Source organism: Cygnus atratus, chromosome 2, assembly GCF_013377495.2.
Source record: "Cygnus atratus isolate AKBS03 ecotype Queensland, Australia chromosome 2, CAtr_DNAZoo_HiC_assembly, whole genome shotgun sequence".
Taxonomy (NCBI): domain Eukaryota; kingdom Metazoa; phylum Chordata; class Aves; order Anseriformes; family Anatidae; genus Cygnus; species Cygnus atratus.
In genome coordinates, this window is record NC_066363.1 from 88,447,269 (window position 1) to 88,591,447 (window position 144,179).

At 36.9% G+C, this 144,179-nt stretch overlaps 1 long non-coding RNA gene across 1 annotated transcript; it reads left to right on the forward strand.

Moving 5' to 3' along the window:
- Window positions 1–63,029: 63,029 nt before the first annotated feature.
- LOC118251033 (uncharacterized) lies at window positions 63,030–102,767 on the forward strand. The gene is made up of 3 exons (XR_004779633.2): window positions 63,030–63,106; window positions 99,170–99,243; window positions 102,401–102,767. It is a non-coding gene; the product is annotated as an uncharacterized LOC118251033 (long non-coding RNA).
- The last annotated feature ends 41,412 nt before the right edge of the window (window positions 102,768–144,179 follow it).

The following is a 144,179-nucleotide window of genomic DNA, read 5'->3' on the forward strand; positions in this document are numbered from 1 at the left end:
AAAAGTCATTATTCTAAAACCTGTGCGTTCAGAACCACAGTAATTCCTTCAAGAAGCCCATTGAAAGAGTGAGCTGACAGTGCTGAAAACTGTTATGCAGCTGTACAGACTGAACGATGGTAATATTTTTGATTTACTCATAACTAGCAACTTTTGTTTATAAAGATTTTGGAAATCATGGCGAAGTAATATTAATGTACTCCAGTCAACCAATTAAATTACATGAAAGGTAGAGAAAGAGGAAGCTGAGGAAACCAATTTTTCTTCTGCAGCTGATGAATACTTTAAATCTCACTGAAGTGGAGCATCATAAAATCATTAATGATCTTAAGCAATTAATGACCAATTAATTGTGAACAGTAACCTTCAAACGTTGAGCTACTGGGAAAATTCCTTGACAGCAGTCATAACTAATTTTCACTCTTCCTCAGCACTTAGAGTTGAAGAGGACAGTACATATTTGGAAAGCAGCAACTAGAGGGTTTGAGGGTGCATTCATTAACAGGGTAGCTTCAACTATTGCTGTAATTTTTCCTAGTGAAATTATTCTGTTAAATGCCGGCAAAAAGTTATATAAATAGTCAGTGAGTATAGTAATAGCTTAAGAAAGCTGTATTTATGGAGATATAGGAAGTATAACCTCTTGGCTTTTTATAACTTCTAATCTGAAGAAATGCTGACTTTGTAACAGCAAAGACTCTATTACCTGTGTCAAAAAAAATCTAGATACTAGAAGCTATAGATCTAGAAGCTATATGGAAATACAATGGATCAATTCCCAAATGATAGTAATAAAAATGTAAATAAATAGATGTTAAGTGTACTCAAATAAAACTATGTACTAAAAATACAACTAAATTTTTAGAATAGAGGAAACAGGGTGCTTTTATATATATATATATATATATGTATATTTTAAGTGCCATCACTATACTGAAGACAGGGAAAAGTCAGATGAGATATGAACATAGTAAAGAAATTCTTACAAGGGAAATATCTTTGTGAATGAAATCTATGGGATGTTATTTATAACGTAGATATTTTCATTTGTTTGTTTAACAAAGAGGCATTTAGCAAGAATTATCTACGATGAGAACACCTGCAAGAGATTAATCTCAGGAAAAGTAAAAAAGCTCTCCAGTGAAATACATATATATATTTAATATATATATATATATATATATATATTATAAATATATAATGTATATTATAAAATATATAATATATATATATTTTTTGAAGTGGAAGTACTATAAAAAAAGAACGTACTCTTGCCTCTCCTTCCTTATCCTTTCTTAACTATTAAAAGACGGATTTTTAATATTGAACTAGTAAATTGTAGGAGGTAGTCACCTGTAGGAATTAGTAGGAACAATATACCAATTATAACAGGTACAACAATTTCAGTATAATTTTACCTGCTCTGATCATTGACTATATTTTTAGTGGCATTTACAAGATCCACATACCACTTGCTGGGCTGATTAAACTTTGTTTCTATAATGTAGTTTTTCTTTTTTTATATATAAGCAGGTTCACACACAGGAACCACTCCAAAGCCTCTCTGATTTTATTGTTAAACATTTGACAGATTTTATCAATGTTCTATTTCCAGGTATAAATCCTGCTTTAAGGATAATTGTTTACATTCTACTTTTGTGTAGTAGAAGCTGAACGTTTTTTATAAAGTTTCTCTACTTCATTTTCGTTTGTCCATTAATTTTGTAGAATCTAAATTCACTTGGGTGTTATGATTTATATTACCCATGGGTCTCATTAAAGGGGACTTATCAGAATCAAATGTTTGCCTATTTCAGAGTCCTGCTAAGGACTTTCACTGAGAGAGTTTCACAAAGTTGAAAATATCTAAAAGTGCAACAGATATAACGGATTTGGAATTGCTGTTGATAAATAGAATTACTTCAATAGCACTAATATATGATAATACTGCTAGCAAAATGCTATCCTGGGTATTCCTCACCAAAAGGTAAAGGTGCAGAGTTTACCAAGAAGGCCTCCCTGTCTTGGTGGAGGAGAAAGGAGCACAGCCCATTATTGACTGCCTCATTCTAACACTTTTTCCTAATACTACCTCCTAACACTAACTCTTCTTTTACATCCTAACCTTATCTGTTCCCCCCCCGAGGTGACATTTAGCATGATGTGGGTAGAGTCAAGTACTATAGTCATATATGTTTAATGTGTACTCCATAAAACTCATTATCATATCCAAGGATGTTAACTGTAATATTCATTTTACAAATAATCAAGCAAAAGGTTTCATTAAGGGCACCTGCCTTCAAGATTCTGTTCTGCTGCCAAAACAGGGACATCCCACAACTGCAAGACTCCCTCCCTCAGCAGCCTCTCAAACCAAGCCTGTAGACCTCCATCCACAAAGTTTGTATAAGAGGTAAGCTGGAGCAAGCTGCTCAATGTCCAAGGCTGGTGCTTATCCATGACAATAACAAGTCTGACTATTCTCCAAACCACATGCTATGGATTTTTTTTCTTCTTTTTATAGTGATTGAAATTAAAATTGTTAAAAAAGATATATGCAAAATATAACAGAGGAACCTGGCTGTTCACCAAAGCTAGGAAGTGGACAAGCTCATCATAATGCAACCTATGTTCTTTATCCAGAGTACTCAAAAAGAGGAGTTTGAATGGGAGGAGGCCTCACAATAATATTGCACTTGGGACTTCATAAAAAAGTCTTCACCTTTTTTTTTTTTTTGTCTTGCTAGCACTACGAATAATTTCGTACACATTAGTGTTTGCTATATATTTTAGACAGTTTGGGAATATATAAAGGTCCTCAGTTGTTGGTACTGTTTTCTAGTGAAGAGACAAGAATAACCTTTACAAACTTGCCAATGGGAATGAGTAAGGTTTGGGACAGAATGTTGCCTCCACAGCATCCATCCTAATGTTAGACTGGCACAACTGTACAGGAAAACACTAGGCAATAAACAGCTATTCTCGCAAATCTCTTTCTGCCTTGTAGGATGTTTTTGCAGGCAGTACAAAATGATGTTCTATTTTTCCTTTCCTTTCTTTTCCATTCGTTGTTGCATTAATTTAGCTCCATATGGTATCTTTTCTATGCATGTGGAAAAATTCCTCTGGAATAATCCTCAAGGACCATTAACTGGATACCCTTAGGTTAGGTTTCTTACTAAATCTGTTGTCATTGTCACTATTACTTTTTAGTGTTCCATTGCTCTTTATGGCTGTAGTGGATTTTTTTTCATATCCACTTTCAGCCAGAAGGAGAATTAGATTTTCATTTTTTTTTGAAGATTAAGAGAAATCTTTTCAAAAAATAAGGCAGCTGCAGGGCACAATCTTTCACATACGTCTCAGTGATAAATATTTGGGCAAATTTACAATATATGCATATCTTTAAAGAAACATTTCTCCTCATTAGATCCTGTTTATAATGACGAGGGATGTAGAAGTTTCCCAAATTCAGAAGTGTTTCGATTTTTCATCCTATCATTTTGGAGTTCCAAAATTTGGATATAAATTTAGATTAAAATTATGTACAAAAAAAAAAAAGAAGTAAAAATGCAGATCTTCAGAGCGTTTTATTTGTTAAATCATTTAAGATTTACTATAATTTTGAAACTTACCTTTCTGGTACATTGTGGCATTCCTTCAAATCACGGTAGTGATGGAAAAAAAAATGCAGTCTGCTTAGAGAAGAAAACAACTAGATTTGACTGGAAAAAAAAAATGTCTTATTTACTGTCTTGGTCAGAAATAAAGGTACACGTACAAAATATCAAAATGAATGATCTAAAAAGCTATTTGCTCTGAAACAAACATGAAACTAAATACTAAATAAACGTTTTACTAAAGATAGTACTTTTGTCCTAAGCCTTTTGTTCGCAAGTGCGGTTTCTGTCATTCAGAGAAGTGACAAAAGCTAACTCGTTATGCTTGTATGCAAACTATTACTAATTCGGGTGCACCTCTACAACTCTTTTAATATTGTGTATGCCATGTACCTACGATTAGGCATGATAATCAAGATACAATTCTGCAGAGTCATCTAGTTGAAATGCTTGATAAAATAGTTATAAAAGTACTAATTTAGCAGTTTTGAAGCTGTATCTCTAAACTTAAGGTGGAAGCGTATTTCAGTTCAGTGGAAGTTTTCTTCCCCATACATTTAGGCCATTGCCTGCTGTTTGGACCATCTCTCTGCTTTAAACTAGCCTAAATCAATATAAAACACATATCGTAGCTTTATCTGACATTAGTTTTTATTAAATCAGATTATTCCTTTAGGATCATGGAATGGTTTGAGATGGAAGAGACCTTAAAGATCATCTAGTTCCAACCCCTCTGCCATGGGCAGGGACACCTCCTACTAGACCAGTTTTCTCAAAGCCCCATCCAACCTGGCCTTAAATACTTAAAGGGTGGGGGCATCCACAGCTTCTGTGGGTGCACATTGCTAGCTCATGTTGAGGTTCTCATTGATCAGCACCCCCCCAAGACCATCTCCTCAGGGCTGGTCTCAATTCATTCTCCACCCAGCCTGTGTTTGTGCTCGTGATTGCCCTGGCCCAGGTGCAGGACCTTGCATTTTGTTGAAATTAAAAACCAATGTGAAAGATCTTTAAGATGAATCTTTCAAAGCATAAAAGATATCAAGGGCTGATTATCAGTCTGATGGGCAGTTTTGCAGGAACAGTCTCTTTATGACACAGCTTTGATAGTTTTTCACAAACCTGTACCAAAGTGCATGTAGCTACTTTCACATGGTTTCATTAACTTTTATCTCTTACTGATTATCAAAATTTATTATTGAGTGCTTCTGAGAGTTCATTCTAAAAATCATATATTTTACGGTCAAGAAAATTGATATCACCTTAGGGAAAATGAAAAACTTAGCTTCGAATTGGCTTGAAAGGTGGAAATTCTACTACTTCTTGATTTTTTGAGGGAAGGCTTAAGACCTTAAACTGCTTGTGCTATCTCAGAGAAATTAGGTTAACATCAGCATTATTACATACATATCACATTCACACTTTAATATGAGGTAGTCTTCTGGGTTGTGGGAGTTATAAACCTTGGCTATGACCACCAGTGGAGCAAAGCTGTTTTGAAATTAACTGACGGTCTGTGATGGTTAAGTGACTTCTTTAAATGTCTGTATTTTAATTAGAATGATTTCGCTGAACAAACATTAGCAGTCCCATGATTCCACTGGTAGGACAACTTAATTGGTGATAAATTTGGATCTGTATTTAAGAATCCTTAGTTTCATGTCGATTAGAAAACTGCACCCACACAAACTGGCATAGATAATATTTTGTCTTTGCAACAAGAATGAGATAGACCATGGAATCTAGTTAATTGATTTGTTATCTTTTGATAATTATAACATTTTACACTGTGCTTATGTTCTTTTAAAATAAAAGCTCTTATCAATTAACCATCACCTTTTCTTTCCATATCTTTTATAACCTACTTTTTTATTATTATTATTTTTATTTAATGTCATATAATGACCTACAGACTGTACTTTAAGCTAAGGAACCCTAATCTAAAGAACGAGAAACTAACAGGAGGGATTGGTCAAAGACATTATTTAGGATCAATTAATTATGTTATTAGTTATTGTGTGCTTTACCTTTCACCTGGTCTTTCTAGATTTTTCACCTTGATCTATCAGGGATGACTATTTTGAATCAATAAAGTAGAGACATTAAAAAAAAAAAGAACATAAATAAAGATATGATGCATTGTCTTTTGTATTGGCCTGGTTTTCATACAGCACAGTGACTGCCCTTTCTTTGTGTCTGTTGAATAGAAGCATTTGGAAACTAGGGTGACATTGTTGTGACATTGTTGTGAGGATATCATACTGTCAGAGAATTTTTAACCTGTGTAGGAAAAATGAATACAATGAATCCAGATGAAGAAAAAAAAATTTCCATGTATTTTGAAGTCATATCTGTCAGTATTCTAAGCTGTATATGAAAGATAAATGGAAAAATTAGTTGAATGAATAAATGAGTTGAATGGTTTGTCACTGGATTATTTATAGTAAGTTTCTGATAGTTTAGGCAAAAAACTTTACAACCCAGAAAGGATATAAGGTTTGGTGTAGGTATGAGGATATCTGAAAATGGACCTAATTTCTACACTTTATACAATTTTTTTTAATCATTTATTTTCTGTGTTAGAGTCATATTGTGAGAATTTACAGTTATATGCAACTTCTACCGGAATACTGAACTTATGCTTTAAAAACCATTGGTGACTTCCTGGGCTGTTAATACAGTCCTGTTCACTTTCTGTTACGTTTGATTGAAATAACTGTCTAGAACTTATGGAAAATGAGAATTGACACAAAGCTTTACCTGACTGCAAGGAAAAATAATTTAAAATGAATATGGTGGTCAGTGAAAAATTATTAATTTTATGCTCCAGTTACTTTTATTATTCAAATATAGTACCAATATCACTGCAGCCATATATGAACAGAAAAAAATGCATATACATTTTTCCTCCCAAGACATTTTACTTTTTTTAAAAAAGAAAAAATTCAATCTTTATTTTACATATAAATTAACATTCAGTTCTCTTGTTATCCATAGTTTAGGTTCTTTCACTCATGCAATACTATGTGTGGTACTTTTCACTGCAAGGCTTAGATAGACACTTCAGGGACTTACATTTATTATCACTCATTGTTCACACATGCACTGCATGCTTAATCATGAGAGGTGTAGTAGAAAGTAGCTAAAACAAAATGTGTTACTGAAAAGGAAGGGAGGACCTTCAGAGCCAAGTTGTGGGTGGGGGATCTGGGGATGGATAGTCTGTGAGCGTTCTCAGTTTTTGCTGGATTTGTGCTGTGACATGTATCCTGTGGCAACAGGTGCCCTTCCATGGGTCAATAATAAGAGGGTTTCCCCCGGTGCCATCAGTGCCCCATCATGCAGCCAGCTAAGGGGGAAGACGTGCTCAGGTAAAAGGAACATGGGAAGAGGAGATATGTGCTTAGGGTGTTTACACTCATGCAGTACGGCAGGACTGAGTCTAGCCTGGAGATTGAGAGACGATCATTAGGCCAGAAAAGAAATGGGAGGGATGCCAATTTAAAATGAACAAATTTAAGCAGAAGGTTTTGTAATGTCCCTCAGTATTAATGATCACCCATACCATGAAGGTGTTTTGATGCATTACCAAAAGAAGTCAAAAGCCTAACTATTAATAATGTCATGAAAAAGCATAATTGGGCAAAAATATACCACCTGATAACATGTATCCTATCTGCAAGCCTCTTTATCTTTTAGAAGCCTACCACCTGTGGACAGAGAGTACACGTAATCCATGAACTAACTGTATTTAATGAAATATTTCCACTGTAAATACCACACAAATACCACACAACGTAAGATAAAACATTATAGGTTATTAATTAGTCAGCCTCTCCTTTGGCAGATAATTATTGTGATTTTTAATGAGCAAAAAATGTTCAAAGACATCTCAGAATACAATAATGTTACATGATAACCTTCAAAGAAATAAAAAACAACAGCAAACTGTAGAAGGTTATACCCTTTAGGTGTAGTCTATATATTTCGTTTCCAAGACAAGTTTAGTGAGTACAAAAAAGCTATTTAACCTAATGTCCTGGTTTCAGGTAGGACAGAGTTAATTTTCCTCCTAGTAGCTGGCAGGGTGCTATGTTTTGGATTAGAATGAGAAGAGCGCTGATAACATGCTGATGTTTGAATTGTTGTAGAGCAGTGCTTACACCAAGCCAAGGACTTTTCAGCTTCTCGCTCTGTCCTGCTAGCGAGCAGGCTGGGGGTGCAGCAGGAGCTGGGAGGGGACAGACCCAGGACAGCTGACCCAAACTGGCCAAAGGGGTATTCCATACCATCTGACGTCATGCTGAACAATATATAGGGGTGGCTAGCCGGGGTGGGGGGGCCGGCTGCTCGGGGATAGGCTGGGCATCGGTCAGCAGGTGGTGAGCAATTGCATTGTGCATCACTTGTTTCGTACACATTATTACTATTAATACTATTATTATTATTATTGTTATTATTTTTCCTGTCTTAATAAACTGTCTTTATCTCAACTCACAGACTTCACTTTCCCGTTTCTCTCCCCCATCCCGGAGAGGGAGGGGGGAGGGTGAGCGAACGGCTGTGTGGTGTTTGGCTGCCAGCCGGGCTAAACCACAACACCTAACCCTTCTGATAATCAGAATTTTTGTCACTGTAGCTATAAAGTTGACCTTTAAAAAATATACACCATTAACTAGGTTTCTCAGTTTATTTTGGTGGCAGAAACCACTGCCCAACCATTTTTACTCCTGCCAGGACTCCATCCTCTTGTGTTTGTTTTGTTTCAGAACTTTCTGAACTTCTCTGGACTCACTCTAATACGTCCATGTCTTTACGCTGGGGACCCCAGAGCTGAAGGCAGTGCTCCAGGTGGGTTCTCACGGGAGCAGAGTAGAGTGGGAGAATTGCCTTCCTCGAACTGCTGGCCACGCATCTTTTGATGCAGCCCAGGGTACAGTTGGCTTACTAGGCTGCAAGCACACATTTCTAGCTCATGTTGAGCTTCTCATTGATCAGCACCCCCAAGTCCTTCTCCTCAGGGCTGGTCTCGATTCATTCTCCACCCAGCCTGTGTTTGTGCTTGGGATTGCCCTGTCCCAGGTACAGGACATTGCACTTGGTCTTGTTGAACCTCATGAGGTTTGCACAGGCCCACCTCTCAAGCCTGTCCAGGTCCATCTGGATGGCATCCTTTCCCTCCAGCATGTTGACCACACCACACAGGTTGGTGTCATCAGCAAACTTACTAAGGGTGCACTCGATCCTATCGTCCATGTCAGCGACAAAGATGTTAAATAGCATTGGTCCCAACACTGATCCCTGAAGAACACCACTCGTTACTGATCTCCACTTGGACATTGAGCCATTGACCACAACTCTATGAATGAAACCTTACCCGCTGAGTGGTCCATCCATCAAATCCACATCTCTCCAATTTAGAGACAAGGATATCTTGAGGGACTGTCAAATGCTTTGCACAAGTCCAGGTAGATGATGTCAGTTGCTCTTCCTCTATCCACCAATGTTGTAACCCCATCACGGAAGTGTGGCAGTTTTACTCAGCTAGGCAGGTGAGCTCCACCACAACTGCTCTCTCACTCTTTCTCCTCAAAGGGAAAGGGGTAGAAAATACGATGAAAAGGGCTCAAGGGTTGAGATAAGGACAGGGAGATCATTCAAGAGTTATCACAGGCAAAACAGACTCAGCATAGGGAGATTATTAAAGATATTACTAACAAACTAGAGGAGTGAGAAACAAAACAAAACAAAAAACCAAAACACTAAAAACACCTTCCCTTCATCCACCCTCATCTACCTCCTCCCCTGAGCGTGCAGGGGAACAGGGGAATGGGGGTTGTGGTCAGTCCATAACACTTTGCTTCTACTTCTCCTTCACGGTCACTCTTTCGCCCTGCTCCATCATGGGGTCCCTCCCATGGGATGTTGTCTTTCTGGAACTGATCCTGCATGGACTTCCCACATGAAGCAGCTCTTCCAGAACTGCTCCCACATGGGTCCCTACCACAGGGCCCATCCATCAGGAGCAAACTGCACAGGCGGCAGCTCCCCCCAGACCCCCTGCTCCTGCGTGGGCTCTTCTCCATGGGCTGCAGCTCCGGCCCGGGGCCTGCTCCTGCGGGGGCTCTCCATGGGCCGCAGCCTCCTCCAGGCCACATCCACCTGCTCTACCAGGGGCTCCTCCACAGGCTGCAGAGTGGAGATCTGCTCCATGTGGGACCCATGGGCTGCAGGGGGACAGCCTGCTCCACCAGGGGCTTCTCCGCAGGCCACAGGGAAACTTCTGCTGCATGCCTGGAGTACCTCCTGTCCTCCTGCTGCACTGACCCTGGGGGCTGCAGGGCTGGTTCTGACTCCTTGCTCTCCCAGCTGCTGTTGTACAGCAGTTTTATTTTATTTTATTTTATTTTATTTTATTTTATTTTATTTTATTTTAAATTTTATTTTTTATTTTATTTTCCTTTCTAAAATATGCCCTCACAGAGGAGCAAACAACATTGCTTATTGCCTCAGCTCTGGCCAGTGGTGGGTCCCTTTGGAGCTGACTGAAACTGGCCCTTATCTAACATGGGGCAGCTGCTGGATTCTTCTCACAGAGGTGACCCCTGCAGCCTGCTGCTACCAAACCTTTGCCACATAAACCCAATACAGGAAGGCCAACAGATTTGATGATCTGCCCTTAGAGAAGCCATGCTGGCTGTAATCCAGTTACCTCTTTATTTTCCATGTGCCTTAGCATAGTCTCCAGGAGGATCTGCTCCGTGATCTTGCCAGGCAAGTGTTGCCTGTAGTCCCCTTGATTTTCCTTTATTCCTTTTTTAAAAATGAGGGTTATGTTTCCCCTCTTCCAGTCAGTGGGAACTTCACCAGACTGCCACAACTTCTCATATATGATGGACAGTGGCTTAGCAACTGCCTTCACTAGCTCTCTCAGGACCTGTGGATGTATCTCATCAGGCCCCATGGACTTGCGCACCTTTAGTTCCTTAGTTGGTCTCAAATATGATCTTCTCCTGCAGTGGGAAGTTTATAATTTTCCCAGTACATGCCTTTGCCTTCTGCAGCTTGGGTTGTGTGGCTAGAGCTCTTGCTGGTGAAGATAGACAATACAAAGTAATTGAGTAACTCAGCCTTCTCCATATCTCAGGTGACCTGGTCTCCCATTTCCTTTTGGAGAGGGCCGATGATTTCTGTAGTCTTCCTTTTATCACCCATGTACCTATAGAAACCTTTCTTGTTGCCCTTGATGTCCCTGGCCAAATTTAATTCTAATAGGACTTTAGCTTTCTTAACCTGATCCCTGGCTTCTTAGACAATGTCTCTGTATTCCTCCCAGGCTAACTGTCCTTGCTTCCACCCTCTGTAGGCCTCCTTTTTCTCTTTGAGTTTGACCAGGAGCTCCTTGTTCATCCATGCAGGCCTCCTGGCATTTTTGCTTGACTTCCTCTTTGTTGGGATGCATTGCTTCTGAATTTGGAGGAGGTGATCCTTACATATTAACCAGCTTTCCTGGGGCCCTCTTCCCTTTGGGGCTTTGTTCCATATTACTCTACCAAACACATCCCTGAAGGCAATAAACAGATAAATAAATAAATAAATAAAAATAAAGAAGGCAAAGTCTACTCTCCCAGCATCCAGGGTAGTAAGCTGCTGTGCTCCCTCCTCGCTGCCCTCAGGATCCTAAACAGCAGCATTTCATGATCACTGCAGCCAAGGCTGCCCTTGAACTTCAGATTCCCCACCAGCCCCTCCATGTTAGTGAAAATGAGGTCCAGCACAGCACCTCTCCTTGTTGACTCCACTGTCACTTGGAGAAGGAAGTTATCATCAATGCATTCCAGGAACCACCTGGATTGCCTATGCCCTGCTGTGCTGTCCCTTCCATAGATAGATATCGGGGTGGTTAAAGTCCCCCATGAGGACCATGGCTTGTGAATATGACACTGCTTCTATCTGTCCATGGAGGACCTTATCTGCTTGGTCTTCTTGATCAGGTGGCTTGTAGCAGACCCTTACTATAATGTCCCTGCTCTCCCTGTAACCCAGATCCATTGCCAGCTCCTCATCCATCCCCAGGCAGAACTCCATGCACTCCAGCTGCTCGTTGACATAGAGGGTAACACCTCCTTCTTGCCTCTCCTGGCTGTCCTTCTGAAAGAGCCTGCATCCTTCCATTCCAACACCCCAGTCATGGGAGACATCCTACCACATCTCCATAACGCCATTGAGGTCATAGACCTGCAGGCATGTGTACATCTCTAGTTCCTCTTGTTTGTTCCCCATGCTATATGTGCATTAGCATGGAGATGATTAAGTTGGGTACCTCTCTAGCCTTAAGTTTGGAAATGTTTATTCAAAGTTGCTATGAATTGATTTCTCTTTGCTGTATGAGATGATGATGAGGATTTGGCCTTTAATTAGTAATGAAGTGCTTCTACAGAAAAAAAAAGAAAAAAGAAAAAAAAAGCTTTGCAGGAGTACAAAGGTTTTAGTCACCTACAGTGCATAACAATATTGCTTTTCACCTTCCTGATTATTTGCTTTAATGACAGCCAGCACATGCGTTGCTGTGACAACCCGCCACTGATTTTAAAAATGTAGCAACACAATGCAGTATGCTTAGCAACTATCTTAAGCAGGCAGTTGCAGATACAAATCAGAAAAAAAAAATAAATCTACACAACTGCATCTTGAACCACATCCACCAAACTTAAGTTGTCTTGAACTGACGAGAGGAGTAACTCCCAAATACAAAAAAAAAGCCCATCTTATCTATCTGTCCTGGAAAGTTTAACCCCAATGGACAAAGCAAGACTTCAGATATTTTTACTGCAGTGATTGACTATAGACCCAGAGTAATCCTTCAGCTAACAAGATCCAAGTTCTGTTGCAATGTTTTACTTTGTAAACTGGTTACTCAGAGATTAGACACCAAATATGGAATAAAATCTGAGAAAGTGAAGTCCAGAAATATTCCTCATTGCCTGAAAAGATTCTGTAAAGATTGAAAAAGTGTACTAATTTGTTCTTTATTTCATGTGGATCATTTCCTCCTGATAAAACCAGGTTTGTGAAGGACATGCATTTACTTGTTTTCGGTTTTTGCTATGGACCATGTGTTGTTTTTTGCTTTACATTATTGCATATGATAGGTTTCGTACCCTCTTTCAGGGAACAGTCACATTATGCTAGATAATGGAGAAATAATAATAATAGTAATAATAATAATAGCATTAATAATAATAATAGCATTGATAATAATAATAAAAACGAGGTCAAATTTTCAAATTAAGGTTCTGATTTCACTTTTTTTCTTACAAATCTTACACTTTCACAGAAGGCAACAAGCTACAAAATGTGAGTATGTCAGGTGCAACAAGAGGTATAAATGACAAAAGAAAGACAAACAAAAGCACCTGAACCAGTGGAATAAACAAAAGTAAGGAAATGATGCTATCAGAAAGCAAAGAGTTTAATAGGAAAATAGAGTTCAGTTAATCCCAGATCTAATTTTCCAGTGCTTTTCTTTTTTTTTTTTTTCCTTTTTTTTTTTTTTTTTCCTCCAAAGAATGGACAGGAAAATTGTTACTTGCTGAAGAAATCTCCTCTATAAAATGAATGGTCAAACCATTTCAAGGCTTTTGACTTTTTTTTTTTTTTTTTTAAAGTTTAGAAGATCATGCTGTGAAATTGTTCTGCTATAATCAAAAATGGATTTCATTCTGTAACCTGTACAAAGTTGAATCACACCCCTGGAGATCTGCCAATTTAACTGAAAATTATTTAAATGATCAGTGATCCATGTTATGTGATCTTTACCTCCTCACTCTTCTTTTGTTCATGGCTTGCATATATATATATATATGCATATATATATATGATTGGATGATTGCTGACTGAATAAGGAATGGTGACTAATTGCTTAGAAATATTTTGAACATCTTTGGAAGCACTCCATTATTGTATGTTTTATCAATGTTGCAATGCTTCACTTTAATGACGAGTGAACTGAATGGGCAAGATGTTCAATGCAGTGTCAAGTGTACTTGATGCACAGTTCCTATTAATAATAAAAAGAAATCGGTGTTGCTAATATCCTGTGCTCTGATAATGTTAATGTTCTGCCATTTTTGCAAATTGTTCTGCCATTTTGCAAATTTTGCCATTGTTGCCATACTTTGCAAACATTAGCTGTTAATCCACACAAGAGCTGTTTTACCTTTGTGTGCTACTAAAAATCCAAACCTACAAATGCAGATGTTGGTGTCTAAACAAATCTGGCCTGATTTTGAAAGGTTTTCAGCATAAAGCTGTGTTTGTCACTATAAGTGAATTGTTGTTATCTCTAAACTCAGGTTATTTTATTGGAAACCCTAACTATGGATTTAGAAGCATAAGTACATGCACTTGGAGAGGAAGGGGAAAAAAGAACAGCCCAAATTCACAATATTTTGAATTCCCTTCATTCCTGGGTTCAGCTTGGTCCTTGGAGCTCCATATATTCCAATTTAATGCTTAAAAATTACTCATTTGCCATGATGGAAGACTGGGGATGAAAAAAGTAGTTGCTCCTTTTTTTTTTTTTTTTTTCCTTGCTGTTGGTATCTACATAGAGTGGGCAAGTATCCAAAAACCGAAAAATCCACCTGTCCATTTTTAAGAAATGGCTAGAGATTGTCATTGCTTTGGGAGATAATTGTTTTGATCTTAAATGGAAAAAAATGGGAAAGCTCCATGTGTGTAATGGAAAAATTGCCTCTGAAACCCAAAGAACAGCATCTAATCGCTACAGCTGCTAATCATGTAACACCCACTACCACATTGTGAGCTCTCTTGAAACAATGCAACTTAGTTTTTACAAAGGTATTCAGATTTATAGCACAACCATTCTTAAAGGAAAAGAAACTGCAGATGGAGGCTATTCCCAGAAGCAACCAGTGATTTTTGATCAATATGAGCCATTGGAGAGGTTCCCATCGTAGAACAGTGAACACCTGCTTTCTGAAAATCACATATCCAGCTGAGTATCAAACAGGAAGCTGCAAAGGAATGTGAGAAGAGTCATACAGGATCACGTCAAATATCTAGAATTACCAATTCTTAAAAACCTTACCCTAACTGGTGTTTTGTTGGTATTCATAGTAGTACCAATAAAATATAAAAAGTGTTTCTTCTTCCATGGAGTAATGTTATAAAATGCATATTAAATTTTCAATCAGAATCAGTCTACTGGACTGTGCAGGTAATGGGTACAGTCACATTTTCAGTCAAAACTGAACTCACCTTTTTTGCTTGTTTGAAGTACTCTTTAATTTAGTTCTCCACTTTGTTGCTGGAAATCTCCAGTCTCTTGTTGAAGAGTCTCTTTCTCTCTGTTGGATGGGATATGGCAACTTGGCTTCTAGCTGACTGATTTCATACGCACTTTTACCTTTCTCCACAGTGAAAGAAGGGGTGAGTCTGCAAAGTTTTAAGAAACCTGTTTTGCAGGGCATTGGTGTAGAGGAGGAAGATTTGTGGTTTCTATATTGTGTTTTGGATATCTTATTTGTTATATTTGGATACCTTCTGTCAAATCAGAACTGTAAATGAAACAAAAACAATATCCAGCTTGAGGAGGTGATTATAGTGCCTTCAATTAGTTTGCTGTATATAATAAACAGAAAATATTCCAGGCAGTGTCTGCTGACAAATATATGCAAGTGAATAGAATTTATCTGGAAATCTTTCAGAGGCGTGTGTTGAATGCCACCAGGGAGAGGACAGGCTTGTTTGGCTGAGAGTATAAATTCACTCTAGTATTGTGTGATACTGAAAATCTAAGGCCAAATATCCTATATGTAAAACTTTTTAGAGCTATCTCTGGTTTCACAAGCTTGGCCCACCTCCCCAGCTGGGCATCAAGGGTGAGAAACTTAAGTCCCATTGATATTTAAGGTTGATAGCAAAACAGGGAAAGAAATTTCAAGGACAGACCACAAAGCTTCTCTGTCTTGATGAAAGATCCCACTAGACACCCCCATCAGCATGGATGCAGCATGTGGCAAGGTGGGTCCATTTGGACCCAGGAAAAGATGTGCAAAAGGAAATCAATTACAGATGATGTGGGACAATGGCATTGGGTCTGACAAGTTGCTGGCAAGGATAATTACCCAAAATATTAGTTTCTCAATATCTGGCTATACACAATGGGTATAAACTAGTAAAACAGACAGAGCTGATGTGCAGAAAAGTCAGGGATGCAAAGGAAATTAAAGGATCAACAGAAATGGGTCCAAAGTTTTGCCATGTCAGGCATACCATGTCAGACATTAACAGGGGAGGTAGACTTCAAAAAGGGAATTTGCCTTTCTTGTTTGTGTCCTTCTTCCTATGTCCCTTTGCACCCAGCAGAATAGCTGGAGTTTTTTAGTGGTCCAGCAGACTCCTCTGTCTGTCTGAATCCATACTGGCTCTTTGTGCGACATTCTCATATTGACACCATCTTTAGCAGCAGTATGGGTGTCAGAAAGCTTGAGAGTGGAAGCTCCTAGTATGAGCAAGGTGGGGCTAATTGTCAACGTCAGATGATGGGAACAATCGTGATTGGCAGAGAGGGAATAGTAATCAGATAACTGATTAAGGAGAGAAATAATTATGGAGAACTGATTAAAGGAAAGGAATCCAGCACTCATCAAGGGTAGCCTAAGAGATAAGTTACTACAAGATATCTAAACTGCCAAAAGAATGTGGGTGTAATTGTTTCCTCTAGCTTCGAGAAATATTGGTAGGGCAAAATGCAGCGCAGAGTAGGTGTTTGCGAAAACTGAGGAAGAGAAAAAAGCAAAGCAGCAGAGGAATGCAGTGAGCTCTCTGAGGCAGAGCAGTAATTGAAAAATGAGCAACAGGTAAGGCTGGAAATGGAGATAAACAGCAACTGTCCAACAAAAGGGAGTAAAGTGGAGGATGGAAGAAAAGCACAGAAAGAATGAGAGGGTCCAGCTGAGAGTGCTGGCAATTCTTCACTGAAGGAATAAGAGTTTGGAGAAAGCAGGTTTGTGTCTCAGGCAAGACTGGGTTGTTAAAGTGTGACTGCTAACTAAAAAGGTCTGTAGAGGCTACTTATTGTATGATCAGTGCTTTCAAAATGAAAAGTTAGTCTGAGGAAATAATGTCTAATGAATGTTGTGAGAAATTAAAAAAATATACACTTATAATTTCTTGCTTTTAGCTTTAACTTAATTTCCTAGATAAATGACCATGGATTCTGTTGTGCGGAGTGCTTTCTCAGTATAGGTTAGACTGAAAAATGTGTTTACCTTTCTAATAATAATGTATTTTTAGAGTATTTTGAAGTTATGGGGGGAAAACACTCTATTATCATAAAAGTGCTATGAAAATTGATGCCACTAATGCTACTCATTACTTTGCCTCTTTTTTTCCTCTTCTGCATAGCATGACTGTAAGTAATGTTATTCCTCCTTTAGACCTTATACAGTATCAATCAACTCATGAAAATCAGAGTAGATTTGTATCCCTTGTGCACCATGATACTAAACCACTGGAGATTGCTATTATATTTGCAATGCAAAAATTGCAGCAAATACAAACGGGATTCCATATAAGGTTTTCTTAAAGACCAAATGTATTTATCATGATCAATACATTGATATGGAAAACTAAATAATTTTATAAAAATTTATAATTTGTTAAAATATTTTGTCAAATTTTACACTTTTTTTTTTTTAAATAGGAGTACATTCATTTTAGTATGCTTGGTTGGTTGTAATATTGACTGCTTATAATAACATATTATTATAACCATCTCAGTTTATTTTGATGTTCAATATTTTAGGTAATATTAAACAAACTAATCATATGAAGTACTTCAAAATGAACAATACAGAAAACAGCAATTACGCAACAACACTTTGTTCATAGTTGATAATGTAATTCAAAGACCACATTCATCCTTCCCTTCCACCAATGTAAATCAGGTGTGGCTTATTTTAAGTCCAGATACACATGAAAGACAATTTTAAAAGAGTGAAATGCTAGGGTGTACTGGATGACCATTTGTCATAACATCCATGTAGGTCTTCCTTTACTGTCAATTAAGTTAGTGCTGCATAGTGATGCACTGTTATTTTGCTAAGATCTACTGTAATTATGATGTCTTATAATGAAAAATATTGTGCAAAGTTTGGAAACCTTGCTTTAGTTAAATGAATATGAATTATGCTTCTGATATTTGTGAATTCAGGAAATCACTGTCTTTGTTTTCTCTCTCATTTTTTGTATTATGGACTATGTAAGACATCTACAGCAAAGATCCTATTCAGAGGAAAAGAAAGGTCTGTCATAAAGGTGCACAACTATATTGGCAGAGACACCCCTCTCCTGCTCAGCCCTGTGATCTTGAGTATGTTCTACCACCTATCTGAGCTACTTCATTCCTTTCCATTCTTTGTGCAAAACCTTTTCACTCCATAGGACACAGATTACTATCACAGTGATTTGGACTTGACGCTGAATAATAAGGATCCTGCATCTATTGGACTTTCAAGTCCTGTTGAAATATATACAATAATACTAAATAAAATGGAGCGGGAAACATGTTTCTATGCAAGTTGAAAACTAGTTTCATTAGCAAAATTTTAATTGTTTCTAAGCACAATGTTGCCAGACAATGGGTCCCATGGCAGCTGGCAGAATTACTCAAGTGCCTTGGGACTCAGTACAGAGGAGAACTGTGTCCTTAATTAGCATTTATGTATAATAATCAATGTGCATGTATATATAAGTACTATAAAAACGTTTAAGTTATATGCTATGTTGTCTCTGTATTTTGGGGTCACAAAGATATCTAGCCTCCTTATCTGCTGTTGTAAAAGTGTGACCCACCATGGTAACAGCCTGCAGATTGGTGAGTGACAAGGTAAACCTGACATATAAGTAGCTCCTATTGAGTAAAGCACAATATATTTGCATGGAAAAGATGAAAGGAAAAATGACAGTGCAAAAACAAATAATGAAAATAATTAAGAAAGGTAAGAATTAGGGACTGTTAGAAACTTTTTTTTTTTTTAAACATGCAGTGAAGAAGCCATTTGAGGATGGAATAATTAAGCAGTGCATTCATGAAGAAAAAAAAATATAATAGCAGAAGGAAAAGAGCAAACAAGATGAAACAGAAGTAATGCTTAGGGATTTGTACAGACATTAATGCTAACAAAGACTGTAATAGAAATTCTGATGTAGTGAGTAACAAAATAAACAACAGTATGTAACATATAGACAGATTTTCTAGAGCATTTTGCATCCTTGAGATCTGACTTAAGGGAGTTAAAACTGCTTATTATATTCCTCACATTGTATGCAAAGCAAGTTCTGAGGGGTTCAACTTTTTTTTGCTTCCATACAACATCAAGCACAGTAGATAATTCCTCTTCAACTTCTGTCTTTGCCTTCTGTGCCATTACAGCTGCATCTTTGCAGCCAACCTGGATCCCTAAATAGAATTTAGTACACACAACTAGAAATGTTGATCAATTATATGTTGCTAAAGTTTCTTTTGGAAACCCAGTGTATTGTTTTTTGTATCCAAATACATTTGATATGGAGAATAATTATCTGAGTTTTCTATCTGTTGGAATAAGAAAGAGAAGTGTCACAGCAAAACATGATTTATAAGAGAGATGATCAATGTGGCAGAGCTTCAAAGTGAGAAATGGCCTGTGTAAAAACTTGAGCCAAAAGGATGAACAACCATACACGAGTCTTAAAATACCAACAAAAATATCCAGCATCAGCTGAAGACTTTTGGTTTTATTTCTGGAATTCAAGAATGGACTAATTGTGTATCATAGGCAAAAAAAAAAAAAAAAAAAAGCCCTATACAAGATAAAAGGAAGACATTGCTAATTTTAGCACTAATCTAATAAATCAGTTCAACATTGTATATATTTATGTATACTTTGCCTACAGAAAATGTATTTGACAGATATCTATCAAAGCAGTATAACCTGTGATTTAAGCAAAAATATGTAAAATAAGCATGTTGAATAAACAACTGCTTTTACTATTCTGTCATACCAAAAGTAACTGAAATACAAGTAAACTTTGACTCATATGGCTTTTTGTATCAGCTATAGTGACTGTTATGAAGAATTGGCAGTATAATTTTATTACATAGAATAAAAATAAGAAAAGCTGTCTGCTTAGAATTTCTTTGTCATCATTGCATACAGAGAGTAAGTATGGCTTAACAGTGTGTTCTGTATAACTGTTGGCCAACGTCAAGGAAAATCCCCCAATGTATGTATTTGATTTCCCTGACAAATTGAAGAAAACATGTTTATTAGTTATAATAACTCTGTGTTTCTTTAAGGCTGTCATGTCAATCTGCATGTACAGTTGGCTGTAGATACTGCAGCTTTGACTCAGCCTGTCACTTCTTACCTTGCCAAGCATGAAAATTGCAAGTAACAAGACTTGCAAAAAGAAATATTGCCTGACAGAAACCTGACTTCTAGACTGCAGAATCCTGGTATAAAGCCACCTTGACAAAATTGTATCACCTTAGGACCCTTCAAATTAGTGGAGTGATGCATCTTTATTATCAGACATTGTTCAGTTCATCATAAATGTCTCACTGCCACTGCACCTTATGTCTGAAAGGGTCTCTATAAAAGCATACTATATTCCAATCTAATTCACACAATGACTTTTTTGGTAATTAAGATCCAACTACTGTTAAATTTATAGGGATTTTCCATTACTGATATGAATCAGGTGATTTAGAATGATTGGATTAAAATAGTTGGTGTCGTTGGTGTCACTGCTAAGACAAGTGCAAGGGATCTTTAAAAAGGAAGAAATAAAGTTGATTTAGATATTCAATTTATTGCTGAGTGACCACTCCAAATTGATCTGGAAGAAGAAAAGAAAAAAAAAAAAGACAAATGAGATCTTTATAACTTCTCAGCCATCAGCTGTATGTCTTTCGAAGCCAGCATTAAAAGTCTGTTCAATGGCCATAAATATAAACCAGGAGAATACAGTTCACAATAAAATACCTACTGTTGCTGCACACACAGAGTGGAATTTGACAATGACAATTGTTTTTGCGATGCTCTAGCTTTTTGGAGAGAGGCTATTCACTCTTTTCCGTATGCATATTCTGTACCAAAGAATATTCATGGGTGTTTATATAGAGGAATTGACCCGAAAGTATTCATAGCAGTGACCTGAAGGCCAAAATCTTTCTCCCTTCCCACCAGCCTTGCTGCAGAAATTCCTGACAGACCAAGAAAAATCTTTGCCTGGCATGCTAGTAGAAGGGAAGAGAAAATTACCTCTACCTCTTATGATCTTTAGGGCATGTCGTACGACTTTCCTGCATCTGTATTGCATATCCACCTTTAGGGCATGTCATATGCCCTAAAGGTGGATATGCAATACAGATGCAGGAAAGAATGAAAAAGAACTTCAAGTAGGTAATGCAGTTGCAGTTGAGACTGGATCTTTTAACTACATCTGCGTCCTTCAAACTGTTATCCTTGCAGTTGACTTTTACTTTTGTATTTTCTTTGCAGAATTATCAGATCTTCTAACAAATAAATCCTCTAATAAACCAAAAAAAAAAAAACGGAAGCTTCAAGTTTAGGTCCAATGATTGTGCTGTTTTGATGTTGGAGAGCTACTTTATTTATTTATTTTTTAATCTATAGGAATTAGATGGCCTTTCCTTGATTTTTTTTACTCAGCTTTTTTATATCTATCTCATTCTCAAAAATGAATGAGTCATTTTTGTTGGTAGATATGCTTTCATACAAAGGAACTACTAACCTGGGCTTATGTGCAGGCCACTGTATGTCTTTGCTCCTTAACAGCTGTTTCTATGATACTTATAACTGTGAAAGGTGAATTGAACTGAGTCCCTCCCCACTTTCCTGTAGGAACAGAAGGCTGCTGTAAGGTCTCCTTGGAGCCTTGTTGGCTGTCACCAATCACCTCCTTATTTTCCATGTGCTTTAGTATAACTTCCAGGAACATCTGCTCCATGATCTTGCCAGGCACAAAGGTGAGACTGACTGGCCTGTAGTCCCCTGTGTTTTTCTTTATTCCCTTTTAAAAATGGGGGTTATGTTTCTCCTCTTCCAGTCAGTGGGAACTTCACCAAACTGTCATAACTTCTCAAATGTTCTTACGCATGCAGTTCCTATGCTCCGAGCTTAATGGCACATGGGCCATACCTCCAGTAATGTTTATGAAGAACTTTTTTTTTTTTTTTTTTAATGTGCGTGTGTGTGACCACTATGATAATGCTTAAGTGAATTACTAAAGTGAGCCACAGATTTTTCTTCTATGCTTTGCTGTGACTTTTCACCTGCAGTCACCAGGTAAGTCATAAAGCTCTTATTTGTGTATCTTCTGTGGATGTTTTCTGAGACTCAGTGATGTGTTCAATTATGTTAACTTACACCAGATAAAGTGATAGAAGTCTTGTCATCCTTTCACTTTTCTCATTTTGAAGAATCTTCCCTCCAAGGAAGAGAAGTGGTCAAAATTACTCTGTCAGGTGAAGTTACCATACTGCCTTTCTTTTCCTTCTCCATAGGCAGAACAGGCTCTAGTGAGTCTCTACACAATCTGACATACTTCTCAACTTCTCTTTTCCTTCAAAGCAGATTCTAGTCTTTTGGAAACAGGCTGAAAAAGAAAAATGATACAGCTTCAGCTACTCATGTTAGGGTACTGACAGACCAACCAACCTTCACCAAACCTACATTGAAGTTCATATTACAACCTTGGTATCCACTCCTCCCCTCTGACAGCCAACAGAAGAAAAGGTGACTGACCCCTCATCCCTTTTAATGTAAACGGTGATATCTTGGAGTAAAACCACCAACATAATAGTTTAAAATAAATGGCCAGCTAAAGACCCATCAGACCTCCCTGTCTGTCAGTGCTACTGTTGGGAACTGCAACCTTCAGCAGAGTAGAGAGCTAGCATTGTGAACCCCTCATCAGGTCTTTTTTTTTCTTGGCCTTCGATTGGTTTAAGTAGCTGCTGGCCGGATGATTACATCCTTACCTCAGCTGCCCAAAGTCCAAGGTCCCAGAATACATCACTCTGATCTCCAGGCCTGTGTATGCTCACCATGATACACCTCTGTCAACATAATATTTCTCAAATGGGTGTCACAAAAAGGAGGAATTTGGCTGGTGTCCCATTTGAGTAGTACTCAATCCTTTTTGTATTTAACTAGGATGAATAATAGGTAATGAGGTAACACAGTCACCACTAGAGAGAGCTCTGATACTAGAATTATTATCAAGCCCTACTTTTATCTAAGTTCCTATTGCAGAGTTCAGGGTCAGTTTCTTGAATGAATGGAGCGGCAAAGAGGGAAGAGCAATACAAAGAGAAGAAACTGCAGTGTGTTAGGGAGGATGTTATTAGAACATGATTGGTCTACATATAGGAGAGAGTATTTTTCTAGTTCAGATTCTTTCCAGTTTAATTCAGCAGTTTTTTGACACTCTGCTTGCAATACTTATTGCTGTTCAGCTTCTCTGCTTCATGGTTTATGGCTTGATATTGCTTGCAGAAGAAAATAGGATGAAAATAGAATACTGGAATTTGGGAAATAAAGTGATTTATGAATCATGCCATTTATACTTGATAGTTAAGGAAAAGTTTACAGAATTTTGAGAAGTAACTTGCTGTATCTACACATTATGACTATTTAAATGGGAAATATTTATGAGCAGAGAAAATTCCTACATTGCTCTTTCGTGAACACCAGAAAATAAACATATCTGAGATATCAACACCTTCCAATAATGTCTGTGCCTTATTATCATAGTTCGATGCAACTTTACAGAATTGGAGATATGAATCATTTAAAGACAGAGACTGGCAAAGCTTGAATAAGTAAGAACATGTAGATTCTTCTCTCTCTATATATATATTTATTATTATAAATATGGCAGAAAAGGTATCACAAAGGCAGTTTGGTGGATACTCTTCTAATAGTTGGTCTCTCTTACTGCTCCACAATGTGGGGGGTAGAGAAAACATAAACTTGTGCGAACTGTTTAAATGGCCTGTACCAAAGCTTAGAAAATAGAAGATAGTGTCCAAAGCCTGTATTTCAAAACCATACTGTCTCCATTCATTCCATGTGCTTCTGAAGAAAATAATTCCCCAGCTTGGGGTAAATCTTCCTGCAGCTAGGAAATGTAACTATAACTTCAGAATGTCTTGACTTTTGATCCTCCTTATTAAGTTGGGACTGCTTTTAGCAAAAGACCCTCGACCTTCTTCATAAACTTCCTTCTGTGAGAGACTGAGAACAGAGACTATCCTTCCACCTCCAGCATAAGGGAACAGTCACTTTAGTTTCCTTCCAATATAGCTAGACGTTCCTCCTTCCTCATCTGTAGCAGTCATCTACAAGTACAGGTTTACCATCACCTCTTTCAATCCCAGTCAAATGTAACGTCTGTTAAATAAGCAGTAAGTAATCATTGTACAAGAGCTTTTAGAAGACTACAGACTTGGGTCATTTCAGAATATTTTTCTGCTTTCTCCTTTTGGGGGGGTGGGTAGGGATTGAATATGTCTTCCTTTACCTCGTCAGAACTATCATCTCTATTGACTCTCTTTCTCTCTCTTTTGGTGGAGAACTTGATAATGTTGTTTGCTTATGCAGAGACATCTTGTAAGTTCAGATGCCCATAGGTCTAAAGATGAAAACCTTAATTCATTTATCAGAACTTATCTTTTGGAGCAATTCCACCAAAAACATCAGCCACCTTTCTCAACAAAGACATCAGCTGCATTTCTATTGCCAAACATGGTGGTGAATATTACCAGTGTCTATTTCGATTCCTACTAGAAAATGTAAGATCATTTTGTATTTTAGACATCACTGATAAATGAATGGCTGGCAGAGTTCAGGACAATGTAAAAGTCCCACAAGGTACTACAGTCCTATATAATTTTCAAAAATTCATAGACTACAGAATTTTAACCTAAATGACAATTTATGCTTTGAGACTGGAAAATGCAGCTCAAGAACGGGAATTACCTGAAATAATAAAGAAAAAGAAGTTGCAAAAATACCAGATGCAAGAAGACATATCTGAGTTAAATATAAAGAAATAAAATTGTCATTTAGACATAAAACCAAAAAAAGTTGAGGGGCAAATGTGTTACAAAAGGCAGGAACATATAATGCAATTGCTTTTGATTCAAGAAAATAAACAAAATGTAAAATTATTTTATTAGGGAAAGATGGTGCATACAAATCAAAGGATTAAGAAACTTTTATTATTATTATTATTATTATTATTATTAATTAATTAATTATTATTAATTATTATTATATTTTCTGTAGTAAATGATTAGGACCCCAGAAAATACACCTTGAAAATACGTATTAAGAACATTTAGGTAAGCCGGAGGAAGTTCAATTGGGCAGGATCTAATTAAACTTGTCAGTTTAAAGAACAAGCCAAAGTAACCTCTGAAAGATTAGTAATTGTCTTTAATATTTGATGAAAGACTGGGCTGGTCTTCACAGTGCTGGAGAAAATAAAATTAGTGATTCCCTTTAAATTATATTTAAAAAAAATAGACAAAAGAAAACAAATGCTAATCAGTCTAACTTTAAAATGCATCATGGGAGAAGAAATTATTAATCAATACATCTATGAGCATCTAGAAAATAACAAGATGATGAGAAGCAGACAAAGTGGCTTTTACATGACCAAATTGGACCAAACCAATCTCTTTGTCTCAGCTAACAAAAGGGAAAAAATGGATGCCACATATCTTGACTATAATATGGCTTTTGATGTTCAAGATCTTCCTGTAAGAAGTTTGGATAGATGAAACCATCATGAGGTAAGTGCACAAATGGTTAGTAGTAGGATGACGCCCAGTTTTGCAAACAACACAGAAAGATCACTGGGAAGAAAATGCAAAGACAGTGTGAAAAGTATTAGCATTATATTTGCAATAGTCATTCAGACTCAAGCATCCCCTTATTTTACCCACAGGTATATAGAAAGCTTGAAATAATTAAGATTTTTTTTTTTTTTACTCCCAAGTTAAGAAGACTGAATACATGTGTGTATGGATAAAGGGGAGGGATGCCATACAGCAGTTTTTCAGTTAGTCAAAGGCTGGTACAGAGAGGGCAGAGAGCTGACCAGCATGGAGGAAGGGTAGAAGGCTGCAGGGACTGTTGCTTTCCTGCTCAAGCTGCTCTGTGTTTGCAGCTAATTTGGATGTATTGACAGTGACTGCTTAGTCTGTGTTCTCCTGCCTAAAGATTTCAGTGACGTCTGCCCTTAGACGTAAACGTACAGCACAGAGGGAGAAAAATGTGTAGTGCCTTGGAAATTACAAATGAAAGCAGCATGTTTTAAAAATTAACAGGGTGTATCTATTTAAAAAGCACCAGCTTCACAGCTGTAACCATTACCTTTTTATAGCATATTTTATAAACAAGGTCTTAAAATACTCATGGGTTTCTCTTTGGTAAAAATGCAAAACAAAACTGAGATTTGAATGAGCTCACTTGAAGTCAATAATATGCTGGTTTACCCCAGATGAACGTCTGTACCAGAATTGCATATATAGAAATCTAACACTATTCAGAAAAATAAAACATAACGCAACTGAGCTATTCTGAGCATGAAATTCATGTCTCTAAATAGATTTTAGTATTGTCTGGTGAACTGCAGTGGTTTGAAATATCTCCATTGTAATGTATTTTACCTGCTACACAATCCTCACTTGACTTTCTTTCATGAAAAAAATGCCCAGAACTAATCTATAGAAATAAAGAATTAAGTGTTCATTTTTTTTTTCCACACTGCTAGTGTTTTAGTCAGAACAAGGACATTGCCTTGATTTATACCAGCAGAGAAAATTGTCACAGAAATTAAAGATACATTTAGATAAAAACTAAAAATTAAAGTGTAATAGCAAAAATTTTTCTTCAAGAGAGGTTTGAAAAAAGAGACAGTGAAGCACAGGAGTACAGGTTATGAGTTTATCAAATTTCTTACAACATCAACAAAGTTATGTCTGAATATAATACTTATACAGCAAGACTTTACCTCCATACATTAAAAAGCAGTATTCACTTTCCTGAAGGGATCAAATGCACATTGGATACTTTAACACATAAGAAAAAAGATACTTTACACATAAGAAAATTTGGAGGTGGCTTGTGAAAGAGGAAAAAAAAGCCAGGTGCTGAATCTTGCAATAAGCAATGAAACTATACCCATCTTTGCCTTTGGAAGAGGCTCACAGTCTTGATTTGGGTTCCTGTGAGAGGCTTGCAGATATTCTTATCAGCCAAAAACTGAGAAGTGTGAAATTCATGGACACCTCAGTGGAAGGTGCACATGAAATTTAAAGGCTAACAACTCATTTCTGGTTTTGTTATCTAAGTGGGATGGAAATCCAGATTTCAAATTAAATTTAATCAGGGAGGATGGGATAGGGCTATAGACAGTACTACTGGCCCTCAGGGGAAGAAGAACAATGACAATATGCAGATCTGTAAGACTAAGGCTTTTCTGCATAAAAGAAAATTCTTGGAGGGAGCTAGTGGTCAAGGTCAGCACTATTATACAGAAAAACGGGAGGGTAAGTTACTTTCTTAATTGGGTAGATGAAGAAGAAACTTTTGATGATTTGAACATTTGTAGGACAGATTGTAAAGACGGAAGACTTAATTGCATGTGAAAGCTATGCTTAGATACTAACATGTAAATATATAAACATTGGCTTAAATTTGGCATTTTGTGTATATTTGAGCAAGTCTTATTGACAGTCTTAGTCTTTACTTTCAGTTTAAAACAAATTGCTTTCTTTTCAGCATTAAAAATGTGCTATCAAAAGAGCTTCATTTATATAACTGCATGCATACTTAGTTGTCCTTTGCCCATACAAGAGACATACAATCCAACAAACAAACAAAAAACCTCCCACAACCCCCCCAACAATTAGCGTGACAGCAGGCATTACAAATTCCCGCTCTACTCTGCACTGGTGCGGCCTCACCTCGAGTACTGTGTGCAGTTCTGGGCACCACAGTACAAAAAGGACATTAAACTGTTGGAGAGTGTCCACGGGAGGGCAACGAAGATGGTGAAGGGCCTAGAGGGGAAGACATATGAGGAGCGGCTGAGGTCACTGGGCCTGTGCAGCCTGGAGAAGAGGAGGCTGAGGGGGGACCTCATCGCAGTCTACAACTTCCTCGCGAGGGGGAGTGGAGAGGCAGGTGACCTATTGTCCGTTATCACCAGTGATAGGACCCGCAGGAATGGTGTTAAGCTGAGGCAGGGGAAGTTTAGGCTGGACATCAGGAAGAGGTTCTTCACCGAGAGGGTGGTTGCACACTGGAACAGGCTCCCCAGCGAAGTAGTCACTGCACCAAGCCTGTCTGAATTTAAGAAGCGATTGGACTGTGCACTTAGTCACATGGTCTAAACTTCTGGGCAGACCTGTGCGGTGCCAGGAGTTGGACTTGATGATCCTTATGGGTCCCTTCCAACTCGGGATATTCTATGCTTCTATGATAAATTGATTGTGTATTTCCTTGATTTTGGGTGTCCTTTAAATATATATTCACCAGCGTGATAATGTCAGCTTTTCATATTTAAGCAGCAACAAATTCTTACTAAAACTGAAAATTTACAAAAGAATCTTTAAAACTCTGAAACAGATGACAAAGAGGAGAAAATGTATTTAATGTACATGATTTTTAACCCAATCCCAAGACAGAAGAAGGCAAGGCTTTTTAATGTTTGAGTCTTGTAAATCTATCAAGTGCTCAGTATTTATGACTGGCCCATAGCAAGGTAGACATGAAAGACTAGAGGCTGAAAACTGAAGGATATGAAGTATTATAAATCAGTGGATTTGGAACTAAGTAGAAATCACTCAACATGAGGGAAGAGATAAAAAATAGTATCAATTAGTAGGAAAGAGTCTCTGACAAGAAGGTACCAGCCAATATCTGTCTGATTCTGAAGGCAGATGATGGTACTGTCAAAACCCATCTATCATGAAAGCAAGGAATGCAAACAGACATTTACTAACATTGTAAGTCTGCAAGGCAGCACAGCCACTGATGGCAGAAGTTTTGGAGATCTGGGCCAACAGACAATGTATCAGCTATTGAACTGATAAAAACTGTGGACAAAGTCAGGAGAAAATCCAGATATTGTGTGTTTCCAGTAACGTAAGTCAGGTTGAGAAATTCTCCAGCATTGAAAAATATGTGAAAGCTGCACTATTGCAATCACTTCTTGTTCTATCAAGCACATTTAAAGAAACTGTCAAAAAATAGAATATTTAATCTTCATATGATTTATTTAAAATATAAAATTAAGCTCTTTTTTCTGTTTTTTTTTTTTGTTTTGTTTTGTTTTATTTTGTTTTGTTTTTTTTCTTTCCCAGTCCTTCTGAATTTTTTTTTTTTTTCAAAATCCACAGATACAAAACAAAATACATACTGTGGTGACATTTTCCTTTCCCAACTATTTCAAGGGAGAAAAGTCTGTTTTCTAATGAATTCAAAGTGGTTCTTCCACCACTTACCAGATTTCAGCTTTTTTGAGCATCTTATTGACAAATATTACTTAAATTTAGGAAAGGAGAATGGTAATTGAATACTGACTAAGAAGTCTATTATTTTTTAGGTCTGTCTTATTATCCACCTACTTTTTCAGTCCCTGATACTATACAGCCTGAGCATCTTCAGTGTATTCATCCTCACAACAGAATGGAAGGGTAATTTATTACATTAAATTCATACAGCATGCTGAACTTTATTAATGCCCTACTCACCAGACTAACCTATCTACTTCAGTCACTTCTGACTCCTTGGTTTCTAACCAGGGTAGCACGCACCTGTGGGGAAAAAAGAAAAAGAAAAATAAGAGAGAGAGATTAAAAAAAAAAAAAGGAAAAATAAAGAATGGATTTATCATGTCTCACATTCAGCAGGAATACCAGGAAGTTGTAAATGTAGATAAAGCCTTTTAGCTTAAGCACAGTCTGTTAATTAGAAGTATTCTATCTCTCAAATATAGCTCTCTCAATTTAATGTGGTAACATTTTGGCCTGGTGGCAGATATCCAGATCCATAGTTACAGCACAAAATGAATCATTAGTTTTTGAGCCCAACAATACCCTTTATTTTACCTAAAGCATGACAGAGGTAGACTGGAAGTAAAATGATGAGGAATTAATTGAATCACAGGAGGTAGACATACTAAAAACAAGAAAGCTGACTCAATAATGAGTCAGGCTGAATGAGGGAAACCTCAATACCAAATAGTTTGGTATTGCCCAAGGAAGCTGTGCAAAAAAAAAGAGGCAGAAAAAAAAAAATCTATCTTGAAAAGATACCTTGAACGACACATTTTTTCCCTAAACTCTGTATGGGGCATTGCTTGTTGTAGTCCTAGCTGGCATCATTTGTTTTCTGTTTACTTAGAATCTTGTACTATTACTCATTAAAGCCAATTGAATTAAACTGCACATAAACTCCCAGAAGAAAATCACTTTCTATCTGTAAAAAATGCTGCCAAATATAACAGAATTCACAAAGAAACACATTGCAAATATTCAATTCTTGCCTGATTTTCTGTTGTATGTGTAAAAATTTTGTGCATTTGTAGAAAACAACGTTTCTAAAAAAGTGGGGGATAACACAAAAGCAATAATTAAGTGAAAGTTTGTCCAAATGAATATTAACAGGCCTTTTTTTTTTTCTTTGATCTCATTTTGATTCATTTTTAAACAATAGTAAGATTATGAATATGACAGTCCTGTTGATAGCTGAAAATATGTTTTTCTTCTTAACTGTACTTTAAATTTTCCTATGAGTTACCTCAGGAGTTTGATAATATGATGTGCAATCTGTCACTGTTCAGCATTTGGACCAGATCAGTAGTATCTGAAAGCAAGTCAGACCTTTGAAGTTCTAAATCACTGGACTGAGTACTCTCCTTGATAAAAGATAACAGCATCGCCGCTACCAATATGCTTATTGTTCTGAAACTGTGTCAAAGAGGGAATGAGTTTGGGGTACACTACAGAAGTTCCTAACTACTATCTTCCATCTGGAAGGATCTGGAAGGATATCTGAAGGTCATGCTAAAACCTTGTGAGATAATTCTGTGATTAGCACACATACCAAGTCTGCTGTAAGGATCTGATTCTCAGATTGCCAATGTACTATTTCTCCTGAAAGCCGAACTCCATCCTATTAAAACATGTTTCTAATGGATATAAGTTGCTAATCTTCAAAATAAATACAAAGTCCAGAGAAAACAGTCCAGTGTATTTGTTTCTGAGGGAATGTAATTGAAATGAATCCAAATAAATTATTCCTTGGTACATGTGAAACATATGGAGAAGCTTTGGAAACACAGGATAATAAAGCATTAAAAGCTTTAGGCACCAGGATATGTGATATTTTCAACACACACACTGTTATGAACTATCCAAACAATGTTCTTTTTACAAATTTGGTACTGATACAGACTGGATAAGAGGAGATGAGAGACAAGGTATGTTTTATTCCACAATGGAAGCTGTTGTCAGATGCAAACTTGCCAGGGAATTAATCAAGAGCACTGATAGCACAATAAACACATAAATGAGATTACAAAATACAACAAGAAAAAATCCAGTGAAGCTGGACATATTCTTAGCTATCAGTTTAGCTTTATCCTGAGCTGAATTCAGAAACAGTAAGATTCCCATTTCCAAATTACAACATTTGATCATATTTTAAAACCATGCTTCTACCACCTGTTCCACTCTGACAAGCACCTGTATGATTTCCATTTTACCAAGGGAGCTATCGGTATTGCAAAGCACATCACAGTGTGAGCAGTGGTGGCATTAATGAATATCAATAGCAAGTGGACTGATAATCCAGGACTAGCATGCCTACTGCATATGGTAATCAGGATTCATTTCTTTGCTCTGCCACCACCTTCTACAGCACTAACATTGTTACATAAGTTAAATCTATTTGGAGAATGTAGATGGATGTGTGTTCAGTCTAACAAAGTTTAAACTGAGCACTCTGGAATCTCTTGAGCAACATTAGTTAAGTGCTGCTAAACTAATACTCATTGCCTCTCAGGAAGAGAGATTGACTCATGTACCATGCCACATTAGAGCAGCCATTTGGCGCCTGTTCCAGGACTGGCTTATATCCTACCATATGATAGCACAGCGAGCTCACGTCATTAGATTCCCAGTAATCTCATACTATTCCAATTTGTTGAGTTAGCATATTTAGAGAAGTAATTTCTCTTCCCTTGAGGCATGGTAACTCACCATAACTCACCATCTGCATGTTTCTACTCTTCAGCAAAGTCAAGTAGTAGGAATTAAGTGAAATTTCCCCTAATTTGTACTGTATTTTCTATCATTGTGATAGCTAATAAACCACTCTGAGCAGCTGGATTGCACAGGAAATTTCTGGGAGTCACACAAAAGCCTTCTTTGGTATTTGCAAAGACCAAAGCATGTCTGGACCAGTATGGTCTGTCAGGCTGTCACTAATGGGAGTTAACCTCTGAGCATGCTAGAATTGGGCAGTGAGAGGGGAAAAACTTAAATCTTGCTTCTTGCTTCACTGCAGACCAATGTGCACTGCCTCATCCAGTCCATGCTCCCTTGGTTCTGTAAGGAATTTACACTTCTTCAGCCTTTTCTTCTCATTTTGACTGAGATTAGAGCTCTTCCCCTAAACCTTGCAATAACAGATCCTTGAGACCAAAATCATATGGAATTTCCCTCCCTTACTAAAACTTTTTTTTTTTATTTTTTTTAAGCATACACAAAATACGCCAAATATATTGGCAATCATTTATTATTATAAGGTGGTTTGATTTCTTTGTTTGTTTGTTTTTTGCTTCAGATATTAGTCACTGGAAAATATAAGAAATTTTCTTTCCAATATTTTCCACTGAGGAATTTGAAACAAAAGAAAGTGACACAGAAACTACAAAACTGTGCTTATGTTATTAATTCCCTGATATCTAACTTTAACCTGTTAAAATTGTATATTTATCTTAATTCTCCATAATCTTCAACCAGACCAAAGCAATATGAATTTTCAAGCCAGATGTTAACATGACTTATGTGTCATATAATAAAAATCATTCTCTCTCAGACTTTCTTTTATCTTTTTTTCTCCAAGTAGCAGCTTTTTCACTTAATGGAATATCTGGTTATTTTTTCCCTTTGATAACATCTTTCTTTAATAAAGAGTTTTATTTTTTATTTTTATTTATTTTTTAAAATCTCTCTATCTCTATCTGCTGAACATACTTACACTTCAAAGATCAAATCCTAGCAAAGATAGAATTATTCTGATATATAAGGCAAAACAACATCCTATATTCCTATATAGGACCTACACAGATGCCAGAAACTCATGTATTAGAGAAACATATAAACCCTTTTATGTGTCAGACTATTCCCTTTTCCACCTGTTTTCCCATTATAAAAAGGAAACAACAGGAACAATATGATGTACTCTGACAGAGACTACCAGATATGCTACCATGGAGTCAAGCATGCATTAATACTAGAAATGTATGAATTATTTATGTGAATAATCACCATTATGAATTCAACTCTGTCTTTATGCATTTCCTACTTATTCATATTCATATTAATTCAGTCGTTAATGTGAAGATTTTTAAGCACCTGGGATGCTTGTGAATTGTTAATGTTGACCATACATTACATGTGGTATGGCACAGTTCATCTAAGTCAGATGATACATTTATCTCCCTTGACTGGATGCCTGAACTATGTAAGTACAAAAATAATGATTAGCTACAAACAGTAAAGGAGCACTCTTGCTTTGTACTCCATAATTCTTATTGAGTGAAAACCTTATATACATGTTTGTATCCATTGAGGTTGATTGGTAAACAGCACATTATTTGTTAAGATAAACACATTCAGGCCCTGGCCCTGGCTCTGGCCCTGGCCCTGGCCCTTCCCCTTCCCCTTCCCCTTCCCCTTCCCCTTCCCTTCATGTTGTAGTCAAAAAGAATAGGTTAAATAAAAATTCAGCATGAAGATACTCAATTGTAAGGAAGAGAAATATACAAAAATAAGAAAGTTAGTAAAAACAAAGCAAAGCAGAGAAACTGAAGGAGGAAATACAAAACAGAAGAAACCAGAATTAAAAAATACTGTTAGAAGACTGGATTAAAAAGAAAAAAAAATATCCAGATAAAAGCCCTGCATTGCTCAATAAAAAAGTTAAAGAGGCTATCATACAGAAGATGCTGGCATTTAAAAATTGGAAAGCTTTCTCAAATGAGAAGAACAGGAAAATCCACAATACATAGCAGGTCAAATACAAGCAGGAAATTAAAGAAGCTAAAAAAGAATTTGAAGAGCATAATCTTGCAAAGGATGCTCAAACTGATAATGAAAAGTTATTAAAAATACATCAAAATCAGCCAGCTAGGGAATTGGTAGAACTGTTTGATGACATGAGGTGTAAAAGGGGAGCTCATGAATGATAAGGCCATAGTGGAGAAGTTCAGTGAAATACTGCCTTCATTTTTACTGCATGCATAAGGTGCTGAGGAAATTCCCACACTTTGTGAATTCTTTGTAGCAAATACATCAGGTGACCTAGAATAACCTGAAGTAAATACTCAGGAAGTATGATACCAAATAAATCTCGGGCACCAAGACCAGATGGGATTGACCTATGAGTTTTGAAGGAACCCAGAAGTGAAATTGCAGCACTGCTCACTGATGTCTGAAACTTACACTTACAAACACCCACTAGGCCAAATGACTAGCATATCTAAAGAGAAGGCTCTAAAGGGGATCATGCAAACTACAGATCATTGAGCCTGACCTCTGTTCTTCTATGGCAAGATGGTAGAGGCCATATTAAAATCCTTAAACATGGATAAATTACAATTTTTCAGCAAAGATTCAGGAGGCTCAGTAAAAGGAAATCCAGCTGGATGTTCACAAAGATGTCACCTGGCACATGAATAAAAGGGATTAAGTAAACCTTAATTTTGGTGGATTTTTCAAAATATATTTGACAAATTTCCACATCAAAGATTTTTTTTTAAATTATTTTTATTTTTTTTTTACTAAAAGATTGCAAAGGTAGGCCATCATTTTTCAGGATGGAGGATGCTTAGTGATGCTTAGGAGCTGTAACGCGGTGCGCTTGATGTATGCATATAGAGAGGGACTCAGGAGACAGCCTGTGAACACTCCTGTGCCATGAAGCAGTTTCCAGCAGAAGTCCCTGTGAATTACACGAATCAACTCAGAGTAAAGCTGGCTAGGGGTGAGTGAGAGAGAGGATTTACCTTCCTGCAAGGCTTGCTTGAAATAGAAGAGGGCTGAAGATCCAAGCCATACTTCAATTCTTGGGCCAAACGAGGGAATGTGTTGACAGACCACGCCATGTGTTTGTTCGCCACAAATAACATTATCTACTGGCACTATTAGAGGACTACAGGATGGGTCATTGGTCCCACTCAGTAAGTCATTCCTTATGTTTTTATATACACAGGAAAACAAACCATAAGACAGAGTTCATCCCTTTAAAGAGCTTAAAGTTTTAGCACCCAACTATTTCCGGAGAACACAAAAAGACTATACTCAAAAGCAGTTGTTTGCAGTGATGGATGTTGAAATACCACTATGGTACTTCTTTTTTGAGATTTCTGGAGCTTGTGTGAACTGTTGGTTTTAATGCCTAACTCCTGATACTGTATCCCAGTAGCTTCGTCAGTTATTTGTGTGCCCTAGTCCTTCAGAGAGATTTTTATTTATTTATTTATTTTTGTTTTAGCATATTTTTGAATACAGGACAAATCGGCCTGAGCTATTCATAGTTAGAATAAAGGATAAGCAGCCATGATTTGTAGAGCCACTCTTCTAATTAGACATTCTCTTTCTGTTCTAAACCATGAAAAGTCTTGGCTGTGAAACACTCCCTTTGCCCAGTACACAGCCTGAGCAAATAGGGTCCCTGCAGTGGACCCTAAGCAGGCCTTACACAGAACTCTGACCAGCTATATTTTGATCCTTTGTGTTGGAAAACAGTGAGTAGAAGGGAAGGGAAGCATAGGGGAAAAATAACAGAGCTTGTGAGCTCTGCTGCCAAACCCACATTTCCTTCCACACTGGGAAGCCCAAGAGTCCTGAAAGAAAAAGATTCTGTGGCAGGTAGGTTCCCTGCCCCCAGCTCTGCAGAAACTGGTATTAGACACATTGCTGTCTTGACTTGCACTATAGGGCTTGGCCTCGAGAGCCCAGCATTTGCAGGCTAAATTATTAACCCTTCATTGAAAATGGATCTCTTTGAGAGGATATATGGTCTTCCTGCACTGGCCTTCTGAGTTAACCTTTCCCCCTTTGCCTTTCCCCTGAATTCTTCATTTACCTTGGAGCAGCTGCAACAACTGAGACTGAAGAAATGTTCTTTTGACATGTTTCTAGCAAAGATAGCTTTATTTCTACCACCACTTTTCCCATTTTACTGTGAACAGTGTTTAGTTTTTCCTGTGGGTGGCAGTTTAGGTGCCTACATATTTTTTCTTCAGTTACTCTGTTTTCTGCAGTAAATTGTAGAGCATTGGCTGCTGAAGATTGCACAAAATACTGAGCAGGGCAAATCAGGTCCCTTAGTGCTTTAACTCTGTTTATATGCCAAATTTAAAGTCTCTCAGCTACAGAATTTCCTGATCAAGTTGGTGTCTGCATATCCCCTGCAGCTGTAGAGCTTAACACAAAGCCTCCGTAATGAACAGGGGCAGAAATAAATAAATAAAGTGTGAGTAGACCTTGGTAAAGAGAGTTGATTCAAGGCCACAGGATGCCATTTTTGTTTACTTCTGTCTTTCCCCTAAGCTGGCATGGGATCAGCAGCACAGCTTCTTACATACAAATGATTTCTGAACATGCAGTTCTGCCTTAGCTTCTATATTAACTGAAATCAGAGTTGGCATTGTTAATTTGACTGAACAGCTGGACAAAATAAGGTTAGATTTTTTTCCATGTTTCAAAAATCACTAGGGGAGCTTATTATAAGAACCACTGTAGCAGAAAGAAAACTGAAGTAATAAACAAAGTGGCTATTATGAGAGAGGAATCTATAGATCGACGTTTTGCGCAGAGCCTAAAACAGTGATCTGTAGTGTTTCTTTCACATATACATTTTAGATAGAACATATTATATTACAGATTTTTTTTTTAATTGTATTCTGATTTCATTTCTTTTTCCCCCATAGGATACCAGTGGGCTTAGACATTCCAGGGGACTCCCCTTGGTGGCTGGTAGTCAGCATTTCTGAGAGCAGCCTCTGAGGAAAACTGAGTTTTGGAGGGAACTCAATTCAGAAAGGAAGCAAGGGATCCTCCCATCCTGGCACACATTGAACTTTCACCTGTATAATGTGCATAATACCACAGAAGATGACTGCAAGAGTGAAAGAGAGAAGTGCAACTCAGCTTACAGCTCTTCTCTGCTGTGGGTGTCTTTGGACTCATTTAAATTACCAGCCTCTTTTCTGATGTTTTATGCTACTTAGGATGGGAATGATTTTCTTTCAAAATAGTTACTTCTTTCTGAATTCAAAGGACAGGCTCACTGAACTGCCCATATTATAAGCTAGACTTATCCTGCCCTACTGGATGAAGTTTCCTGCTTTTTCTAAGATAAGGCATATAATTACTTAGTAAAATTAAATTAGTATTTGTTTAATTTAATTTTTGATTATAGGCTTTTCATAACTACATAAAGTGAACATCTTATATATGATAAAGACTGTATCCTCACAATACCCGGATGAAATGAATTTTTACCCATATTATGGATACAGAGGAGACATAAGGTGTTTGCCTACAAGTGATATTCTAAGAATCATAAACTGGACTTTCTTATAGCAAGCTGACCAAACCCAGGCTTATTACATTAAGGTGGCAACGAGTCCAACTTCACAACCCTTTTTGAGAGAAACAGTGCATTACATTTAGCTTAGTACTGCACTAATGCAGTTATATGGCTTTTAGTCAGCTCAAAATGCTCAGAGGTAAAATTGCACCTCTATTTTAGGTAGAATCATAGGATTAGAGCATAATTCAGTTTGGAAGGGACCTTGGAAGGTCTCTAGTCCAATTATGTACTGAAAGTGGTGGTGTGAGCAGAGAGATCAAAGTAGGTTTCTCATGGCTTTACCTTGCTGAGTCTTGAAAATCTCAAAGGATGGACTCTGACAACCTCTCTTGGCAACCTGTTCCTGTGCCTGACAGTCCTTATGGTGAATAACACCTTCTTCATATAAAGCCCCCATTTTCCCACTTTGTCTCCAGTGTCTCTTGTCCCCCTGACATTCACTTCTGTGACGAACCTGGCTCTGGCTTCTGGACCTTACAGGTTTCATCTTACATTTGAGCTTGATATTCATTTATGAAATGAGTACTACATATTGCAAATTACTCAAAATAACTAGTACTAATTGAAATATTACTGATGTACTTATAAAATTCTCTTGGTTAAAGGCATGCATCTAGGGTCTCAAAAACAGAAATGGAAACAGTACGTCTTGATTCCCAGTTGTGTGCCTTAGCTATTAAACAATTTTGCTACATAGGCAATAAATTGTATTTCAGTGTTATATATGGTCCACTGTTGCTTATCATAGACTGTCCCAAGAGGGAGCATCCATTAAGAGAGTGTTGCTTTTTCCTTCTGTACAATTTTATTTCTCCTTTTTTTTCCTCCATTTTTATTCCATTTTAAAAGCTCTCTATTTCTGGTTCCTTCTTAAAGAGTTTTTCAGGAACAATTCATTCTACTCCCTCTCTTTTTATATTATTTGGTTGCTCTTGTTCTCTGCCTCAGGGTGCCATTTTGCCATTTTAAAATTTAACTCAGTATCCCTGCTCCTTCATTCTGACTTTTTTTTTTTCCCCAACATTGCCTGGATCTGTGTTATAATATATAACCCACCTCTCAGGATTTTACTAATGATTGGTTATAAGCATGACTTGCAAATCATTTCTTTTGTTTTCTGCTTCAAGGTGAGAGACATTTTTTGTTTATTGTTTTCAGAAAATGAATCCTTCTCAGTGGAAAAATTCTAACAGGTCTAGTTGCAAGCACAGTCTTGAAACGAGCAATTACGGTTATATTATATAATGTCCCCATTTCTAATTAAACCTTCACTAACAGATTTACACAAACACTTTAGAAAGAATTACTATGACAGAAGAAAAGGAAATAAATTTTTGTTTGTTCCTGTATAGTATAGGAATATGCTGTTTAGCCTAGAGAAGAGGAGGCTCAGGGAGGATCTTATTAATGTCTATAAATACCAGGAGGGAGGGTGTGAAGAAGATGTGCTCTTTTCAGTGGTGCCCAGTGACAGGACAAGGGGCAAAGGACACAAACTGAAGCACAGGAGGCTGGATCTGAACATCCAGAAGCAGTTCTTTACTCTGTGGGTGATGGAGCACTGGCACAGGTTGCCCAGAGAGGCTGTGGAGTCTTATTCCTTGGAGATGTTCAAAAGCTGACTTGACGTGGTCTACAGCAACCTGCTCTGGGTGTCCCTGCTTGAGCAGCAGGGATGGACCAGATGACCTCTAGAGATCCCTTCCAGCCTCAACCACTTTCAAAACAAGCAAACAAAAAAATCTACTGGAAAAAGGCTATCAATATCAGAAAAACAGTAATGCCTATCTGTCAGATCTTTCTCTCTCTCATTTTTTTTAAATATATTTGCTCAAATTTCAGAAAATCTTGTCATTTCTTAGTATTTCTGACTGTCCAAAAATTGCTGATAACTCTATAAAAGAAAAATGCAAATATACATAATGTTTCACTTGTGATCTTCTGGAATTTTTAAAAAGTTAAATTGCTTCTCTTCCTATTCTTCAGTGGAATTGCTAAATGTCATGTGTTTGGCCTTTAAGATATTTATATAGAAGACCTGCAATTTGCAGCAGTTGGAGTTGTACTTATGTGTAGATAACAGAAGGGGAACGGTATGAAACATTGTCCTCCCACGGCACAAACTTTAACATAAGTCCTTTCCTTTGTGAATTACTGGAATACTTACTTTCTAAGACCAACACTTTTAAGGAGGTGTGGATAGGAGTTGTCTGAGTCTGGGTGATATAAATGAAGAGTTTTTACCAGTCATTGATTCCTAACACTTCTCTAACTTGCATTATTACTTATGGGCTTATTATATTGGCATGTAACTTTGGTCATGTTTGACTGTATGAAGAATTCTCAGGCATATGGGATTTTCTGGATACTGTGGCTGTACTGTATATGTGGCTATACTGTAAACTGAATTTAGTACATTAGCCACAGCTGCTATTGCTTTAATTTCCAATCCCTTCATTTACCTCTAGAGGGCAGATAATTATCTGTATAACTGCTGAAACATAATCCTTCAGATTAAGATTTAGCAAAAGGTATTTCTGTAATCTATATAAATTGTGAATTTTGGAACATAGTATTATTTTATTACACGTATCACTGTAATCAAAACAATCCATAAATAACTTTCGTTTAAAATACTTTTCCTATTTAAAAATGTACTTACTTTTAGATCTTTAAAATCCTGTTCTACCATCTCTGCTTTTGGCTGGATTTGTTTCAATAAAAACAGTTAATCAAGAATATCAGATTGTCAACAACACGAAATATTAAAGGATGTTAATTTCAGTTATGAATCTTTTCATGTGGATATAAAAGTTAAAATCTCGAAGAAAACATCTCAAACTAGTCATTCATAAAATCATTGGAAATATGGTATTTCCAAATGTGTTTAAGTTCTTGTACCCATATTTTAGTGAAAATATTTTCATGTGTATTAACAACATGCAATGTAACAGAATTTTAAACATTGGTGGTTTTATATTTGACAGCTAATTTTCTTTTATAAGATGTTATCAGTGAACAAAGGATCCCTGCCATCAGAACATGACTTGCAGTTTCTTATGTGAGTATCAACAACGCAATATTAAAGTAGTAAACAATCTGTGATGGATTTCTTTATCATGATAATCCTAGGAAGACGTTAAAGATTGTCTCCTTGTTACTGCTAAGAAACTGAGATTGAACTAAAGGTACAATACAGTGTCCTAAACATGGGCACTTATTAGGATTTGCAGTGTCCTAGGTTACCTGACATATCTGCTGGGCTAGAAAAGGAGGTGTAGGAGCTACAGAAGATAAGCATTATAGTAGCTGGAGCCCAGCTGGGATACCACAGGTCATCTCAACATCGCATATACCTATTTCTGGATAACTGAACTGAATCAACTAAATATGACTCAATGCTGTACAATAAGTTAAATGAACCCAGATCACAATCCTGCCTCGTAGGTTGTCCCTTCCAAAAACTTACAGCTTTATAGATAATTCTACAATTGTAAGAAGTCTTACTAAAGTCACTGTTTTTAGAATCATGAGCATGGTGTTTTAAACTGAGGTGGAAAGTAAAGCTAAACATTATGGTGGAACAGTTTCTTTCACATTCAATTTTCTTCAGGATTTGGAAGTATAGGGGTTAACTCTATTGTTATTTGAAAAAATCTCAGCTGTCAAGATTTCCATCCAAATACTTCTGGCATAAATGCATATTTGCACAAAGGTTTGGAACACTATCTTCTTCATCAAACATTATTCTTCCAAATACTCACAGAAAGCAAACAAAAGGGATTGTGAATACTTGCTGGAGCAGATTTGTTACATGTAACTGAACAAGTATTAGTGCATATGGGATTTTTTTTGAGTAATCTTGCAGTTGTTGAGCCTTCTAGGGTAACTAGATGACTTGAATCATAGAATCATAGAATCATAGAATCATAGAATCATCATAGAATCATAGAATGTCTTGAATTGGAAGTGACCTTAAAGATAATCTAGTTCCAACTCCCCTGCCATAGGCAGGGATGCCACCCACTAGATCGGGTTTGCCAGGTGTTGTGGTTTAACCTGGCTGGCAGCTAAACACCACACAGCCGTTCACTCACCCTCCCCCCTCCCTCTCTGGGATGGGGAAGAGAAACGGGAAAGTGAAGCCTGTGAGTTGAGATAAAGACAGTTTATTAAGACAGGAAAATAATAATAACAATAATAATAATAATAATGATGATAATAGTATTACTACTAATAATGTGTACGAAACAAGTGATGCACAATGCAATTGCTCACCACCCCTTGACCGATGCCCAGCCTATCCCCGAGCAGCCGGCCCCCCCTCCACCCCGGCTAGCCACCCCTATATATTGTTTAGCATGACGTCAGATAGTATGGAATACCCCTTTGGCCAGTTTGGGTCAGCTGTCCTGGGTCTGTCCCCTCCCAGCTCCTGCTGCACCCCTAGCCTGCTCGCTGGCAGGACAGAGCGAGAAGCTGAAAAGTCCTTGGCTTGGTGTAAGCACTGCTCTGCAACAATTAAAACATCAGCATGTTATCAGCGCTCTTCTCATTCTAATCCAAAACATAGCACCCTGCCAGCTACTAGGAGGAAAATTAACTCTGTCCTAACTGAAACCAGGACACCAGGGACCCATTCAGCCTGGTCTTGAACACCTCCAGGGATGGGGCATCCACAATTTCTCTGGGCAACCTGTAACTTAGAGATAAGCATTTCTTACCTTTCTTCTCCCCTGAAAAACTATAACATGACTGTTTCCCTATCTCTCCATTCAGGTTTCCTTTCAATCAGAAATGAATCATCTATAAGGTAATAACACATTTTGCTGTTTACTGAGGATGTGGTCAGGACACACATCTCAAGAATAGGAGTACGGGACACATGAACACATGAACACCACAAATTAGAGACAACCAATGAAAATCAGACACTTCATTTCTCAGTGAGTCTAAACACTACAGACTGCCTGTTCCAAAGAGATTCTCATGCTTGCAGATTGCATCTCTTGTTATATAGTGAATCTGCCCTACACCAGCCCTAACTTTGATCTGCATAGTACGTTTTTATCTTCAGCACAGCATTTTCTCTTTACATTTTATTCAAAAGAACTATATATGCTCAAAAAATTTAAAAAGTGTGTCAAGTATAATTTGTTTCACTTTTTTTTCTTTTTTTTTTTCTTTTCTTTTTTCCCCTGTGTCTTGTCTTCAGGAGAAAAGACTTGATTTCCCCATGAAAGATGAATCAACTGTAGTGTTCTGTGCTCTCTCACAGCAGCAGGTAGCTGTGCAAAGATTGTCATGAACATTTATCTCAGGTCTTCTGCTCAAATGTGTGACTTTACATTTCATTGATAAGTCAGAAGACATCTCCACAGGAAACTGAACCTAGGCCTGTTTCAAAAAACAAAAATTTTTCAAAAATTTTGACATATCAAAATATCTCCCTTAAATCCAGACTCTTCAGCCAATTGAAAAGGCAAAGTTTTCCTGCATGGAGCTGGAAATACTGCAGCCAATCCCTTTTCAGAATTTTAGATGCCTTGTTTAACTTGAGTACTGCAGTGTTATGCTGCAGTATTGATCTTATTCCTCTTCAAGTAGCTTTTATATGCATGTGCATGTGTGTATATTAATATATATATACATACATATATATGTATTTATAACCCTTTATTCATCAGTCATTGATGTTTGTAGGTAAGTTTTCAAAGCAGTGTATAGAAGCTACATGAATTAATTTAGTGCTTTGATGGTTGGATGTATGCATGACTTACTTAATTTCACTTTGAAATTATGCCTCTTCTAGACTACCTGTATTTCTAAAACATCAAATTTCCCTTCTAGGGTAAATGTGATATGTTTATGGACATCTCATAAAGAAATCCTTAGCAAACAGGGAGAACTCTGTAACCTTTTTAATACATACACGCCAGGAGATGAGCAAAAATTTCTTTTATGGAAATGTACTTCACCTGCAGGCCAATAGGATAATATTCTCTGTTTTGTGTTGTATTGGTTCGGTTGTGATAACATTGATTAAGAATCTAAAACCATTTCTTTTCTAATCTTTGCAGAGAAGTTCAGGGAAACATCACATACTGAATGTCACTCAAGTGTTTCCTAAAGCAACTTTTCATCAGTACTGTGATTTTAAAGTCCCATGGCAATGATATTTAAGATGTCCTAACTAAGAATTCTCAAATACATTTCTAACTTGCATGAATGATTACAAGCCTTCAAAGATATTATCATTTGACTTCTGATCTATATATGGCAGGTTTAAAAATAACATTAATAGCTATGACAGCAAGCTTTCTCTAATCATGCTTTCAGAACAATCCAACATATTCCACTGCCAATCAGTTGCTCATTTAAAACTGGTGGTAAACCCTTTCATATTATTGACCATAATAATTAGTGTACTTCCATGTAGAGATGTTTTTACTGTTATTACCAGAGCATGGCAATACATACTTTTAAAATATAGAAAAATGCTGCAGACATTTCATTGGAGTTTTCAATGCTAAGTAAAAAGGCTTAGTGCAGATGCTTGACAAAGGACCCATTAAACTAATCAATCACATATCCGTGTCAGAGCTTCTGAATGTCCTAAGTGAATATATATATTCATATATATTCCTGCTAGAGATGTATCAGAAAGAATTAATCCACCTTGATTCAGTTATCCACCCCTAAAGTGAATGTAACAACAACAAAATGTTCTTTTAGCATTACAGATACTTTGGATTAGCTTTATATGTGTGAGATTGCAAGTGAGGGGAGAAACACACACCTCAATGGACTGCCTGGTTTAAACCAGACAGCTTCAGGGCAAATGTCAAACAAATAGCTAGGACTTTAACAGGCTGGTCTACCACCCAAATGAGAGACAGCCCAACCCTGTTTCAAAGAAGGAATGCGACAAGAAGATTGAAGGATTCTCCAGGCCTAGGCTGGTACTCTGAAGTGTTGGGTTTGATAACGGAGTCAGCAGAAGTAAAGAAGGTCCCTTTGTAGCTAGCGACATGAAAGAAGATTTTAAGGGTCAGGGAGCTTTGGCAATCAGAGCAATTTGATTGGTTATTCCACCAGCATGGGAGATGCTTTTTTTATAAATCCTGTTGACAGAAGATAGAACCTTGTTATCAGGACTAAGAACTGACCTTTTGGAGTGTGACAATTTTAAAAGCTAGCAACTAAGCACCTTAATCTAAAAAGAATAGTGTGTTGGAGGAAGATAGATCTAAAAGCAATGAGATTTAAGGGAAGGTAAAGAGGACCACAGGGAGGTACTGACAAAAAGTTTAGATGTAATTGGAAGAAAAATACAGACAAAAAGTAATTTGGGAATAAGGGGGTATTTGAATACTACAAAGGAAGGGCATAGACAGAACAGACAGATGACTGAATATGAATATGGGAAATGTAAGTAAAGAATCTCAGGAATTGCTTGTCAAAACAACAGCACAATATAAGGAGAGATGCACAGTTGAGAGGGATTTATTCTTTTAATTATTTATATGTTGTTCACAAAGAAAACTTCAAAATGTCTCTCAGAATCTACACAAAATCCTAACTGTGTTTTTCAAAGTAGTCCCTTTAAAGGTCCTAATAAATTCAGCTAATGAAATAAAAAAAAAGATGAGGATGTGACATGGTAATTTTAACATTGCTCTTATTGGGTAGTTTTCTTCAAATCCTCTGCTTATTTTTCGCTGTGTGTTGGAAAGGTATCCTGTAATCACTAACGTGGTTTGTTTGTTTGTTTGTTTTTAGTTGAAAAAAATTTACATGATCAGGTGACTATGAGCCACCACTGATGGTTTTCCTCTCCTTTATGACACTGCTCTATAGGGTGGTCCTAGAACCTTTTAAGTGTGAAGTGCTTTGGAAATATGCCAGCCACATGTAGCATTTAAAGTACTGTTTTGGAGCAATTGCAAATGCTTGTTTAAAAAATAAACAGAAAATAGCCTAGAATCAAAAGAAGTCTATATAATTTATGAGCACATTCCTCATCTAGATAGTCATCCATGCCTTTTTTCCTAATTACCCTGAAACATTCATATACTTATTCTTATTTGTCCTTTTTTTCTTTGGAGTTTTGTGGGGTTTGGTATTTAACTTACTTATCTTGTTTTGTATTCTTCAAAGCAATGAGAAGAAAAATCAATAAGATAGCACTATCCCAAATGACAAAAATATTTTGACATCAGTGGAATTTGTTAAACCATTAAATCCACAAGGGTCTGTACAGCCAGAGTCAAAGAAAAACAGCTATTGAGTTTTTAATTACAACAGTAGGAGAGGAATCTGAGGGGAAGAAGCTATACCATAAATAAATCAATAGTTGTTAAATTACTCTGTCATGTTTGTCCTTGACAATGAACTCAATAGAAAGGGGCAAACTCTTTCAGATGTTGGGTGGGATTCACCTTCTCTAACTTAGGTTCCTTAAAGTTAGAGGTTCAAGTAAAAGCTAGTCTATCCTGGTTCCCTTTGATATTTGAAAGGAAAAAGACATCTCCACATGATTCTTTATTAGAGAAAACTACCCTGTGTTGAGATGACCTGTTTTAGCTTTTTACATCCATTGGCTATACAATGAGCCTAAACATAAACTCAGACCTGGATGTCTAATGTAAGGAAAAGAAATTTTCCTAGACACTACTGGGCAGGGAAATATAACTTCTGCAATATAGATGAGGAAAGCAATGAAAATGAATATATATATATTCATTTAATATTCATTATTTATTATATATATATATATATTATATATATATATATATTATATATTTATATATATATTTTTTATACATATTATATTATATATTATATATTATTATATATATTCATTGAATATATATATATGCTTTTTCCTTAAGGAAAAAAAAAAAAAAAGTATAACTCAGGTTCAGGTTACTTTGAAATTCAGCTCCAAGATTCTTGAAAGATATTTCAATTGAATTTCCACTGGCCAAGTAGTGAACCAAGTGGTTTAAGCTTTGAGTGTCTTTCTATCTTTTTTCCAAAAGCAGATGGTGATTTTGGTGGAAAACTTCCCATCTTTGTTTGTTTGCTTGTTTGTTTGTTGTAATACATGTCATAATAAACACTATTGAGGAATTAATAGCTATGTTCAGATATATAAAAGATAAGGGAAGAAAAATTCCAAGGAGGAAGAAGAGACACACTCCTTCAGTTATATTTTTCTGTGACAACTGTTTGAATTAAAAGTTGCAGAGAAAATTAATTTCATTAAATTAGAACATACTTGCATACTTTTCAAGAAAAAAAAAATCTAGCAGGCACACAAAATATTAGACTTGCAGAGTACATATGTATTTTTAAATAATTCTTCTTACTCTCTTGGAGCTGAGAATGGGCTTGTCACTCATGGTAACTATTAATTCTGAACTAGGAAAGGATTTCATGAAGGGAAGAAAGGAAAAGAGTTTTCCTAAATGAGACTCTTGCCTTCTAGAACACTGTTGGTGTATACATGCTGACACGTGCAATGAATATGACTGTATCAGCATCTGAGAATTAATGACTGCACACTTGCCAACATGGGCAAACACATGCTAGAGGGAGGCATGCAAAATGCATATAGACATTTATCCTCACTCTGAGGCAAAACAAAGATCACAGAAGAAGCAAAGCTAACAATCAGCTTCACTCCTGTTTGCTTTTGCCTTAAACCTTTTCCTAAGTAGCAGTATTTTCTTCAATTGTTCAAAAACACATCTTGGCCTAATTGCATTTTTATTTCTAAGTGGTTAGTAGTCATTTAAACCTTTTCAAGAATATAGTCTTTGACCTACTTAGAGGTGCTTAACAATTATCAAAGCTCAAGTCCCTGATTTTTAAACTACACATGCAAACATCCATTTCTCTTTAGTAAATAGATGTTATAGGACAGCAGACTTCCAAGAGACATAGCAAAGAGATGTGAGTAATATTCTTTTTGAATATCCACTGTTTATCCTCCGAAAATACACAATTTAAGAGTTGTATTGAATCACTGAGATTGTGTTTTGAGACCTTTACAAGTACTAATTTACTAATCAGAAAACTTGCCAGTAATTTTAAATTTATCTGATATCTAGAATATCAGCTTCTAAGTACAAATTTCTTACTGTAAGTATAACTTTAAAAGCCACATATGTTGAATAAAGACACACTCTTAGCTCTGTTTTGGAGAGGCTGGAGACAAAGACTAACAATTGCTATTTGACTGGTTTGGACAAACTCAAAATGATAGTTCAATGAGAAGAGTGATTAAGAAGGACATGAATTGACATCTCCTAGTTCCTGTACTTCAGTCAAATTCTGATATTACTGAGATTCTTGAATCATGTAATCATGGCTCTCAATGAGGATGTAAATTAAATATTTGTTCTCAGAGAGACTGACATTGTTGTAAAAAGCCTGGGAAGCTTCAGAAATAGGCTACATGGCAAGCTGATCTGGAAACTACAATCTGAAAACTCTTGAACAACATTTTAGGCAACTTACAAAAAACAGTGAGGCTTCCAAAAATTCTACTTTGTCTATATTTTGTATAAATTGGTGAAATAGCTCTAAACAATAAAATGGATTTCATCAATGTAGCATTTTCTGACAAAAATAAATTCATTTTTTTAAATCCTCAGCGAGCTCTAGATAGGACAGACCATGTATCTTCTTTGCTGTTTCCCCCATCTCAGACAGGATGATGCATGGTATGCAAGTTTGTTACAATTTTGTGTTGTAACTACACAACTAAAATAATAATTTAAAATGTGGTTCCTAGTTAATGTGATAGTACTTAGAGAAACTAATTTATTTATGTGTTTTTTGTTTGTTTGTTTGTTTGTTTTGACACTAGACCATATCTTGTCTACATTTGTCTGGTTAAGTTCATACAGATGAAGATGCAGCCACAGTGAAAGTAGTCTGCAAGTACAGAACAATGTCATTTATTCTAAGAGCCAGTCACTTTTCTACCTTTGACCAGAAGACAACCTAGGACTTACAGATTGTTTTTTTTTTTTTTTCAATGTTACTAATTTTAATGGCCACTGGTTCGTCTCAGTCAAGGGCTCAGTTCACCAAATGAGGTTCACACTGTACTTATGAACAAAGGTGGCAAAATCAGTCCCAGTTAACAGAAGGGCAGATGGGAAATTCTCTCTCTGAATTTCCTTGATCTGAGGGTGGCTTAAGGCTGGTACTTGGTACTGGTGGTGGATTAGGAGGATAATATTCCTTTAGGTGCAGAAAGGTAGATTAACTAGCTAAGTACACATACTGTTCTCTGTGGATAGCAAACTAAAGGGATTCACTAAACTAAAGAGCTCTTCCCAAGGGGGACAAATCCTAGAAGCTCTACTACACATAATGTAGGAAGGACACATAATGTTTTATCCTTTTTGTTTTAAATGGTTTTTTGTTTATCTCTGAAAACCATGGACCCAGTTCAAGAAAAACGAGACAGAAAGACAGGCTTAAAACTAAGATGAAGCTGTGTGCAAGGGTGGCTTCTTAATATTCCTGTGATTGCCTGCATTCAACACAACTTTTTATTTCTTTTTTCATTAAAAAAAATCAAATCCTTGGAAAAAAAAAAAAAAAAGGTTTCATTTGTCTTTCCATCACACCTCATGGGATTTGGGTTTGGTTGCCTATGTGTACTTTTTGCTCAGGATGCCTCCCTGATGTGCAGCACAGGCTCCCTTCTGTGAGAGAGATGAATCTCCTTATTGTGAGAGAAGACAGAAAGTATCTGACCAGAAATTTAGAGTTGTCATATCACTGTGCCATTATTCTAATACATTTTGGATCTTAGTTTATGGTCCCTGGGTCAAGCCTAATATTTGGCCTGCCTTTGTACACCTGCAAACCTTCCAAGAGAATTTACCTGATATGCCTTGAATGCTTAGATTTCTGTGGTTAGATTCCTGTCTTAGATTCCTTAGAATTGAATTATGTGTCGAAAAATTGTACCCTGTAAGTTTGATATGTTAAAATGTTGTGTGTGAATAGATGGACAGTCTGGTATAGCTGCTGGGAAGAAAGCAGCTAACTTTTGGCAGTTTAAAAGGGCTTGATTCTTCAATTAATAATGATCTGAATTGATTGCTCATCACTGTATCACATATTACTTATAGCTTTGAATTCACTGCATTTCATTTATACAGTTATGTGCTATCTGACTAGCTTACTTCACAGACCATCCTTCTCACTGTTTCCCCATCAAACATAACAGTATCAAGTGTAAGAACATTCTATGCATATTGTGTTACAAAAGACTGACAGTGTGATTTTTTGTTCTTTATCAAGAAATCAAAAGATTCAAAAACCACTGAGTTAAAGCAGATAAAAGGCTGGCTCACATGAGTAACAGATTGAGTAGTGGCGATTTAACAGTAACTTGTGAAAGTACAGGAAATAATTGTGAATTTAGAAAATAAAATTCAGACTCTGGGCTTTCTTCATTTGGATGATAATAATAACATGACTATACCAGCCAGAAATCTGTGAGGTATCTGTATGCTTCATAGTGCGATAAATTGGAAGTTATTCACTCTCAGTTTAGAACAGGACAACCAGTTAAAAATAAACTCTCAGAACACAACTTACACCTCTGGCTGAATAAATGGGACACGGTATCATTCCCAGAAGATATTATTGCCTATTAGATGTCACTTTATTCATAATACTCTATATAGAGGTAGCTCTTGACACAAGAGCACAGGATGTGTCTTCATTTGAACTTCAAGGACGCATTTCAGTGGCAGGAATAACTCCAAAGAAACTGTCAGAAAGGTAGATTTTCAGTGTACCTTAAATCAGTTTAGTTCATGAAACAAGTAGAGCTGCACTGATTTATACCACCAAAAGAAACTGTCCCTCGCTTAGGAACAACTTAAGTTACTATCATGTGTTTTGCCATCTTTAAGAGTTGTACATGTGTGTATTTTTTACTGTTACTTATGACTATTTAAGAAATAGATCTTAGTATGTATGGCAAATATTTTTTTCACCACACCTTTCAGAAAATAAAGCTGTTCTCAAATGAGTAAGGTTATTGTGATATTGAAATCATGATTTCTTACTTCATCAAATGATTCCACAGCTATTGGGCTTTGTAATTTCTGATATCTTTGTAGAAAAAGAAAGGCATGGCTTAGTCATATGGAAGCTTTTCACACATCACTTACTTGTTTACAGAAGAAATAATCGTGATTCAGCAGATTTTAACCTCCTGTGAGCCAGCTATGAACAAATGACCCTGAAGGGTGTTGTGACAACATGCAATGTGAAGTGTTTGGATGAACAGTCTTGGCAGAATCTGCATTAAGCAGACGTATATGTGCTTAACATGGGGCTGCATACATGCTATAACATGGGGCTACAAATTTCTTAGTACCTATCCCCCTCCCCCAATCCATTTCTGACACACAAATTTGCCAACTTGTCCTGGTTTCAGTTAGGACAGAGTTAATTTTCCTCCTAGTAGCTGGCAGGGTGCTATGTTTTGGATTAGGATGAGAAGAGCGCTGATAACATGCTGATGTTTTAATTGTTGTAGAGCAGTGCTTACACCAAGCCAAGGACTTTTCAGCCTCGCTCTGTCCTGCCAGCGGGCAGGCTGGGGGGTGCAGCAGGAGCTGGGAGGGGACAGACCCAGGACAGCTGACCCAAACTGGCCAAAGGGGTATTCCATACCATCTGACGTCATGCTGAACAATATATAGGGGTGGCTAGCCGGGGTGGAGGGGGGGCTGGCTGCTCGGGGATAGGCTGGGCATCGGTCAACGGGTGGTGAGCAATTGCATTGTGCATCACTTATTTCGTACACATTATTACTATTAATACTATTATTATTATTATTATTGTTATTCTTTTCCCTGTCTTAATAAACTGTCTTTATCTCAACTCACAGACTTCACTTTCCCGTTTTCTCTCCCCCATCCCGGAGAGGGAGGGGGGAGGGTGAGCGAACCGCTGTGTGGTGTTTGACTGCCAGCCGGGCTAAACCACAACAACTCTTCTTAAAAATCCCAGTAGAGACATTGTAAAGGTCAGAGGTATCAATCTAGATTTCCTGAAGAAATTCTAACTGGGATGATTAAGAACTTAATTGCATTTTCATCTGTAAGAGACTTATTTTCATTTCTAAAACTGTGATGTTGTGGTTTGTGTTCCTAAGTGTATGGATATCCATAAGGATAGAAACTTCTCCAAAGTGCAGGTAGATTCCAGGGTAGAATTTAATGAACGGCTCTTTTGATGATGGTGTCAACTTAAGCAATCCTAACCTTTGCTAATTCCTACTTATTCATATCTTCATGCTAATGATTCAGTTGTGCTGGTGCATATTCCAGACTGAGAACTACATCTGGTTTAAAAAGTATACAATATTTTTCTATGAAGACTATTTTTCATCTGTCATTTACTAACTCAGGTTCACTGTGTGATTCATGAAAATATCTAGCTCTGAACATGAGAGGATAGTGTAGAAATAGCACTGAGAAGTGAATTCCAAAGCTGCTAAAACAATTAGTGTTAAAAAACAAAGCAAAACAAAACAAAATAAAACAAGTGCTTATGTTACATCTGTAGTAGTGATGCAAAGGCATCATTTTTCTAACAAGACTCAGGCTTTCTATCACATATGTGCACATGTTTAAAGTAGTACTGTTATTGTAGCTGTAATGCAGCTATGAGACATGATTTCCCCTCTGAAGGTAGTAAGACATCACAAGTAAACAAAAAGCATTAGAGTATTTTCCAGCAAAATCAAGTTGTCTAATGAAAGATATTATTTCCCTGTAACCTTGCCTTAATTAAAATCAAACATTAATAGTACTGTGGATTGCAGTAGGACTGCTGACAGCACTAAAGATCTTCATCTATGTTAATGATTATGGAACTGAGGATGTACTAAATAAACCATTTTCTACTGAAAATATAAATACAGGGGATATGCCTCTTACTCATTATTTAGAACAAGCATAGGCAAATTTCAAATGAACAGAGATCTTTTCCATGTAAATATCTCATGTAAGAAAAAATAATTGAAGGAAAAAATAAAGTCCACAAACTAGGTTGTTTGTTTTTTTTTTTTTTTTTTTTTTCCTAGAGGACACCACCAGTAGCTGGTTGATATTTCTGAAATAGTAAACTCATTTTGTCTCCTTGCAGTCTGTTCTCCTGTTATAAACTATTCCATTTGTAGATCAACCTGGTTCCTTTCCTAGCTAAATACTGCCACAGAAAACAATGTTTTCATGATAAATTTACATGTACAAGCAACAGCAGAAAACCTCCATGTAAATTTTTTTCATTAAAACCCTTGCCTGTATTCTTACAGTCCATGCCTAAAACAAGTTCTTTAAGTTAAAATCAAGACATAATGTTTTCTCACTTGGCCTTTGATAATTAGAATGCCAATGCCAGATAAAAGATGACACCTCCCATAACTTGCTGCTGATCATACTTTACAATATAACTAGGGAGAAACTGTATTTCTCCTTTTTATTACATGGCATTGTCATACATTCTATAGTAAATTCTTTGTGTAAAAAACAAACAAACAAACAAACAACAACAACAACAACAAAAAACAGTAACAAAACTAAAACTCAATAATTGCAGGGCAATTAGAAGGGCAAATAGGAGCTCCACAAGTAATACTTTCTTTCCTTTCTCTTTCAGTTAGCAAAAGTGATTGTGTGGCAAATGACATAGCTGCATTTCATGGCTAACAGAACTTTACTTCATTATAGATACTATAAAAATAGTATGATTTCATATGCCCCTTCCCCCCCACCCCTTCTTACTATCCCCTCTCTCCCCCCCCCCCCCCCCCACCTTCTCCCTGACCTTCTTGGCAGAGATACAAGACTTGGAAATATTCCTTCTAGGGCTTCTCAAATCCTTCACAGAACTATGCCCTTATTCCCAAAAGAATGATCTCCAGGAGGCACTGCAAAAGCAAAGCAAATCCATCATCTAGGGATGTAGGAAGGCTTGTACATTGGATCAGCTGTTGCTACCATTTCATTACTTGAACCACTGTACTTATTTTCAAAGCTGTATATTGGTAGTACAAACATTTGCAAAATAAATCCAGATTTGACAGTGATCAAGAACTGCTTTCTGCAGTCATGTAGTCTCAAGTTACAGGAAATAGGACAGCCAAAGGAAGTTTTAGTCTCAAATTACAGGAAACAAGAAGGACAGAGGAAGAACAAGGAAGTGGCCAGAAGGGAACTCATCCACGGTAACCTGTATACTTATTAAGGATTACTAACATCTGAAAACAGTCCCACCAATATGTAAATGAGACAACAGCTACCCCTCAACAAGCCTATTATCTTCTGGTCCCATAATACTCATTCTCAGAAGAGAAGAATTAGGCAGGTCCCATCCATCAATAAGAAACAGCAAAGGGAAATAATTTGCAAGGAGCTAGGTGTAAAGAACTGTGGTTCTAGTCAAGAATGTGTTTGCTTTACCAAAAACTGCCAAGCACCTGATTCTGCACGGAATTAAAATAAAGATCTTTATGTGGATTCCGACTGTGTGCTGATTAACTAGGTGTATCAGGCATGAACCTAGTTCCTATTAGGGATAACAATCTGGTCTGTCTCCCTGTTGTTCTTTCCTTAGGGCGGCTCTCACAGTTAAGGTTTTACCTCTGGCGTACAGATCACCATTGTGTACAGAGTAATCAAAAGTCCTGGTTCTGTGAACTTGGTCTGGTGAGCCTGGCTTTGCAACTGTGGGCTGTTAAACTCTCAAGGAGCTATTTCATATATTGCCTGGATTCAGTAGGCATGGCATAGGTTGCTGGAGTTCTATTAGGAATTCATAAGCAACAACAATTAAGATTTATGACAGTCTGTGAATTCATAATCCTGTAATCTTTATTCAGTTTTCACACAGAAGGTACCATTGGTGAGTATGGCAACCCAAAATTAGATTATAGTAAACAGTTACATTAGTTTCATCTCTAAGGTCTGTTCCGCAGACAATGACTGTTCATCCCTCTCCTAAAAAGAATGAAGAGCAGCTCTGTCTCTCTCTCTCTCTCTCTTTCTTTCTCTCTCTCTCTGGTTATATTGTTTTATTTGATGTGAACAGTTATTTTTGGAAAGACATAACTTGTTTTGGAAAAGAACCCTTCTGATGTGACTTTATTTGGCAGATGAGAAGCCTCTCCTCTCCTGCTGTAGGTTGCTTACCGACAAAGTGCCAGAATAATACATATATCTATTTATCCCATTGTATTTGATAGGATGTAATGTTTTTGCACTAATCCTATTTAGACAGTGTCTCTTACAGCAGACTAGAACTTCATGTAGGCAATAGCAGTAAAGGTAATGACCAGTCATTCCTTTCACCACTTATATAGTGTATAGAAATGATAATGTCAATGTGTGAAAAGAACAAGTCCATATACCAACAGTTCTGAATGAGGTTAGTGTTTAAAAGTACACAGTATAGCAAGATCACAAGACAAGCCACCTCCACCAGAAAAATAATAGCTATCTTTTAAGATATATTCAGTCTCAGGTCTTCTCACTTCTGAACTTTGATACAGTTTTGCTAGTTCACAGTGAAGTGTTAAATATGGACTTTTCAACAGCTAAGATGTTCTGTACAGGAGCATTGCACGGGATGTCACTATTCACAGTAGTCTGTTTTGTAGACCACCACTTTGGATCATAAAGACTGTTGGGAAATGTGAATAGAAATGGAACTATTGCAGTGGCGTTTCTTAAACTCTTGGGAGTCATGAGGTCAGAAGCTTGCCCTTTTCAGAAAGCTAGGTGGGTAGGTAGGTGTCAACTCATGTTCTAGTTGCGAGGGAAACCTTTGGAGTTTTGTTCTTTTCTCCCACCTATGTAAGATTATCCACAGATAATTCAGGATCTTGTTATATTCAGTAACTGACAAAGGTGAAACTGGAGTTCTGAAGAAATTTTCACTGGTCAGTGCAGTTCACTAGTGCAGTGCAGCTTACTGATCCATGTTATTTCCAGCATTCCTAAGGACAAAGTGTGGTTCAAACTTTTTTGGTTACAGTTCACAAATTAATCATGTTACTGAACAAATTCCACCCCCCACCCTCAATCTTCCCTCCCTTTGCTGTATTTGTTTTGGTTTCTTTTCAGTCCTCCTAACTAGTTGATAAACCACAAGATTTGAAGATTTTTATAAGTCTGCAGCACGGTTTGGAGGCTGGTTTTTTTTTTTTTTTTTCACTTTACTTTTTCAATGGCTTGCAATTTCACTGTTACCATGTTCTGCATTAGTCAGACTTTATCATCTGCATCATGCAAAGGCATGTTCTGAGTGAAAAATTTTCAAACAAATTGCAGTGCACACAAGTCATGCCTTTGTCTTAATGATATACAGTAAAATCTCTAACAGCAGTTAACAAAGTTTTGGAATTAAATTGTGCAAGATGGCTTCTCATTAATATCATTGGCCTAATTACAATGACAAGTACCAGTAACATTTTGTTAGTGTTAGATTTTTGGTACTGTCATTTGGTACTGTTTCATCATAGAGCTATCATACGGTAATGACCACAACTTTCTGTATTATTGCCATATTCTTGTCATATTCTTCCACCTGGAAGACCTTCTGAGTAATGAGTACCTCTTTCCAAGCTGAAAGGAGGGCTTTATCATTTGGATAAATCATCTTAGTCCTTACGGTATTTTTTTTTAGACATAGGTATTCATGAGCTAATAAGTGATTAACAGTGCTATAACCAGAATTATATTTTAAAATGAATAGTTGCATGATCTTTATTCATTAATGAAGTGAAGGTTTGCTAAAGAAAAAAAAAATAAATATATATATATATATATCAGAAGTGTCTACTGAAAACAGCCTTGATTTTAAGAAGGTAAGGACAGAGAAGGTAGACCTCCTGAGAAATTACCAGTGGGAGATGATGACCAAGAGAGTTCTTCTATGTACTGCTTGTTTTCCTTTTGAAAATATTTATTTCTGCGTTTTCACTCCTTATGAGAGACATAGGAAAATGTTTTGGTAATATGAAATAATTAGATTACTTCTGTGGGGAAGTAGTGTGGAAAGAGTTCAAGTTCTGAATCTCACTCCAGTAAATTGTATAAGCACTTGTGTAACATTAAGTGTATTCCTTACACCCTCCCATGACTCTTAGCTGCATTCATGGCCTTAAAGCTAATCATCTTTTTTTGTTCAAGGATACAGGAAAAATATATAAATTCTATTCTAAGGAGAGGTAACACCTATGGTCTACATTGCATTGACAGAGCCCCAGAGATTGATGAGTAACTAGAAGTTGGAGGCACCACAGGGTTTTCAGTTCATGTTTTTCTTTTAGCTTTTACCTAAGCAATGTCATCTATATTCAACAAGAAGAGGCTCTGAGATCCAATACATTGATTTTACACCTGAGTATCCAGCCTGACCAAAGTTTCAATGACGGTCTTTATTCTCTTTTTCTATGTATGACACATTAGCTGAAAGAATTATCCATGGTTTTGTCATTTAATGAAAATGAATGTCAATTAGGAAAGCTCTGAAAAAAATATGTGGGAGTTTGACAAAATATTCCATTCTAAATTCCCTCCTTTCCTTTCCTTTCCTTTCCTTTCCTTTCCTTTCCTTTCCTTTCCTTTCCTTTCCTTTCCTTTCCTTTCCTTTCCTTTCCTTTCCTTTCCTTTCCTTTCCTTTCCTTTCCTTTCCTTTCCTTTCCTTTCCTTTCCTTTCCTTTCCTTTCCTTTCCTTTCCTTTCCTTTCCTTTCCTTTCCTTTCCTTTCCTCTTTTTTTTTTTCTTACAATTTTAACTCCATTTATATGGAATTTTCAGAACTGAAGCTTTCCTTTTCAACGTTGTCATCCATATTAACTACATATAGAGAGTAGTGAATTAAAGAGCCCCTAAACAAAACAAAAGGAATGTATGGATACTTTAGACATTTTAACATTAGCAGGAAGAGTGAACATAGTTGCTTTTTATTTTTATCTTGTGTCTGTCTTATCTACTCTGTTCTGTGATTAATAGCTTTATAAATGTCACAAAATTATTTTACACACCTATCTTTTATCTTGATCTTTTTCTTATTCAGGTTTTCCTGGAGGTAAAGTTATTTTGGTATTTTAGGCAAGCTGGAGCCATACCCTTTCATGGTAAAAAACAACAACAACAACAACAAACATCCAGGATAGAGACACATTTTTGCACACAGCTATTCAACATTTCTTACTGGCTTCTGTATTGGGTATTTGTGTTGGGGTTGCTCTTTGCAGTTTATCCTATGTTACAAAATAAAAAAGAATGTGGGGTGAGCACAGGGTACAATGCCTTGTTGTTGTGACTAGTGCGGCTGGCCAGGGAAATACTGGGAAAGACCAAGAAGGTACTTGTCCCTTGTGAGCCCCATGCATGTGCATCAAAGTAAAATTCTTGTAGTGCCTGCAGAGCCATTCAGGAGGAGCAGTCACAGCAAAAATTGAACCAAGCTCAGAGTGGAAGGCGGGGCAGGGTGTGCTGAAGGTGCAGGAGGCTTCTGCACAGCAAAGTCTCACAGGTGAGATGAAGAAAGTAATTTTGGTTTGCAGCAGAACCCCCAGGGTCCCCAGAGTGCCTCAATAATTGCTGGACTGACTGCAAGGTCAAGGAAGAAAGGAAAGAATGGAGGGAGCGATGGAGGGAAGGAAAGAAAAAGTAAACAGTGCTATGCTGACAATATTGACTAAGTTGATAGAGAAGAACATTAAAACAAAACGAAAACAAAAAAACACTAAAGCTTTCTCATTTCGGGACCCCAACATGTTAGCATGGGGGCAAAAATAAACAAACAAAAAAATAAGGTGGTCTTAATGTTCACTTCATAGGAAGCCCCATCAGCCTACAAAAAAAAAAAAAAACAAAAAACTTGTAGTTTCCAGATATTTTTCTTTATCATGCAGTGTATTGCATTATTTCTCCATAAACCCCTCAAACTAAGGCAATCTTTTTCTCTTTTTTTATAAACAAATATAATCAAATGTCTGGGAATTCTCCATTTCTTGGATCTTTTTTTCAGGACACTTGAAGAGATTGTGTGGGCTCTCTCCAGGGAGTCTGTCGAAGACATGAAAACACAGCCAGTATTGTCATGCCGCCACTTTTCATGGTGTTATTGTGAGTCTCAAAACATATGGTGTTTTTCTTAAAGCTTCAGTTTCTGGAGTAATGACTGTTAGCTGTTTACTTAGGTTATTTAATATCAGCCATTGTGACTTTAATATTGAATAGTTTTACAGGCCGTAATATGTGTGAGGCAGAAACCCATCAAATTTTGTTTTTGCAAGTGAAGAACCAAAGCCATAGCAAGATTAAGAAGTGTAAAGTAACACATGAAATCTGTTACATGAACCCAGGTTTTTCACATCCTCTAGACTAGTGTCCAAATTAATAATTTATATTTTATTCAGTTTTCATGTAAGATAACAAGCAAGCAGAAGACTAGGGTATTTTGATCATGTAATAATGACAGAAAAATTTACATCTAAAATGTTAAGGCTATAAAGAGAAGTAAAACAAAAGATTATTTCTGCTTTATAGCATTTAAACAATTCTCAGGCTGTTCAGTAATTCTGTTATTCCCTTCAGTATGTGAAAAAGAAGAGTTTTTTAAAGAGCATCTTCACTGCATTCCTTCTGGCATCCCTTCATGATCAAAGACCTTTTGTACTTTGTGACCAGAGTATGATATGATACAACCAACCATTGCCATATGTCTTATTAAAAATATAATAACCAATTTGCAGTATGTTCAAAGCTTAGCAGGCCAGTAGAACAAACTGATAGACTTTGAACTGAATGACAAGGACATGGTTAGACCATTTCTCTTCTGGTCCAGGAGAAGATGACCTTCCAAAAGTCTTCCAGCATGAGGACACTGGCTTGCTACTATGGTCAGTCCCCCCTTCTATGTGAAAAGGCTTGATCCCATCAAAGAAAACAATCTCCTGAGGATACTAAGAAATATTTCCTTTAAGAAAGGCAATAAAGTACTTAGCGATCACCTTTTGGCTTGATCCCTCTTTCTTAAGAATATATAAGTTGTCATGCTAGATCTACTGTACCCCTTCCCTCATAAGGGAGGTATAAGGAACCTTGAAGTATATAATCAGAGGAGAGCTGCACAAGAGCTTGCATGAATTTCAGGGGCAGAATTAATACAGTGATACAGGATCTTGTGATCCAAAGTACTTTGAGCTCAATAGAGGTTCTGCGTTTGCTTACTTTTGCCATTAACTTTTGCAGACCCAGTGCAAAGCCAGTAGAAGTATTGTTTCTGCCCTTCCAATCCAAGATTATCTTGGATGGACATATCTTAAATCCAGACTAAGGGAATGGGACCATTTGGAAACCCATCTGTTTAGTGACACAGAAAGTCCATGCTATTTCCCTGAGGTTTTCAGCTGCTTCTTATTCATCCTTTTCTGTTCTTTTACTGAAGCACATTTTATTTGACAACCTTGGCCCTAACTCACTTGACTGAACAATTAAAAGGCACATTTCATAAAGGAGATAAAATATATTTTAGTCAGTCTTTTTTTTCTTTCCTATTTTCAGAAGTATGTTATATTGCTGTCCACCCACAACTTAATAGTGATTGGAAATGTACTCCACCTCTTCATTCCCAATTCAGTAGTCCCTTAACAGGCTTTTTCTGCTATCCTGGTCAGTAATCTCACATAAGAAGTCATTTTTAGGTCTCTCTCCCACAAGAACCATTCTTACTAACAGCAGCTGCTGAGCAACTTAGCTCTTTTGCAGCATACTCTAAACATCTAATCTTTGTAACATCCCTGTTGCTGGAAAATCCTGAAAGATAGGTTTCTTTTTTATGTAGGTGAAATTGCAACACTTTATGTCTTCAGTTCTCCCACATCTGTTTCTCCTTTTATTGAAAGAAAAGATCCTACAACAAATAGCCAATATTCAGTGGTGTTCAAAAAAGACAAAAAAAAAAAAAAAAAAAAGGAATCTGGTACTAGAAATCCTTGAGCTGGAACACTGGCACAGGGATTACTTGCTGATGAAATATGCATACATAGCAAACTGCATGAATTCAGTTTCCAGTTCTCCTCAAAGTGAGTTAGTAAAAGAGAAGGGCAGGGAATTGGGAAAAAACAACAACAACAAACATTATGGAAGCCTGTGACCTTCCAGTGAGGAGCTAACTATGGAGCTTCTGACAAGATAATTTCCTTCCTGATTATGCTTGAGAGATGATATGTGTTAGGGGAAAAATCTAGAAATGCTGAACCGAAGAAGCACATTTGTTAACCACTCTGACAGCCCGCTCTCTGATCTTAGAAAATGTAAGCACGCTCAGTATGTCAATGGCGTGATCTGTATCTTGAGTACTCCATATTGCTTGAAAAAAATGTCTCTATGCAAAATAAATTTGTATGTATTAACTGTGGAGTAGGCATCAGAGTCTGCAAGGCCTGGCTTTTAAAAAAGTGTTCATCTTTGACTGAAAGTGAATTACTAATGAAATGAAAAGAAATGGAAGATCACAGTCAATTGTGTGAGTCCTCCTAAAGTCTGTGTTCCTTTTTAAATAGAGGAGTAAAAAACACTGAAAAAAACTCTAGCATTGCTATCAAAGCCTTCCAGCATAACAACTGCTTTACCTACACTGATATTATAGGAAGAAAAATATGGTGACTCTCCTATGTCATATGATGAAATTTCTGAATATGAGTAGTCCAAAGCTTCACTGTGCATTCGCCATGATTGAATATATCCCAGAAGTACCATGTTTCTTGCACATGTATAAAATAGTAAGCTTTGATAAGCACAGGGTACAGAGAAGTTCAGTTAAAATAAAATTACTGTGGGGAAAGGAGGGTTAAAATATGTTTCCTTAATTGAAAAATCACAAATCCGATGAGAGGTTGGAGATTTCCCTTTTTTACATATATAAGTAAGTTCAGAGTGTTACATAAACTATACATTAAAAGTATTCTTCACACAACAAATTCCACAATCGGTGAAGTAATTTATCGATCTCAAAAATCCAAAGCAACATCAGTTCTTTGAGCTTGGAAATTGATTTATATTTCTACCTCTTGAATTTATACTTCTTCCTTCTTTCTATGTACAAAACTAAGGTTAACCATGGACTTCAAGGCTGGAGTTGTTTCCTGTGGCAGCTCCTGTGGTGGGGAGAAGGGCTCAACACATACTCCAGTTTCACTCCACTACAGGTTGGAGAGCAATGAAAGACTACTCAGGTTAGTGGCTCAATACTTCAAAGAGGAAAAATCTTTTGTAATGTATGCATAATTAATGCTTACCTCATTCAAAAAAAAAAAAAAAAGGAAAGAAAGAAAGTAAAACAAAAGTTTTACAAGACTTTGTACATCCTTTCCAAACAGTTAATCCTCATTGTACTTCTGGCACAGCTGCATTTTGGCTGTAAAGAAGATAAGATTGCATAAAATATTTCACTGAGAGGAAAATAGGAAAATCAGTTTTTTAATGCAACAGTCCTTGTAAGTCCTGTTAGCAGCAGTTCACTGTGTTCAGACTAGAGGGGGCTATTTTCTAATGGTATCAAATATATCTCATTTCACTTCTTGTCAAAACAGCCATTCTTAAGAATAAGAGAATTTACTGTTAAGATTGATTTTTCTCTCCTCTTTGACTTGATATAGATTTGCATAATGCTATTCATTATCATCTTCATTTTGACTTTTTAACCTATATGGCCAGGTTCATCAGCTGTTATGTCACCATGAGAGTAGATCAATCATTTAAGCCAATTTTGTCTGTCATATTAATTGTTGACAAAGATTAACTGCCTTAAATTGGAATAATATTGTCATGTTCTGCCAGAAGTCACATCTCCCCTTACCCTCCCAGATCTACTTTCAGTACAGATTGTGACTTGGAGAATGAATTCCTTGTGCATTTTTATCCTAAAAATTTGAAAATGGAAAAACGTCTTTTATATGCTTCTTGCGTAGACAAACTGCAATCCCCTACTATGAGTCAAAAAACAATAGCCAAGATGTTTTCTCACCTATTAAAACGTACAGAACAATGACATGATTTATTATGACTCAGAAAAAAAAAAAAAAAAAGATTGTATCATACAATAACATCACAGAGGGAATAAGTTTTTGACTCCTATTTGTCCATTGGGAAAGCCCTGCTTGAAATAGCTTCTTGCCTACATAACATCTATTTATGACTCCTTTCATGATATAGTAGTGTGCTCATGAGTAAATCTACTTGTATTTGGTGGGTAGCAATAGGTTTATTTCTAAGCAGCTAAATTTTTCTTAAATATTGTATGTGTTCCCCGTTTCCCTGGTGACCTCACTGGAGAGATGCTGAGAGAGTCTTGGAGATGCCTGCAAAGGAGAGCTATCACAAAGTATAATATCAGAGAGAAACACTTTCTGGTAAGTACATACTTATCCAATATCTTAAAGATACAAATCCTCAAGCTGGGTTATTTAATGACACCTTCAGACAGAAATGGGGAAAAAAAAATCACTATGACTGTATACATTCTTGCAAAGGTCCAGTTGAATACTACACTTCTCTGTGCCCTACGTAGCTCTGTAGGAGGGTGAAATGGAGTTGTCCAGGGACAGTTACCCAGGCAAGAGGGTTACTGCTTGCAAAGTTGGCAGGGGTTTTCAGTAGAACAATAGAGAGTAGTATGAGTGGAAGACCTTGAACCATCTGCGGGGGTTTCAGACATTTTAGAGTTCTCACTTTCAGTTTAGGAAATTCCTTTACTCCTTTGATTGAGTTCTCAGGACACTTCAAACTGATCCTGACTCCCTGTAAGCAAGAAACACAGCTCATAGGATTTCAATCAGTTTGAATCACCCACAGGTAAATTAGTGAAAGTCACTTGAAACTCCCTCTGAGAAATCTCTGCTTTCAGAATTAGCACTCTTTCATTTATTTCTTTTTCCTATTTTTTTTTTTAAGAAATGTTGAATTTTGAACAGCTTCTGAACAGCTTCCATGAAGAAAATTTACATGTTGCTGATTTATTAGGGACAAAATGAACAAGAAGTCATCTGTACCTTGTAATACCTGATGTCACAGAGAAGTCTGGAGCTAGACTAGGAGAAGGTAGCAATTCCAGTAAAACAGTGAACGACACCAAGAGTACTTGAATACTCTATAAATCTTTAGAATACTGTATTTATAAATTGAGATGGACATTATGAAAAAATAGGGGACTATAACATGAAAATTCTCTGTTTTTCCCTTTGCTTTCAACTCAGATAGCATTTTTACTATGTTGAGAGGATTCACAATCTATCAAGCCTGATGAATGTCTCCCTGTCTCCAACAGAGAAACAGGTGGTATTTGTTTAAAAGGTGGCATAATTCCAAAATATGCCTATTGCAAGAGCTGCTGAACTCTGACAGAAGGGAGTGTGAAACTTAATTAATTATGGATGCCTCTTCCCAATACTTACTCCTACAATTGAGTTCTGTGATGAGTTTGCTGTTATTCATAGAGCTGAGTGACAATGGGAACTCTTCCCCATGGTGAATTTTGATATCTAAAAATGATAGTTAAAAACATTTTTCCATTTTTCTTAATTAAAATTTTGAAGAATTTTCAGAATAAGCTCAAAATTTCTCACTGAAACTTTACACATATAAATATCATACATTGTAACAGTCAGAAAAATAAACTTAAATGAAAAAGAGAGGTTCATTTCCCTACAATAATTCCAATGGCATTGATACAATCCCATAATTCATTTTATTTCATCAGTAACCACTGAGAAATTCTGACTGCATTTAAGTGTTTGTGAATAACTCAGACTGGCAGTAATGTCCCAGTCTGCAAACTCTTCTAGTATTAAATATCTCAAGCTTTTCTAAAACCACAGTGTTAATACAGTATGAAACATTTTTATAGTAATATAATATGTACTTTCTGTTCTCACTTTTTTGCTCTAATTCTAATACAAGTTGTAATGATCTTCTGAAAAGGAAAATATGATTGTTTTAAAAAGGTAAGGAGGCAATGCCTTTATTTCAGTGAAGAGTGTCTGAGGTTCTAAAACTGTGCTTTCCCGTGAAGAAGTTCTTTTTCTTTTCAGATAGTGGATGGTTATCAGATAATATAAAAAATAAACAGTACAGATTATGTTTCCCTAAAACCTTATATTATATAATCTTTGTTTTAGCAGAAAGGCACTTTTGAACTGTTGCAATAGTTGTAGAGTCCAAATCGCAATGCCTTTTTAGAATCTTAAATTGATAAGCATGTGTGACAAAATTCTGCTGGAGTAGTGCTAATAAACTTTAAATACCTAAGAGTGAAATGTCTTAGCTAGCCATGGAAAAGTCATCTTTCAGAAAGAAAACAACACCAAACCAAACCAAACCAACCAACCAACCAACCAACCAAAAACAATGCAGAGGTTGATTTCTAACACTTAGGGAATACTTTATGAAGCAAGATGGATCACTCAACTGTGTGTCTCTTTCTATCCTCTAACTATAAAACCAGTCTAAAAAGACTAGTTTTGGCTTAAATGGATAGCTTTTAAATTCACAGTGAAAACAGATAAATCTTACATTCAAAATTCAAAATGCTTACTTATATTCAAAATATTTATTTTCATATAGTGTAGGTTTTAAACTACCAAATGTTTTAACTTTTAGTTTTTTTGAACAATTTTTTAACATTTATTTTCTGAATAAATATTTTCTGAATAATTTTTCTGAACATTTATTTTCTGAAGAAAATAAATTATACTGGGAATTTTACCTTCAAATACTGTTGAGATGTACATATGATTCTTTTTAACCTAGATAAAAGTATTTATTTTCACTCACGCCACTACATAGTTTTTCAAAGTAGCTAATTAAGAATAAATTAGGCCTAAATAAAATGTAGTCACAAGCAAAGTAGTCTAGAGTTGATAGTAAAATATACCATTTAATTTTACACTGGATATTTTATATAGAAAGTATGTCCTGAATAAACAAGAATCAGAATGATTTATATTTATATTGAAGCTATTATACCTACATCAAAGAAGGCAGACTTTGACAATTAGCTAGAGTTGTATATGGCATCAAAACTTTTTTTTTTCCTAAATTTATCAATTTAAGAAATATAGAGATCAGAAGGCAAGCATATGGATGTTGATAATAAAGATATGTGTTGAAATACAATGTGCATGTAATTATTTTTTAATCCACTGTTTGGCAGATTAACTGAAGCTAATCCCTTACATTTTTATACAATAAATTTCCCAGAAGTAAATAATTTAATTGTGTTTTCTATTGTTAAGCTTTTATTTTGACTCTGAAAGGAGTGAAGAAAAAAATGCAGATAAATGCAAAAATTAAAATAAACTTCAGATATTCTTCATCAACTTGTCAATTGTTTGTGACCCACACTTCTCACACTTCTTATTGCAGACATTTACAGCACATAATCTGAACATTTCCTAAGCGTTTCCTAAGTGTTGCTAAGAGAGGTTCATTGAAAACAGAATATAAAAGTCCGGGAAAAACATCTCACAAATATAAAGTACTTTTCACTTATACTAATCTGCTTAAGAAATATTACAAAAAAAGAGTTGCACAAACAGACATATAAACAAATTGTTACCTGTACTTCAAAGAACATTTAATTTTCACTTGTATTACTAATTACACTGCTTTGTAGTTCTATAATGCTTTCCATCTGAGTGTTTGAAAGGACTTTGTAATTAAGAATGAATTACCGAGAGTAAGAAAATCATGTTGCTCTAGAAATTCTGTAATATTGTACCAAAATATTTTATGAGTGTTTTCTGAAGGCAACAGTAGATCAAGAACCATGAGTAAATGACAGATAAAAAGATTTATAGATATATCTTTTCAGTCTTTTTGGTTGACCTTAATTGCGATCATCTGTTTTAAAAAATGATATAAAATATTTCACTTTTGCACTCCTAGATCCATCTAGGAGTGTGAGAGGGGAGGGGACACATCACAGTGCGGTTGTTAGAAAAATATGTTGTGACAGCAGACTTTGAAAAATGTGTTCAAGTGAAAATTTGACTATACATCTGACTGTAACAAGTCATGGAAAAACAAAACAAAACAAAACCAAACCAAAACAAAAAAACCCAGTAAGTTAAAAAATACTAAAAATTTCCCTGACACCTAAGTCAATAGAGCTTAGTTACCAGACTTTAAAAATGCTTTCAGCTCCCACACAGCAGAGAATATAACAACAGGTTTAGTTTTATGAAGGCAGCTGAAAACAGGAGAGTCACTCAGCAATAACTAGCAGAAGGCTGGGCTGGTGTGGGCTTTGCTGTTAGTGATGACCAACAAATAGAGAGAACACAATTTGAGCTTTATACCTACAGTTCCTACCAGAAAGTTGTCATATAAGGGAAATGTACATTCATAGATCTATTTGTACACATGCGCACATTTACGTATATGTGTGTGAACACAGGTGCACGCAGACACACATATAAAACGTTCAAGCTAAGAGGCAGATGTCTGCAATGCTACACAATATTCTGTAGGAAAAAGTATGTTGAAACTGTTAGTTCTCCCATACATGTACAATTCATATGCTTAGTCAACTGTATGAAATGGGCAGAGAGATTGTATTACTGCAGGTTGGTATAAAGCATACTTCTATAAAAAGTATAGTTCTTTTTTGTAAACTGTCTTTACAAATAATAGTTACTTGTACTTATTATATTGAATTACATTTGTTAATAGTAGTGATAAACCGATTTCTAATTCATGAAGTATAGTAGTAGTAACTATTGAAGTTACCGATATAAACTTTTTAAGTCCAAGGAGATCACTGAATTTCTAAGACCAACCTTGTATAGAGTAATGCATGGAGTTGTAAATTTTAATACCATTAATACTATATTTAATACTATATTTTTCTGGTGGTAATTTATTGTGCAATCATATTTTCAGCAAATTTCAGTAATTCCTGGGATTTACAGGAAAGCACAACTTTTTTACTCCGATGTAAAAATTCTGTGTTATGTAAATTGTCATTTGCATTCTAATCTGCAATTTGTTGTGTTTTTTGTTTGTTTTATTTTTCTTTTGTTATTTCTGCCACTAGATTTTATTTTTTAAGAAAATCAGGTAGCAGTCTTGCAGAAATAACTGTTCACATAGGCTTAGGGAATATTATTATCTTTTTAAATGTCTGTTACTGTTTGTGTGCATACATGCATGTGTGTGTATCTATTCTTGTATGAACCTGCCAAGATTGTCTGGCTGCAAATCACAATTTACACATCTTAGGGATTGTCTAGTGACTGAAATAGCTTTTTTTTTATTAATATATAAACATTCCTATTTAATGTATTTATTATCAAGTGATCTGGTAGTGGCTTTCTGATAATTTTGCTTGACATCTTTCATTATAGATTATTCGGAGGAATGTTTGGAGAAATTCTAACATCTCTAATGTTCTCCAACTCTATCAGAAATTATATGTAGAAAAAGCCTATGTGTTTGAGAAGTGTCTTTTCTTTTCCTTTGCCATTCTGTTCAGGTGTGGTTGTGATATAATCAGCATGTAAAACTGACCAAGATAATAATTGAACATGAATATCCTAATCTAAGTGTTGGGCTCATGCCAATGCCTTGGCAACAGTAACAATGTTAAGTGATGAACTAGAAATACATCAGTGGCTCAGGAAGGGACATAAGAATATAGAAGGCTGAAAGGCCCTAACCGGTCTTTCATTTCTAATTCACACCCTTGAGCATGGCATCATGGGAAGTGTTAGGAACACATACAAGGAGGGAAAGAAAAGTGGGGAGAAGTGGTCTGTCCCAAGTTATGTATTTAAGTCCAAAGTCCAGCGGTAGTGCCTCTTCTCTATCCCACCCTTCACACTCACCACACACACCAGTTTACATGTTACTGATAAACTGCTCCAGCCAATAGTTGACATACTGAGTTCTGTAATTTAAGAGGTAAAGAGGATGATGTTCACTCTTTTGATGATGCTCAGGCAGGAATTACTATCACTAAGCACAGAATAATTGAGGCTGAAGGGACCTACTGAAGGGTCTGCAATGGATCAACCCTCTGCTTAGGGCAGATATAACTTTGAAGTCAAATCAGGTTGTCCATGTCAAGGTCAAATTTTTCCAAAGATGAATCACAGAATCACAGAATGTTAGAATCTGGTCTAGTCCCCCAGTTAGGGGAATCCATTAAGTTAGGTATATTTATTTTTAGCCCTTCCCTTTCATGAAGACTCTTAATTCAAGTAATTAGAAGCTCTATAATGAAAACCTAAACTGGAAAAGATAATAATTAGATAACAAAGTCAAGCATGCCAAAATAAGGAACTGACATATTTAGAGTTTTCTGCAAAATTGTAATACTATCTCCCTGGGTATCAGGATACATCAGGTATGTGATCACATGATCTTACAACTCCCACTCTCACCCAGCCTCCTAAGTTCATTCAATGTGTAACGTAGCAAAAAATGGAAAAAATAAATAAATAAAAGTAAATTACACAGACATATTTTCTCTGGTATTTTCTCCCTATCAAGAAAAATGTAATAACTTTCGCAGTGCAAGCTAATTTATTTTGTAATAATAGTTGTACTTAATAAGCAATAATCAAACATGGAACCATTTATGCATCGTTCTTTCTATGAAAAGTATGAGTGCAGCCTTTTTAATGAATTTAAAATCGACCTGCCTGTTTTTTTCCTCCTTATTTTCTGCCTCTTACATTCTGAATAGAGATACATATACACATACATATAATGTGTGTATGCTACATAGACAAACATCAGAATTAACTTAAAAAAAAAAAAGGAAAATAGAAGAAAACATTAAATGTGTCAATGAATACATAGTGTCAAATAACACTCTGGTATTAAGAACACTGCTTTACTTACACTGTACAGAAAAAGTCATCTCCTAGTTGAAGGAATAGAAAACATCTAGTCAAACATCAGGAGATCTCAAATACAAAAAGGTATAGTTGTTTTCTTCTTTTTGTCTCTTCATTTGGACTCAGATACAGGAGATATTTTAAACCAGAACTTTAATTCCAAACCCCTGTTTTTGTTATCAATAAAACATTTTTAGAGCATCTTTTTTCTACTTGAGTCTTGCCACTGCTGACCTATAAGATTTTTTGTTTTCCTCCCAGGCTATCTCTTAGAGCTTGGTCTTTACTCAAGTCCCTTTTTTTTTTTTTTTTTTTTTTTTTTTTTTTTTTTTTTTTTTAAATCCAGCCTCTCCACTCCATTCCTGAGTCTCTGTATTAGTTTTTCCTCAATGCTAAGGACTACCTTAATTATTACCAGCTATGTGGACTTTTGATAAGTGTCAGTAACTAAAAAGAATTCCTTTCTACTTCATTAAAAATAAGAAATAGATTTCAAAGTATTTCATTCCCAGCTGGCAATTAATAGCAACAACATGCTGTAACTGTCTCTAAATTTTGTAGTCTGTGATATGTTTAATGGTTGCAGAACAAAACAAAAACTAAAACCACGTGTTCAGAAAATAACTGGATTTATGAACACAAGCAATTTAAATAGGTGATAGATCCATTTGGGAAGGTGTCAAACATCTATTAAATGCATTAACAGCTGTAAAATTAGTTGTCAAAATCTAATAAAAATATTGTCATCCTTGCAAGCATCAAAGATACATACCATATGAATTGTACCAGTGTTAATTCATCTATACTGTGCTCTAAATTATCTTCAGTGTAGTTTGAGTATTTAGAAAGTCTGCCAAATTATGAGCAAATAACTGAAATTAAATTAGCTACCTTAGTTCCTTTTCTGCCTATAAATTATACATAACGTGGTAGCGCTTTTTTTTTTTTTAATTATTTCTTTCTATTGACCCCATTCAGTTGCTGCCCATTAGATTTTAAAACACATTTCTCTGTCTCAGTAGTGCTCTTTGCTTCCGTTCAACGGTAGCACATTAATTATTTGTGACACACTTTTTACACGGTGAAACCTACATATTGATGTTAATAGTCTTCAAATGGAGACATGTCCATTTTTGTAGAAGAAAGAAGTCAGGAGGAACTGCTGTGGCTTGTCTCACTGCCAGCATGGTGGCAAGAGAGCTTCAAATGGAGCAAGGGTTGATTTACCAGATGGGTTACCTGGTATTTGTTCTGCTCCTTTTCCTGTATGTTCACTGTAGGCTGGTCTCCATGCCACATGGTGCAAGAGTGGTCATGCTGTTGGGCTACTCCTGCATCCACACAGCATTCAGGTCTGCCAAATATTTTAATATATTGCCTGTCCCTTTTTGCTCAATCAAGGCATGTTCATTTCCTTTGGAGCCATAGATCATAAAAACTGTATTTCCGTATGACAGTCAGAGATAAAAAAGTGCTCAGGGCTTTTTTGACTGAGGAAGAAAAGAATGCTGTACCCTACCTTCAGTGAATACTACTGTCAGAGTTATCTTGCTTCACAAAAAACAAAATACTTTTGCATATTTGATAGCGCTAGGGAATGTCATTCATCCACACACTATTAAGAATATGCATCATGTGACCATTCATTCTGATATGTCCATATCCCACAGATATGACATGTCTATGTTGCATTAACTTTAACATTCGACAGAGGCATTAATTAGATGTATTTCTGGAGTGATGTTTATGCTGAAGATAGTCACCTATGTATTAGTAACTGGGTACTTAGGTACTAATCCTTATGTAATATGTAGCTAAGAGGTACCTAGTCTGACATGGGGCTGTATTGCCACATTTGGAGTCTTGCTCTGTCATGGCCTAAGCAATTAATTAATTCAGATTCATTAGTAAAATGATGACACCAAAACCAGATACTCCTAGATAACATATACATCAGCTGCTTCAGTTCTACAATCCTATCAGCTTTTCTGCTCACCACCCTTTCCACAAACTGCTGCTAGTGGCATAATCAGCTCTTTGAGTGCTTGGATAACAGCACAACCCCTGAATGTCTGCTGTCTCAAAGAACAGGCTTCCTTTAGGAGACTTCTTTCATTGCTTATCATCTCAAATCTCCTCTGAGATCTATGCTTGGAAATATTGTGTCTTGTTGCATGATTTTAAATTTCAAGAAAGAAACAATTTTCTGATTTCTTTGTTATATAAATTTGGAGATGGTGAATGTAGAATACATGAAAATCATTTGATGCTACCAGTAGATATTCATGTCAAAACTATTTATGTTTCTTAATTATGAAAAAATGTTTATATTTATCAGTTACCTGCTAGTAGCTAAAAAAAACCTTTGTTATTGAACTCATAAATACAAGCTTATCTCCAAAGACTTTTTAAAATAAATGAAAATGATTTCATGACAAGTATCTAAATTGAAAGATTCATTAAGTATCAAATATAAACTTGATTGGATTTGGTTAAAACTGAATTTCTTATCTTATTAAACACCAATGAAGCTGAAAGTATAATAGGCTTTCATTTTTATTTTCTTTTTTTCTTTTCAGGCTGATTTTTCAGATGTTCAGTGAAAATTCTAGCACAAGCAAAAGAAACAAATACAGTCAGAAGTATTGTTTCATATCTATTAAGTAGATTGGAAATTCATGAGTTAATATCTTACTTATAAAGTTATTAGCTTCTGAACAAATGCTAACACATTAATTTCAGATGTAGCCAAGCACGAAAGACTTGTGTTTTCACCTTGAAACTGTGCAAAGAGGGGACTATAAAATCATGCTGAATAGAGCAAGCACTTCCCTCTCATTCCTGACGTATAGTAGTTACCACAGTTCATGCAATTCAGTTCTGGAAGTATGCAGTTACCAAGGCAATGCTTTGAACTACTCTTCTCAAACATCTGAATTATTTGTTGTTGTTGTTGTTGTTTGTTTGCTTGCATGCTTTCTTGCTTTTACCCAGATTTTCCTTCCATAAATGTCTCAGTTTTTCCATGAAATACTAAACAACAGATCACTGCTAACTCTTAATGAAATGAAATTCTTTGCTTGCAAACCAATTAACGACAGTACTCTTTCAAAATTTCTACGCTCCAACCAAAAGTATAATGGTAGATTGCGCAGCCCTATGACAAAATACCTTGAAACAAAGTGGGACTGAGTAGGTGAATGGTTATTAACTTGGTTAGACTGCACTGTTGTTATAACTGTGCTATTAAGCCTGTGAGGTTGAAGCTATCTTAGCTATACGGGCTTGAGTTGAAGCCATCTTTGATTTTATCACTGGCCAAGTCAGGGTGCACTTCCATTCTGGAAACAATATAGTTAGATTCCCAGCAGTAGCCTTATGATAAAAAGGAATTAAACTTTGTTAAAGCTACATATTAACCATCATTTATAGCTGTTAATCAATCAATTAATTAATTGATTTATGTGACAATGTGAGTACATTTAAGAGCATAAAAGGCAAAAACCTCACATGGTTGAATATTTGTGGATAAACAAATGTCAGAAATCAGAGAGCAGAGCTAAATTGTCAATCTTTGCAGTGGAAGAAAATCACAAATGAAGATATTAAGGGTCCTGAATGGGGTCCCATGTCATTCAACATATTGATAAATAAGCTGGAAAGGGAAGCTTGTGGTGAAAGAAAGCAATGTGGTGACAACAGCTGCAGCCTTGTTGTAAGGAATTGCAGAAAGACGTCATAAGACTGGAACAAAATAAGAGATAAAATTCAATGCAAATAAATGTAAAGTGCTATACAAAAAAACCATTCTAACTCCACACATAAAATGACGGTTTCTCGAGTTACCCTGCAGGAGTGAGGTTATCAGGGTTAACCCTGATAACAGTGAGGGTTATGATTGGTATGATAGATAGTACCATGAAAATGTCAGCTCAGTACTTGGTAGTTGTCAGAACCATGCATGAAATGCCAGAAATTATTAGGAAAAAAAAAAAAAAGAAAGAAAGAAAATAAACAGAAAGCATTAATATGCCACTGGTATAAATTCATAGTTTGCTTGCCTCTTGAAATGCTGCATGCAGTGCCTGTGCTCTCATTTTAAAAGGGTGTAGAGAACTGGAAATACTAAGAAGAGGACAGCAGGAAAGATGAAAGATATGCTGTGGTTTCTGTGTAAAGGATAAGCATGTTGGGACACTGAAGTTTGCAGTAGTGACACCTGAGAAGAATTATTATGATGATCAATGTGAGATTATGTGTGGCATGGTGAAGCTGGAGATCAGTGGTTCAAAACCTGAAAAGCACCACTTGAAGGTAGGGGAAACAATTGTTCCAAAAAAAATCAGATTGAGTTTGTTCTTCATGCAAAGGCTAGCTGAGTTGCAGAGCTGCCTGCTGAAGCATGTTATAGATGTTTAAGATTGGATGGATTCTGAAGGAAATGGGAAAATTTCACACAGAAAAAAACTATCCCTGCTTACAAACTCCCTGAACTGAAAACAGCTAAAGCCAAGGAGGGTATTCATTTGCCAATTGTATACTTTCATCCAATTTTACCATTGTTCAGAATAGGATACCTAGTTATATGGCCTTTACTCTGACTCAATACAGAATACAGCTTTAAGTCAAGGAAAAAGAGTCTGAGTCATGTCTCAGAATTAAATACAAGGGACATGGAGACTAGCATCTGGCTTACACTTTTTTTTTTTTTTACCTCTAGATAATGAAGCCCAAGCTAGTAATTTTTAAGATTATTTAGCCTCAGTAACTGTTATTTTACAGAAGCAATGTCTCACAGTAACATCTCAGGATTTGCGCAGGCCTACTGGGTGCCTCTGAGCCCTCTGCTCTCTTCAGAAGAGGTGTTGGTTTCTGCTTTCTATAGGGAATTGCTTTGTCACATTTGGCACCCTTCCACCTAGCACTTTTCAGCATATCAAGAAACATTCCTCAGCTCCCTGAGTTCCCTAAATGGGTGCCAATGGGTGAACAATTGGCCAGCAGGTCAGGCTCAAAGGGCAGTAGTAAATGGGGTTACATCAGGTGGGCAAACAGTCACTAGTGGGGTTCCACAGGGCTCCATTTTAGGGCCAATTTTCTTTAATGTTTTCATAAATGACTTGGACACAGGAATTGAAGGTATATTAGCTAAATTTGCAGATGACACTAAACTGGGAGAAGCTGTTGACTCTGTTGAGCTGTTGACTCTGTTGAGGTCTTGCAGAGAGATCTTGACAAATTAGAGAGCTAGGCAATCACCAACAATATGAAGTTTAACGAGAGCAAGTGTCAGATTCTGCACCTGAGATGGGGCAACCCTGGCTATATGTACAGACTAGGGGACAAGAGGATGCCCATGGAAAGGGGCTTAGAATTAGGTTATCTTGAAAGTCCCTTCCAACCCAATCCATTGTATCATTCGATGCTCAAACATCAACAAGCTCCCTGCATCCCTCCTCTCTGCTGGACCATATGACACGAGAGTCATCCAAGCATGTCCCTCAGCAGGCCCAAATCTGCTCACCTCAAGTCCTCTGCTTTGCCTTGGTCCCATCTCTCAGAATCCTCAACTCTACCTTTCACCCCTGGCTTGCACATCCCTGAGCAATTCATGTTGAGTGCTAAGTATGATGTCCTGCAGGGCACCTCACTTCACTGGCTTCAAAGTATCCCATGTCAGCAAGATGTCATGAAGGAGTTCCCAAATCCCCTGGAGGGTTTGTGTAAGGACATGCAGAACAAGAGAGACTTGGCTAGTTAATACCGTCTGACAACAATCCTTTTTCTGCCGAAACAAAACCCTTGCACACTGTGGGAGGAGCTACTGGGCATACGAAGACTGAATGGGCATCGCTCCCAATTATTTTAAACATTAACGTAACACACTAGGGTTAGGGTTATTAGGGTCAGGGTTAGGTTTAGGGTTATGGTTAGAGCTGGGATAGATTTGGGATAGGGGTAGGGTTAGGTTTGGGGTTAGGGTTTGTGTTTGGGTTAGGGTTACCAATGTTAGAATAAGGGTTAAGGTTAGGGTTAGCAATTAGGGTTATGGTTCAGGTTTGGGGTTAGGGTTTTGGTTCATATTTGGGTTAGGTTTAGGATTAGGGTTAGAGTTCAGGTCGGGGTTAGGTTTCGGGTTAGGGTTAGGGGTAAGGGTTAGTGTTCATGTTAGGGTTATGTTTATGGTTAGGTTCAGACTTAGGGGTTGTTAGGGTTAAGTTTAGAGTTAGCATTAGGGTTAGGGTTATGGTTAGGGTTATTTATTAGGGTTTGGGTTATTTATTAGGGTTAGGGTTATCTATTAGAGTTAGGGTTATCTATTAGGGTTAGGGTTAGGGTTAGGGTTAGGGTTAGGGTTAGGGATGGTAGGGGTATGCTGTTCAGTGTTAGAGCTAACGTTAGGTTTAGGGTTAGGGTTACCAGCATTAGTGTTAGGATTAAGGTTAAGGTTAGGGTTAGCAATTTCAATTAGGATTCAGGTGCTGGTTTGGGTTCGGGTGTATGTTAGGGTTAGGGTTAGGTGTTGTTAGAGTTAGGATTAGGGTTAGGGTTAGGATTAGGGCTAGGGTTAGGTGTAACCTTCCTTGGGAATGTTACCAAAATATATCAAATAGTTTCCTTTAATACTTCTGATTCATTTTGATTTCTTCCATTTATATATCAGAAATCTGACTTTAGCAGAAAGACATTTCATTTTTATGTGCAACTACACTAAAAAGTTTTATAAACCAGGCTTCATATGTTTGTCTTTCAAAGCAGTAGGTGATGAGTCTGAAGTTTACTCTGAGTTCAGAAAAGTTATTTATCTGAGATTTGCTTCCGCAAATTTTCCCCATTCAAATTTCATCTTTCCCCATCTATCAATGCACATTTTCACCTGTGTTCAACATCATCATTACTCCTGTAGTTAAAGAGCATTCATTTAATTTTAAATCCTCTCTGGATGTGACTATCTTGCTGTTTTTTACTGTATCTATCTTTGACTGTTCTAATTTCCTTTATAATATCAATCTCAGTTTGACTTTTGTGAATTCTTACTTATCCATAAAGTTTCTGTGTTCTGAGAAAGAGATTTCTTTGATGGCCAATCCTATATTAAATTCCATGCAAGCATTTTATTTATTCATAATATCCTCTGTGAAATCATTATTCATCCAGATCTAACTGGAGTTGTTCCCCACAGATTTTCTCTTCTGTTTGGGAAACAAGGTCCAGAGAGCTTTCACACCTTTGATTTAATGAAATTTCAGAGATTGTTCAAATCTTCTATCTTTGCTGGCTGCATGTCGTAGTTTCTACAAGTCTCAAAGACAGAGAAATCAAGACCCTTAGTAACAGAACAACTTATTTATATATTCCTATAAATTGAAGCTGGACACACATGTCCATTTCTAGTTGAAACATTATCTGATAAATGGCTATCATCCCTGTCCTTTTCTCAATTGTTAACAACTGTCTATTCCTCAAAAATTACAGCCCTTTCCAATCTTCAAGATGAGTTTTTCAATTGATTGCTCCATTCTGGACAAAACAAGTCAGGTTAATTTAAACAGTCTGAAAGTTTTTCTTTGCTAACCCAGAGGTTTTTGTTTGAAATGGATTAGAAAGTGATCAAGGGAGCATCTCACCCAGCAAAACCCATAAATTAGCAGTTTTGAAGAGGATGTAGCAGTGACAGACAGTGCAGGATGAGCTTGATGGTGGTAAATTTTTGTCCAGAAAACCAAGACCCAAAAGATGATGCGCATGCATGTTCTAGTTCTCTCACAACACAAAGTCAAACAGGTTACCTCAGAGCATCTTTGACGGTATTTTAGATGCATTTGTTTGAAAACATTCTGGCAAAAATTGATGTTTGCATATTACTTGATAAGATTAGAGTTTTAAGGGTAGCACTTATGTTTAGACTTTATGTATATATATATACGATAAATTTTGAAACTTATGTAGGTGTTAGTAACTAATTAAAGGAATGATTTTGTGACACAAAAGCAATTCATAATCCTGTTCAGAACAGGGTAAGTACCCAAAATTACTGTATCAACATAGCCAAACACAGCAAGTATGATGCCCCCCCATAGCAAAGAAGTGAAACTTTTTTTTTTTTTTTCAGATAATGTAACATTAATTAGCCAAAATGTTATCAGGTTTTTTTTTTTTTTTCTTTAGAAAAATGAGTTAGCAAACATTTAACTTGGAGAACACCAGGTACCCAGGATCCCATTGTCACAACATGGAGGTAGTATACAAGTTCCTAAAAACATTCCTACATTGTTACAACACTCCTACAAAAAGCTGCCTTGTGTTCTAAGCTAAGTCCTTGAACTTGGATGACAAAAGAAGACCAGTTGAAGAACAGTTTTCTGAGAATGTTTCATATTGTTCTTATTTTTACAAATCATTTACCCATGTGAAGTTGCTGTACAATATTCTGTTAGTCTTGGAATATGTCATTCCATTTCTGCCCTTAAATCAGAAACAACTTTTTCCTCACTGCACACTTAATTTGTGGTGAGCAGCATTTGCATTTCTAGTACATACCTACTTGTATCAGGGCTTATGTGAGCATCCGTCTTTTCAGATCTCCCTAATTCTAATAACACTGTTGAGTAAATCTCCTGTGATCTGATTTTATTCTCTCTCTCTCTCTATGTATATATATATATGTATATATAATGCTTTTTGTTGTTGTTGTTGTTGTTTTTAAATAATCATCGTTTATATGCTAGTTTAATTTACTTGGAATAGTAATGGGATACAAGACATAATTAACTGACATAGGTATTTCTCAGAGTGTATTATACTTACATCTTTCCTAAGTTAAGCCAAAGAGTCCTCAGAGCTTTTGAAAATCTGATGGTTTATTTGAGGCTCAGCTATACTAAGATATCTGCATCTGCTTGACTTGGGCATGGGAGAAATTACTTTGAAACTTAAGAAACCAAACATTCATATAGTGTACAAAGAAGTACATAACATTATGATTATCCAAACTACAAGCACATAGATGTTTAACTCCCCATTTTATTTTAATGGCAATTAGATATCTAAATCAGAAAAATCTTGTGCACATTGTAAAGTTTCTTAACTGTAAAACATAGTGACACACCACAAGATGGTAATTACAGTCTACTGTATTTGTTCATCCTTGTTCTGTATAGGAAGATATAGAATCGCAGAATCATTGAATGGTTTATGTGCTTCAGTATGTTCCCGTGATTCATCACACCCATAGTAAAAAATGTGTTCCTATAGTCTAATCTAAATCTACTGTCTTTTAGTCTAAAGTTGTTAGCCCTTGCCCTGTCGCTACACCTCTCCAGATTTCTTGTAGACCCCCTTTAGGCACTGGAATGTTGCTATAGAGTCTCTTTTCTCTTCTCTAGACACAACAGCTCCAACTCCCTCATCCTCTTTCCACAGGAGAGACATTCCAGCCCTCTGATCATCCTTGTGGTCCTCCTATAGACCTGCTCCGTCAGGTCCCTGTCCTTCTTATGTTGCTGGTGCCAGAATATGTATGTTGAAAGAAAATATGGCAAGCAAAAAATGTCCAAACTGCCAGTTACTGTCAGTCAAAAATATGATGAGTATTGAATACAACCTTCACAACAGAGAAGACAGAAGCTGGTCCTTTTTGTCTTGATTAGCATGTCAAATTATTGTTTAAATAGATTTAGCACCAGAAAATCAAGACCGTGCTCCCCCCTCTATCTTCAAATCACCTTCTCGTGATGTTCTACATTTTAGGAATTAATTAACTAATTAAATCATTTGTCTGTAAAGCTTTTTATACCACATTTCAGTTTTGTTTTTTAGAAACAAACAAATAAATAAAATGGAGGGGGCTAAAGCACTAGCTACCGCACTTAGAAGCATTATCACTGATAAAAATCAGATATGCGGGAGCTTATTTGAACTGTTCAATGACATTAAAGATTAGTCGTTATAAATACAGGAATATCTGCAAAGATTTCAGTTTATTCCAAGGTTTTTCTTTGAAGAAGAAAAAAAAATATATCAAACAAATAACATCCTCTTATTCAAAATCTAATAATAGTTCATAAAACAAAAAGCAGAATAGTGACATCTTATCTCTTGGCACATATAAAGAACATTGGAAATGTTTGTCTTAGTGATGACTGGCATTGCTTTCCTATTTCTTTTCTCTGGAGCTCAAAGGCACGCACTCTTTGAAACGTACTGGAAAATTAGATTGGATGAAGTCCAGAATCTTTTTTTTTTTTTTTCCTTAATGTAAAAGTACAATAGAATAGATAAGGCGATAAAGACTTTAGAACACGTGATAATTGTTTTAGAAAGTCCTTACTGCAATGAAATACCCAGCCGAAATACTTCTAGTAATATTCCCAGTTTATCCATGGAGTAGAACTATCTTGTTTTCTCAGTAATCTTTATTACTAAAAGTGAAAAAGGAAAAAGAAAAAAACAAAGAACTGTAGATATTAATGCAGTAACTAAACTTCTAATCTCTGTGTCCCCTTATTTATCTGACTGAGATATCCTTCATGTCTCAAATATGACATTTTTTATTTTATTTTTTATTTTGCTAATGTTAAGGAAGCAGAGTTAGTTGTAGAAAAAAAGAAGAAAACACCAAGCTGAGCTGAAAAGAATCTGGATATATCTAAATTTAGCATAATATAAATGACTAAATGATAAGGCACAAATCATCATGCTAGTAGGTCATCCTGCCAGCACTCTCACTGGAATCGACAAGGTTTTTCACTAACAAGGGAACTTGGAGATGACAGTGGTACTCCATATGAGTAGCAGACCTTGGTGTCAGAGTGATACCACAAGTATCACTTTTTACCAATTTGGAAAAAAAAAGTGCCTCCTGACATGTAGTATAGTCTAAACATAGAATCATAGAATCATAGAATAATTAAGGTTGGAAAAGACCTTCAAGATCATCTGGTCCGACCATCACCCTACTGCCAATGTCACCCACTAAACTGTGTCCCTAAGCATCAGGTCCAACTTTTCCTTGAACACCCCCAGGGACGCTGATGCCACCACTTCCCCGGGTAACCCGTTCCAATGCCTGACTACTGTTTCTGAGAAGAAATGTCTCATAATTGCTAACCTAAGCCTCCCCTGGTGCAGCTCCAGGCCATTCGCTCTAGTCCTATCACTAGTTACCTGTGAGAAGAGGCTGACCCCAAGCTCCCAACTTCCTTTCATGTTGCTGTAGAGAGTAACAGCTTTCTGTTCCATGTGAAGGTACCAACCCAAATGCCAAGACCGAAGTTTCATCCCTTCCCCTTCCCCTTCCCCTTCCCCTTCCCCTTCCCCTTCCCCTTCCCCTTCCCCTTCCCCTTCCCCTTCCCCTTCCCCTTCCCCTTCCCCTTCCCCTTCCCCTTCCCCTTCCCCTTCCCCTTCCCCTTCCCCTTCCCCTTCCCCTTCCCCTTCCCGTTCCCCTTCCCCTTCCCCTTCCCCTTCCCCTTCCCTTCCCTCCTCTCCCCTCCCCCTTCCCCTCTCCACCTCCCTCTCCCTCTCCCCCTTTTCCCTTTCCCTTTCCCTTTCCCTTTCCCTTTCCCTTTCCCTTTCCCTTTCCCTTTCCCTTTCCCTTTCCCTTTCCCTTTCCCTTTCCCTTTCCCTTTCCCTTTCCCTTTCCCTTTTCCCTTTCCCTTTCCCTTTCCCTTTTCCCTTTCCCTTTCCCTTTCCCTTTCCCTTTCCCTTTCCCTTTCCCTTTCCCTTTCCCTTTCCCTTTCCCTTTCCCTTTCCCTTTCCCTTTCCCTTTCCCGTGATTCACATTTCTTAAACCATGAATTAACAGGATTTTCTTCCATGTGCTTTTTGTTTATTTATTTTTTTCCCTGGAGGGATGAAACATCCTCACAGTTTCCATGTCACAGAAACTAATATATGTCTTTCATTCCTGACATTTTTCAGAAGCTTTCAAGATGTTCATATTTTATAAAACATCCAAATATGTTAATAAAAAATAATGACAGAAGTAGTTACTTCCCTCAAGGTAACAAGTTGTTTTCAAAGTGGATTAGAGAATATGCCATGGATCTTACTGCTGCCGTGAAACTTTATGCATTGTATTAATTGGGAATGTTTTCCACACTGCTTCAGTAATCAATTTTCAGTCCTGGGCAGCAGACCAAAATCTGCTAAGGATCAGAGTCCAATGCCCTTGGCCAGAGTAATTTAGCTTTTTTTTTTTTTTTTTTTTTTTTCCCCACATACAAGTAAGATTTGCACACATGAGGAAGAATCAGCAGGAAATAAGAAGAAACTGGCCTAATGAAGTTAGCATTCAGCAGACATGAAAGGCTAATTATAAACGGAAAAGAACACCGAGCTTGGCGATCCTGAATTTCGATTATATGTATCAACTCTGACCAGAGAATGAAAAATTAAAATGGACTCATACAAGCAGCATAAATAAATTAAACACCCACTCTAGTGACTTTCTGCTTGAGAAATCTGCAGATTTGATTTTAATTAGCTAGTTAGAAATAGCAGTGATAAGGGACAGAAAAATGTGGGTGCATCAAACTCCATATTTCTCCTTCCCACACTACTTCAGTGCCTGCCCATGCTGTTGATGGAATATCAACTTTGTCAATTCATTGTGAAATCATGAACTAGTCAACATTTTTGTTTCATTAAAAGGCCTTCCAGCCAAACAAAATAACTGAAACTTTGGTAATATTAAAACTGAAGTTCTGATTTCTGCATGAGAATAATTTACCCTGTTGAAAATGGCTATAAAAGGGTACAGAGAATTTACTAAAAAACATATTCCTTCCTTTCATGAAAACTTTAAGAAATAAAAAGGGACATCTGTAAATCTATGCTTGAAAATACACACACATATATATAAAGAGCATAAATTATCTCATTTTTTTTGCAAGTAATATCATAACTAGAGACAGCTTCAAAGTGGGCTAAGAGCATGAGCTGTAAGCATACTGTATTTACTGATAATTCAAATACACAGTATAGGTCGGACTGATCTCTCTGTGTATTTTCAAAAGCATTGAGCTTCAACTGAAACTGAAGTCATTTAATTCAGTGCAAGTTTACCTACTTCATAAGAATGCTCATGAGAATGTGTCTCAAAGGGAATGCAGAGCACAATTTGTAATGAATGTTATAATGCAAATCCATTTGTTTCTCTCTGGAGGATTATTCAATTTGTTATTAGCAACATATCTGTTTAGACATTTATTTAAATAAGTTATATATTATTAAAAAAAAGCAAAAAAAAAGTATGATTAAAATAATGTATATGCATCTGTGATTAACCCTCTTCTATTCATTTGCATTATTTATGGATTATATTCCTTTCTCAATTAGGAATATATAAAAATTGAGCATGTGCTCATGTCTGATATATTCCTGTCAATGTATTAAATCACCTTCTAAGGCATATTCACATTTTTTTCATCTCCTGAAATGTGTGTTCACGTGCAATTTTATAACTCCAAATTATGTGTACTCTAAGCCCCATAGGAGAGGAGAGGAGAGGAGAGGAGGGGAGGGGAGGGGAGGGGAGGGGAGGGGAGGGGAGGAGAGGAGAGGAGAGGAGAGGAGAGGAGAGGAGAGGAGAGGAGAGGAGAGGAGAGGAGAGGAGAGGAGAGGAGAGGAGAGGAGAGGAGAGGGGTTATGAAAAAATGTTGAGCATAAGCAGAAAGCATCATAAGCAGAAAGGCTTATGAAAAAAATTGTCTTCTTTGGTAATACTTAGATTGGCTTTCAGTTCACATGGTCTAACATCGCAATATAAGTGTAAGGGCAAAGTTTCAGAAAGGAACAGCTGGTTACAGGGTTGATTTGTCCTTTTTTGAAAGACAAGCTGTCATCAAAGTAACATTTTTCAATGATAATTACTGGTGCTAACATTCAGTTTCTACTATGCCAACTCCTTATTTTACCAAGCTGTTATCATTCTTGGGGAATGAAAAAACATTCCAGAGAGTCTTACAAATAGCAATACTGAGGACGAATGGTAAAATTCCTGTATTGGATGTAATAAAAATATACCAGATAGAACTACATTGGTACATAACTTTCTTTTGATTAGGGAAAATCAAAGACAATGGCCTAGACTTGCAAATGTTGAGGACAGTACAGGGTCCTACATAGTAGTACAGGGTCATTTCTGAACAGGTCATCTTGAAAACAGTCTGCAAAGGTGACCTTAGATGAGAAAGTGCAAAAACAGTTGGAAGAGGATGGACAGTTTTTAATTGTTGCCACAAGACTGCCACATGATGAGTTTTCTTAAGGTCTTTTGTTCAGCTCTTCAGTATTTGTGCATGAATATAGTGCAGTTACTACAAATGAATATTTAACTACATTAACAAACGTGCCTTTACTCTTACTTAATCTTTTAAAATTTACTCATCTTTAAAATATATCTATATCAGGGAACATCTTTTTGTTCTTCTCTTAGCTTTCCGTGAGTAATAATTGTGTTACATGAGGTAGCATAAAAATGTATTTGAAGTCTCATCATATTTTTCTGAAAAATCTTTATTAGACAATCAGAGCTGGATTGTCCTCTGTCTCCTTTGTCTGCATAAATCTGTGTAAGTTTTCTCCTATTGACTGATTACATTGCTACAACGCTGAATGAAACAAACGATCTTGCTAAGGTTATTTATAATTGTAAAACTGCATAAATGTTATGCTGCTGTGATTTTATGGGCTTCTTATTCTGTAGTGCCTGCAGTTTGTAGAAACTGTGCATTGCAAAATAACAGCTAACTTGCCATCTGTGGGAAGTTGTGGTGCTTGAGTTTTGTTTCATTTTGTCTTTTTGTAGTTTCTGTTGTTGGTTTCTGGGAGTGTGCATGTGGGCAAAAGCTGTGCAAAGCTGGCCCTTGGGGCTGACAAAGTACATTTCCTTAATATGTGTTTTACAGCAGTTCCATTTCCCTTTTACTTACAATTTTATTTGGCTTTTTAAGTTATGCTAAGTGCTAGGCCTATTCTCTTCATTTGTTTCTGAATGGCAGCTGGCATAAGATTTAGGAAAGCTGAAGTAAATAGTCCAGATATCTTCCTAATTCAAACAAATAACTTTGCTTCAATACATCATTTTTTCCATTGTGTTACTTAATTCCTATGGGAATTAAGTGACTGGAATAATTAAGACGACTGTAAATTGTCATTTGAGTGGGACAGCAAGAAGGGAGAACAGGATTTCAGTGATTTCTCTTTTTTATTTTGGAATCTAAACAAATCATGCTGGATACTTATGCTATAAGAAATTTCTTGAAGCTCACAAATAGCCTTACAGCATGTAATAAATTAAGTATCCTATCTTAGAATTAAAGCTCTAAAGAAAAATAATGTTCTCTATAAAAATAATTTTAAATAAATAAATAAATAAATAAACAAAGAAAAAAGAGTGCTTTCCTTGGATGAAGGCAGCTTCAAATGGAATGAAATTCTATTCCACAGAAAAGTAGGATCCTGAATCCACAATAAGGACAGTTGCAGTTTGGTTTTTGCAGGTTAACTGCATGAGTTATCATAGAATCACAGAATTCCTTGGGTTGGAAGGGACCTTAAAGGTCATCTAACTCCACCCCCCCGCCATAGGCAGGGATGCCACCCACTAGGGTGGCAGGTTGGCCAAGGCCCCATCCAGCCTGGCCTTGAACACCTCCAGGAATGGGACATCCACAATCTCTCTTGGCAACCTGTTCCAGTGCCTCCCTAACTTTTCAGTGAAGAATTTCATCCTAATGTCTAATCTAAATCTATTCTCTTTTAGTTTGAGACCATTCCTACTTGTCCTATCATCTACCTGAGTAAAGAGCCCTTCTCCATCCTTTTCGTAAGACCCCTTTATTTATTGAAGGTCACAGTGAGGTCTCCCTGGAGCCTTCTGTTCTCCAGGCTAAAAATGCCCATCTCTCTCAGCCTTTCTTCATAGGAGAGGTGCTCCAGCCCTCTGATCATCTTTGTAGCCCTCCTCTGGACTCGCTCTTACAGGTCAACATCTTTCTTGTACTGGGGACCCCAAACCTGGACCCACACTCCAGGTGGGGTCCTCATGAGGACAGAGTAGAGGGGGACAATCACCTCCCTCAACTTGCTGGTTATGCCACTTTAGATGCAGCCCAGGATGCACTTGGCCTTCTGGGCTGCAAACATGCACTGCTGGCTCACGTCGAGCCTTTCATCCACAAGAACTCCCAAGTCCTTTTTTGCAGGGCTGCACTCAATGAGTTCTTCTCCTGGTCTGTACTCCTGTCTGGGATTGCCCTGACACAACTGCAACACCTTGCACTTGGTCTTGTTGAACCTCACGTGGTTCACTTCTCCATCCTGTCCAGGTCTCTTTGAATGGCATCTCTTCCTTCTGCTATATCAACCATACTTCTCAGCTTGGTGTCATCTGCAAACTTGCTGAGGGTGCACTCAATCCCATTGTCTATGTCATTAATGAAGATATTGAAAACCGACGGTCCCAAAACAAAAGCAGTGACCCCTGAGAGACACCACTTGTCGCTAGCTTCCAGCTGGACATAGAACCAATGACCACTACTCTCTGGGTGTGGATGTTGAGCCAAATCCTTATCCACTGTGTGGTTTACCCTTCAAATCCATACCTTTACAATTTAGAGATTAGGATATCCTGTGGGGCTGTGTCAAAAGCCTTACAGAAGTCCAAGTACATGACATCAGTCTGTCTTCCCGTGTTGAGTGATGCAGTAACTCCATCATAGAAGGCCACCAGATTGGTCAGGCATGATTTGCCCTTGGTGAAGCCATGCTGGTTTTCCCGAATCATGTCTTTGTCTTGCCTGTGCCTTAACATTACCTCCAGGAGGATTCATTCCATGATCTTCCCAGGCACAAAGGTGAGGCTCACTGGTCTGTAGTTCCCTGGGTCTCCCTTTCTACCCTTTTTAAAAATGGAAGTGATGTTTTCTTTTTCCAGTCACCAAGGACTTCACCTGACTGCCATGCTTTTTCAAATATTATGGAGAGAGGCTTGGCAAATACATCAGCCAATTCCCTCAAGACCCTGGGATGCATGTCATCAGGGCCCATAGACTTGCAGTTGTTACTGCATCAGGAGGTCCTAAACTTGCTCTTCACTGTTCCCCCAGCCTCCACCTAGAGGTTCGGGGACTCAAGAGATGTGGGCAACCTGACTGGCCATGAAGAGCAAGGCAAAGAAGTTAAGTACCTCTGCCTTCTCCACAACTGTCATTAGCACTTCTCTGTCTTCATTTGTCAGAGGCTCTACACTCTTCCTAGTCTTTCTTTTGAGGCCAATGTACCTGTAGAACCCCTTCTTGTTATTCTTTGCATCCCTCGCCAAGTTTAGTTTTGTCAGTGCCTTTGCTTTCCTGATCCCATCCCTGCACGTTCAGACAGCATTTCCGTACTCTTCCCAGGGCACATGGCCCTGTTTCCACCATCTGTGCATTTCCTTCTTTTGCCTAAGTTTGACCAGAAGATCCTTATTTTTAACCATGCCAGTTTCCTACCTTCCTTGCTTGATTTATTACACATGGGAATAAATAGCTCTTGTGCTCCAAGGAGAATATCCTTAAAGAGTTGCCAGTTCTGATCAGATCCTCTGTCTCTAAGGGCCACGTCCCATGGGATCTCATTCACTAATTCTTTGAACAGCTGGAAGTTGGCTTTTCTGAAGTTCAGGGTCCTAAAAAGTCCAGGGAATTTGCTTTTATCCAGGTCCATATCTCTCGAGATCACAAACTCAACCAGGGTGTGGTCACTGCAACCCAGGCTTCCTCTAATCTTAACTTCTTTAATGGGCTTTTACGCATTGATGGGCACCAGGTCCAGTAATACTTCTCCTCTGGTTAGTTTGTCTAATACCTGGATGAGGAATATGTCCTCAATGGGCTCCAGGAGTCTCACAGATTTCTTACTGCCTGACATATGGCTTTTCCAGCAAATATCTGGGTAGTTGAAAGAGGATGAGAGCCTGTGAGCACAGTGCTTCCTGTAGTTGGAACAAGAAGGCCTCATCAACAGGTTCCTCTTAATTGGGTGGCCTGTAGTAGACCCCAACCACAAGATGTTCTTTGTTGGTCCAGTTCTTAATTTTTACCCACAGACTCTCTGCCTGCTCTTGTCTGTTTCTTAGAGGGAACTCTGTACAATCTATCCATTTCTTAACATAGAGGTCAAACCCCCACCCTTCTTTCCCTGCCTGTCTTTCCTGTAAAGCTTGTAGCCTCTCTATTCCAATATTCCAGCTGTATGATTCATACCACCATGTTTCCTTGTTCCTTGTCTGAAAAACAGGACAAAGCCTTAATTTCAGTAAACCACAGCCAGACAACCTTAACTTAATTTCTTTCAAATTCAGGAAAATATTCTTTCCCTTTACAACTCTTACAAAGGAAAACTCCTGTTGTCCATTGTGTGCTTCCTTGAAGGCTCTAGATAGCGCTGAGCCCACAGTTCTTGACATCTTAACTGAAAGAAATTTGAGCTTGATGTTTTGTTTTTATTACTAATATTAAACTTCTGCATGGCCCTGGAAAGTTGATCTAGGTTATAAAACATTAAAAGTGATCGTGGCTGAGATTAATTAGTGATCAGAGGACAGGAGAAGCAATCAATAGCACATGATGAATACAATCTATCACAATGCTACCTCCACAGCGTAGTTGGGATGCAATTTCATGTATCAAGACACATATCACATTCCACCTTTAGGGTTGCTTTCTTCCTATGCAGCACTTACTGGATCTTCTTTCTGTTGTTATTTCTCTGCACATAATTAAGATTATTATTAATAATTGATTTTCCCTTCATTGTTTGTGCCAAACAGAACATCCTCCACCTTAGCAACTGTCAAAATCTGTGGCATAACCCAACTAAATAGTTTGTTAAAAAAAGGAAAGGAAGGAGAGGGGAGGGAAGGGGATAATGAAAAAGTGGATAGTGTAGCACCTCAAGAAATCGGTTGCAAAATTACATATAAATGTGACGTATATATTTTTGAAGAGCACAATTAACTCTGAATGAGTTCTGAGAAGTGCAGGCAGGGCTAGTGGGTAATGGCAGCCTGTATAAACATGTCAAGGGTCAAATTATCATCCAGTAAGACCAGATAAGCATCTGATCCCTAATTCACATATTTTTATATACTACTGGGAAGGTTCTTTTGTGATTTTAATTTCTAAAAGTTTACATGAAAATTATAATATGTTCAACTTAAATTTCACTGAGATCTCTCACTGTTACTGTTCAGCTTCTGTTCCATGAACCACCTTTGAAATCAACTTTAATTATTATGAAAGACAGAGTGTGATTCAAGTATTTATTACTGTTGCTACTTAATTTCTTTCTGTGGATTACACTTTTATATACCCATAAAAAGTGTCCTGTTTATATTACTCTAGGCATAGTCTTTTAAAATGTCTTGGCTTATTGTTGGCTAGGGAACATTATAATGTGGATAATGATGGGATAGTAACTTTCATTTTGAACTTCTATTACTTACAATTTTGCAACATTCCCAGAACAGGATGTGCATTGGGGCTTGTTAGCTCTGTAATTGCAATCCTTACCTTGATGGCATTTTTGTATGCCTGGCATCCAAATGGACAGCCCAGGGAACTGAAGCCTGAAGATGTTTTGTTCATTCTTTTGATTATTCTCAGAGTGACTGAATTCAACAAGGATCTTAAAGGCTCCTTATCTGGAAGCTTTTGAAAAGACTTTCCTTGAGGTCAGTTAACTCACGCTTGGAGTTCTCATCTGAAATTTGCACCTTCAGAACAAATAGGCAGCTAACACAGATCCATTGTGCTGTGGTCTAATTACAGGTGCTATCACATAACAGAACAACGAATATGCCACCACCAGTGAACCCAAAGGAATTAGCATAGTTCATCTCTGCAAGTAATCTCAAAATAACCATATTTACTCTTGTTCAGGCCAAGCATGATGACCAAAGTGGGTTTCATATTGCATACTACTACTTCATTTCAGTAGAGAAATTTCATCACTCTATACTGATTTAACATGGGAAGTACATATAATTCCACCCAGAAAGGCATTGTTAATTGCTAGTGTGTGTGTGTATATATATATATACACACACACACAGACACACAGTCTTCTTCATTCTGTTTTAATGGAAACACTTTTTTAAAAATAGGATGAAAAAGCATTTCCAATTACCCAGTGACATCCTTTGTTATTCCTGACATATTACATATGGCAAGGATTCTTCAGATAGAGTTTCTTGGTGAGAAATTTCTCTCAGACCACCTCATTTATCCTTTTGCTCCTAGCCAAATATTTTATCTATTTTTAGTTTCTAAACAGCCTACACATGTGTAAACACCCTGTGCTGAGATTTTGTGTTTTTTAGAGGTTAATATATATGTGAACTAGGTCAGTACTGGAGACTGACTGGAGTTCTTTAAGAAACCCCTCTCTGGTGGAGAAATGGTTTTGGAGGTACAGCAGGTGACTTTCTTCCCCCCTGGGTCAGGAATGACTTGTTTCCAACAGCAAAGGAATAACTTGTTGATAAACAATAGGCAGTAATAAAATCTTAGCTTTTCTATAAACATAGAAAATGCAACTATGTCTGTATAAATGCACTCTATTCTGCTCACTGTTAAAACACACTGTATATAGAAAAAAAATATAATTCAATGACAGTAAGTAGGCAGCTGCAATGTTCTGATGCTGAGAAATATCGTGGTGGAGCAGATCCCTTCAAGGCTTTGCATATCTGTGATGAATGGATAAGATTACTTCTGCACTGGCCCTGAGAACAGAAAACACTGTGGGAGTACTGCAGGTACTGAGGCAATAATATCTCTTCACAGAAAATCTCTATTTGAGCTTTTATGGAGCACCTCCCATAAGCAGGGAAAAGCATACTTCAAGGACAATGGTACTGAAGGTACAGGTATTTAGATGGTATATCATACACTGTTGCAGTCTGGCACAGTGAACAAAGAAGAAGAGAGATACAGGAGACAAGAAAACTAGGTCTTAAGAGTAGTTTCCTGCGTCTGTATTATTAAGCAGGGATTTTCAGTCACATCCATTATGATATCTTCCATTCACAAAATGATATGAAAACTCACTGTCATAAGTCACCTGATGTGTTAGCCTCAGAGAAATGGCTACTTACTCATTTTTAAGATATACATGTAGACATAATTGTATTCAGTAGTCTAGATGAATGGAGTCAGATCAACCGCTGAGTATGATCATGGAGTATCTCTCTCTTTCTCCTTCTGGTGACCAAATGCAAAAACAGTAACTACCATATTGATATTCCTCAGTTTGGCCATGAGTCATGCATAAGATGTTACTGCCTCTTTTGTGTTTCAGTGTACAGATGGCATAAATGCTCTTATTACAAGAAAGAACATTTTAAGGATTATTACTGATTCTTATGTGGAAACAATTCTGCACAACACTATTAAATCATCAGTTAAAGTCTGTATCAGTAAGGATGCACTTGAACCTAGTTCTCTTATTTTTATTGGGAATAGCTGATACATTTACACATCAGAGAGAAAACTGGGTATAGACGGAAGAATAAGGTAGCTGGGAAATAAGAAGAGTAAGCAGGAAGGAGATTATGGAAGAAAGATTGAGGAACAAATAGGAAAAAAGATTAAATACATAGAGGAAGAGATTAAATAGCCATCACTTTTTTTTTTTGACTGAAAAGGGTGGGAGCAAAAGGAGATTGTTGGAGATGTTCTGAATTTGACGCTATATAACAGGAACATGTTAGCCTTTCTTTTTAACCCGTAGCATGTGGCAACAGCTAATTAAATTAAGGGCAGTAAAGTTAAAAGGAACGAAAGGATAAGTCTTCTTTACACAGTGCATAATCAACTTGTGGCATTCACAACCACTGCAGGTCATGTAAATAGACATTGTGGTTGGATAATTTTATGACTAGCAATAACATTTGCAGCTCTGTCAACTTAAACAGTGATAGGAAGATAATCAAAGAGACTCTTGGAAGAACACTGCCCTCAAAACTCAAAGGTCTGCTATATTATGAAGGATGCAGCGTCAGCTCCAAATGTCACATTATTTATCTGTGTGGGAGTGCATAACACGCCAAAAATTAAAAGCTATTACATCCCATTTCCAATGGTCAGTAAATAAATGGTCAAGGCATAGATAAATATCCTGTTTTCTTCTTGATCAATGACCTTCCAAATTATGCTAAATAAGTTGCCTTGAGTAGCACTCTCCTTTCTCTCCCTCTGCAGTTGACAGTGTTGGGGCCTTATTCTCTACACGGGGCTCTGATTTTGAACTAGAAATCATGAATTTAATTCAAATGCAAATTTAGAGGTATTTTTTGGTTGGATTATTGGTTTTCAAGATTTTGCACTTCATCTTTCTCAATGTTGAACCCACAACCAAGAAAAAAATAACTGCTTCTCTTACTCCTCACTGTGAATACGTTATGGTATTTGTCCCACTAGAAGCTATGAACAAAACCGTCAAAATCTGGGACTTGTATCATAAAACTTACCATGGCTAAATCATGGCTTGACAAAGTTCACTTCCAAAAGAGACTAAAGAGGAGAGCTTTCCATAATCTTTTATATCCTTGTGTCACACTGATCAAGGTTGGCCTATCTAACTTTATCCCTCGAAACATAGTACATGGTTTCAAGCAATACTGTGATCTTCTCAAGAAAATTTCTGCTTCTAAAATACTGTCATTCTACTTTGTCTGTAAAACAGGATATCTATTTTTACAGTTCTAGATAATTTCTTAAAAGAAAAAAATATTTCTGAATCAGTACCCTTTCCAGCAACAACTTGCTTGGATGTTTCTACAAGTGTCATGTGCTGGGCACTGTGAGATCCACAGCTAACCATATTAAAAGTTTCTCTTTCCTGTTAAAAACAGATACATTTTTCAAGGACACTTCAGAAACCAAATGAAAATGAAAAATTTTTAAATTGAGTCAGTTTTTCAGGCTGAGCAACTATAACATCTGGCCACTGTATGAAGCTGTGTAACAATTCTCCTTACCCAATACACACATGAAAGGAAGATGACCACATTTTAGTTTTGCCAGCACCTCCAAGAGTCTCTCTCTGGCTCTACTATGAGATGTTATGTTAAAATATATATTGCGTAGAACTAACATAATTTTGTTCCTGGAAAGGAAAACAAAAAGTGGAAAACAGACTATTTAGTCAATGCATAACAAAAAATCTGAAAATTATGAACCTAGAAAAAACCTCCATATTTTATGCTAAATAACATGTCTATGTGAGTGCAAAATTTGATATGAATTTCTAAAAATTATGTAAAAAAAATCAGCAAAGATTAATATTCAAACGTTTTCTTTCACATAATTAAAAAAAAAAAGAACGTAAAGTACATGTTAATAGCAGCAAGGCTCAAGAAATGATTCGTGAAAGGTACTCTGATCTCTTTGTGCATATATTGCCTGGTGATTTCCGAGTACTAAAACTGCCATCTATTCAAATGGGGGTTCACAGACCCAAATCTTGATTCACGTAGAGATCAACCTGAAATTAAAATATATCTTTGTAAAAAGAAAAATGAGGGACATAATTGTTTACATGTTATCATAATAAAAGAATTTAAAACATTACTCATAGAAACATCTAGGTTGGAACAGACCTTCAACATCCTGAAGTCCAATAACCAACCTGACCTACTGAGTCCCATCACTAAATCGAGTTCCATCACTAAACCATATCCCCTAGTGCCACACCCACAAATTTCAAAAATACTTCCAGAGACAGGGACTCCACCACTTCCCTAGGCAGTCCATTCCGATGTTTGATCACCTTCTTCCATGAAGAAATTCTTCCTAATATCCAAACAAAATTAAATTAGATATTATTGACCAGTCTCTTGCGTCAAGGTTTCTGCCAAATATTGGCTTACTGGCTGTCACTGATATCAAAATGTACCTTTTCCTCAAGTCTTTTGAAAGTGAGGTAGCATAGCCTAGGACAGAGTGCCCAATAAGTTATGTACCAGCTGGCAATTCTGCTGGGATATCTTAATGCCATGCTTAGGCAGCTTTGTCATTTTCAAATTTGACCATAAACTCAAATCTCCTGTCTCAGCAGGACACAGATTACAAAAGCAAGGATCTATCTTTGAATATGATTTTGTTTTAAAATCATCAGTCTTACAGGCCCAAATTCCACACAAGGTCTGAATAAGAAAGCACCAAAGGAAAACTTTTAAACTAAAATTTTAAAAGTAGGTAACTACTTTTAAAATGTGACAACTTGTTTCTTCCTCACAACTAGAGTTAAATGGTTCTTAATGTGATCAATTAGTCTGTGGCAAAGTGGGAGGAAGATCCTGAATTTTATGTATGTATGCAGCAACAGAGAGCATAATCTGCCTTTAAATGCAGATAACTCTGTGTACATCTATTTAGACATCTTAAAAACGGGTAAATAGGAATTCACCTGTGCATTTAATTCAGGTAGGTATCTATTTTGCTCTCAGGTGTCATGACTGAATAAAAAGCAATATGGAAAATCAATTCAGACTATAGTTTAAAGTAATGCTTTTTTTTTTTTTTCCTGACTCCTGATTTCATTGGTTTATTTTGTGAAAGACTCATGAATTGATTTAAACCACTCTGATACTCTGAAATATGTTTATAATCAAAGCTGCTCAAATTTCAGGCTGTGTTTTGACAGTTACATTTTTTTTTTACATCATGTTTGTTATGTAAACTCTGCATTGACAAGCAACAGCACAGGTAGTTGTACACCAACAATTCAACCTGAAACCTGGGGTATTCAGATGCCGGTTTGTGTGTATAAACTACAAAATTTTCCTTGGCTTGAAGCTAGCATTGGCAGAAAGGCCTTCATGAATAGCCAATAATTACATTTGCATGATCACACATTTCCTACAGGACTTATATCATAATCTTACTAAGTATCCACTATACACTTGTTCATGGCAATAAACAGAAAGGTAAAATCCTTGCTGCACTCAATTCAGCAGGAAATAAACCAGAAACTGTGAACTTCCCCCCCCCCCCCCTTTTTTTTTTTTAATTACTTTTAACATTATTGGTAAGACATCATGATGCCTCTTACATATCGGAATGTTCCTTCTCTCTGCATGCAAGTCATAGAGCCTTGCTGTATAATTGGCCTAATGTCTTACTATTTCTGTCATAAAATTAGCTAACCATTAGCCTCAGTGTTTCCACTCATTTTCTTCTCTGTCAGCACTTCTAGAGATTTCTGACTTGTATTTAAGCAGAATTTTATCTTTGCTCCATCTTGCTGAAGTACTTTTGCATTTGCACTTCTCGAGATTTCTGACTTGTATTTAAGCAGAATTTTATCTTTGCTCCATCTTGCTGAAGTACTTTTGCATTCAAAGCTACCACAACTGCGTATGAAGCGTACGAAATAATTTCCATTACATTGTATTTTAACCGCACAGCTTCTGTTACCACTTGCCAGGAACATACTTTATAAATATATATATATAGATTTGTTTGTTTAAAACAGAAAACAAACAACAACAATAAAAAAAAAGAAGAGATTAAGAGAATGCTGTCTTCTCACATATCAGAAAATTTCTCATCACATGTTCTGTTAGGGTGATAGCCCTATAATCAGTCAGGAGTCCTACTACCAAGCAATCAGAAGTTAGAGACTGGGTTTCCATTGCAGTGCCTAGCAGAGTCACAGACTGTCAGACCTAGGATGACTATTTGGAAACATTTTGTTTTTATTCTTGGTCTAACTCTGACTAAGCAGAGCATGTAGGCAGCTGCTTGTCTTTAAACCTGCCGTGTTCACGTATCTTGGAGTTCAAATACCTGAACTGAAACAAAAGGGCTGAGCAGCTTGCCTTGTGGGTAACAGTACAGGATTTCTTCTTGCAGTTTGAGTGTCTACATTTAGAGTGGACTCCAAAGCATTTGATAGGGAGACATACAAAAAATAGATTCAATTTTTTGGATTATTAGAAAAGTGGTCCTACTGAGATTTCATGTGAATTCCGTATATTATTTAAATCCAACAAGTTGAGAGCCAAGGGCAGGAGAAACATCTGATTACAGCATAAGATGTTCTGTTGGGAGACACAGACTCAGTCCCTAGAGCTGCCACAATCTATGTTTTTTAGGTTTTGAAAACACAACAAAATCCTTGCTATTTTCTTTTTGTAATCTGGTTGCAGTTCTAGCTACAGTATAGTACCAACTTCGAGTGGCTGTACTTCTGGTGTGAGCTTATGCAGGGGGTAAGAATCTGTCCTCTTTCTCCTTCCCTCCTTCCCCATGATGCACAAAGTGGAGAGGCTCACAGTGAAGGATGAAGTAGGGGGAAAAAATGCATGTCCTCTGGTGCTATTTTTTCTCTGGCTTCCCACATAGATTTCAAAAGCTGCAAGGAAACTAGCACTGCAGCACAGACGCAGTAGCTCTTGGTGCTTCAACAGGAAAGCGGAAAATTTTCTTAAAGGATTTGGGTGAGAAAATAAAGCTATTTTCTTTGGTGTCCTCTCTACTCTCTCAATAAATTCAAGCCTGTCCATATGTCCTGGTTTCAGGTAGGACAGAGTTAATTTTCCTCCTAGTAGCTGGCAGGGTGCTATGTTTTGGATTAGAATGAGAAGAGCGCTGATAACATGCTGATGTTTGAATTGTTGTAGAGCAGTGCTTACACCAAGCCAAGGACTTTTCAGCTTCTCGCTCTGTCCTGCTAGCGAGCAGGCTAGGGGTGCAGCAGGAGCTGGGAGGGGACAGACCCAGGACAGCTGACCCAAACTGGCCAAAGGGGTATTCCATACCATCTGACGTCATGCTGAACAATACATAGGGGTGGCTAGCCGGAGTGGAGGGGGGGGCCGGCTGCTTGGGGATAGGCTGGGCATCGGTCAACGGGTGGTGAGCAATTGCATTGTGCATCACTTATTTCGTACACATTATTGCTATTAATACTATTATTACTATTATTATTGTTATTCTTTTTCCTGTCTTAATAAACTGTCTTTATCTCAACTCACAGACTTCACTTTCCCGTTTCTCTCCCCCATCCCGGAGAGGGAGGGGGGAGGGTGAGCGAACGGCTGTGTGGTGTTTGGCTGCCAGCCGGGCTAAACCACAACAGTCCATAGAAGCAGAGAGATAATACACAATTAACAATACAATCTTATAATTTCTGTGAGAAGAAAAAAGATCCAAAGATGTGGAGATCTACATTTTTAATGTGCACTATTTCATAAGTAGCTATACCATAGCATTGTTTTAAATGGAATTATTTCAAAGTGAAAACATATGTTTTTTCTCAGTTAAAAGATTGCAACCTCATCCTAGAGGCTATCTGCTAACATGTTATGAGAACTTCAACATTGAATGACATTAAATATTTACCTAAAAGAGTGGGTTGGAATTTGACTTATGTTGTGGCTTATTCACAAGAGAATGCACTTGTCTCCGTATGCCGGTATTACAGCTGTTTCCCTCTCTTGTATTATTTAAATTTCTGAATTAAACTACAAAAGAGTACCTTTGGAAAAGTAACAACTAAGCTATAGAACTCCTTGCAATAAAATATGGTGGAGATTAACAATATCAGGAGATTAAAAGAAGAGCAAATAAATAAATAAATAAATAAAATCCACGAAGCCCTGAGTAATTGGAAAATCAGAGAACACACCAGAGACAGCCACCCATATAAAGTACTGCATCCCCAGACAGCAGCTAGACAGAGGCTTTGGCCAAACCAAGGGAATAGCAATTTGTACATTTTAAGGAAGGGAGGGAGCACATCAACCTGCCTTGTGAAATCTCAGCACAGGGAGCATTAAGCTAGCATCATGAAAGCACTACACTATCACGCACTTGCCTTCATGCTCCTATGCAGATAGCAGAAACAGACAGAAGGAATTCTCACTGCTCTGCCATTTATTGATCTTCACCTGTCAAGAATCCCTGTAAACTATCACCAGCTGACTCAAGTAAAAGTAGCTCTTAAGCTTCTTTAGTCTTAACATGCATCAGGATCTGAACTCAGCATGATGAAATCACCAGTTCCCTGGCTATCCTGTCTCTGATTTTCTAGGTATAAACTCTGACCTCTTGCATTTCCACACTGTTGCAGGTCAACTTTGAAGGGTGTACACATCATCTCACCTGCTGACCCTGCCACTGAAGTTTTGTATTGAAATGCAGCAGCATGTCTTTCAAGTACCTACTTCTTTCATAAGAGAATAACCACTCTAAAAATAGAGCACTAAGTCCTAGGGCTGAGCAAAAGCTGCTAAGTCAGAGAAAGAAAAAGTCAGCTAGGTAAAAAGAGTGGTGTCTGGGGGAAAATAAGTAAATAAGTGGAAAGCTAGAAAACCATTAGTCACGCCAATGGTTATGTTGGACCTGATGTTATGTTTTTCTGCAATCATATGACCCATGTTAAAAATCAGCAGTTAATACATTAAAACCAGGCAATATTTGTATTTATTTATTTTTATTTAAATGTACAGAAGATATTTCCACAATATTAGCTTCATACCCGAGTGTTTAAGAAATGAGAAGAGTATATGTGGGTGTGTGTCTGTGATTTTTATGCTTATGTTTATACATATTTAATCTTTCTTTCTCTGGGGCCAAATTCTCATTTTGATCACAAGAAAGTAAGCCCAGAGTAATAGGATGGTTATTATCATGTTTCCATATAGCCTGCTCTTAGAGAGAATTTGGCTAGCAAGGAAAGAAAAAGATAAATGTGACTTCAACATGATCTATTCAGTTTCTGAAGTGTGTTTCCTGTTATGACATAAGATAGTATAGGACAGCAGTAGAACTTCCAGTTTTTCAGAAAGGGCTCCCAGGTGCTAGCCCTGTAAAACATGCAATGACCAAGTTAATGCTACAGTGCAGTTAATGTTACAGTGCTCTGACTGCACACCAGTGAGGACTGGGGAGAAGAAATATGATTAACATGAGTATAGCCAGATGAAAACCACTGATATCTTTATGCCATTGTCCATCTCATCTTATGCAAAATATGTTTTTTTATTGTCTATCTCATCTTTCTCCAGCAACTGGAAGGCTGGAAGGGAGCACTGGTGTAGACTTGGGAATAATTATCACTTCTTGAACTAGTCCTTTGATCTTGCAGGGCTGTGCTAATTCCAATGAGATAGCATCTTTTTACACTCATTTTTAGTGCCACATCTTTAAACTTTCTTTAAAGTACCTTCCTAAATATCACAATCTGATTATACAGCTGAAGTCCTTCATCCAGACTTCTTCCTTGGTAAGTTACCCTGACAGCTTTTCAGCATTTTTTTTTCCACATTAGCATTGTTGGAGGTTAGATTAAAACTAAATACAAGGGAATAAAATTTCTCTGCCTTCAGTCTTGAGGGAATACCTGGACTGTTTTTTGCATTCGCTTCTTGTCTTGATGTTTCTTATGATCAACTATCTCCCCACCCCACTCCACCCCCCTAAAAAAAAACACACCACCAACAACAAAAAAATAGGCTATTTTTGGTTAAAACGTCCACATCTTTACTTAATGAAGTTATGTCTTCATTCACTGTGACAGGTTCTCCAGAAAAGCTGATACGAGACGATTAAGGTCAATTAGCCACCAGAGGGAGCCTACATAGCCCCTTGAAGGTAAGAGAAACACATTGTTAGAAGAAAATCAAGATAGAAATGCCAACCACTTCTTTGTACAATGTGAAACCACGGGTGGCATTTCAGTAAGGCTGGGGTAAAAATACACCATGTGTCACCAGAGATGCTTACAACAATAGGAGAGAAAATCCAGCTGCCAAAAATAGATATAAAAAGAAAACAAGAAAGGGAAAATACCGTGAGTCCAGGTAAATTGGCACAGCTCTGACAACATGACTGCTCTGATTTGTGTTAGTTAAAAGTCAGGCCTGGAAAGCATGAAGTGTTCAGTGGTCTAGTGTTTCTTCTTCATACCAATCTCAATGAATTTCAAAACTCAGATTGAAACTACTTATTTAATTTTGCGTCTTTAAGATGAGAACAGTTGGGAGGATTTAATCAAAAGCTTCATGATTTTTATTAGGTAATGATGGCCAAGTGTTCCCACTATAAATATAGACTTCCTCCCCTATCTGTATTCGCATACCAGCCTGACCTCAAGAGAAATAAATTACTTCTAGTCCTCTGTGTAACTCAGACAAGAAGAACAGAGTTTGTACTGGGAGATTTTGAAGAACTGCTGCAACAAGCTTTGTGATAATCCTTTCCATGCCTGCATGTGCATAAGAAGCAGTCATGGCTGTGGTTTCTTTAGCACTTCAAGACTAACCCTGTAGCTATTTGAACACTTCAGTCTTCTTTCCAGCTTCTGTCAGGGCTTGGATAACAATGATAAATGAATACACACAAACATGTACCTTATATATATACACAGGTATTTACAAAATAACTTTCTACATCCTTGTTATTAACACCTACCTAATTACAGTGACGTTAGTAGAAGTAATTGAACTTTTTAATTCAAATCCACTTGATTTTCCTCAGGCTACACATAAAAATGACTCAGCGGCACAACCTCCTGCTCCCTGCTACTTCTGATTCCAGCAGTCCTTCTGCACTCAGAAACAGATGTGTGAGTGCATACAAATTTAAGCTAGAAACTAAGCTAGAAACTTAGTTTCTTGCTTAGTTTCTGGATAGAGGCAATTGAGGATTTGTTCCCATTTCATGTAAAGGCTGTTTGCCAGTACTGCGAACAGGCTGGTGATGAATCTGATCAAAAGCTGGAAAACTGTGTTATTGCAACACAGTGCTAAAACTGATGTGCTATGCTTGGGAGCAGAGGAGCTTCAGTCTTACTTCTGAATAACAGGCTATTTTCTTTAGTGTTGCTTGAAGATAGCTTAGCTTCAATACTTAAGTTTTTGTTTTGCTTTGTTGTTTTTTTTAAATATATATATATATATTTTTCTCCCAGGGGAGGGGTAATTTTCTTTCTGCTGAGGAGTTACACATTTTGGAAGTGTTAGGGATTATACATCTCTATAGTCAGAGAAGAATTTATCTTCTCCATCAATGATATAGTCTGAGGATACTCATAACTATTTTTTTTCTTTTCTTACATGAGCTTGAAATCAAGCAAATTACTGACTATACTTCTCTTCATATTTTTAACTAAATCAGCAAAGCCCCATATTCAGAGTTAATCTTGTTGAAAACATAAATTTGATTTGAATGTGTTGAAGTGTTGAAGTCAGGTACCCATTTTTGCTGCTTTCAATAGCTCCCTGAGAAAGAGATTCACCCCTAAACAGTGGAAATACTGCTATTGTTGTCTGTGAAATTCCCATTTCTTCCTGTTCTATGTTCTATGTTCCTCCACTATGATATAACATTAATTTCTAAAGATACAGTTAAGAATAAGACACTTGTTCAATTTTCTCTGATGACTTCAGAATAGTTCCTATCTGAAACAGAACTAAAAAGTTGGAAAACACTACCATGGATAGCAGAACATTTAGTAAACACTACTATTAAAATTAACAAATTAAGTACAAGGAAAATAAATAAATACAAAATACATTGCTGTTTAAATTTTACAGAATGTAAAACTTTTTTTTTTTTTTAAAAAAAAAAAGAAGCAGAGGAAGAAGGGAAATAAAAATAGTGCTTTAATAAAATATTGTCATAGGGTGGTTCTGAAGTAGAGACGCACAGTGATGTTCAAGCAGTTTTTAATAACATATCGTACTGGATGCACTATTTAAGAATATGTAGTTAATATATGCACAGTCCAGAGCACATCTGCACAGACAAGTGAAGAGGCATCTAAATCAAGGTCATGCATCCTAAGTGAAATCTGTATAAGCTACCCACCCATGAGCACTGCAGAAGCAACTGGAAATCATCAGTGTCCCTGGAGGACTTTCAGATCAGTTCCCTGAGTCTCCTACCAGAGTGGGATCAGCTGTTCTCTGAAACTTCTTCTTTACCCTCAACAACAACAACAACAACAAAAAACACTTAAATGATTAGTCTTCATGGTCTGAAGTAATTTATAATGGGGTGTTAGTGATTAGTGGGTTTAGACAGAAGGGTACACATATTCCAAAGGTTTGGACCCCTCTAATTTGATGAGCCAAGCCACTTTCACATCAAAGTGCAGCAACTTCAGTTGCTTTCTCTTAACATTCTTTTTGATTTAGTCCTTATTTGCACTGTTATCAAGAACTCTTTGTGACAAACTATCTTTAAGATAAAGGGAAGAATAAATTCACTTGACTCTCAGCTGTTCAACACAAACTTTCCATTGTTTTCTTCTACTGGACATTTAGCAGTATGCTTTAGATTTGACCCAAAGGCTAAATCGCTTGCTCTTTCAGTAATTATTTAATAGGATCTTTCTCACCTACAACACTCAGAAATAACAAGACCAGGTTAAGAATAGCAGTATTTTCCTTCAGTCTTACTTGATACATTAGCATCCCCCTAACAGAATTAAATAGATCATGCCTGTACATCAGTAACTGAGCCCCTAAACCACACCAAGAGACTCTGTTGACAAGTGCTGTAGACCTTTCTCCTGTCTGGTCTCCTCTTAGTTTCTAAACTCAGTTAAATCATGGATACACTACATTTATTGTGTCAACATCCTTACTCTAAATCCTTCTACATGATCTGATGCTGATATATATGAAAAATCACTAAAAACTCGGTATAGTAAAAGAGAAAATTTGAATTGCCTTTTGAGCCATGAAAGTAAGGTTTAGGGATGCTCTTTTATATGTACAGTGATTTTATTTTATGTTTTATTCAGCTGTTTGTATCAAAGATTTCAACAACTTTGAAGAAGGGTGGCATTAGAAGTTAAGAAACTCACTCTCCAAGGGTATCTTCATTGCAAAGAATTATTTCAACAAAAAAAAATAATCTTTTACTAATTTTCACCTCAAGATTCCAAAATAATTCCACATGATCACCTGTTCTTTTACTTTTTTACACTTTGGGGACACACTATGATTAAATGATTCATCTAAATTCAAACGGCGAGTATAATGCAGGGGAAACAGCAAAGTCCGACCTCACTGATCTTGTGGTCTAGATACTGGAATCTTCCATCTTAACATCAGTGTCCAGAAACAATTATGAGTGCGGGCAGAAATAATGAAGTGTTTATGCATTCATATATTTAGACAGAAACTTTTGTTCTCAGACTTGAAATTTTAAGTGTGAGTTACATGCATGAAACTATCATCTGGTATATATGAGAAAAAGAAGAGAAAAAAATGAAGAAAAAAAATACTCATCTAATGTGTATTGCTGGGTGGTATTTTGTGGTCATTACAACTAGTTTATTTTTGAAATGTGTTAGTAACTTGAAAAACTCCTATTACAACACAAGAAAGTCTTCATAGAAGTATTTAATTTAAAAGAAGTCTTGTGCTAAAACAGCAAAGTAATGCTTCCTTTCAGTGTTGTGCTGAAATGAAGAAAGTACTGTTTGGAAAAAATGCTATTGTTGTTATGGTTTTGCATTGGTGGTTTGGGTTTCTCTTCTAATTTTGAAAGTTAAAAGCGTTCTATATTCAGGGTGAAAATGTTTCTCATGAAAATCAGTGAGAACTCTTTTCTGTGACTTTAATTACATGAACATTTATTTCTTGTTTTCCTGGAAATTAAGTCATGTTGCACCACTGTTGTCTGGGCAAAGACATATGTTAGTTTGGTGACCTGTTATCTCCAGCTTCTTTCCATATCTGTTCTTCACTTTTGGATGGAAAACAAAGCCTACATATCCCCCCCACCGTCTTTTTACAGTAGAAAGATGAGAAGCAAGGGGACAAAATCTGGGAGATGGTTGGAGTATCTGAACTGAAATAGAAAGGAGAAGGAAATGTGGGTTGAATTAATCTGATGTGGGTCTATGTAGCTTTTTCCTGTCAATGATGAACTTATTTTATTTTTGGACATTTAAAAAAAAAATCATAATGCAGCTGGATTCTGGTGTGCTCCTGGGTACCATCTAATTCCAGAAATACCATACTGTTGATTTAAAGCTAGGTCACACTTCAATAAAAATTCAAAACAGAAAGTAGAGCAAGTTTTCAGGTAATCCATCTTCCAAGACTTCTCTGAGATTGTATGATGGCATTCCTCTGACAGCTTCATGACACTTCTGAAAGTTCTTCAGGCAGACAGGACTTCTAAACTGGCTATTTCTACAAAAGAAAATCACTGAAAAAAAATCATTTATTTTTACATGAGAAAAAGACCATGACAGGAAATCCTAACTGTTGTAAATTACAATAAAAACAATAAACTAATAAATAATAATAATAATAATAAACTTAGCGTGTGAACCATAGTATAAGGAATTTCAAAATTAGCAGTACTTTCAAAACACGTGTCAATTTTCTTTCTACATCTATTGTCTACTTCGTATAAAGCACATGTTCCTTTGTTTCATTATTTTTACAAGAAACTTACCGCGTTTCTTATTTCTTAAAAGGAAGTGTGTTTTTTAGTCTATGACAATCTTACTTACTTCAGTTTAATGTGTCATCAGTCCAGACAATAATAATAAAGAAAAACAAGAATGTAATAAAAAACAAAAACTAATAAATAAATAATTTAAAATAATAATAATAATAAAAAAAGAAAATAAATCAGCATATTTCTGCCTTAGAGATTAAAATTATCATGACTTACATGTGGCATTCCATTTGAACTTGTGAAAATGTATATTCTCACTCAAGCATGATAACTGGACTTGTATTTCTTATCACGCTATCAAATTAAAAAAAAAAATCTAGGAAAAAATGAGTAGGAATATAAAAATAAAATTGCTTTGACATTATTTCTGTGTGTATCTATATATATACTCTTTACATTTTCCACTAAAGTATGCTATTTGTATTTCCTGTTTCCTAAGCAAATTTAATATTGCATTGCATTTCCTTTATGGATTCTTTAGGCTAAAAGTATAAGTGACTATAAATATAAAACTTACACAGCGGGGAGAGGGATCCAGATAATTCTACTTATGAAACATTGTGTGGGGCTAAATAGAATGGGGAAGAGACTGCAGAATAAATTATAGTCATCTGAGTGACAAATATTCAAGACATATTTGAGTAGTGGAGGGAGGTGGTTGCAGCAGCTAGACCAAAAAATCTGCAGGTGCATATTAGAACATGAGCAGCAAAATTTTGCCATGGAGTGAATGAGATTATTTGTATTTTTAAACAGCCATGAAAGCAGATGGATTTCTCTAACCTTAAGAAAATTAAACTGAGGTGTCTCAGATGAAAGTAGAGTAATATCCTCACAACAGAGAGAAAAGGCCCTCAAGAAAGCAAATTGTGCTGCTAGCTGCCTTGAGACAGAATTGAATCTGAGTCACACTGTCCAACAAACATTTCCTGACCCAGACAGCTTACTGCCTACAGGTTTTCCTAAACTGATAGCCAATACAAAAAGTGTCAGGAACCCATTGTTCTTGTATCTCCATGAAAGAAGAAGGCATATCCCTAACAGGAAAAACTTCCAAATTAACTTTTAAAATTAATTAACATGTATATAATACTTTCTGTATTACAGAACCCTCTTGTCAACTGTGGATCATTAGCTTATGCTAATCAGTTCACATCAAATAATACATACAAATAATAAATAAAACTCCTAGCATAGACCTTGTTTCTTACACAAAAGATTCATTTCAAAACTGAGGAATCTCAGGTATTGTTTTCAAGGTTTTCATGCTAGTAATATCCACTTGGTAGTGTAATTGCAGGCCTATGCATTAAAAAAAATAAATAAATAAAAACACAAAGGACATTTACCCTGGAGATTACATGTTTCTGCATTGCAATAATACTTTTATGTTGACTTGACCAACACAAAGATTTTTTTCCCCTCTTTCTTAGAGTTATGTTTATATTGTGTGTATTTTTAGCTTGTTCTGTAGCATGCCGGGTTTTCAAACACGGCAGAAGTCCCACAGAGGATATCTATGTCTGGTAAAAGTGTGCAAATATGGGGTATTGTAAACTGCACACATAAAATGATGCATGCACAAACGCTTCCACACTGTGCCAGTCTACACGGCTTTGGTTTTCTGGCTTGCAAATACAAATTAATGATGTTGCCACACATAATGTGATGAGCTTCACATCCCAAAAATTCTGTATAGAAACTAAAGACCGCATAAACTTTGGAAAAAAACATACTTGGAAAACAATGTTCTGGAAATTTTATTAAATTTTGCCATACTCACATGAAACTATTTTTCTTATTAGTTGAAGAGAAAGATCATTCCTGACAGACATTGATAGTCATTTGTCATTTAGGATTATTATTATTAAATACATATTTCTATACATTTTTTTTTTTACTTAAGTTTTTTAAAACTTACTTTGGTCTGTTTTTCATTGCTGAATCTCTTAGTCATGCATGGACAACCAGCCAACCTGGGGACAACTGCAAACAAAACAAGTTGAAAAAAATTACAATTTCACAGTCATTTGCACTCTGTTCTCAACCAGGGCTCTCCTGCACTGATAGATCCTTTTAAAGTTAGTCAGTTGCAATCTAATAATCTCAAACCCAAAAGTAGGTTTTATCTCTCTGTGTCTTTTGTGAGACTTATTATTTACCTAAATTAAAAAGGCAAGGAATATAATTTGAGCACAGAGGAAATTTTCTGATATTTTCTTATGGCTTTTAACAATCTCTTCTCTTAGTACATAGTGCTATATTTTAAATGATACACTTTGGCTCTCAATTGCTATTAATGTCAGTTTGGAACAAAATGTTGTTATGTTTAGAAATAGGATCTGGGCTCATAAGTCAAGGAGGTACTTCTGAAAATATTACTCAAAATTATTTCTCCCAAAATTGTCCTTGGATGGCCTAAATTTCCACTCAAATAATCTCAGAGTAGCATAAAATCTCATATACAGCTTTTGGTTTTGTGTATTTCATGTTCCATATTTATTGCACAAAAAGATATACTTAAAATAAGACTTTAATAAATAATCATGGCTGAAAAAAAAACACATACTGTCTGAGACAGACTCACGAGCCTGCCATAGCACAAATGTCTCCTGCTACGCAGAAGACAAAAGTTCCCTTATCCCACCAGGCAGTAGGAGGAGACCTAGGCCAAGGCAGGGAGTGGAGGCAGGTTCCTGTTTGGGGTGGTAGGCGAGCCCTGTCCCTGCCCACCTCACCTTCCCATCTACCCTTATATAACAGATATGAGGGTCTAGAACATGACAGTCAGAACAATGAAGTAGACGAAAGCCCATCCCAGCTGGAGAGGATGCCTAAGGCAAGGCAACCTACCCCCTGCATTGCTACATCAACTGTCAAAAAAGAAAGAAGGGTTATTGTCATGGGGGACTCCCTTTTGAAAGGGACAGAGGGCCCAGTATGCCGACCGGACCCAACCCACAGGGAAGTCTGTTGCCTCCCTGGGGCTCGGGTGAGAGACTTTGCTAAGAAAGTCAAGCGCCTGGTACAGCCCACCGACTACTACCCGCTACTAGTCTTTCAGGCTGGTAATGACGAGGTAGCAACGAGAAGTCCGAGAGCGATCAAAAGGGACTCTAGGGCTTTGGGGCGACTACTTAAAGGATCAGGGGCACAGGTTGTGTTTGCCTCTGTCCTTGCGATAGGGGGGATCGATGTTGACAAGCAGACTCATCACATTAACATGTGGCTTCGGGACTGGTGCAACCAGCAGAATTTCGGGTTTTTCGATCATGGGAAGGTCTACGCAACACTGGGCCTGCTGGCACCAGATGGGATGCGCCTCTCCCAGAGAGGGGTGAGGATTTTTGCTTAGGAGTTGGCAGGGTTGATAGATAGGGCTTTAAACTAGAGTCGAAGAGGGAAGGGGATAAAACCAGGCACACCGGTGATGAGCTAAGGGATGGTGTGCTAGAATCAGGGGGACTGTGTGCTAGTGAGGCCCTTCGGTCAACTACACAAGGTGCTGCATGTAGGGAGGCGCATTTGAAGTGCTTCTACACAAATGCACGCAGTATGAGGAATAAAATGGATGAGCTAGAAGTCTTGGCCCAGTCCCGCAGCTATGACATCATCAGCATAAGCAAAACCTGGTGGGATGAGTCCTGTGGCTGGTGTGTTGCAATAGATGGTTACAGGCTCTTCAAGAGGGACAGGCAGGGTAGGCGAGGTGGCGGGGTGGCAATGTATGTGAAGCATGGGCTGGGCTGCGTGGAACTTCACATTGGCAATGGCAAAGTTGAGAGCCTCTGGGTAAGGATTAAGGGACGAACAAATAAAGGGGATGTCGTTGGGGGAGTCTATTACAGACCACCCGGCCAGGACGAAAACGCCGCTGAATTATTCTTTGCAGAACTAAGAGATGCCTCGAGATCAACTCTGCTTGTCCTAATGGGGGATTTCAACTTGCCAGACATCAACTGGGATCACCACACGGCTGACACGAGCAAGTCCAGGAGGTTCATAAAGCACCTAGATGATAACTTCTTGGTGCAGGTGCTAAGAGAGCCAACTAGGAAAGGTGCCCTCCTAGATTTGTTGCTGGAGAACAGAGAGGGTCTTGTGGGAGACTTGGCAATTGGCAGCCCTCTCGGTCATAGTGACCATGAAGTGGTTGAGTTTAGAATTTATGGTGACAGAAGGAAAACTGTCACCAAAACTTCAGCCCTGGATATGGGGAAAGCAGACTTCAGGCTGCTCAGGGAACTAGTCAGCAAGGTCCCCTGGGAAACTGCTTTTGAAGGCATTGGCATCCATCAGTGCTGGTCAATCTTTAAGCACTGCCTGCTAAAAGCACAAGATCAGGCGATTCTAAAATATCGGAAGTCAGGCAAGCGGGGCAGAAGGCCGTCCTGGCTGACCAGGGATCTTCTACTGGAGCTTAGCCATAAAAAAAAAGTGTACGGCTGCTGGAAGGAGGGTGAGGCGACAAGGAAGGAATACAGGGATGCTGTTCATGCTTGTAGGGAGAAAATTTGTGTGGCCAAAGCCCAACTAGAGTTGAAGCTGGCCATGTCTGTGGGAGACAATAAAAAAGGGTTTTCTAGATACGTGAACAGGAAAAGGAGAACCAAAGAAAACATAGGTCCGCTACTAGATGGGGAAGGTCTCCTCACAGACAATGACATAGGCAAAGCAGAGACGTTTAATGCCTTCTTCGCCTCTGTCTTCAACACTGATGATGGGCTTCAGGACCCAGGGTACCCTGAGCCGGAGGACCGTGACGGTGGGAATGACAAACTCCCAACCGACCCTGAACGTTTGCGGGATTTGCTGCTCCACCTGGATCCATACAAGTCCATGGATCCGGATGGGATTCATCCCAGGGTGCTTAAAGAGCTGGCTGACATCATCGCGGGACCTCTCTCTATTTTTCAATGATCTTGGGAATCTGGGGAGGTCCCATTGGACTGGAAGCTGGCAAATGTTGTGCCAATATTCAAGAAGGGTGAGAAAGAAGACCCTAGCAATTACAGGCCTGTCAGTCTCACGTCAGTGCCTGGTAAAATTATGGAGAGGATGAGCCTTGAAGTTATTGAAGCGCACCTGGGGGACAATGCAGTCATTGGTCCCAGCCAACGTGGGTTCATGAGGGGTAGGTCCTGCCTAACAAATTTGATTTCTTTTTATGATAAGTTCACCCATCTAGTCGATCAAGGGAAACCAGCTGATGTGATCTTTTTGGACTTCAGCAAAGCTTTTGACACGGTTTCCCATAGGATCCTACTAGACAAAATGTCCAGCATACAACTTAACAAAAACATCATATGATGGGTGAGCAATTGGCTGACGGGCAGGGCTTAAAGGGTTGCGGTAAATGTGGCCACATCCAGCTGGTGGATGGTCACTACTGGGGTCCCTCAAGGCTCCATTTTAGGGCCAGTCCTCTTCAATGTTTTTATAAATGATTTGGGCGTAGGACTAGAAGGTGTTTTGAGCAAATTTGCCGACGACACCAAACTTGGAGGAGTTGTGGACTTGGATGAGGGTGGACAGGCCTTGCAGAGAGATCTGGACAGAATGGAGAGCTGGGCGATCACCAACCACATGAAGTTTAACAAAAGCAAGTGGCGGGTCCTGCTCCTGGGACGAGGCAACCCTGGCTATATGTACAGACTGGGTGACGAGACACTGGAGAGCAGCCCCGCAGAGAGGGATCTGGGGGTTGTGGTTGACAGCAAGTTGAATATGAGCCAGCAGTGTGCCCTGGCAGCCAGGAGGGCCAACCATGTCCTGGAATGCATCAAGCACGGCATTGCTAGTCGGTCGAGGGAAGTGATTGTCCCACCCTACTCTGCGCTGGTGCGGCCTCACCTCGAGTACTGTGTGCAGTTCTGGGCGTCACAGTACAAAAAGGACATTAAACTGTTGGAGAGTGTCCAGAGGAGGGCGACGAAGATGGTGAAGGGCCTAGAGGGGAAGACATATGAGGAGCGGCTGAGGTCACTGGGCCTGTTCAGCCTGGAGAAGAGGAGGCTGAGGGGGGACCTCATCGCAGTCTACAACTTCCTCGCGAGGGGGAGTGGAGAGGCAGGTGGCCTATTGTCCGTTATCACCAGTGACAGGACCCGCGGGAATGGTGTGAAGCTGAGGCAGGGGAAGTTCAGGCTTGACATCAGGAAGAGGTTCTTCACCGAGAGGGTGGTTGCACACTGGAACAGGCTCCCCAGGGAAGTAGTCACTGCACCAAGCCTGTCTGAATTTAAGAAGCGATTGGACTGTGCACTTAGTCACATGGTCTAAACTTTTGGGCAGACCTGTGTGGTGCCAGGAGTTGGACTTGATGATCCTTATGGGTCCCTTCCAACTCGGGATATTCTATGATTCTATGATTCTATACTTGTATCTAAATAAGGTTTTATGGTTTTTATCTCTTTGTTTAAGGAATGTGCACATCGTAGAAAGAAGAGATGTTAAATGAGTAAGTATTCGTAGAATCTATGTGTAGATTTCTCCTTTTATCCAGTCACATATTTTTGGCAGTTCTTCATGTCTAGGACCATAAAAACTGGTCCTACCCATCATATACATGCATACCAGTTTAAAAACACATCAACCTGCTCTATTTCACTAACAGGAAAAAATCCTATGCCTTTCTGTAGCATTGAAAAAAGCCCAACCAACAAACTTTTTATTTTGAAAACCTGACGTATAACAAAACAAAACCCTCAAGTCCCTTACCATGGACAGCAGAGTTCTTTCCAAGGACTTAGCAGGCTCAGGATCAGGTTCTGCATTTCAAGCCAGAACAGAATTATTTGAAAAAGCCTCTTGCCTTAAGTGATTGGTGCTTTTCATATCACAGTCTCCTGAAAAAGAACCTCTCAGATGTGTTTACTTATGGTACCTTTTTAAGCTTCTGAAGTGATCCAGAGTATGTACATTCAGTTTTAGCAGATTAAAAAAAAAAAAAAAAAAAAAAAAAAGAGAGAGAGAATGAATACACTAACAAAAACCTGGGCAGCGACAGAAGATATGGGCATCAATAATATGTTTCTGAGATACTCTGTTTTGCAGCTTATTGGTACTTATCCTAGAGTTTTGAAAACTTGTAAAATGTCGTGTTGAACAAACAGTAAAATCATGGTGTTACCCATTTCAAAATGTCAAAGTATAGCAGCTACAATTTTTCATCAATTTTTTATTTTTAGTTTTCACCAATGGGCAACTTCATATTTTGGGGTTCTCTCAGTAAGAAAAAATCAACTATTCTCTTTTAATTATAGCTGGTACTTCATATCATTGCAGTATATTTCTTTTTTTTATTATTATTATTCATTATATAATAACAAACTATCAGTATTTGGGTGTGTGTAGAAACAAACTTTTAGGTACAAAACTTCTCCCCTTTTTGCATTCAAAACTCCTATTAATATTATCCAAAAGCAGGAGTTTCTAAGGAAAGCAGAAATGAGTCTTTTAAATATGTTTTTTTTTTTTTTCCTTTGTTGCCATGTTCTTCTTCCTCTCAGACAAAACAGATCTTTTACTTAAGCTTCCCCATTTGCCACCTTTATAATTATCAGTCTCCTTATAAAATAAAACAAAACTCAGCCTAGACCCAGAATACATTGTGCACTTCTGGCCCCTGAAGACATGCATGATCTATGAAGGTCACTAGAAGATCCTGAGAGACTACTGAAATGCAGTTCCCTGACACAAGTACAGGAAGTTCAAGAAATGTGTTTCTCTTGTGCCAGGCTGCAAGAAAGAGGATTACAGGTGTTTTCCGGTTGGTCTGAGTGGCCCTATCACATGAAGCTGTAAGACATCCCCAATTTTATGCCCCAAGTGGGGCAGCTCGTATTAGGGTTCAGTGACTATTCACATTTTTAACCAGAAAATGAAGGCGCAGCAGGAAAATGGCTTGGAACTGCAGGCTACACTGCCTGCATAACATTACCACAAAGCATGACTCGTCTTCCGCAGTTTGTCTTTGTTGCTGGGGGGGAGCTTTGTTAGCAGAGGGGATTATTCCTCCTTTGGCTACCCTGGCTGGTGATGGAAGGGGTGCCCAGTTAAACATGCTGGTCAAGGGGCACCTTCTACCCACTATGGATGTGGAGACACCATAAGAAAGCAGGGAAACCTGAGGGAGACTGACTCCCTGGCAGCATCCTCATCTACTCTGACACTGGCAGCGCTTGCTGGTGGCTGTGCACGGGGGCTGACAGGCAGATGGGAAGGCAGCCCAGCACCTACAGGCTTTTGCTGCACCCTCACGATGCTTACCCAGGTTTCTCCAAGATTTACATTTTTTAAGTCTAGCCTTATTACAAATTCTTATTTGTCTCATAGTTTTGTTTCCTAAAAAGCTAGTAAGCCATGCCTAGCAGCTCCAGTGTACCAAGCTGACAAATAACATTGGTATTGGAAGTTACTGTCAAACCATTAAATGTGGTTTGCAGTTAGCCATCTTTAGGGACTGATGTGGCTGTGCAGCCCTTTTGGAACATATTTGACACTGCTCACATTATAACACCCTAACATTGCCAGAAATCTTCACAGTATTATTCTATGGCACAAATGAATGGCTGCATAAACAGTGTGACACCCTGAAGTTTGCTCCAGTTATATTTCCCCATCTTCAGTTTCTGTCCACAATATGCAAATAGTTGTCCTCATAGAGACAATTACTCAGACAAAAACACAACTACATGTAATATTTCCACAACTCCTATTTTCCAGGATAATGTTCTAATACAATGTCTGCCTTTTGTACTCTCAAAACAAATCAGAACTTAATAATAGAGCAAGCATAGACATGTACAGAGAGTGCATTAAAGTCACCTCCACTTTTCCTAACAAACACATTGCCATCTGTCATCCCTGTAACAGCCTGTGAAGGCAAAGGAATTTCAGTTTGAAGAAATGATCTAGAAAGAACCAGTCACTGCATTTGCATTGATTACTGCAAATGTGCTGCTGGAAGGGCAAACTTGTTGGGGAACAGGAGTCTGAACTCTTATTATCTCACACAAAGGTACAGGAGGGAAAATGGGAACCTAGAGAAAGGCATAATTATAGTGTCTTCCTGTCAAATGGCTGGAGGGATAAAATGTCATCTTCCTGCATAATAAATAAATTAGAATTTCAATATTTAAATCCTCATCAGAGAGAAGATCTGTCACAGAATAACCATTAATTTCTATACTGCCTCTAGGGTAATTTTTCACCATTGAGGGCATTTTGACTGTTAAATGCTAATATGAATTAAACAAATGCTTATAAAGTCTGAGATATCTAATCAAGAAAACGCAGAAAAGATTAAAATGACATTCCCTCCTATCCCCCCCCTCCCCCCCTGCTTATAACAGTTGCTGGTTGTGATATCCAGATGTGAAGCATCTAATGAGCATAATAGCATCTATTTTAGGAACTACTGTAGCATCAATATTATTTTGCAGATCACGATGCATTAGAAAAAAATTAAAGACAAGGAAATTGTGGTGTCCCTGTCATTTGATTTCATCAGTGGCACTTTGTAGCTCATCCTTGAAATCTGTCAGAATCTCAGTAAACAACATTACTTCAGTGTCATCTATATTCACCAGAAAGTCCTAATAGCTGCTGAGGTAACCTTGACTGTCAGTCGTGAACAGGAATGGTAACCAATAGTGACCACAATTAGGGGTCTGGTCACATCATTCTTATCCACATAGTCTTTTCTTCACCTTTCTTCAACTTTATATTTCCTTGTAACCTCATATCCCTTCATTCAATCTAATGGAAGATTTGTAAGGCAAATCTTACATTAATCCTTCTCCAATGGATCTTTTCTTTATATCCGTTAAAAAGAGGTAATAACAATATAAAATTAATATTTTTGCTCAGAAATTACAAATAAAGTTGCCATTCTACAATAATGAGGTATATAGTTCCATGTAAAATAAAATAGTAATAATAAAAATTATAATGATATCTTTCTTCAGTCCCTTTCTTGATAAAATAGGTTCTCAAGTAGCCTACGCCTTCTACTAACACCCTCCTTCCAGCTACTTCTCTCCCTCAGCATTGCACTCTCTGTGACCTTGTGCATCCTAGAAGACAATGTAATGAGGAGCAGCCATAGTTCAGGAGACAGAGCAGCAGCAGGTGAATACAAAGATCATTGCTGAAATCCTTGGATTTGTGAAATAGCCCTGAAGTTATACAGAATAGTCACTGGAAACAGCTTTTGGGAGAATAAATAAATAAATAAATAAAATTGTCACCTGAATTGCCTGTCTGGATTTGAACTTAACGTGTTAAGAGAAATATATATTGGTAACTAAAGTGACATAGTCAAGTTTATCAGGAATGTAACTGGGCAAACTTCAAAGACATGATTAATACAGATGCACCAAGCAGCTGCACCAAGTGCCAGACACAGATGAAGAGACATTTCTCCTCTCCTACCAACTTGGTCAGCACTAACCTTAATGTCCACTTAGCAGAAAACTTTCCCCATCCTGTATCAGCAAACAAGTGATCACTATTCCACCCCTTTTTCATCTGGTTAGTTATCTAGATACTTATTTTTCTTTTTTTCTTTTTTCCCTTGTTTGTTACCATAGTGATAGAAAGCACAAGGTGAGAGCACAACGTTTTGTGCACAAAACAAGGAAGGCAAGGATCACCCACTAGACTTGCTGGCAGAGTGCTTTAAGTAAGCTCCTTTGCTGACAATAGAAAGGCTTTTTTACGATAACACTTGGGTGTTTTTATAGTTATTGTGCTTTAAATAGCTTGCTGAAAGCTCATCTGAGAAATGTCATGACCCTGGGCAATCCAACTATGCTTTATTTTTTCTGTTTCCCACATCATCATCATTAGGAGGGATAATTCAGGAGGCCAGATCTGGCTTTCAGCTATACCCATGAAACCTCTGCATCTTCAAATCAAGGTCGTAGTAACGTGTGCTTGGAAGTAAGGTTGTGTGGAGATAGCTCAGGGTATGACGCACCGAAAAAGCCTTTGTTACTGCTGCCAAGTTGTCAGACAAAAAGAACCTGTCTTAATTGTTAAAGCCCAGAATGAGCTTCCAGGTTGGCAACTCACACAAGGAAAGCATCTCTTGAAAATTGCTGCAGAGTGCAACAGAGAGCAACATTACGAGGCAACTCAGGCACTTCTCATCCATGAAAACAGTATGTAGAGTTGTTCATCCAGGGTACAAATAATTCATCTTCATTTACAAGTACCCTGCAGAAATACATGCTTGTACTTGGGAACACCACTCTCTTTACAGCTTTAACATTATTTCTGAATCTTAGAAAGCATCTCTCTAGCATACAAGGCCTCACTAGAAAACACTGCCAAGAGAAGAAAAAGAAGAGAACTTCTTTTTAAGAACATTTGATGAACTATGAGTGAGAATTCCTACTGGTGCAAGAGACAATGATAAGTAGTAGTCAGGAGAGGTTTCCACAGACAAATGAGAGTGTAGCTGAATAATAGCATGTTTTGCTCATTTAGCTCCTTCATTGCTCAAAAGCAAGGTTTGCATCTACAATTTCAGTAGGTACTTGGAAAACTGAGAAAACAAAATAATGTCTTATTTGAGGATTGCAGAGTGTTTATATTAGGAACTCTGATGCATATTTTGTATCTGAAAGTGATGTGTTTTGTTAATCGTGGTTTAAATAAAACTTAAGTGCATTTTTCTTCCTTATGGCATCCAAATATTACTACTCCTCAAAGAATAACAGTTCCATCATTTGAGAAAACTAAAATTAATTAAGTAATTAAATAAAAATATTAACCTTTGTTTTCTCCTTTCTTTCTGATGTGTGAAGTGACATTATATGACTGCATTCACTATTCATTAATGTAAGTCACTGTTTATAGTGCAGTCCCGCAGCAGTAAATGTGGCCAAGCTTTACAATCTTATGCCATTAAATATCTAACATTTTATTCCACTCAGTTGTAGAGAATGTGCTGAACAGGTAAGAGAATAATTTCATTCTTCTGTCTGTATCATGTTATTTTACTAGTTTCTTTAAAATAGTGGTATGTAAGCATTGTCAGAGTGGAAAGGATTCTGCAGAAAACAAGTTCCACAAGAACAGATCTAGAGTAGTATTAGCATCAAATTACTTTATTTCAGTGTGTTTCTTTACAAAACAGGGTTGTATGCAAGTCTTATACATAGGAGAAAAAAAAATAATTTCATTTTCCTGTGTTCTAGAGAATATTAGAAAATTGAACTCCCTCAGCTCATAGTGGACTTTAAATATCTGCTGCCAGACAGAAATTCCTTCTGACAGGATTCCATTTACTGAGTCCTTTGCATTCCAAGGGATCTACTATGTTTCAGTCAAAGAGAAAGGAACATAATACAGAAGATGTTGTCTGCTGTGGATGACTGCAACCAACTTCAACATGCCTGTAAGAAGTTTTGTAGAAGAATGCTACTTGTTGAGCATTTCTTTGGTGAAAGTAGTTTAGATTGAGCTTAACACTGAACGCTGACAAAGATGCAATGAGAGAAAGATGGAACATGTTTAAGAGGAGTGGAAGATGTTCAATAAATTAGAAGCAGCTATTCTTTTAAAATTCAAGCCATTTGGATCACCCTCACCAATAGACTGAGAATCAGCAATGTCTAACCCAATAAAAAGCATTAGGAGCAGCAACTAAATGTTTTGTTATGAATATTCAACATGACATTTATATCCTCTTTGCTTACAGAACATTCAAGGCTGAAGAAATAGCAAGCAAGATGCATGCCTGACTTTTCAAAACTGATACCAGTGGAGAACGAATTTGTTCTACCATCTTTTTCATCACCTCATTGAAAACACCACTCATGTCCTGCAGCAGTAGACAAGAAAAGGGGATTATACAGCTTCTCAGATGATTACGTGAAAATTCTAAGACAGATTAATATTAAATTCAACTAATAAGTGATAAACAGATTTAATGTGGAATGAATGGCATGAGGACAATCAATGTATCAGAATCATCAATGCCCTGAACATTACTATTTAGGTGTATTTCTCTCATTTCCAACAGCATGCATAAGATAAAATCTGTTAGAAAATCAAACTGTGTTTTCACAGCTGCAACTTGTGTCAGACTAGAAGCAAAATATATGGCTGCAGTGATTCAGAGCACTACAGCTATGAGAAGGTGATGCAAAGCCAGTACATCTTAATGGCTTATCTGGCATAAGCATCTAGAAGGCAGGGCAGTTAAAGTGACAGGTTGTGCCCCCTTAAACCTAGACACATCTTGTAGTTGCATTAACAAGTTTCACTGCAAAAAATATGCTACCTTTCTGTTGTTTAACTGTAGTTTGAGGATAGCGTCCAGAGTGCAAATGTGTCTGCTTGACTGAGTGTCATACCCCTGCAATTTTCAGCTGTCTTGTCATTTGCCCACATAACACATACATCCTGACATGCACATTAGGATGTGCTGTGTTGCTTGCATCCAAAGCAATCAGCCATGGCTAAGTCCTCCCACTATGGCATTAGTCTGTGGTTTGATTCTATGTAGTCTGGCAAATCAAGCTGCTGAGTGAAGGGTAAACAATACCTTGCACTTAAGTTTTAACTTTTTGCATATACATTTTGTAGACTAATGACATACAGCCCAAGGATATTCCCATGTTATAAGTTCCAAGCTGTGATTAGTATTTAATGTGACTAGTGATGCATATCCGACAGATGTGTTCTTAAAAACAAAGAAGACCTAGTCTCTTATATCTTTGAAAATAGCTTTTTCTCCATTCGTGCACAGAATTTACATAAACCTTTTCACTTTAAAGTGTTCTGGTGCCCAACCCTGTAGCAGACAAACTTGATCTCTAGCTGATTTAACAGAGAGAAGTCTCTCTACTGTTATGTCACTCTGCATCTTTATATACTAAAAGAGAGCATATATAATGAAGACAGTAACAAAAGAGAAGAACAGAACCGTAAAACAGATAAGACTTAAAATTAGAGTGATCTGGCAGGATCTGTAGTCTTGTTTAACTCACAGGGTTATCAGTGTATGTATTCAGATGCAAACCTTGACCCAGCTCCAGGAGAAGCTGCAATCCTGACAGATAACACACATACAAAAAAGATTGCTTGACACATTAAAGCAGTGGTTTTCAACTTTACGGGTGAACATTCCCTTTAATAATGTGAGCTGTCACTGAGTCTGGTGTTAAAGCAGGTCCCAGATGATCAGCACTTCATTTGCAATGTTACAGGGCAGTACTTGAGACTGACAGAGGCAATACTTAGACCATCTACCCACTCAAAGTAAAGTTTAGCAACCGATATGCTGATTGTAATATATCTATATATATAAAAATTAAAAATGTGCATGCCTTTCTAGATTTAAAATTGTCAATTCTTTCCCCTCTTTTCTCACTACTGATGATTGTGAGGGCCTTAATACTTTATTATACAGATGAAGGAGGTTTGCATTATCCCAGCCTTCCTGGGATGTGCACACATTAATCTCTCTGGATGTCTGGGCCCTAGAGTGGGGAGAGAGTGACTGGAAAGAGGCAACGAAAAAGCAAGACTTTGCAGAGGAAAGTTGGTGCATCCCAAAGCATCACTGCAGCAAAAAACATCATGAAAAGAAGAAAAGCTTACCTCAGGCTGTTTCTCCTGTCCCAGATGTAGAAAGTATGGCTGAAATCACTTTTTCTATTACAAAACCTGAAACTCATCCAGAAATTCCAAGAAACAAGGACATAAATTTTCTTCTACAATTTTGAAAAAAGCTGTCTCTTAAAGGAAAACAAGCTGTTGCTCATAGTACCAGTCACAATCAGCAATTCATGCACTTGCATATCTACTTTTATCCCACTACTGATACTACTCATACAGTTAACTGAAAGACTGAAGGTGGTTTTTTTTGTTTGTTTGTTTGCTTGTTTTTTATTACTAAAGTTAGCATGTACTCTGCCCTAGCTATGTTTTGCTTTCAAATGGTAAGTACCTTAAATACCTCAGTCTCATTGCCTTTCTGTTTAAATAAAATCATATACCTGGTAAATGACAGTCCCATAGTATGAGACTGTGATAGCAGTCAGAACAAAAGTTTAACCAATAATGTTATCCTTAAAGGATTTCTCTAGATAGCAGAACTTCATTTATCACACAATGTACACTATGCAATACAGTCAAGCTTCCAGCTGACTTCTATAATTTTGATTATCCCAATAAAGCAAATATTTATTAACAAAAATCTAAAGCCCCGAAAATACATCCAGTGGTAACAAATGCACATATGCAGACTAAGAGATTATTTATCTCATAGTAATTTACTTACATGTATATGTATCTATAAATTCAAGGGCTAAAATCTGGAATACAAAAGGCAACAGATTCCACCAAATTAGTCATATAATTGTATTTCTATATTACCTCAGGCACAGAAATGACTTGCAAAGCTGCAGGTGAATTCCACTTATTACCTGAGTAAAGGTGTTATGAAATCCTTAGGAAGGCGTTTTCATAGCACTGCAAAATAAATGAGTTTTAAAAATGAGATTTCAGCAGCACTTAAACAGTCTTCTGCACAATAATTAAGCTTATTCCAAGTCTGTAAAGCTTTATGCAACATTTGGGTAAATGCACTATTAGAAATATTATTTTTATAGGGAGCACAGCAGCAAATATACCATGTGGGAGTTTCAGCAGCAGACACCAAAGAGGGAACAATACTACTGAGGGGAAAAAGCCACCTCCTGTTCTGTATTTCATAATGTGAAGAAACTGTGGAGAGTTTGCTGCTTAATGGCCTTAAGTTGCAGGCAGAGTCAGCAGTCATCATTCCACAAGCTCATTTGTTTGGGTCAAGCAGAGAAAATCGTCAAACACGGTCATAAAACAAGGCTATAGAGAAAAGGCAAATGATGCAGTTACACCAGCTTCCTGACTGTTTTACACTCAAATAGACATTGTTCCTGGAGCGTGAGGAAGTGGGAGGAAAAGGGTACTCTGAGGACTTAACTTACTTATTTTGAACTTTCTGTGGCTCCTTTTCAAGGCAACAATAAATCTGGCATAACTGGAAAAAAAAAAGAAAACAATTTATCCAGCTATAATATTATACGTATATATATTAGTATATATATATATGTATTAATTAACATGTAGAAGTCACTGTCTCGAGATAACTGCAAGGTTAAGAGGTTAATGAGAGGCAAGGTGGTTTCATAGTTTAAATATGCATAGCTAGGTTAGGTAGGATACAGATGCATGAGATTCTGCACCCACCAGCTTATTATTTACATTCCATTTCAGGTTAATAAACTACTACAGAGGGTGCTTCATTTTTGTATGGGTTTCTATCATCAGTGTGCAAGAGCACAGTTCAAAATAGGGAGGCTGAGCAGAGGGTTGTACTATAACATCCCCTTCCTTGCTATCCAGCACCAGAGTGAATTGTTATTATTGGAATTAGAGTAAAAAGAAAGAGTGGTCCACAGTTGTATAACAAAGAAAATTAACTTTTTGTTTTCAGGGCTTTTTGGTTCAATTCTGCCCTAACTTTCCTCCAGAAAGCAATACATCTGTTACCACAAAAATGAAGAAAAACTGCAGAGAGATATCATAGGCACTCTGCCTGACTGAGTACACTACAGGTATTAATGTTATAATACTGTTATCAACACTGTATCCACATGGATCTTGGTACCCATATGAAACCTCTGTGTTGTTAAAAAGCATCAGTAATATGCTAAAAGTTCAAGATAATAACAAGAAAGATCAGGTCTTCTGCCCTTTTCCCAACATTTATCTCTGTTTCTTTTCTGAAGAGAGGAAACCAGGGAATTTAGGATGTTCAAATCAGACTCCAAAAAAACTTGCAGTTATATGGTACTCAGAGTCAAACCAAAACTCCAGTAAAGCACCAAGGCTCTCTACATTCCAAGAGCATAACATGGGAAAAAAAAAAAAAAAAAAAAGTTGCTTAGATCTTGCCACTTGTTAGCACTGGCTATGATGCTATGATGCTATGATGGTGCAGATGAAATCCTGTTTCCCCTCAGGACCCAAACACATACACGGTTCGGTGAAGGTAACTAACTTCTGATATTAAAGGAGTCACTAAGTATAAAAATCAGTAATCAAATTGCACAGAAGCCACCATTTCAGCATCAGCTTACTACCCAAGCTTCTGTGCTTTGTCCCTGGGTGGCAGTGTAAGCCTCATCCTCTGCATCTCAGCTTTGACAAGATGGACAGAAGATTCCTGACTCCAACAGCCTACTGCCTTGAGCACGGACAAATGCCTTTGCTTTTCCTGCTCTCCCGTATTGCCTGTTCTGACACTTTTAGTATTCCATAGCTGCCACATCTTAAAAAAAAAAAAAAAAAAAAAAGAAAAAAGAAAAGAGGTGGGGGGAGGGGCGGGGAGAGAGAGAGGGAGAGTATGGAAAATCACACAAGTCAACACTCAGACAAACCAAGAAGCAAACAGAATTATAAATTTGTTACCTGAAGTTGATAGATGAATGACCTATACAGACGTGCTTAGGAAGAAACAAATTCTGAACGCACCTATAATGATCAGTCCTGTATAGACTATAAAACGTGAGCTACTGCATTTAATTGATAGAAGTAGGAGTCATCATATTAAATAACTCCTACTTTTTTTTCTTTTTTTTTTTTTACTTATTGAAAACAATAAAAAGCCTTTATGAATAATGCACAACAGATTGTATAGTCGTTATGAAAACAAAATTTCTGCCAAACAGGATAGCCCATTTTTTTATTGCAGTCACACAGTTTAAGGTCAGAAGACATTATTATGCTTTTCTGTGAATTTATATGAAATGCAGGCCACAGTGATTCTAACTCTGATAGTGGCATACAATAAATTGCTTGTGGTCAAACTGAGGCAAAACTTCTAAAAAGTCATCCCGTCTCATGAAAAACATTTCCAGGAACAGAAAATACACTTGTCCCAATAGTTCAAATTTCTTAACCTTAACTTCTTTTATGCTTATTTTCACTATACCTTTCTCTCTATCCAATCTATAAATGGTAGATCCCTTTATCTTCTTCTTATTATTTTTTCTTTCACCTGTTTCATATCTCACATGTCAGTGGAAACATCCTGTGGATACCACTACACATTTTTCTCAGTGTTTGCCATTCTTCTTGTTTTCTTGATATATAAATATTAATTATAAAGAAGTCTCCTGACAGACTGGCTATTGAAATAATCAAACATAAAATTTTAGATTTAGGGAGAAAAAGAAAAAGAAGCAAATAATTTGTATTTCAAACCTAATCCATTTTCCTGGGTTCTAAGTGAAACAACTTTCATCATGTTTTCAAAGCAAATATTAGTCACAAATAAAAACATCTGAGAGAAGTCTAAATGAAATATATGTTTAAATAAAAAGGTGTCATAAAAGAGTGACCAACTATTTCCTCAATAGTGTTGTTTAAAGGAATATGATTGAGCCCTTTAGTCTGTCTCAAATACAGGACCTTTTTCAATAACACTGCCTTTACAGAATCACAGAATGGTTAAGGTTAGAAGGGACCTGTGGAACTCATCTGGTCCAACCAGCCTGCTCAAGCAGGGACACCTACAGCAGGTTGTCTAGGTGAAGATTCCTAAGGAGGGAGATGCCACAGCCTCTCTGAGCAACCTGTGCCAGTGCTCAGTCACCTGCACAGTAAAGAAGTGCTTCCGAATGTTTAGGTGGAACTTCTTGTGTTCCAGTTTGCGCCCCGTGGTTTTTGCCCTCTCTCCATCTTCCTTGCACCCTCTCTTTAGGTATTTATAGACACTAATAAGATCTTCACTGAGTCTTTTCTTATCCAGGCTGAGTAGACTCCAGGCCAAATGGCCTTAGCCACCACATTGTGAGGGAACTGGTGGGAAAGAGAAACTAAAACTCAAACTGTATCACTTCTGTCAGGTTATGTGATAAAAGCCTATCTGCACATCACAGAGGAACAAAGAGAGACAATGTCAGGTGGGGGAGCACAAATAATCCCTTTCCCTGGCTCCTACCAGACCTATCACAGGAGCCATCAGCTTATCAAAGGCCTGTCTCCACAAACTCAGAAAGGCACAGGGCCACAATGGCAAGCAGGAACACAAATTAAGGATTGAGAGGAAATCAAGGACTGAGAGGGTTGTGCCCAGACCCCTACCTGAACTGACCCAGAACAGCCTCAGTCCCAGTGTCCATATGTGAAACCCATCTCCATGAGTCCACACCAGAGCATGTCTAAGACTGAGGGAGAGTGTTGTGATTTAATCCAGCAGGCAGCTAAACACCACACAGCCAAGGGTGATAATATAGAGGGAGGGATAAGAGATAAAAAGGGCTGGTCAATACACTTGTCCAGCTATGCCCTGCACATGCTCAGTACAGTCTGTTCTGTCTTTTCATTCAGCTCTAACTCTTGCCTGGGTGTGGGACTCCCTGCTTCATGTGCGTGGGTGCTCTTCATTCTTTCCATCTTTCCTGGCTCCCACCCACTGTCCTCAGCACAGCACTGCTGCCTTGCTTCAGCCAGTTCAATAGCATGTGGATATGCTATAAACTGGAGCAAAGCTAAACAGTTTGAAATCCCGAACAAAAAGTAATGACTTCATAAAAAAGCAGGTAGATTTACAAAGTGAGGTTTAAGTACAACCTAAAGTGCTTGTCCCAAAGGGACGGAAACATTTTCTCAGCAGAGGGACAGAAAGGAGCAGTTGAAGTTTGGAGTGGAAGAAGCATAAACATTAAATTATACCTTCTGCAGTAGGAAAGTAAGTCATGAAGCCACATAGCTTGGTGGCACTCATACTTCACTTGATGGCAATTCTCTTTGACCTCTTTGGCAGCTTATGTACAAAAACTTGTTTGACACAAATTCTGTTTTACAGAACAATTTAAGAAATGGTCAAATATGAAAAACAGTGTCTAAGAAATATATCTAAAGTGACCATATACACTCCTTTCTGATAGTCAGTGTTTCTTTTCATCACTGAGACCGCCATGGTGTTTCAAACAAAAAGTAATCATGCACGTTTGTGGTTCCTTTTAGATCTGTGGTTATCAGTGATATATTCTTCATGATCACTATCTACCAGTCTAAACCACCTACTTAGGTACTGGAGTGAAATATTAATGTTATATATTAGCATAGATTATACACTTCACCTGAAATGGAATAGTATGTGTATAGGTTTTGTTTGTTGTTTGTTAGTTGCTGTTGTTTTTGTTGATATTGTTTTTCAGTTTGTTATTGTTTTTAATGATATCAAGTGGACCTAAGTACCAGAAACAAGAATCCTTAAATTAATATATATATATTATATTATATATACATCCAAATTTAAGGATATAATTTTAGTATTATCTCTAATACTTTAAAATAAAAGTTAAATGTTCTAATAACACTCTACACCCTTACAAATCTAAAGAATACAACCTATGTGTGAATCTAGGAAAACATTGAAACTTCAATGGTACTATATTTATTATATTCAAAACCAAAATTCATTTTGTTTTGAATATTTTTTCAGTGCTCCTTAGGAAAATTCAAACAAATTACAAAGTAATAAAATTCTTTCTTTCTTCCAAGATTTGCCATGAACCTGGAAAATGTCCAAATGTTATTCTCTAAACATATTTGGAGTAATGGAAAAATTTTATTTAGTTTCTAAACTCATCTATTTTTTCAACACTTGCCACAGCAAATAGCCATATTAGAAAGCTTTTTGGTAAAAATAAATAAATAAATAATACTACTACTAATAATAATAATAAGTATTTTTACTATGGAGCTCTGTTAGCAATAAATACAAACTCATTTTTAAATTTTATATAAAATATATCTGAAAAAAATAAAGAAAAAATATAAAACAAAACACCTGCATTTAGAAAAGACAAAAATAATGTACTTTAAAGGGGTCTAAAACTCCTACAATGGTGCCATCCTGTTAAACCTCCAATATAGTAAAGTACTTGCAGTACTTAATTTTAAACATATGGATAGTCCCATTAATTTCAGTAAGTGTTAAATATGTACTCAAAGCAGAATATTTATTGAGTATAAATTTTGCAGACCATTTTAATAATGCAGTGGTTATTATTTGCAAAAAAAGTGTTCATTTTGAAATCATAAAACACAACATTTGCATGAGGCATCTTTTCTAACCATTATTTATTGTCAGCTAGATGAGACCAGAGGACCAGTGGTCAGTTAAATATCAGTCAAAAACTAATGACAGCCTGATTTTCAGGCTCACAGAAAATTAATTGCTCTACTTGAAAGAACAAGTTCATTTCAGCTTCATGGATAATAGAGCTTTCCAAATTCTAATTAGACTGCGACTTTAAAACATTTAGTGTAGTTAAACTTGCTGGGGGAGGGTGTTAGGGAAGCTTACTATTACATTTTCTTCATCATAAAAAGTTATTGTAGAAATCACAGAGGTATTCTCCATTTGGTTAAACGATATATATAGAGAGAGATGTTTTTGTGCAGTATGCAGTTTCTTAAAATCAGATTTAGTTTCACTCTCAAAATATTAATGAAAAGTTCCTAAACAGAGCTATAGAAAAATTTCTGTTTAAAAACAGCCAAGAGGTCTCAGTCTGTTTACCTATTGTGTTTAAATCATGCCTAGAGGGATACAAATGTCAATGTCCAGGTAGAACTGCACACGTGATTCTGAGAAGGGAAATATATATATATATATAACTTATGGCACCTAAGTTGAACTAACAATTTTTCTAGGTTCCCCAATGACAGAAGCCTCATTTTTCTATGAGGATCCAAATCAAGACTTCTGCTTATTGAAATGTTTCTTAACCATGACTTTTTCCTCACCACCATCCTATTTATAGAATGAGTAATTGCATCTGTAGAGTACCTGACAACATAGGTTAATTAAATATTTTGTTCCATTTGAAAACTATGAATATTGAAAACTGGAATAGTTTGATTCTATTTGCTTTTCCTATTTACTATGACCTTGCCCTGAAAATTTAGTCCCAATGAATCCCACTACTGAATAGGATTCACTCTCACATGAGCGCCCTGTACTCAACCTCCTGGCCATTAGACTGAAATGAAAGAATGGGGTATGCTGACTTTGAGAGGATTCAAAACAAATCTCTGAAAGATGCAAGGTGTAAGTTATGAGCTAATAAATCCATAAATAGGATAACCTTTAATCAGGGTACCCAGATTTTCAGAAATAACACCCCACTGAGTCCACTTCTCTCCATCTCTTTCCCCAAGCTTCCAGGATACAGAGGGGAAGAAACAAAACTTTCAGTTTGGCAGGGGGGAGAGACATAAGGACTAAAAGGGCTGGAGCCGTGATGCAAAGCTACACAGTAGCTGTTTCTCAAAATGAGCATGGCCATGCTCCAGCAACAGAGGCAGCAATTAGGCCATCAACAGCAAGACTGCTGGCTTTGCAAAATAACCCATCACTATAAAATGATGGGTACTGTCCAGGATTACACCACCCTTCCATTCTTTTCTTTACCCACCTGTCCTGTATTTGTATGTTTTAAAAGACAGATGAAGGAACCTAAATATTCTGTGGTAACTGCTTTATTCTCTCTCCCCCTCACCACCCTATCTCCCCCCCCCCAAAAAAAAAAAAAAAAGTTCAGAGGGATAAGAGAAAAATTTTGTTGATTACCCGATTTATAACATCTATAACATCTCCAAGAGACATTAGAAAGAGTTGGAATATGGTTAAATATTTCACTTTAAAAATTGCCTTCAACACAACCTTGTAGTTATGGCTGTTTGCTACAACTTCACCTAATCTTATTCCAATTCTGCAACACGGAACAGCACGTGCAGATTTCTGCTGCAGAAGGAAATCATTCACAGAACATTAAAAGAAAATACATAATGCACAGGAAAAGAATTGAAACGGATGATAGGGAAAACATTTGAGTGTCAGGTAGAGATTTATAGAATGGACCTAGAATACTAATCTTTATTAGTTTTTTTTTTTTTATTATTATTATAATCTCTTACCTGTATTTACCATCAATTCAGTTTTGAAAAAAAAAAAATTTGCCTAGACCTACTGGGTAGGTGTTGGAAGAAGGATCTTATGGTAGATGCTTACTTGTTTTGCCTTTTTTTTTTTTTTTAACTGGTAGGTAAATAACTAAATAGAGCTCAAAGCAGCATTCTCTGTCCCTTAGAAAATTCCTTTGTGAGAGAACAGATGGGAAGCAACATCTTAGCCTAATACTGTAAGAAGTAGCTATTACTACTGCCTGCCAATTTTACATGATTAGAAAAAAAATCTTAATAATAGTTAGCTCTGGAGTTTGTTTGTAATAAATAATGAAATTTCTGATGCACCCAAGCTAAATTTCAAGGTTCAGTGATTCAAAAACCTTCTGCAGTTGTATGCCTTAAATATTACGCATATTTTAAGATCAAAAACAGACAAAGAATTGACCACTGAGGAGTAAATGGATTTCAAAAATAGGAAATTGATTTTTATTATTCAGCACATATTCTAGACCACAAATTAATTAAGCCCGTTTATTGTACTACAAAATGGATTGTATACTGGTTTTACCTCGTGAAGTAAATTTAATGTGCAACATTTAAGATGAACCAAAATATGCTTTTAGCCTAAATCATATCATGAGTTTTGCATACCTCACCAAAATATAATTGTTTAAAACTTAAACCAAATTTTCCATATTAAAAAAATTATATGGGATAAGTCTAAATCAGAAAACTGTGGAATTTATTCCGTTACCATTTTGGACTTTTACAGTTGTATTTTTTTCACGATCAGTGCATGATGTCTTCCATTCTGAAGCTCAGAGGCATGAAAGTATAATTAAAATATATCACTGGAGATGAGAAGCAGACAAATTAATTGGCTTGGAAGTCTAATTTATACTCTTTAAACATTTATGAGGATGCTAAATTGAACAAAGGAATATGTCTCCAAAAAAATCATTATCACCTTCAGTGTAAGTTTTTATGCTACCTTTGAAAAATCTCTTGGTATCTAATGGTATCTAATCACATATTGTAAATAATACAGAGCTAACTATAATTTGCCACAAGGTGATGTCTCAAATTCTGGAAGGCTTCCTTTAGTGAATTCACAGTGTTAACAAGAAGCAGGACTAACTTCATAAAGGCAGTAAGATATAGTTTATGGCTATAGAATATGGGGTTCTTCTTTTTGGTTGTTGCTGTTTGATTGGTTGGTTTGGCTTTGTTTGTTTGTTTGTTTTGCTTTTGTTTTCCAAAAGAATATATCATTACTGCTAGAAGTGTTAGAGGCTTTAAAATAGTGTATAAATCTTAAAGGTTTGTTTTGTTTTGTTTTGTTTCCTTCTTCCTTGTCATAAACTTGTTTAGTAAATTATCTTAAGCTGCAACATTTGGAAAAAATACCATTGAAAGTATCAGTTCTAATGAAATACAGATGACAACAATTCAGTTTTGCCTTCACAAATAGCTCAAGAGTAAGCATGCCAGGAAGTGACGAGGTCAGATTTAGGAAGAGCAGATATGGAAAGATACAGGTTTCAGGACAGCCAGATGGATCTAATAGTGAGTGGAAATGGCCAATCTACATGGAGAAGATGGGGCAACATGACTGCACAGCTGGTCCCAACAACTTTTCATTTCTCCGTGGTACTGAAGGTCGGTCCACAATGATGGGAAATAGGTAAATACAGTTGTGCCTGAGACACAGCAAAGTTGTGTAGCATTCCCAACCAGCTCTCCCTTCAAAAAATTTTGCTACCAAAATAGATCAATGTCCTGTCCGGAAGAGACAGAAGACAAGTCAGCAACTTGGGTATATGGATTTAACCAATATGGGATTTAGCTACCCACTCACCTTTTCTTTTGGCCTCTGCCTAGACCAAGACAGAAGCCACTGGTTGCACAAAAGAAATCTGCATTACATACAGACACAGAGACACTTGGACCTAACTCTGCAGCTATTAAAGGCAGTGACAAAATTCTCAGACACTGACCTGATTTGTAGAGCTGAATATGCATGTTTCTTTATTGCAGGGAGTATTATTTTATAACCACTCAAAACAGGTATAAAACACATATGTATATAACACCATTTCCTCTAGTATAAATTAAATTTAAGTGAAGAATCATCTCCAATTCTCCAATGTCTTTTTTTTTTTTTTAATAAATGTCATTCTAACACATTATAAGAGTTATCACAGTTCACTATATTACTGAACATATGTTTTTCTTTGAACTTTTTAGGAGCAATGGAAGTTTCAGTAACTATTTGGATGCTTGATTAGAAAAAGTGTTTAGTCTTTTTTAGTGCATCATAAAACTGGATAAGAATATAAATGTAATATAGTTTATCTCCATTCAGTTGGATTTGTTACTACAGGCTCACAAATGTTTGTGAAAAAAATGTTATGAACTGCATGTGTCCAGTCATAAAATAAAGGCTTTATTAGTTTTTCTCACCTTACTGCATTAAGGCAATACAAATCACTATTTACAGCACTTTGGGAAGAGGAATGTACAATTTACTTTCATTTTTGTTATCAGATATTCTTGTAGTAGACCTGAGCTTGTGAAAGTATTTCTTGTTTTTACAGCATGTTAAGATGGCCAAATATTTTTCAGTGCTTTGGAAAATAAGGCTTAATTTACATTAAACTCATTACTTTCAAAAGTCTGATTCTATAAGTTTTTGGACATTTTTTATTGCTGAAGGACAATTTACTAAAAGTTTTCTCCTCCTTAGCTTTCTTATGATACAATTCATCTTTTTGAAACTGGACCGAAGGTAGATGTCATTTTGAATATGTAGTCAGCGTAGCTTTATTGACATCGCTGCTAGTGCATATATGACTTAAAGGAATAATGCTAACAATTTTATCTACTTTTCCTCAGGAATGCAAAAAGTGTGTGTGTGTGGGGGGGGGGGGGGGCAGGGAGGAGGAAAGAACTCATGAGGAGAGATGCACAGATACCAACATAATAAGAGATGAAAAATTCTGCATGGAAATTTTATGCATTCAAAAATTCCTTAAAGGACATATTAATTAGAATACTCTTTAGTATCTTTGTTCAAATAATCTGAATCCAAGAGAAACAAAGTGCTATCCAATCCAATATCTGATTTCCAAGAAAGACTAATAGATGGTACAGACTGGAAGAAGAACTCATTGAGAGCAATCCTGTGGAGAGAGACTTGGATGTTCTGGTGGATGAAAGGGTCATAGAACCATAGGATGGCTTGGGTAGGAAGGGACCTTAAAGATCATCTAACTCCAACCCCCCTCTAACTAGATCAGGTTGGCCAAGGTTCCATCCAGCCTGGCCTTGAACACCTCCAGGGATGGGGCATCCACAGCTTCTCATGGCAACCTGATGAACCTGAATCATGGCAGGCATGATTCTTAGACCAATGGCTTGCTGCGTCTGGAGACTAAGCATTTATCTCATGAATTATCTAGATGACAATGTAATAATGTCTCTTCTTTGCTCTCCTTCAACTGAGTCTTCAAACTCTTAGATCTGTTCTTCAAACTCAATTTATTATGCATCACGTACTGGGATCCTTTGTCCATCCTCTTATGTAGAAGAGAATTTCCATTATTTTCAAATCTTATCATTCTTGTCTTCTCTTTTCTTCTCTCAATTTGTAAGGGCTTTAACATGAGTAAATCTAGAAGCCATTCTGCACTTATCACATTCTGCATTTATGATTTAGTCATATTGAATCTGGCTATCTTAGGTACCGCTATTTCAACAACACTTACTATTTCATATTTTTAATGAAAAAGTCATCATATGTAAATACCTAAGGAAAAAAATACTTCTGAGTATTCAGAATAACAGTCATTTCAGTTTCTCATCCCTCCTAACAAGTAGTTTTCTGTATACTTGTATTTGTTCTTCTTCCACTTAAATTTTGGAGATTATTTTCTGACCTTTGGTTAGGACACTTTAGAAACCCAGGAGTATGTTACAGATGCATTGTTCTTATGAAAGTCACTGATGGAAGGAAGATGGCAAATCCTATTCATATACAGGAGGACAATACCACAACTAGTCAATTCATAAATCTTTTTGCATCACTAACACCCAGAAAAAGGAAAACATGCACCCAACCTGCACTGAGAAATTCTATAACCTCATAAATTAACTTTTCCTATATTGTTTATTTTGAATAATCTTTAATTCCATTCAAAAGCCATTGATAAGCTTCTACAGTCATATTCTTTTGCAAGTTCCATGAAGTAATTTACTTAGCTTATTACCAAAACAACAAACCACCACCACCAATAAAAAACCATGTGTTTTGAAGGTAACCCAGTAGCACAGTATTCCTGATTACTTACATCAGTCTGGGACTACCCTAGAAAAATCCAGAAGCCTTACTGAACAGGCAACCTAGCTGTGTACTATAAACATTTCTAGTTTAACCATATCCTAAGATCCTGCAGAGGTGAACACGCTGAAATAATACTTGTGTACACATTAGCGATATCAGCTCAGGAAACAATTCTTTCTTTTCCCTTCAGAAATGAAATTTTCATTTTATAGAAGCTGAAATACACCTGACATGACACAAAACTTGCTTGGAAAGTTAAATGAACAGGAAGAGAAGATACAAATAAAACCTCCACCTTCCTTATTATATTTATGTCCAAATGTTGTATTTTAAACACTGAATGACTGAATAGAGGGTCTGTAATTGTGAATAATCAGCATGTCCAAGAGAATATCCATTGTGTATGGAAATACCTTGCATTAAAAAAGTAATATTTGTCAGGCACATATATTGCAAGCTATCCTCTCAGCTATAATTAGAACATCAGAGAGATTTCAGACCTCCCTTCTTGCTTTAGGTATAACACTCAAGTAGAGACAATATAGCTATGCCTTTGTTATATATTCTGAATTTAGTGCCCCAAAGAGTTGAGCTAATACTTCAACATCAGAATTATCTGGACACTTTCAGCAATTCACTGTTAAGCCCTCAATCATTGTGCCAGGTTTTGGACCAAAGGCACATATCTGGTCCAGTTAAAACCAATATCATTTCTGCATCTCCTTGTCTAGCAGCCTAAGGGACTGAAAACTCAGTTCCACAATATTTCTGAGCTGCTTATGTTGTGCTGTGAAAACTGATATGTATTATTCCTTGTGATGAACCTGTTGTTTCCTCTTGCATATCCATTTCTGCATAAACCTAGCCCAACTCCATTCTCCTACATACTCCATAAACAGCAGAAATGCTTCAGTAACAGAACTTAAGTGAAAAATAGCCTATAGATCTTCAGCCTGGAAGTCTATGACCAAGAACTATCCCTTTGAATTTAGGGACCATGCACAGAAGAAGCCCACTAACAATAAAACTGGGGTGCATTCTTCACAGTTCCTTCACCCTCTCATTGTTACAGTCATAACAATTTAATTATTTATGCACTGTAAACAGAGCAATAAAAGTTAGCAAATGGAGACATGGTCAGTGACCCTGGCCAGAGTGAACTTGTCCTTATTTGTTATACAAGGATCTGTGAACACGTACCCAAAATAATGTTAAAAAAAGGAGATTTGTTTTAGGAATTGACTAGATGTCAACAGTTATCACAGGAACTCTATATGCCAAATTTGGACAGAACTACAATTAAAAAAACATAAACCTTTCGCTGAACTTTTAATCACCTCTAAAAATATCCCCACAAATGCTTTTAAGTTGGAAATTGCTTAGTTATGGAGTGCAGCTGAGAATGTGGACTGGCCTTTAGATTTTTTACCTGTTATTTTTACCTTCTTCCTTTAGGAGAATTTAGGAAAAAATATTGATTTTTAGTTTACTTCTCCTTTCTTAGGGAACAGAGGTCAAAAAGTCTCTTCCACATTTTTAATTTGATGTGACATTAATGTCAGTGGCACAACACATGTTTGTAAAGAGAATCTTATACTTATGATCTTTCCAGCGGATGGCTACCTAAATACATAATGGAGAATTAATTAATAAAAAATAGTTATTTGGAGGACTAAATCCTCTAGAGATTAAAAATGCTAATACAGAATTCATCAAGTTTCTAAATAACTTATAAATATTTGTTTAAACGTATACTTTTTTTTTCAAAAAAAATCTGTTTTCTTATTTAGGCAAAAATGAAAAATATATATTTTACATTCATAACAACACTTGTCTTAATAAAAAAAAAAAGGTAACACAAATATTTAATAGATCCAACATCCAAATTCTGTATCCATTTCTGTATAATCTATACACCTAATACACCTAATGATGTGTATATGTGAGAAAAGTTTACATGAACAGAAAAATCTCTGTGGACCTATGTGAAGTAACTTGTATAGATTGGAATTATGTTCATAGAAGTTACAGGTACGATATACATACTGACTTTGAAATTTTACTCGTCTTCTCCTCAGTCTTCTCCCGCTTCTGTGCGATGCTTATCCAGCCCTTTCTTTATGTGATTTGGGGAAAAAATCAGATCGGGTCAGAATGTTCTATTTGCAGAGTTGTATAGGAGAAGAGTACTGTGAGGCAAACTTCTGTGTATCTCGGGAAAAATACATGTAGATACCAGACCAGTGAGAAAATAGGTTAATTTCAAATGTGAACTAATTGCTCCTACACATGGTTTCATAGTTCTGGTGGAAAATGCAAAGTATCTTCTGGTGCTTGTTCAAATATACTGTCTAGTCTAGTTCTAGAAGTTAGAAATGGCTTTTGGCTGTAAATGAACATCTGTAAAAGACATTATTATCTGAAAGGTGCAACTCAAGTCAGAGCTGTCAATTCCTCATAATGATAAAATCCTTGCTTTTCAATCTGTATTAATGTAATAAAGTGAGCAGTAAGATTAGAGGGATAGTCCAGGGCAGGTGGATCACAAACATTAGAAATGTTTGTGAATTAGAAATGTTCCTCAGGAAAAGACATAATTAATCACTAGTTTAGTTTTTCATAGGGAAGCACTTGTTTCTGATAGAAGATTTTTTTCCCCTCTGTACTGCAGGCTTGCTTTTAAATAAAACATAATCATTTCCAATGTATGTCACTTTCCCAGATTACTTACAATGCGGATAGTCAACCAAAGTAACAAGGTTGGAAACATTCCCTGGCCCTGCTCATAAATGCAGAAGTTGGATGCTATATTTATGTCTACTACCCTACCTTTGTGCAGCACATGAACCGATGGGAAGAGACACAGTCAAACAGAAAGTAGCCAAATTTAAGGTAGAGACAGAAACAACTGGACTGGAAGAGTCCACTATGAAAGATCCAGAGAAACGCAACTAAGGCCCTCTTTACATAAGAAATAAATAAATTAATATATTGATCATCTCCTCTACCTCCTCGTCTTTTCATGGTGGTGAATCTTTTGTGCATGTCTGAAAACCATGCCAAACTGCTGTATGTCTGAAGCCATGTTGTCAGCTATAACTAATAGTTCTTGCTGTAGAGCTGCTGCTGACCTAAACTTTTTCTGACAGTGGTTTCACCCCATTCACATGATTGGTGTCTCTTAGAAAGTGAACGTGTCAGATGTGATTTCTGTAGTAAGCTGATGTATGCAATTGAGCTGCTTATACAATCGGCCCTGTTCTTAGCATGGATATTTCAGCAAATGTTGTGTCAGCTGCATATCAAGCATTTCATTTATCAGGGATGTGAATCTTTAACAAACACAGTAAAATCTATCTCCAGACAAACATGTGAAGAGAAATACAATCAGTTTATTATGGGTCTTCTTAAAGTAGAGATATATTCAATTCCGTAGGTGATGCATTTGGTACTAAGAATGATGTATGTGATGTTTTGAATGATATACTTAACTTAGTTCAGCACCTGACAAATCCAATTCAGTAGGTGACGCAAGGTATCATTTTTGCAGAAATATATCTGATGTATGAGGTTATGAATTTGATACAAATTAGGTCTTTTCCTTTTGAGACCAATACTTTACTTTTCTCGTAAGGTATTTGACTACAAACTGTATAGGATATACATATCTTTCACATTAAATACTAATAAATGACATGTCCATTATACCCTGTTACATTTATCCAACATTTTGGATACTGAAATAAACAATGGGAAATGACAGAAACATTGTTATTAAAGGGTGCTTTTGACACAAAATGTGAAAGATGTATATTGGATTATCTAAACGAGTACTATCAAGCATCTGGTCTACCAGCAACTGAAACCAAAAGCCATTTCAGAGCTTTTCAATGAACTTTCAGTAGAAGTCGCCAAAAGTTATCAACTCTGCTTCTGAACATCCCTATTTAGAATTGCCTGTTAAGAGAAAAAAAGTAATCTTCCATAGATACCAGTGATATTTTTGTTGCAGAAATTTTGATAGTATTTTGAAGCCATTCTAGACCTGTGCACACATATACTGAAGCAAAGATAAAACAGCCTTCCAAATTACATGATCCTTTTCAAGGTTTTCAACAACAAAAGCACCAACAACAACAACAAAAAGGGAAAACAAAAAACAAAATAAAACACGTCCATTTTACATTAGGGCATTGACATTTCTATCACTGGGAAAGAAAAAAAAAAAGTATTTACAGAAAGCTAAAGATGTCATCTGGTATTTGTAAAGTCATTGCATCTATAATATATTCATTGCTAGCCATGCATAAAGAAATGCATAGACCCTAGCTAAAACAGCTTATGCTTTAAGATGACAAGCAATACGTGAAGGTCAGGTAAAAAGTAGATCATACACAAGCCACATCTTACATAAAATAGGAATAGAGAATGTTGCTTACTAAGGCACATTTTAGCTAACAGCCTTGTTCTTTCAGTGTATCCTTGCCAAGTCTGCTGTATAGATCCCTCAAGCTTTAGAATTACAGATGGCATATTCCACTCAAAGGACAAGCACCTTTCACTAACATCCATTGCTTCCTCAGAGTTTAATGCAGAGATAGACAAACATCATTTCCATTAGATTATGTCAGGTATGTCAATTTCCTATTACAACAAATTCAAAGCATCCTGTCTGGCACCCAGGGCAGTTCTGGCATAATCAGACCAACCTCCAGCAACACAAAAGTACTTCAGGAAGACCAGACATCAATGCTGCTGCTTCCTGAATTGCAGAATGCCACAAGAAAAAAGTAAATTTTAAATTAGATATGACACAATAAATCTTTACATATCAAGAGACAACAATAAAGGCATATAGGTTTTAAGATCTGAGCCCTCAAACTGAAATAAAAGTAGGTGTTGATTTTTTTTGATGTTGTTGTTGATGGTTTTTCCCATACATATATAGCTACATGAGGCAAAATTACTGCATCTGAAGGACAACAATAACCTCTTCAAATTTTTCCTTGTTAAAGGAAAATGATCAACCCATGACTGCAAATATCCATAGGTTATGTAGGTCTAACTTTCAAAAGGTCTCCTACCTTATGCATTTACTACTTTTAAGTGATAGCTAGGTTAGAATCACATAAGCAATCAATAACAGTAGCAAAACATCTGTTGTTATGTTCTTAAATTGCAGCTATTGTAATTGTGAGACAGGGACAGGCCAAGGGAGAGAGGATCTGTTGATTCAAAAGTACTGTGATGAGGGTTAGTCTGTTCCTCCACTCAATCCATAATCCAGGGACTTTTAGTGTAAGTCTGGCTGCTTGATGGACATTTCATCAGCCAGTGTCAAACCTGTGATGCTGGTGATGTTCTGAAGAGCAAAACCAGAGTAAAACAAATTTTCCAGAAGGTGGCTGCCAGAGCTAAGATCATCAGAAAATCACAGGCACATGTTTTCATCCTAAACACAATGGAAAGTGTTGAGCATAAAAATATAAATATAAATATGTATGTAAATATATGATGAGGCAGTGCCTTTATTTTTGGTGACAAGAAATCCTGGCTTAGTCTGGTGAATGGAGTTGCAGGTCAAACAATACAGATGTACTGGTTTTGGCTGGAATAGAGTTAGTTTTATACTAGTAGCTGGTAGGATGCTGTGTTTGGATTTAAGATGAGAACAATGCTGATAACACATTGATGTTTTTGTTGTTGCAGAGTGATGCTTACACTAAGTCAAGGATTTTTCAGCTTCTTGTGCTGCCCTGGCAGAGAGGAGGAGAGGAGGCTGGGAGTGCACAAGAAGCTGGAAGGGGACAGGACCAGGACAGCTGACCCAGCGGCCTATGGCAGGGGGGTTGGAACTAGATGATCCATTCTATGATTCTGTGATATTCCATACCATATGGCATCATGCTGAACAATAAATGTGGTGTGGCTGGTTGGCATGGGGTGCTGCAGCTCAGGGACGGGTTCAGCATTGGTCAGTAGGTGCTGAGCAATTGCATTGGGCATCACTTGCTTTGTACATTCTTTTACTATTATAATTATTATTATCATCGTGATCATCATTTTTTTCCTTTTTTTTTTTTTTCCTATCTGATGAGAAGAAAGCACTATTTTTATCATAGCATATCACAGATCTTGCTTCATATTTAATTTCTGTGAAGGTACTCCAGGTATGGAGAGGAGAGGAGAGGAGAGGAGAGGAGAGGAGAGGAGAGGAGAGGAGAGGAGAGGAGAGGAAAAAGGTTCTGCAAGACAGGTTTTGGTTTTCAGGCTTGTTTTCATTCATCTCAATAGATTTCTGGTTTTCAGCAAATTCTGTATACACCACTCTGCAGTCTCCTTTGAATCTTGCCTGTACCATTGTTCTCTGCTTCTCTCTACAGTCTTTCAGATTTTTGCTCAACATGCAGTCTCCCAGATCATTTCTTCAAGTCTACCTCTGTTTTCTCTTGTCTGTTCTATCCCACCATCTTTTCCAAATATTCTCAGTCGTTTTTCCCCAAAACAGACCCTTTCACTCACTTCACTCACTTTTTTTTTTTTTTTTTAAAGTATAACACAGAAAGAGACAGTAGGGAGTTGTGACAGATCACGTGATGCAGTATGAACAAAGATTCATTATTACAAAATTAGACTCCAATTCCAATCAGATATTAGAATTACTTAACTGAGGTCCATATCAGAAAAGAAGATTCTTGCTTCAGCTTAATTATGTACATGTGTTATCTAAGTTCCCCCCCACCAAAAAAAAAAAAGTATATATTATATATATATGGAAAGCTTTGATTTTTGGTTTAAGTCTAGCAATTAAAAAGAGGCTTGTGATAATACATATTCCTGCCTACAGATGTTAATCTTGTAGTCAGAACATCTCATGCTTAAGAGAGCTGTATCAATGAGCTCTCTGATGTTTTATTAGTCACATGCTTCTCACTTATATTGATACCCTTAAAGAAACTACCCAGTGAAGAAAAAAAGTCTTTTAATTAAACTAGGACATTTCTGGTACCCAAATGTCACTATACACACAAGCTCTCTGAAAAGTAACACAGTTTTGACAATGTCCTCATTTCAGCTGGGATAGAGTTAATTTTCTTCCTAATAGCTGGTGTGGTTTTGGATTTAGGATGAGAATAATGCTGATAACACACCGATGTTTTAGCTGTTTTAGAGCCATACTTTAAATCAAGGACTTTTCAGCTTCTCATGTTGCCCTGCCAAGCGAGCATGCTGGGAGTGCACAAGAAGCTGGGAGGGGACAGAACCAGAAAAGCTGATCCAAACTGGACAAAGGGATATTCCATACCATATGACATCATGCTGAACTATAAATGTGTGTGCGTGGTGGAGTTGGTCGGGGGGGTAGTCACTGCTTGGTGTCTGTCTGGGCATCAGTCAGCAGGTGGTGAGCAATTGCATTGTACATCGCTTGTTTTGCAAATTCCTTTATCATTATTATTATTATTATTTCCTTCCTTTTTATTATTATTATTATTTTTGGTCCTATTTAACTGTCTTTATATCATCCCATGAGTTTTGCTTTTTTTCTGATTCTCTCCTCCATCCCACTGCAGGGATTGAGCAAACAGCTATGTGGTGCTTAGCTGCCTGCCAGATTAAGCCACAACAGACAAATACACTGGAGTTTGAAAGAGCTCTTCTCCAGAACTGCTGGGTTCAGCTGCAGGACTCCAGAGCAGAAAGGGAGACCTGAGGAATAACCAGAGGTTCAAACTAAAATGTAGAAAAACTTCAAAATATTAATTCCTGATAGTGTGTGGACAAAACACTAAATATATATATATATATATATACACACATATGTATAAGTATATGTATATATATGTGTATATATATATATATCTATATGTATGTATATATATATACACACATATGTATATGTATATATATGTATATATATACTACCAGCAGGGTCTAAATAATCAAAATCTGATCCTATATCCACAAAGCAATTAGAAAAAAAAGAAAAGAAAAAAAAAAGAAAAAAAAAGCAGTACCCTGTTCTCCCCACTTCTCTCATAACCTCATTAATATTTCCTGTTAGCAGTTCAAAACATTACAAGATCAAAAATCCCCTATCCTTACTCATTTCCTCCTCACAGGAGCAGAGACCCTTATTTTTACCTATGACTTCTGACTGTCCTCAAACTGTAAATGTCCCCACCTGGCCTTCCACTTATAGTTAGGCTAATTAGCTTCTGTTTCTTAAGGCTTGGTGTCAGTCCAGTCTAGTTGCCTTTTTCCTAAATGTGCAAAAAGTATAAATACAGGAAAAAGGCCTCAGCAACAAACTAACAGAAAGGCAATAAAAGAGAGTAATGTATGACATGCTTTGCTGCATGCTGTTTGCTCATTGTTCTCACTCAGAAATATCCTCTGAAAGCATAGACTTACTTAATCTTAAGTCAATTGAACTTGATCTTAAGTCATGAACAGCAGAAGACTTCAGTCCAATCTGTTAACACAAGGCTAAGTGCATCCTGGAAGATATTTTTCTGCCTTATTACATCTGTTATTCGATCCACTTCTCATCTGACACAAGCTAGACCTCTATTATTTTTCCAGTGTCTAAAACTAATACTCTAATTCAGCTATTATGAAATCTTAGTGTTTTTTTTTTCTTTGCCAAACTCTGAGAGGAAAGTCACTGTTACCACACTTTGATTACAGCATCACTTTCCTCAGGGAACTTCAAATGAAACACTCCAGTCTCAAAAAAAAAAAAAACCAACAACAAAAAAATACACCTCCTTGCAAAGCTATAAAATACACGTCATGTAAGGTTTATTCTAATGTGTTGTGTGAAAGCTGAAATTAGCCTAAAGATATACTTGAAGGGTTGCATATTTTCATGCATCTGAAGCTGATAAAAATGTACGCCTATATGTATGCACTAAGGTATAAACTTTGATAAAAGGCAGAAATGTAGCACTGAAAATCTTATGTTACATCCTGTATGAAGAGTTTACTACTGTCATAAATGCAGTTTAAAAGATTGAAGATGGATCTAACAATTTATATCATTACAGTTAATTCATTTTTTTTACTAGTTAAATTAAATTTGAGTTTCTAGAAAACCTATTGATAGATGTAGAATTTTCTTGTACGGATTTTGAAGGCTATTTTATTTCTTCAACTCAGCTCTTACTTTAGGAACATTTACCTCTACCAGTCAAGAAAAAGACACTTAAAACCATATGAATTTTATTAGCTAAACGTAATCTAAAAATTAGAAGATTACATACATACAGGTTGTGCCTAAGTGAACCAAACAAGTTCTTATCATGCTTTTACATTCTTGTAACATAATTCATTATATTATTAGGTCTTATTAGGAGAAACATATTTTGATTTTTTTTCCTGATGTTTGCAAAGAAATAGTTTAAGTTTAATACTGAAAATATTAAAACATTTTGCCATTTTACAGAAGTGGATCATTGAAAACATACTTCAAAGCCTGTGCTGTGCTTGCAGTTACAGGGGTTCAATATAGTATGGATGCAGTAGTATAAGCTTATGGTGCTAATAGTTGTTTATTATTGATCTAGTTCATATCTCTGCTGGTGCCAAAGGTGGCAGGAGCCCCACAGTTTGTGATCACCAGTCTGATGGTGCCAATCAACAGCCAACTCTAACAACAGTAGTAACACAAGAACCACAGTCTTGGCCTTGCATCATTGTTCAGAACATGCATCACTCTCTGTACATTTCAAAAAGCACAGGATCCCTCATGTTCTGACAAAAAAAAAAAAAAAAAAAAAAAGGCCCTTGAAGCTAACATTTGCCTGTGACTGAGATCCATGTCAAGAAGTGCTTCAGTAACAATGAAGCCATCCAATCTGTATATTTTTAGATTGAAAATATTTTTTTAGCTTTCATTTTGAAATGGCTTCATGTAATAGAATGCTTCATTTGATTTATTAAGGCAAGTTTTGTAATAGCCCATCTGTAAATTCCGTAATTTGCTTGGTAGCTTGTTTTTTCATTTTGTTTGTTTGTTTGTTTGTTTCAGTTTGATGACACTGAAATAGTTTAGTTAACCAAAAAAACAGTGCCATTTTTTCTTTCTTTAAAATTATGTTTTATGTGAATTTCCACCCAAAGAGGTACTGTTTTTGTTCTAGTTCAGAAAGCAAAAAATTATTTAAAATACTGTTAATATAATATAAAGTAAAATAAATATATCCGTGTCTATCATCACCCAAAGTTAAAAAAAAAAAAAGTCTTATTAAGCTACAATTTTGTAGCAGACTGTATTTTTTCATATTTTTAATATTTAACAGACGTTAAAGTTCTCTGCACCAAAAGCTTTTGACCCCTTCTTGTTCTGATGGTTATTGCTTGGAGTGTTACACTTCAGATTTGTGCAACTTGGACATTTTTTTTTTCCCTTTGATTTGCCTTGGGAGAAAACTGCTTTTGTAGAGTCATATACTGACATTTCTCTTCACATTCTAACTTGATTTGTATTCAGGACTAAGCAGTATTCAGGCCCAATGTATTTGAAACATTTCAAGGGAAAGAAAATCCACTTCTCAGGTGTGTTTGAATGAGGACCTGGGAAGGAAGACCAGATTTATTGTTAAAGCACATTTTCTTTTTTTAATGTGTGGGGAATATGATAATGCAATACATTTATTTTATTTTATTTTATTTTATTTTATTTTATTTTATTTTATTTTATTTTATTTTAATGTTGCTGTTGCTGGTACTGAAGTATCCACTCTTGGTTAAGGGAGAAGCACTATAGAAAACATCCTCAGTGTTTCTTCTGTTACTCAGTGAGCTTACGTCACTTCGAGGAGGATCCTCATCTTCTCTACATGGTGTAAGTGCCAGCTGAAGAACTGTTGACTGCCCTGTGATGCCCTAGGTGCAGTGAGAGTGGCTGGCTGTGATGCCTGTAGGGAAGAAAGGAGGGAGATGGGAGATAAGCATAGTTCACAATTACGTTGTTGTGTTTTTGTTTTTTTTTTTTATTGCAAGCTAAGTGATTCATGCACTTTCTAAAAGCAGCTGGGCTTTTTACAATTTCTTTGGCAGAAACACCTGATGTCCAAGTCAAGTTGATAAAATACATGCATGTGCAGACTATTAGCTGCCTGTCACTGTCCTTTCTTATTTTTTTCTGTTTTCTCCGTGAAAGTCAAGACTCTCTATCACATTTCCACGTCCTCCAACCACAATAAATGCTGGGAAATGCTACATATAGTACAGTAAAGAGTTCACCCTTCACACTACAGTCCTACAAGATGAGATGAACACCAGGTAAGACCCGATAAAATTAAAGAGCCTCAAATATTCTGACATCACAGAAAAAAATCCATCCAGAGCATGGTAGGTTTGCAGAATAAATTTGAATTACACATTAGAAAGATGGAAGACAGAAGATATAGAGAACACCTGGTGTAATTTTATCATCACTGATATCTTGACTGCTATGAGGTAAGACAAATAAGAAAATATGTCAGCTACATTTAAGAAGAGACTATAGGCAGAAGGAGTTTGAATCTACTAGACAAGTTGCTTCATACTGTTACTATTAAAGGCAAACCTCAACTCTAAGCTAAGTTATCAAGACAACTGACTGTCCTTATTTGTTTCTGGTCACCTGCCACAGTGACATTCATTCAAAATAACTAGGAGCCTGTTAGGACATCCTTACCCATACTTTTCATTGGAAACTTCTATAAGGAATTATTTTTCTGTAAAGGATTATATAGTCTCCTCTAAGATGTACAGCTGTAATAGTTTTCTGTAATTTATGCTTAATATAATGCAAGAGGACAACTTAACAGTTCCGTTCTCTATGTGTTAGCACTGTACAGGCAAACAGAATGTAACCAGCAAAGGTAGGTGTTATCATAAATCTTCCACTCCCAACCCTCATGCAACCAGAGAGAAACAACTTGTATCTTAGTTAGCAGGACTTTAAAGATACTGTGAGATGTTGTCTGTGTGCTGTCCTTCCATACTCACAATTAAGAACAATAAAAATTATATTTCTCGCAAAGAGAGAAGAAACACACACACACACACTTTATAGATACTATTTGTTGTAGGGATAAGCAAATTGAAAATTTAACACTTATTTTTCATTTTAACTCTTCTACTTTGATTAAAGCTCATCCAAAACTGTTATGAAGAAGACTTAGGTTTAAATTTAGTTGGATATTTTTGGTTGGTGTAGTGTGATTTCTTCCATTCTGATTCTTGCCCTTCCAGCCTGTGAAATGCCTGATACAGAGCCCAAACTAATTGTAAACTGCATAGATTATCTCTTTGCTTCTTGGAAGAAAAATGCATTTTCAGATTTTTGCCCTTGATAGCTCAAGTTCTATTAACAGCTGTGAACTGAACATTTTTGAAACAGTTATGCAAATGAATTAGACATTTACAAACACAGACATGCAGGTCTGTGCAGATCACTCTTCTCTTCTTAACAAAGTTGAATGCAAACTCTTGAACCTATTTGTAAACTTTTTTTTTTTTTTTTACTTTTTTTTATTCACATGTTATGGCATCTCAGAACAGAGTAATTTACTTTGTGATGGAAAAGTTGCAAATTACTGCAAAGACAGTTTATCAAGGAAAACTCTCCATAAAATAAATCATGATGTGCCCATTCCTTCACAGTCTCAGAGGGAAAGAAGGAGGGAGTAGAGCAACCCTTTAATGTTTGTATATAAAAATGCAGCTATTTGGCGTTGGTTTGCTTCACTAGCCACTACTGCTAAAGACTGCAGAC